The sequence below is a fragment of the Oratosquilla oratoria genome, chromosome 22 (assembly GCF_046742065.1).
Source record: "Oratosquilla oratoria isolate Oo_2021 chromosome 22, ASM4674206v1, whole genome shotgun sequence".
Classification (NCBI taxonomy): Eukaryota; Metazoa; Arthropoda; class Malacostraca; order Stomatopoda; family Squillidae; genus Oratosquilla; species Oratosquilla oratoria.
In genome coordinates, this window is record NC_134798.1 from 10,387,563 (window position 1) to 10,531,741 (window position 144,179).

Here is a 144,179-nt window from a genome sequence, read left to right on the forward strand (position 1 = left end):
ACTGTTGTTGGATCATTTCACAGAGGGGGTCCTGTAAACTTTGCAAGTTTTGATCAAACTTTTGCATCTGAGTGTGCTTCCTGGCGAACGTGTGAACAAGTGCATCGTTGGTGCGGCTTTGTTCTGTTTGTTCTTGTTCTACTGTGATCACATTCATTTCCCTGTTGTAGCTCCCATTCCCTGTGGTGAACGCCTTGTTCTACTTCGATCATATTCTTGTAGTCCCCATTCCCTGTGCTGTACACTGTGTTCTACTTTGATCGTACTCTTCTAAATCCCACTCCCTGTGCTGGACGTTCTATTCTATTTTGGTCGTATTCTTGTAGCTCCCATTCCTTCTGCTGAACATTGTGTTCTATTTTGATCGTATTCTTGTAGTCCCCACTCCCTGTGCTGAACAGTTTATTCTACTTTGATCGTACTCTTGTAGATCCCATTCCCTGTGCTGAACATTGTGTTCTACTCTGATCGTATTCTTGTAGTCCCCACTCCCTGTGCTGAACGTTCTGTTTTACTTTGATCGCATTCTTGTAGCTCCCATTCCCTGTGCTGAACACTGTGTTCTACTTTGATCGTATTCATGTAGCCCCCACTCCCTGTGCTGAATAGTTTATTCTACTTTGATCGTACTCTTGTAGATCCCACTCCCTGTACTGAACACTGTGTTCTACTTTGATCGTATTCTTGTAGTCCCCACTCCCTGTGCTGAACACTTCTACTTTGATCGTATTCTTGTAGCTCCCATTCCCTGTGCTGAACACTTTTCTACTTTGATCGTATTCTTGTAGCTCCCATTCCCTGTGCTGAACACTTTTCTACTTTGATCGTATTTTTGTAGTCCCCACTCCCTGTGCTAAACATTTTATTCTACTTTGATCGTACTCTTGGAGATCCCACTCCCTGTGCTGAACACTGTGTTCTACTTTGATCGTATTCTTGCAGTCCCCACCCCCTGTGTTGTACAGGTTGAACAGCGGTACGAGATTGTTCACTAGGATAGAAGCGTTGGTGAATAAAATCGCCTGACGGCACATGAAAGATACCTTTTGAAAGAGAATTTTTCAAAGCCATTTCAGGTCAGTTCTTGTGGAAGTATCAAGACTCGAACCTGGTCCACGACATCACCAATGATGACAACGTAGTTTTCGTTGTTGTTAATTTGATTTTTTTTATCTGAAAAATCTGGTTTCTTTGTAATATGCTTTATATAGAAATACGTACTTTAATAATGAATTTCATATTTGCTTAGTTACAATACACCCTGGGGCAGATTCAAATGTCCGCTTGTATGCGTAATGTGATTGCACTCAAAACGTTTCATAAGGATTATAATTTTTTTTTTCTTTATCATTCACATCGACTGATTCAAAATGAGTAAATTCAAGGAATGCTGATGGATTTCCTCTCGATGAATGAACTCGTCTTTGGTGTGAATTAAGCGCCGGAAACGCAGGAAAAAATTAATCTGGACACATGAAATCATCAGAAGGAGATCCGTTCTTTATATTTTTTCAATGAATTTCTGTAATCTCTTCTCTGGTTTTGCTGGTTCACCCATGGAAAAAGATAGAATGAACCGCGCGGTGGCCCAGTGGATAATGTGTCGAGCTGACAAGCAGGTGGTCGTGAGTTCGATTCACAGGACTCTCTGCGTGATTCCGACAGCCCTGGCTAGGTAGGGAGGTGACCCAAACATCGACCTAAGAAAGATTATAAAAAATAATTGATCAATTAAATTAGAAAAAAAAAAAACAGCGGCTTGCCGCAAGTGACATGGCCTGCCCGACCATGGGATTTCTCACTTCCCACTTCCTGGGAGTGGGGTGATGAGACAAATAAAAAATCTAAAAAGCTGATGGAGATGACTGGGTCTTCCATAAGAATCTCTTAGCAATAACCAGCGTTTCTATCCTTGGGGACAATATTGCATTGAAGAGTTGAAGTCATAGAGGAGCAATAGAATGGAGGAATAAAACTGCAGAGCTTCAAAGTGATTACTACTCTTTCTTGAGTGGAGATGAGCTTCCGTTCATGAAAGAATACTACATGACTCTGGCCCGTAGGGATATCACGAAAGTCCCTAAAATATCAACTGTAAGGAAGTTAAAGTCACGACTTGCATGCGGTTGCATTTCAACAAAAATTCGTTATTCCTATAAATATATGTTTTTGAAAACCTACCAACAGTCCTTGCAATCAAGTTGATGTCTAGGACAATGATAAAATATTTCCTTGGTATAAAAATTTGATTCGTGATGGTTAGTTATCACATAGTAAAGAATTAGGTTTACATGCTACTCGTATTTCTCGAAACTTAGAATACTCTGAAAATTCAGCATTAGCGTTGGGAGGGCAAAAAAGATGGCATGTACGACAGATTTTGGAGGGAGGGTAAAAAATATACAATATAGGCAAAAGTTTCATGTGTTACATTCTTGGCGTTCTAACCATTAACATATTTATCTAGTTTCTATTAGAACACCCGCTTGCATGTTACTGAATTCTCTGCGATTGTGTTTGATGTTAATTGACTTGCCGGTGGTATAAACGTAGTTGAGTTCTCAAGAGATAACCAAAAGACAAAAAATGACTAAAATTCAATTCATTAGACAAGACAAGACAAGACGAGACAAGACATCATGATACAAGAGTAGAGACAAGGACACCATAACCCAAGAGAAAGAGCCACCGCAAGAAAGGGCTCCTCGCCTTCAACTACATCGACCTCAACTTCGACGGTTGCCTTTATAACGGTTTCCGGGAAAATACGTTGGATTTGAATTTGAATCACAGTGGCGATTCATGGCGGGTCATTATGAATTTTCTTGATGCGATTCAGCCCTTTTAATGTAAATGCATCTAATGTTTTGTGACTTCCTTTAGTGTCACTTGTGATGACTGAGTTATGTCAGTCACGTGCATCTAAGAACATAAGAACAGAGGAGACTGCACGAGACCATAGGGCCTACAATAAGCAGTTCCATGTCCTTTACCACATTTCATCCCTATCCTTAAAGTTATCTAATACAAGATATTCTCGTAAAACAACAAACAATTTCAGCGTTCACTACATGGTTTCTGAATTTATTCCATTCATTAACCACTCTGATAGTAAACCAGTTCTTCTTGCCTTTTTCCTTCTTAAACCTAAACTCGTCCCATCTACGAGTCCTGCCCTGCTGTCGCAATATGATGACCTTATCTGGATCACCATTTGAAAGTCCTATAGAATGAGTATTAATTCAAAAGATTACAAAGGATTACAAAGAAGCATGCCGACAGGAGACCTTTTGGTCGGATGCGAAAAAACTCAAATTCAAACACTCTTGAGAACCACGGTATATGAATACACATTTCCCTTCGATGGAAATATCTAAAATGGAGAAGTTCCCAATGTTCGGAACACAAAGTTCCAATATTTGAATAATCTTGGTTACCAGGTGTAGTCACGAGCGGAAGTTTTGACCTGCACTCTCACATCAATATGATTTTTTTTGCCGAGTATATGATATATTTCTATATGTGATATTTAGCTCATAGTTAAGTAATTTTCTTGAATATATAAAAAGATAAAGTTATCAAAGAATTTTAATTTTGTATCATGAAAAACTGGATGAGTCAAAACTTTTGTTCGTGACTGCATTTCTTACCCATCAAGACTTGCAGCATATTGTCTGCATGGATTCAGGAAGTCTGGGAAGTGGTTGCATGATTTTTCATGCTTGCAGCATTTTGATAGCTTGGTAGCAGTGTTTGAAATATGTTGATCGCACAATCTTATATCGGCAATAACTGCATGAAATTGTTTTGTGCTTGCAATCTCTTGATCGCACAAGCTTAAGGAAACCTTGTCCTGGCTGCTTTATAAGAATGCCTGTGTGCTTGCCAAGTGTCAACCATGGAAGCTTAGGGGAAGTTTGCATGAAAAAACGACGCGCGTGCAAAGCGACACATCGTTTAACTGTTCAAACTCAGGAAAGCCCCACAGTGCTTGCATGAAACGCGTGCCTGCTGGTGGCATGGCTTTGCCAGATTATTGCATTAAATCTATTGAGCACGAATTGTCCCTACGTGCATGGGGAACATCAATAGTCAGACTCCCCCTTTTCAGTCTTTCTCGAAAGCTTTCGCCAGTTCTCTTCTGTTATCTGTCTGTCGACTCTCCTCATCGACCCTGCCTGCTGCTGCTGCTGCCGCCTTGCTTCTTCCTCCCTTCCTCCCCCCTTGCACCCTCCCTCCCCCGTTGGGTCTCATCCCGCGCCACCCTTCCTCCCTCCCCCTGCACTTCTCCACCCTTTTCGAACCACGCCATCGTCTCCCCCTCCGCCTTCTCCTTTCCCCTTCTCCTCGCCCTCTTCTCCTTGGTTTAGCTTTGGCTTTTTTTTTTTTTTTTTGCTTCGTCCAGTGAAGCCGCTTTTGCCAGGGGTCGGGTGTGGAGTTCTTGATTGCATTTAATCTACCCCCTGTTACCTGGGTGCGATGTTTTTCTGCATTCATATATTAGTACCAACTATCCTAGTTGTCTGGCCCAAGAGTCACTTTGTCAAAAAAATAAGCTTCTATACATTGTCATTTATGGTGATAATACCATTCACTTGTAAACAAACATCAATAAACACAACAGTATTTACTACTTCCGACTTCTAGATCCTCTCCGAAGGTGTGAGTCGGATGGAAACAGGTCGTACAGACAATATTTCAATAAAATATTCCAAACAAACAGAGATTTTAGTCATTATAAAAGGGTGGCAAAACACGAATTATATCGTTACAAACTACCTCAGGGAATTTGAAAACCTTTACGTAAGAGATATATGTGTAAAAGCAGACAGTTGGTTTCAATATACCGCGAGTGTTGGGAAGGGTTGGCAGGCCTGAAGTGACGTAGTACTAGAGCGGTTTGCGGACGAAACTACTCAGTCTGAGTGAAGCAGTGTTGCCGTGAGGGTCGTATTCAAATGCTTATTTAAAATGGAAATTAGTGCATCAGATGATCGTGTTTACGCTGCGGAATGTATACAGAAAAAACGCGTCAGAAAGGTGCGTTGAAAATACAAACCTTAGTGAAGGAAACAGTACATAATATCAGATAAGTTGCAGTTTTCTCGCAATTAATGTTTGTTTTCGTTTGCCTTTTCAGGGGCGGGTGGAATATTTGGTGAAATGGAAAGGTTGGTCGAACAAGTAAGTATGGATTTATTTAACTTTGTCTTGTGGTGATGATTGATATTCCTGGTATATTATCGAACAAATACTGAAAATGTAACGCGTGTTTTGTATTACTTACCAGGCATAACACATGGGAACCCATCGAAAACATTCTGGATATGCGGCTGCTCGAAGCATTCGAAGAGAGGTGAGTACCCGAGAGTGGTTGGGGTGGGCAACTGCCAAACGCATGCGCAACTCTGTGTAGCTGTTCGTAATGGAAATACATTATGTTCACTCGTTTATTATAGTTGTCCTGATTTCTTTTGTGCCACAAATTGCATATATTTCGCCAGTGATTGATGAAGGAACAAATTAGTCCGTGTCTCTAATGTTTGGTCGTCTGCATTCAAGCTGTTTGTTTTGGTTTGAATCGGCGGAGTTCAGATTCAAAATAAATTGTTGTAGACCGTGTGAAAATGAGTATAAACCTTACCTCTTATGCAATGAAACTTTCTACTACGTTTCGCTTTAGCTTAGGTTATCCAGGATGTACGTTTTGTTGACATTGGGCCAAGTTTTTATGGTGATAATACATCATGCACTTGTTTACAAATGGTCATCCGTGCACTGATCAACAAAAGTCAGTTACATAGTGGACTAGTGGCTAGGGAAAGGACCCAACACAGTTTGTATTGTGTTACACTGGTTCAACGAGCTAGAATCATAGAGATTAGTGGATACAACAATAGAATATTTTTCACAGTTAAATGATGTTGGTCCAAATTGACAGAAATGAGATGGTAGAGTTAGGAACTATTTTCAATTTTGTATGCCATAGTACATAATAGATGAGTGTTTTAAAGTCATTACTAACAGGATATATTTAGTGGTTAGTTAATAAATAACCATTGGGTTATTACCACTCATACAGATAGAAATTTCTAGACCTTGATATCACAGGTGGCACATGTTGAGGCAGTTGTTGACTTTTATTGCACATTTTTATTAGACATAAAATTTGAGAGTGTATATGAATGTATTTACAAGTGTTACTCAATGTTTTCTTTTTATAGAAAATATGAATGAATCGGGTTATGAGAGATTGTGATTTATTATGCATTGTTTCTCGTAGAAATATACTCCACAGTGTTATAGCCGAATAAATGAAAATGTTTGGAGTTGTTGGTTGTTAAATCAAAGTCTGAGGTGATTTTATTTATAGTTTTATGAATTTATTATTATTTTTGGTGTTTGGTTCTTACTGATTGGGATGAAAAGTTTTTCTCGCAATTGTTTAATTTGTGATAAGTTGAAAAGGTTTTTTGGTGTTCTGGTGTAGACAATAAAGTAAATTATATGTGGTCAAGTAATGTTTTTTGTAAATACTTTTTCTTATAAGTGTATCTTCAAAGTTTGCCTTGTATTGGCTGTGTAATGTTGACAATGACTTCACACAAGTTCAGTGGATTTGTTATTGTTTTTTGTTAATAGTTTTGGCACTGCTTGCGGTTATTGTACAAAAAAATATATATAATTTGTTTAATGAATCAATCTATTGCCCCAGGCATCTTGCAAGAGACCCATGTATCTAGTAACAGCCACAAGATTGGCCCATAAGTCACTCAGGGAAGAAATATTGTGTTGTCTGGGTATGGCTAGGGTGGGGCTGTGTAAGATAAGTTGTTCAATGTCTTTCGTGTGATGGCTGTGTCAGGGGCAATTTGTTTCTGTGGCCAGGCCTGTTCAGTGTTGGGACTTAGTGATGGATAGTAACCTGGGTGCAGTCATGCTAAGAAGAATCTTGTTTCTGTTAGGAGGAACTTTTCTCTGGGTCAAAATTCTAGAGCAGTTTGATGGAGAAGGTTGCTTGGTGGTCAGTCGTAGAATGCTTGATTTGTGATCTGAGTGGGAATGTTTTTGTGTGTGTGTGTGTTGGTTACAGGTGCATTGTTGTAGATATTTGAGTAGTATGTTGCCTTTTTCCCCCCAATATGCTGTGCTTGTGTGATGTAAAGAGATGGATGACTTGTGTTAAAGGGTCTTGCATAGAACTACCAGTCATTTTCATATGATGTTCTATGAAAAGGAATTTTATTTCTCAGAGCAGTTGGAATGGGTTTTGGTGCATTCTGTTATTCTCATTGTTTTATTTATATATATTTAAGGTAGATGTGTATTTTTTTAATAAGTAGGAGAGTTTGTAGTTTAATTTACAATGGACAAGAATTGCAGGAGCCCTCATTCCTGCTCAGTCTCCTTGCATCACCTAAACACAATCCACTGAATGAGAAAAAATTAAGACATCAGCCTTATAGTACACAAACATCTACAGCAGTGTTATACTATTGCCAGTGTCTCGGAACATGTCCATCCAAAAAAAAAAAGTACACTCCGATCACAAAACAGTCACTGAGATTGAATGCTAACACAGTTTTCCATAAACTCTCCCATGGCATCTTCTCTTAGAAATCACTCCCTCGACAAACAAGAATCACATTAGCATTTGTATATTCAAGACACCAGCCATCAGTAAAGAAGTACCAGTATACTAATATTGCCCCTCCCCCTCACATGCAATCACCACACAGAAGATACTGAACACTCCTACTTTGTCCTGTTGTAGCAGCAACACAACACCACTTTCTTGATTGATATGTGGACCAAACTGAAGGCCACTGCTGGTTACCTGGGGACAATGAGTCTCCTGCAAGAGACTTTGGGGCAACAAATTAATTTGTTTGCAGTTTAGTCACAAGAAGATAATTTGGAGTTTGTTTGTTGCATGAACACGACTTTTGCAGTTTGTTTACAATGACAAGGGTTCACTGCAAGTCTGTTTGCAAATAATATTTACTGTACAAGAGGAGACCTGGCATGCCACTAAGATGTTTATCCTGTTGATTTTTAGGTTTGTGTTGTTTCTGGTGATCATGGAATTTTTTTATTACATTGCCACAGTAATGGCAAGGTTACTTAAGCTCATTATGTTTTCTGCTTTATTTGAATGGTTGCCATGCTTAATGCCATCATTTTATGGTGTTGACATTATGCGTTTGAAGTGTTGTGGGTTTATGGCAAAGAAGAACTGAGGCTACAGTTTGATCGATTAGTTGAACTTTTTGTAATGCTTCAGTTCTTGCCAGATTCTTCAAGTGGATGTATGTTTTTTAAAGTTGTTTTGTGAACTTTTTAATGCCTGGATGATTTTACATAGGTGATAAATGGTAAAAACTACATTTTGGTGTTTCATAGTATGTGATGAAGTCAGACTTTATGGATGCAACAGTGGACTTTTTTGGTTGTAAAGTGTTCTTGACTGTAGATATCACCATATTTAGTGCAAGATTTCTGTATTGTTGATGATGGACAGAACAAGCTTGTAGAGTAGTTGAAAATATATTTTTCCATGTCATCATCATTTTGCCACACTTTAATTTTCATAGAATATTTAGCAAGTGACATATACATTTTGTGTGTATATATATATATATATATATATATATATAATTGTGTGTGTGTATAAAAGATATAAGGTGAAATGTTATTCATTATATCAGAAGATGAAGCTTAGGGAAAGTGAATAGGTTGTTCAGCAAGTAACATGTGCATATTTTTAGGTTAAATTTGTTTTTATTGTCTCAGAGGATGAGACTTGGGAAAGTAAATTGGTATATACTTTCTTCCTAATCATGCTTAATGTATGTCCTGCCAGTGCATAATAACAAATATTGACCATAAAAAGGGCACAGGACATTTTTTCATCAACGATTGCGCAATTCGAACAATACCTGTTAGTTTGTATGACCTAGGGGCCATACCGGTGGCCGTGGGCGGGTATCTTGGGGCTGCGGGTCTTGTGCTAGAGAGAGCCAAGGCTACAGCATCAGAATGGAGGAATACTGATATGGTAAAAGGGTACTGAGTAGCTACAGGTGTCTCAGTATTGTAATTTGTGCTGTATTGAAGTGACAAGCCACATGTAGTACGTAGGGTAGGGTTGAATTGTGACAGCAGACCTCTCTGCCCAAAGCAGTGTTCTGTTTATTTCGTAGTGGCCAAACATTGTTATAGAATGAATCTTGATCGTATCACTGTGGTCAGTATGAATTTTTATTTATTTATTTTTACTAGTTTTTTAGTATTAATAGTAGGCTTGTGTATGTTGTTAAAGTATTTGCAAAGGAAGGGCGTGACGTTGATTGGGAGTATGTGTCACTGTGGGGTTATTGTTTATTACTTTGGGATGTGTTTGAAGGTTTTTCCCCTTATGATACATGTATAACTGATAGTTCCATCTTACAGTGACCTGGTGTTTTCCATTTGCTTAGCATGGTTTTGGTGTTCATATTTGTGTGATTGTTGTTGCGATGTAAAGCTTTTACTTGTGGATCCTGTGCAGATTTTCTTTTTAGGCGCGCGCGTACACACACACACACACACACACACACACACATTTAAAGACACGAATTGGCACTTGGGTAAGGAGTTAGGGGTGTGTCTGTGAAAGGTCACAGCATATCGCAAGGAGTTGGGGTGTGTGTGTGTGAAAGGTCACAGCATGGCCCATAGATCGCAAGGAGTTAGGGTGTGTCTGTGGGAGGTCACAGCATGACCCATAGATCGCAAGGAGTTGGGGTGTGTCTGTGAAAGGTCACAGCATGACCCATAGATCGCAAGGAGTTGGGGTGTGTCTTCGAAAGGTCACAGCATGACCCATAGATCGCAAGGAGTTGGGTGGGTGTGTCTGTGAAAGGTCACAGCATATCGCAAGGAGTTGGGGTGTGCGTGTCTGTGAAAGGTCACAGCATGACCCATAGATCGCAAGGAGTTGGGTTGTGTCTGAAAGGTCACAGCATGACCCATAGATCGCAAGGAGTTGGGTGTGTGTGTCTGTGAAAGGTCACAGCATGACCCATAGCTCAGGCCACATATGAGCTCTGAACTCTCATTCGGGAGGGTAGTAGTTGTCGGTCATGAGCCCAACACGTGATCCAAGACCTTTGTGAATCACACACGCACGTGCGTGCGTATTCGTGATTTGTTGTGCAAAGGCGATGAGTATGCGGCTTGTGTTGTAAACAATCCCAACAAAACCATTCGCTAGATGTTGAGTCACGTAGGTTCCTGGAAAGGGGTTATAAGGTTGAGAGTTGAGTGGAATGCGACCCACCTCAACCCTGAACACCTAGAGGTAGACTGTAGCTCTTCCCGAGGTGATGAACAAAAGTCTGGCGATAGACTGGATAATAGTTAAAGCGACATTGTTAAGGAAAGTGTGAGTGTATGCGTATCATTGTGTTCGGAGGATGATTATTATAACATAAGCTTTTGTTTTGGTCGACGTTGGGCGATTTTTTTCAGCTAATCGGGTCTATATGTGGTGGTATGGGTAAATACAATCATTTGTGGTATTAGCTGATCCTGAAATTGTAAGTTATACGTACGCACAGTTTCCCAAAAAATGTGGTGGTTTTTAAATTCTTCGGACAGCAGAGGGAGTGATTGTTAGCTACTGAAAATATTAGATTTTTATGAAATGTATATAAAAAACCATAGTTACTCTCATAAAATGCAAATTTAAATGCATTGTATTTTTTATTATTCAGATAGTATCGGTCAGGTTATTTATATTTTTTATTTGTCCAAAATGTAAAAGAATCATATAACATTATGAGGGCGAGCCTTGGAATAAGTTACACGACTTTGCAAGATAGTATTTTGTGAAATGGCTGAACGAAATATTGCGATATGAACGAAACGAGAAAGGTTGTAGAGTACTGGGATATGTCGTCTTAATACTTTAGTAAAACAAATGGTTATTTCTCCTCAATATCATATCATATATATAATTCAACTAGTAACGCAGAACTACAATACACTTTATTATATCTCGCAGATAACGGAAATCATATATTTCTGTTAACATTGTTGTTGCTTTAGTGTAAAGGATTTGAAATTATGGAAGACAATTGTCAAATAAAGTGAAAAATTATTTTGATGAAATTATTATAAGTATTTTATTTGATCATGCTAATGCATTGACGCACAAAGAAGGATTATGTATTTTTTTCACTAAAGTAATTGTGCTGATGAGATTTGCAATAGTTAAGAAGTGTGTTTGAGCATCAAGCGACATGACGTCATTTTATGCATTTGAGACGAACTCTATATTATACGTTTATATAATTCTTGATAAGAGTGAATAGGAACATTTACTGTATTTTTTTATTGCTTCAACGATCTGTTATTTTTTAGATGACTAATGATATCCTTTCCAACCACCCTTGATCAATATACTCGTTAATCCAAAGGATTTAAGAAACTATACGTAATTACGTCTACATTGATTATTTAACAAAATACATACCCAATTTTCTCGGCGATTTTTTGTACTAAAATCTTATACTATGATAGTAATCTTTGTATCAGAAATATATAATTCCCATAATTTACAGTCCCCATTACTAAGTGTAAAACTTCTGCGTTTCCAGTTGAATTATGTTCAGTGATGAAAAATAATACTCCAATTTGTTTTAGAAATTATGATGAACTTTTTTTCTGTTTTTATTTTTCCTTCCCGTATTCGTTCATTTCTAAGTGTTTCGTATGATCATTGCTAAATATTGATATTGCACAATTATTTTGTATATCATGCATATCTAACTACATACATACGTATGATACACACGTGTATGAATACAATATATTTATACACGTACTATGCATGTCACACATAGTACGTCAGCATGATGGAAGGTATAACCACGTCATACTTGGGAGGCGTGACGTCACTTACATGACCCAAGACTGCAGAAATATCACGTCACATCAGGTGATGATGACATTGTGACATATGATCATTTATTATTATTATTATTATTATATGGTTGGGTTTAAGTGCAACATAATGTGGTAGGAAGATATTAATGGGAGTTCAGGGCCGTGAAGGAGGGAGTGACCGAGTGATGGTGTATGAAGAAATTAATGAACATAAATATTGCAACCTTCCTCTAACTTGTTCGCATATTTTTGTATTTTGTACTGGCTAAAGTTAGTTTATCGTTAGTAACTAAACGGGGTTAAGTTTAGGCTTTTAACTAATTTTGTTGGGGGAAGATGCGTACCTTGTGTGATTAGAATCGTTTGGCGGCGTCGAGAGGAGTGCGGGATTTGAACTCTCCATGTGAATCGAATTACCTGTCAACGCCGAGTACAGAAAAGAAAACGAAAATCTCTAGAACATGGCAAAAGGGGGTGGGGAAGTACCAAGCATAGGCTGTTGATTGTATTCATTCATTTAAGCGTGGTCTGCACGATCATTATTATTGCGCAATATTCCGTATTGTGCAATATTATTGACGGTGTAGGAGTGGTATTAGAGAATGACAGTATATTGAAGACATCAAATGTACAGGCTAAACACGCTTGCCTCTTCAAATATCACCGTCAATAATATTGTACAATACGGAATATTGCGCAATAATATTGATCATATAGGGTCCGCTTTATTCATGACTTAAGGTCTCACGAAGAGGAGTGGGGCTTGTGGGTTGGTGGCTTGCGGGGGTGGCGCTCGTTTGGCCCTGTTCACACCGGCGGTTTGAACTGCGGCAGTTTAATTACTGTGTAAGTCACTGGAGGCATTCACATACAACTGCACAGTGTTTCTTTAACTCTGCGGTTCCGCCGCGGTTTCCGCACGGTTCAAATCGCTTGTGTGGACAGGGCCTTTTTAGGCACACAAACGCACAAGGGGGTAGGAGCAACTGTGGCTAATGGGAGAGCAGTTCGAGTCTTGCAATGAAAAAAGGCGTAAAACCATAACAGTCTTGATTACAGTCATTACCTCGGAGTGCGCTGTGGGGGTGGGGGGAGAAGAACAACGTTCTCAAGTTCCTACCTTCTGGTGCCAAGCGGTGGAGAGAGATCCTTCCTTTTGGCCAATGGGATAACATGTCAGGAGTGACGTCATTGTTTGGGGGAGGAGTTTCTATTTTGTCCTGTGATTCGTGATTGAACAAATTTAGATTTGAGAAGGAAATAGGCAAAAACTAACAGTGGTTAACGAATGGAATAGACTTAGTAACCATGTAGTGAGCGCTGAAACTATTTGTCGTTTTAAAAGAACGTTAGATAACTTTATGGATAGGGAGGGCATGCAACTGCCTAGTGTAGGCCGTACGGCCTCTCGCAGTATCCCCCGTTCTTATGCTCTTATACTGATGAAAGTTGCCATAGACAATGCCAGGGACCGTGCCGTTCTCCCCCCCCCCTCTCTCTCTCTCTCTCCCTCTCCCTCTCTCTCTACCTGCCCTCTTCTCTGAACTGATTAAAATCGCCTGACGGCAGGAAGGGAACCTGTGGAGGACCTCGCTGCTCTCGGAAATGCGGTTGTGTGCTTTCCAGGAGCGCATCATTCATCGTTGTCTCACGCGCGTGAGGCTCGGGCGTGATAAAAATCGCCCTCACGCTATTCTCACGTTTATCAAAATCATGGTCCGGTTGGCATCGGTGAGGGCGGGTTTGCAAGTCTCCCAGAACTGGTCGCCAGCCAGGAGAGTTGCTTGCCTTTACTACAGTCAAGTAGTAGGCCTTTTCAGTGTCGGTGCAGTGCAGACACTGCATCCTGCCTCTCTGTCTCCTCATTCAATTCTCTCTCTACTCTCTCTTCTCTATCTTCTCTCCCTCTCCCTCTCTCCAGGCACTGCATCCTGCCTCTCGATTTCCTCTCTCTCTCTCTCTCTCTCTCTCTCTCTCTCTCCACTTGAGATTTGTCAGCGTGACGGGTGCGTTCGTGTGAAGGGTGCACATGTGATGCCCACATATTTCTCTCTCTCTCTCTCTCTCTCTCTCTCTCTCTCTCTCTCTCTCTCTCTCTCTCTCTCTCTACGTTTCTCAAGGAAATTAATGTTCTTGTCGAACGTATCTTTCTGGAAATTCCTGTTATCACTTGATTAAAAAGGGACCATAGGAGGAGGAAAACGATAGATGAATAGATATGTAAAATAATATAAATAAAATAAATTGAATAAGAAAAAAATCTGATTGTTCATGGTTAGAGGGCACAGTGCCTCCATGGTACGAACCTGGTAATAAGAACATGAAAATGGAGAAGACTGCAAGAGACCTTAAGGCCTACACTAAGCAGAAGCTTGTCCCTTACTACCGGCCACCCCTATCCAAAAAGTTAACTAATCTTCTCTTAAAGCAAGTGGAGGTAACCATGTTCTTTCCCAATTCATTTATACTAGAAAAAATAAGAATAGGCAATAACTGGTTTACCAACATAGTGGTTAACGAAGGAAAAATACTTGATAATCATGTTTTAAGAGTAAATTAGATAACTTTATGGATGGGAACGATAGGTAGTCGTGGCTTTGGAACTGACTAGTCTAGGCCTTATGGTCTCTTGCAGTCTCCTCCGTTCTAATGTTGAAGGGGAACATGGGGAATGTACAAAGGGTAGATCCTAGGGCAGATGAATGACGTTGCAGAAGAGAAACAGTTTGTATGCGCGTTTATTACTGTACGTAAACACTCACACACAATGTTCACGTGAACTGTGTACATACCTTTTCATGCACCCGTTTCAGATGTTCAGAGGCTGATGCCGTTTTGAACTTTAAGAGGAGTGGAAGACGGCGGCCCACAGGTTTGCTCTTGCCCTCTAAGAAAGAAAGACCATTTGCAGGTGTGCACTCCTCAACCCCCCTCCTTCTCCTTCTCATTCTCCTCTTCCCTCCTCCCCCTCCTCTTTCTACCCTCCTGCTCCTCCTCCTCGTCCCTCCTCCCCCTCCTCTTTCCTCTTCCTCACCTCCCTTCACCTTCATCATTCCTCCTCTCCCCACTTTCTCCATTTCCCCTCCTCCTCCCTCCTCTTTTCACCACCTTTTGAGCTCTCCTCTTTCCACGTCCTCCTTCTCCTTCTCCTCCTCCCCTTCTCTTTCTATCCTACTCCTCTTTTTACCCTCCTCTTCTCCCTCCCCTCCTCTTTCTAAACCCTCCTCGTGGAGGTGGACGGTTCCTCCATCCTCTACCCTCTTCTTCCCCTCTTCCTCTTCCCACCGCCTCCTCCCCTCTTTCTTTTTCCTTCTTCCTCTTCCCACCACCTCCTCCTTTTCCCACCACATCCTCCTCCTCCTCCATCATCCCACGTCTTCCCTCTTCTCCCGTTTCCCTCCTCTTCCCTCGTCTTCCCCTCTTCCTCCTCTGTCTGCCACCCCATCCTCCCTCTTCGTCCCACCACCTCTTCCTCCTTCCTCTTCCCACCACCTCCTTCTCCTCCCCCCTCTTCCAGCTTCTCCTCCTCCTCCTCCTCCTCCCTCCTCTTCCCACCACCACCTCATTCCTCTTCCTCCTCCTCCCTCCTCTTCTCATCACTTCTTGCCACCACTTCCTCCTACTCCCTCCTCTTCCCACTACTTCATCATCCCTCCTCCTCCTCCTCCTCCTCCTCGTCTCATAATATGAACCGCTAACTGTTGGCACCTTCCCCCTCCGCTGGAATTCCCCTCTCTCCTGATGTTGCTGCCCTCATCCTGTGGCCCCGGCGTCGCACACTGTGTGTCGTCGTTTCGTACGTTAGGTGTGCGTCGTCATGCAACCTGACCCCCGCCACCCCCCACCCCGTAATGCATACGCCCCCTCCCCCCCATTCCCCCTATTTTCTCTCATAAGTATGGCCGTGGTGGTGGCACAGTCCCCCACTTACTCGTACTGTTAAAAAGAACTGACCTAGCTCATGTAACACACACACACACGACTCGTGGCGCAGTGGTAGAATTTCCGGCTGCCGCTACGGCGGTCCGGGTTCGAATCCCGCCCAGGGCTGAAATAATTTCAGTAGCCCTGCGGGTCGTTAGTTCAACTCTCGTGGGCGGGGAGTTGGGTGTGTGTTTGCGTGTAAAGTCACAGCATTATCCATAGATCGGTCATATGTGAAGTGTGAGCTCTCTTTCGGGAGGGAAATGCTGTCGATCATAAGTCCAACACGTGATCCAAGACCTTGGTGAACCAATGTGAAACACACACACACGCACACAATCACTACCACAGTTTCAGTCTCTGTCGTTTTGGGGTCGCGGTCCCCCTGGCGAAGATCAAGGAAGGGGGCTCATGTGTTCATTCCTTCGATTCTCAGGTTAGTCTTCATTAGCTTAGGCTCGTTTCACACGTATCGACTTTTCTCCGTGCGCCGTCCACGCCACGACGTCGTGCTTTCATATAATCATGGGTGTCTATAGACTCTCACTCGTGGTCGTGACGTGTGAAAGTGCCCTTAGACAACCTATGGCTATTTGAGAGCACGACGCCGTGTAGTGGATGGCGCACGGCGAAAAGTCGATACGTGTGAAACGAGCTTTATTTGGAGGGGGTTGTGGTGGAAGGGGAAGGGGTCGTGTTTTTTTTTCGAAATTTTATAATCTTGGCCTTTCTTCTTCATCGAGGGATCCTGGATCACTAACGTGTTGCCTCTATAGGACCTGATGGCGCAAAGGGAACGAAACAGGTTTTGCCCTCGCTCTTGCTTTTCAGTGTGAAAGAAGAGATTGTGCCAGTTTTTATAAATAAATAGATACATAAATAGATAAGCAAATAAAACTTCTTCACTGAGAGAGTGCCACGGAGACTTTGGATGGGGAAGCGAACTGTGTTAGGGACTAAAGCCTCCCTGGGTGTTACTCTGCAGCTGAATTAAATCGTCAGGTCATCGGCTAGAAAGTGAGGTCACCGTTTTGAAAAGGTTCGTATCTAGAAGCCCTAGGATACGATCCTTAGTGAGGCAAGCAAGGATTCTCGTGTGTAGGTGTTTACCTAATTGTACTATACAGGAAAGGAACAACGGCCGTGAGTCCTGTGTGTGTATTTACCTAATTCTGATATACAGTGAAGGGGCAGCACTTGCAGGGTCCTGTCTCTTCCTCCAATTGTTTTACCTAGTTTCAGAGCTAAGTGTGTGTGTGGGCGCGCGCGCGCTTGTGTGCCAGAGACAGACCGTTAAAAGAGAGGGGGAGAGAGAGGGAGAAAGGCAGCATCTTCCGACGGGGCCAAGGCTATGCAGGCTAGGGCCGCCTCTGGGGGCAGGGCTAGACGAAGGAGGCGCGTCCGCCTTCCCCGCTGGGACCCCGCGAAGTGAGAAGCGGGACCCCGGGGCGATGGTGAGTGGGTGGGCGGGGGTTGGGTACTGTGCGCGGAAGAAGCTGGCGTTGACCAGATGGCTACTGTTGTTGCGCTGTTGGCGGGATCGAGAACAGACCCACGTTGCGCAAGTGCTCCTCCTCCTCCTCCTCCTCCTCTTTTTCCTCCTCTTTTTCCTCCTTGGTCGGGGGCTACCGTCTTTAGGCGGGGTCAGGTGTCGGGGTGGGGGCGGCGGGTGGTTATTGGAACCTATTTTTCATAGACTGTGCAGACCTTCAGGAGCAAGCCGGGAGCTCCCTGTCTCTGCCTCAGGGTATTTCCAGGCGGGTCCCTGGGATGCCCTTGTTTTTGTTGGGTCTCCGGAGGTCTCGTTCAGGGCCATCGGCCGGTTCTTGCGGTCTCTTAGGTTGTCCCAGATATGGGCACTCTGTGTTCGGATGAGTCTCCGAGACTTTAGGAGACTTGTTAATGAAATACCTGTAAAGTCAGAAATCTGACCTCTATCCTAGGGACTGTTTGTATGAAGGGTGATGGAGTAACAGTTTTGCTATTCATTTAGTTTCCAACCTGGGTTTCTTCGATGGGTTCTCCGTGTACGATTTACTCCGGATGATTTAAATTGACTGTGCGCTTTGCGTGGTAGGCATGGGGCGAGACTTCTCGTACAATTTGCAAGTTCTTCAGTGTCACAGAGGCCTTCGGCGTTGTGGATGTCAGACATGAGGGAAGACTTGATATGATTTGCAAGTTCTTCCATGTCAAAGAGGCCTTTGGTGCTCTGCATGTCAAGCATGAAGAAAGAACTTTGATACAATTTTTAAATTCTCCCGTGTCACAGAGGCCTTAGGTTTTGTGCATGTCAGGCATGCGGGAAGACTGTTGATACAATGTGTAAGTTCTCCCGTGTCACAGAGGCATTTGGTGTAGTACATATCAGACATAAGGGAAGACTTTTGATGCAATTTGCGAGTTCTCCTGTGTCACAGAGGCCTTCGGTGCTCCGCATGTCAATCATGAGGGAATACTTTTGACAATTTGCAAGTTCTCCCGTGTCACAGAGGCATTTGATGTTGTGCATGTCAGGCATGCGGGAAGACTTTTTATGCAATTTGCGAGTTCTCTCGTGTCACAAAGGCCTTCGGTGCTCCGCATGTCAGTCATGAGGGAATACTTTTGACAATTTGCAAGTTCTCCCGTGTCACAGAGGCCTTCGGTGCCGTCATGTTCTGCTTCAAGAGTCTCGTGTGTCTTGCGATTACAAAGGGAAGAGCCGGTTGGAGGGTGACACGGTATACGCGTGGGTGATGGCAGGAATGAATGCACGAGGTCCCCGTGTGTCAAGTGTCAGAAGCAGGGTCCCCATGACCCCCGCGCTGTGTCGTAAGGCCGTGTCACGTGGCGAGCGGAGGTGTGGGGGTGGGGGGGGAGTCTTTCGGAGGCTTTCACCCTTGCGTGCCCGTTCTCCCATCCTCTGCACTTTGTTTATATGTTTGTTTATTATCGGGTCTTTGGCGCTTACTAGCACGGTGTGTGCCCTACTTACTATCCGGTTTCAGCTCCCGGTATTACGAGACCTCTTTCCCCTCTTCCTCCTCCTCCTCCTTCAGAACTTCCAAGTATTCGGAAGAGCGACGGAACAAGAAAAGGTATTTGGTTCGTGTGCGTTCGGTGATGCCACGTGCTCTTGCCGGCACGTGCGCGTGTTTGCGGTGATTTGTATCGCGCGCGCGCGTGCGCTCGGTTGTTTGTCCAGTCACGTGCACGCGCTTGTGGTGGTCAGGGACCAACCCCCTACACCGGCCATGTCGATTGTGTCATTCGGTTGTGGACGGTAACTGGTTTAGGGTGGGTGCATGACTTAATGCTAATAATAATGATAATAATATTAGGTTTATTGCGTTAACATAGATACACTGGCACCATAAATTTTTTTGTTAATTTTAGAGTTAAACTAATTTGAGTACATAATGTGCAATGGGTGCTAGGTGCCGTTATTCACGGATGATGGTGTGTTTGCTGCCCAGTATAGGGTGAGGAAATCGGAGCCAAATCAGTGATGACGTGTAATGTGATGCATGACGTTTTGTCATGGATCATGTTCCAGTGTGTTTGACCCTTCGGCATCACAAGGGGAACGGCATTCTTTCTCTTGATTAAAATCGCCTGCCGACACGCAGACTTACAAGTGAGGTAATCGGACGGTTCGTCAAGATAGGCTGTTAACCCGTTTTTCTTTCTGTGGTTCTCCTTCAATATGAATAAAATCGCCTGACGGCGAATTGAAGGAATATCCAAATCGGCTTGGTATAGTTTACAAAGGATTTACAAAGGTAAAGCATGCCGACAGGAGACCTTTTGGTCCTTAACTAGGTCGTATGCGTAAAAAAAGTAATTAGATGATGATAAACAATCAGAAAATAACAATAATTTATAAGAAATAAATAATAGAAAATAAACATATATAATAATAATGGTAAATAAAACCTCCCCATAGAGGTGATTTCAATCACCAGACGGCAGGTAAATACAAGGGAAAAGTCCCACCCAGTACTGAAGAGGTTGTGCTGGGCTTCTTGCGCGTGTGATGATGACGTCATCATTAGCTGGATCGGTGACGTCAGAGCAGGACGTCTTATCTTCCGGAAACTTCTATATCGGCAACTTTCTGTTATTCAGGAGGAAAGTTGAGAGCAGAGATTTGATTGTAACAACGATGAAACGGTTAATTAAAGTGTTTATTCTTATTTGTCCAAGTTGATGAACCATTGATGTAATATATATACATATATATATATATATATATATATGTATATGTTCTAGTATCCTGAGCGTGTTACGTTGTGCTCCATTGTTGATTCCGTACCAAAGGTTTGTGTTACAATGTGTTGTGTGATGGTTTGGTGATATAACTTGACTCGTGCTGTGTCCAGTGTAGGGGGTGATTGGGGAGTGATGTGATGGTGATACATGATACGTAGCACGGTGTGAGGTGATACTGTTGAGTGGGACCGCGGGCTGATGTCCTGAAGTGGTGATGTTTTGTGGTTGTGATGACTTGTGATCGGTGACGTCAAAGTGATGTTGTGTTGTGTATGCCTTGAGGTGTGTGCTGTGACTTACCGCTTATATATGTATATATATATATATATATATATATATATATATATATATATATATATATATATATATATATATATATATCTTTGAAAGTGATGGCTAACTGCACATTTATTATTTTCTTAAATGTGTTTTCCATGTGTCTTACTGTGGGAAATAATAAATGCACAATTAGCGATCACTTTCAATGAAGTATGTATAAGAGAAAATTTGCCCATATATATATATATATATATATATATATATATATATATATATATATATATATATATATATATATATATATATATATATAGTGCATACACAAAGGGTCTCACTCTTCTCCCTTATAAGGGAGGTATCCAGTCAAGGGATGCACGCACTCTCACCCACCACCCATTGTTTCCTCCTCGTCTTAGCTCCTGGAATGGACCAATTTCTGGATTCAACAATGTATGATATTAGATCTAGTCTTAAACAAAAATTCAGAGCCCCGAGGTCAGAGGGCATAGCAAGCAAGTATGGCCCGTATTTCCTCTGAATTTTGGGGCTGATGATCATAATACAATAAACCTTTTCGAACGATACCGTAATCAGAAGCATGTTGTGGGTTCGAATCCCGCACTGCTCCTCGATTCGTAGCAGTGACTGTTACTTGTCCAGGGCACATAGGAGTAAGGTGACGACTTCGGCCGCAGGTACTCAACGCCTCCGGGCGTTGGCTCCTCACCAATGTTTCACGTGGGGACCCCCCCCCCCCCCGAATGTAACTCGCTCACTCTACGCAGGCTCCCCTCCCTCCTTCAAAGACTCCCTCCCTCCCTTCCTTCCTCCCTCACCCCCCCCCCCCTCTTCGTCCTCCAACTTTCTCCGTGGCCTTATCAACAAACGTTTCCTCTCGACAGTTGCCAACGTTTCGCAAAGTTTTCTTCTTGGACAGTCCATTCGTCACCTCGGAGACTTTCGACCTACTCCCTCCCCTCCTTCACCCCCCCCCACCAACTCCTACTCTTGCATTTTCACCCTCCTTCATCCTCTCCCCCCCTCCCCCGACTCCTGTCTCTATTCTTGCTCCACTTTTTTTCCATTTCCCCCCCCTCCCAGTCCCATTTCACTCCTCGCCTCCATCATGCCTTCCCTCCATCCCTTCCAACCTCCTTTCAGGTTTCCTAAACCCCCCTCCCCCTCCCCCCCCCGTACCCACATCGTACCCTGAAGTCCTCGCTTGAAACATTAAACTCAATTTCCTTAACTGCTTCAACGCTGCGACGAGAACATCATTCTTCTGGAATACTTCATGCGGTCCAGGGGACGTCCCCGGTCTGAAAGGGATCTGGACTGACCGACACCCTCTTCGTGATGACGTCACGTCCCTCCACCAGCCCTCAGGTGCATGGAATCACGTGTCTTTAGCCAGAACAAAGACTGTGGGGTGATGGATCCGTGTTGAGAAGGGTTCGAGAGCCCCAGATATTTCCTGGTTCGCGTTCTTGTGCCGCGTGCGGGTGAGGTCGGTGCCTCCGCGTCTGTGTTCGTCTTTTTGTCGTCGTCTTTTTTTTTGGGGTCTTTTGTGATCGTTCCTCCTTATCTGCGTTTAAAGGTGTTATCGCATTGGTTTTCCACAGGCTTCACCAGCTCCGACAGTTGAGAGTTCTGTTCAGGAAAAACGACTATGGTTGCAATATCTTATTTTTCAAATCTCCAAATATCAAATTATCTTTCCGTCACATATAGCAAAGTTGAACGATGAACGAAGATATTGTAAACCTATACAAATGTTAGACATACTGTTGGAATGTTCTTAGAGAAGTCTAGATTTGTGTAAACGAGGTCATATTCTAGTTATTGAAATGGAGGTTAGAGGTAGGATGTCGGAGGAAAAATAGCCCAATGTGATACCCTTGGGGTCGGTCTCTCCACCGCTGTCCGTGTCAGTGTCGATCTTCTTTTTGTTGTCGGTTTTTTGGTCGTTCGTGATCGTCCCTCCTTGTACGCGTTTAAGAAGACTTTAGCCTCAAGCCTTCCTCCTCCTTCGACAAGGTTGACTTGTCTTTTTTTTCTTCTTGGTCGTTTTATTCTTCATCGTCTTTTTCAGCATTTGTCTTCTTCTTGGTCGTTTTATTCTTCATCGTCTTTTTCAGCATTTGTCTTCTTCTTGGTCGTTTTATTCTTCCTCGTCGTCCAATTATTATTATTCGTCCGCTTCGTCTTCTTCCTGGTCTTCTTTGTCTTCTTTAAGAGCGTCATCAAACCCGAATGGCGCTCTTCCTTGTGTGACTTATCACAATGAGAACCTTACGTACCTGAAGGCACTTTACTCGTTTTATTTTATGCTGCCGGCAGGTGATTGTATTCCCGTGGGAAGGGGGTTACAGCTTTTGCTTGATTTATTGATTTATTTAACTTTATTTTTGTTCTGGTGGAAGGCAGGGCCACCGAGCATTCTTGTGTTTCTGTCGATCTCGGGGCTCTAAGGCGCCAGGTGACCATAGGACTTCGGGTGACAGTTCGGGGGGAAGGAGTTCGGGTCAGTTTCGAAACGTCCCCCCCCCTCCTTTTTACCAAATTGACTCATTATGTATTTCGTTGTGTTATTTTGAAATTACTTAAATTGTTGACGTACATATTTATCTGCAGAAGTTATTGTGGACACATAATTCAGTGATATCGTAACTATACCAACATGACCGCCCAAGGTAACACAGTACAATTGCAGGAAGTTATAAAAATGGTTAGAGTGGTTCTAGCGCTGTGCTGTGTGTGTGTTGACACTGTGCCGTTGCCTTAATCACGCCCTGAAAAATGAACTACCAGTACTGGAATGTAAACAACCCACGCGCATTGCCTTTATATTTATGCGTAAACAAATGTACGTTAGTCACGTGTGAACGTATGGCCTTAGCGCCGTACCAGTTATAAGTGGTGGCGACTGTACTATCAGTGCCAGCCGTTGGCGCCAGGTGATTTTATTCGTCTGCTGCGGTGGTTCTGGGCAGGGGAGATATCTGGATCGATGGAGATGCCATGGTAAGATCGCCTGGCGACAAGAACCTATGGGGGGGGGGGGCAGTGTGGCGCCGGCGCCGCGCTGAAGGAATTTTGTCATTGTTGTCCGTGTGGTCTGCAGCAGCACTCAGCCCCTAACTAACTTTACTCCCAACTTCGTTCATGAATTCAAATTAGATTGAAATTAAACCGCCGCGCCGCGCCGCGAGGAGACGAGTAGCACCAACCTGCCTTATCACCGAACGCCAGCAGAGAATGGTGTGCATATTGCTTGCTCCTCTCCCATCCTTTCATGCTGACCCTGCTCACAGGGCAGCCCCCCTCGTTGGCGATTCCTTGGGATGGAGCTGATAGATGAATTGTATGTAGAGATGGGTTGGGTGTCTGCCTGGGAAATGGTACTGGTGATGTGTGAGTGCGGATGTTATGGTGAGAATAGATCGAATTATATGTTTAATCGAATCTTATCGTGAGACATGTGCAGTGCGTGAATATATTTATACTGGAACGCACACACACACATACACACACACACACACACACACACACACACACGCGCGCGCGCGCCACGCAACACGACATTCTAACAAGATCAAACCCATCAGAGCACCGAGGACTGACCGTTACAAGAACAGTGCTATTCCATCCATTGTTCGCACAATAAACTCGTTATAAAACTTAGACTAGGCATATCACTCTTATAATTACTGTATTACTCATAAGAGAACTCTATTGTATTATTGTCAGTGCATCACTGCTATCTCAATAAACCTATTATTATTATTATTTTACACACACACCGGGACCCCATGAACACGGATCCAACCCCTTATAACCACATAGACACACGCACAGAGAAACAAACAAACAAGTTTTCTCTTCTGCATTCCATTGTGTTTATCACTGTTTCCTGTAGCTTGTCGTGCCCCGGTGGCAGTCTTTTGGTGACGTCCTGTCTATCGCCGAGCATCATGTTGACGGGGCACCCCGCGCGCGTTTCCATGAGCGCAAAATAGCTGTATCCTATTAATGTGTGTACGTTCCGCCGTTTCCTGTCCTTCAGCTCAAACGCAAATTGGGACGCAGGCGACACAGGCGACGCAGCACAGGGCAAAGGCAGTTCTCTCTCACTTGGAATGCTGAGGCAGTAGATCTACAGTAGAAGCATTTCGATGAGAGTTCAAACTGTACTTCAATTCAGCAAAAGGAAGTCTGCCTTTGCCCTGTGCTGCGTCGCCTGTGTCGCCTGCGTCCCAATTTGTGTTTCAGTTTGTGCTCAGGGTCACAGGAGTAGGATAAGCTGAAGACTGAATTTTTCAGCCTGCCCCAGCACGTTCCTACTACTTGCACGTGTATGCCAGCCTTACACGAAAGCCAAACATTAGGGCCATGCCTGTGTGGTCAAAGTAGGTCAATAAAATAGTTTATTGTTAACCAGAATAAAATCTCAAGGGTGTCACTGCCCCGAAGGGGAGGCGGGGTCCCGCCCACGTGGTCGTGGGCGGGGCTGGCACTCTTGGACGCCCCAGTGTCTGAGGGCGTAGTCTGGTTCCCCCATGGGCGGGTTCTTCCCTTGGCGTGATTTATTGAGGGTGGTTCCGCGTCACAGGCCGCAGCATCTTGGTCAAATGGACATAAACATGAATATGTTGCCCGTAATTGTTGATTGTAAATCCATCGTGTGAGACACTGCGGGTTGGGTAGTTATTGGAAACTTGCTTGTTCAGCATGATAAGGTTATAAGTTTATTCTTACGAAGCTTTTCATACCTTCATGGAAGAAACGATCTATTGATAGAGAGAAAAAATGAGAGTAGTTAAAAAAAAAGACTATATGAAAAAGGATTTCGATTGTCAAAAAAGGACAAAACTGGCAACCTAAGGGAGGATGAGCGTGCGATTCGGCTTGTCGCTGGCGGACCTTTGTTTCTTAACCCATTAAACTCCGATGACAAGATGTCTTGTCATTTGGTCAAATAAAACAAAAAATCATAAAACACCAAAATGTTTGATCAAACACCAGAAAAATATGACGTCAATCCTCGCTTCGCTCGCAGCGAAGTGAGGACTGACGTCATATTTTTCTGGTGTTTGATAAAACATTTTGGTGTTTTATGATTTTTTGTTTTATTTGACCAAATGACAAAACATCTTGTCATCGGAGTTGAATGGGTTAATGTCGTGGTGAGAGTCTTGGAGAGTAACTGGCGTGGAGGCGAAAATGAAGACGATAGTATCGCCGAAGGGCTGTAAACAACACGCCACGTTTTGGGCCGGTTTGGCGAGTTATGACTGAAAATTCGCCAAAACCTTCACCTGTGATCAAGAGGGCACTTTCTTCCTGGCGCATCGGACAAATCAGAAACGTGTAACCAAACTTAACTTGAATAATGAACTTAACAATCTGCTAAACTCTCAAAGGCGTGGAATTCACATGTTTTAACCAAATGGACGACGGCGCTTTTCCTACCTCGTGTCGTATATTTTCGATAACTTATAATCTTTCTCTCTCTGTCTCTCTCTTTAAGAAAGCAAAGTTTTCCAATGTATTATGATGTGAAGTTTTGTTTTGTATATTTTAATGGCGATTTACACGAGGAAACGACAGCGATACTTTCGTCTACAATGTAGACTCACATCAAGGCCTTTGTTCACACTTGCGGTTTGGATCGCGACGGTTCAATTACAAAGTCAGTAAAGGCGTTCACACGTAACCGCGTAGTTTTTTCTTAACTATGCGGTATCGCCGCAGTTACCGCGCGATTCAAACCGCTAGTGTGAACAGAGGTTTAGTACCTTCCCGGGTGGTCGTGGTTGGGGATGGGTCGGAGATCACTTGAGAGCTTCTGTGAGTGACGTCACTACGTGGTTGATGACCCGGAAAAAGGGATCCGGGCAGTCCGGCTCGAATCCCGCAAAGGAAGGAAGGAAGGGAGGGAGGAAAACTCGGGATCTCAAACAATATCCGAAAGGATGCGGGTTGTGCACTTTTGTGTTTTCGGCCATGTTCGATCGAATAGGAACAACACTGAAACATGTTGATAAGAATAGTGTATGTATTCCAGGGTCTCGTGTTCTCCTAGTCGCGGGTTCGAGTCCCGCACTCAGATTCCCAGCCGTGACTCTTGTAGTCCAAGCGTGTAGGTAGAGCAGAGGTGACGGTTTCGGCCTTAGCTACTCATCGCCTCCTGGCGTACGCTTCTCACTTTCTCCAAATGCTTTTCCCCCTCTTATAAGGGGGGGGGTGACCAAATGAAAGTATATAGCTATGTATTATACAGTTAAAGCACACACACACACACACACACACACACACACACACACACACACACACACACACCAGCCGTCCTCCGCAGCACCTTAGGAAGAAGGACCACCCTTTACCCGCCGCCACTCTGCTTGGACCAAAGGCAATGCAGCGAGGCACAGTTCCTCCATATAAGGTCCCGACAACTGAAGCTGTTTTGCCCCAAACCTGCCATCCCCATTGCTTCATCATATAATGACCCTCCTCCCTCCTCTTCCTCCTCCTTCCTCCCCTTCTCCCTCCACTGGGATTTACGAAGCGGATGAGAAGAATATTCCTTCGGGCCGCACATCCCATCGCCCATTCACAATCACCTTCCGTTCACTTCTGTCTTTTGCACTTTCACCTCGCTGCTCGAGAGGCATCCACACACCTCCCATCCCTCTTCCCCATTCGTCTTCCTTCTCGGTCTTCCTCGAAAACTCGCTATCACTTATGGCTTGGCACAAGAATAGTAACAATATTACTGACAATAGTGATGATAAGAAGGAGGAGAATGCTGTATTTGCCGGCGTATAGTCCACACCCTCGCATAAGACGCATCTTCTATTTTACAAGGATATTTTGTGGAAAAATAGTATGTTTCGCCATATGTGTATTGAAAACTATTTAAAGTTTTTTGTAGGGAAAATGTATGATTCTGGGCATCGGTAAGATGGCCGTATTAGACGTAGGGCAATTTTGTGGTGCATTTTAGGGGAAATTTGTCGTATACGCCAGAAATACATTTGAAAAAAAAAGCGTCATATAGGCCGGCAAATACGGTACATACATATACCAAACATGCATTTGAAAAAACATGTATACGCCGGCAAGTACGGTCCATAAATGTACCAAAAATACCTTTCCCTGTCAAGACATAAAACCTCTCAACCATTCAACACCCGTATGCTGTTCCATTTATCTTAGTTATTTGTGGAACATTACAGACTTCAAAACACTCCAGAGGGCTCAAACCTCCAGAAAAGCAGTTCATTAAAAAATAAACAAAATAAGTCCCAGGTACAGATGACCAGGGATTTTATTTAGTGCTAAGATAAGAGGGAGGGTGGAGGGGTGTGGAGTGTATTCAGGGATGGAATGGGTGGGAATGATTTTATGCCTTTTTCTTTTTGGCTACCCCCCTTGTAAGGGGGAAAAAGCCTTGGTATATGTATGTATGTATGTATATTTATTTACTATTTTCTTTTTATCAAAATCCATGAAACCTTTTGCGTCGTTTTGCTCACAAACATGACCGAATACGTAACCACTTTTATCGGCGACACCAAATCGCATCATGACTTAGCACGACTTAGCCTTGTAGAACTACAACACAGGGGGCGTGGTGGTCCAGGGGTTCACGTGCTCGGCTCACACGTTATCTGATGCCATCCCATAATGGGGGGTGAATGTCTTGTTGATCCTTGCACTTCGCCCAGGATCTTTCCCCGTGTTAGATATCATACGATACATCCAGGCGATCATTGTGTTGGACTAATTCCTTTAGATAACTTAACAAAGGGCGGTAAACCAACAGAGGAGGTGGGTGGGGTGGGGGAGGAGGAGGAGGGGAGGGGAGGGCATCGCTGGTGAGTGTGCACCCTTTACAGGAACGGTTACGACCGTACGGGGTTGCATTAATGTTTATTATTAAGAGAAAGTGCTAAATGCTCCGTCGGTGGAACGGGTTTGGTCCCAAGACAGGTAGCTATCAGGGGGGGGGGGGCAGTGGTTTCTCCTCCTACTCCTCCTACTCCTTCCTCCTCTTCCGTCTCCTCCTACTCCTTCCTACTCCTACTCCTTCCTCCTCTTCCCCCTCCTCATACTCCTTCCTTCTACTACTCCTTCTTCCTTCTACTCCTCACTTCTACTCCCCCATCCTTCTCCTACTCATCCCTAACTCTCTGCCCCTACTTCTCCTCTTTCTTCCCTCCTGTCTCCTTTCCTCTCCCTTTCCTTCTCCCCTCCTTCTCCCAGTCACCTCCTTCTCCTCTCCCCCTTCTCACATCCTTCTTCTTCCCCTCCTCTTCATTTCCTTCTACTCCTCTCCCTCTCCTCTCCCTCTCTCCTCTCCTCCCCCCTTTCTCCTCCTTCCTATCGCCTTCTATTCCCTTTATCCTTTCTTCCCACTCTTTCTCTCCTCTCTATTTCCAATCATACCCCCCTACCCCCCCCCCCCACTTCTCAAAACTGGCGGGACCCGTCCTCGTGTTGACAGGGTGTACCACCATGACCACATAAATCCGTCTGAGCTAATCGTATCAGAGTATCGACATGAAGCTGTGATTAGCGTCACTGCTGCCAACTCGGGACTCCCGGGTTCGAGCCCCGGGTTCCAAGTGACGTTTTTACTGTCTTCCAATCCCTCTCTGCAACGTCGGGGATTGTGAGGGGTGCAGTATACCAGTGACGTGTTTCTGTGTCAATAGGACTCCTATACACAACCACATCCATGCCATCCATACCAACTTACTAAGTCGGATGAAGCCACTCTCTTAAGGTGGAGAGGCTGCCACTTCCTGCAATGACCTTCAAGACTTTATAAGTAATAGTGATAATAAGTAAAAGTGGTCTTGCTCTAGTTTAGGCTGAACAAGTTGGAGCCTCTGTGTGTGTGTGTTTGTGTGTGTGTGTGTGTGTGTGTGTGTGTGTGTGTGTGTGTGTGTGTGTGTGTGTGTGTGTCTTGTGTCCGTCTTCCTCCCCTCTCTCCCCCTACCCTTCTTCCCCTTCCCTCCCCTGCCCTTCTTCCCCTTCCCTCCCCTTCTTCTTTTCCTCCCTTTACTCCCCTCACCTTCTCTTCTTCCCATCCTTCTTTCTCTCTCCTCTCCTCTCTTCTCCCTCCTCTCCCACCCTTTTCTCTCTCTCCTCACCTCTTCTCTCCCTCCTCTTTCTCCTCTCCCTCCTCTCCTATCCTCTCCTTCCTCTCCTCTCCCTCCTTTCCCTCCCTTCCGTCCTCAGGTACCCGGAGGCTTGCATGACTCTAATGCGGTGTTCGCTCACCCATCTGTCAGTCCGTCATGCGCGTTGACGTAGTTTACTGCATGTTTTGCCCTTTGGCATTCAATGTGTGAGAGAGGGAAAGAGAGAGAGAGAGAGAGAAACTTGTCTTCTCCCTCCAGCGTCATAGTCGCTTCCAATAGATTTGGCGAAGCTTGTCAACAGGAGCAATGTGGTCTCTTGATAGGCTTATCACGTGTTTCTTTGGGTGAAGAGGAAGGAGCGGGAGGGGACACTGTTGGTGTCGAGTCTGGAGGTGGCCAATTGTCCACCAGGCGATTTTAGTCCACCGAGGAGATTCCCTCGTTTCCTGAATGAAATCGTCTGGTGGCATAAAAAAGATATGTAAGAACGATTGCTGACGTTGATAGTATTGGGGTCTGATTCTTGAGCGACGATGGCGGAGGAAAGGGTGCCCCTGAGGGCGTGGAATGTCCCTGAGAGGCGAGGGAGTGTCCTTAAGGGGAAAGGGATGTCCCTGAGTGGGGAGGGATGTCCCTGAGAGGTGAGGGAGTGTGCCTGAGGAGGAATGGGGTATCCTTGAAAGGTACGGGATGCCCCTGAGAGGAGATAGGGTGTCCCTGATGGGGGGAGGTGGTGTCCGTAGTGGGAGGAGGGAGTGTCCCTGGGGCGAATAAAATCGTCAGCTCGACAGAATGAAGTGAACGATCGCCGCCGTCAACGGGTCAAAGGTCAAATTATGTCTCGAATAATCGTGGCTGCATGTGTCAAGGGAGGTCAATTACACAATAGACCGTGTTTGACCTCTTCGCTTGGGGAGGGAGGGGGGCACTGTGTCGAGTCTTCTCTGTATAAAACAGTCTAACATTAACCAGAATAAAAAGCTCTCAATCATCGCCTAAGGTTGATTTTTTTTATTACGTGATCGGTTATTTATTTTGATTATTTATTTATTGGCACGTGACAAGGCTGGGCAACTCAGTACACGTACAGTCGCCACAACTTCTAAGGCAGAGCTTCATCTTTTCCCCGTTACGTACCCCGAGAGCCCTCAGACCATCGACCCGTACCTCCATTAACCTGACAGAATACAAAATGTTAATATATTAAGATTAATTAAATATATAATGGTACCGCAATAGATATTAAATGGTTCAAATTGTAGTCTATTCATCAGGTAAGCATTGGCATCAAAAGCAATGTACAGTGATACTACACATGCATATTTAAATGTTAAAGTCATCTTTTGCTAGTCATCTAAGTATTCCTGTATACCTTCCCCGCGAACCCCAGTAATCTAATGTATTTTGGTGGTTAATATATTCTATGGAGATGTCAGATACGTTTATCTTATCTTGAGGTCGTATATTTACGACGTTACCGAATTATTTACGACCTTGTTATTGTACCAAGATATGAAATGTGATTAGAGACGCCGTCCAGTGTAATACTTACAAGTGAATCCAGGATATGATTTGGACAGCCATCCAAAGCGTCTCATAGTGTTGGTAACTAGAAGAAAAAATAGTTAAATTATGTTCTAGATAGTTTTCTAGCTTTTGTAGTGTACTACTACTTTCTCTTCACCTGAATGAAATCCTGGCGGCACAAGCGTTAAGACCTTGTTCATACTAGCGGTTTGAACCGCGCGGAAACCGCGGCGGTACCACATAGTCAAGGGGAAAATGCGCGGTCGCGTATGCATGCTTCCATTGACTTGCATTGTAATTGAACCGCGGCGGTTGAAACCGCTCATGTGAACAGGGAGAAGAGTACCACCTGGTACGGAAGGGGTTATTGTCATTTTATTGCGTTCTGTCTCTCCCGCCTGGGATCTCTTGATGTAATAATTTTGTTAATTTGATTTGGCGGCAGAGAATTAGGTCTCCGTGACTGTGGTATACAGGCCAAACAAAACTTCGTGTGCAGTTACAATAATAATAATAATTATTATTATAATGATAATAAGAATAATAATACAGTAATAATAATAATAAGAATAATTCAATTTAACGTTGCGAACCCTCCCTACCCTTATCAGGCGTGTAATTTAATGAACCATGCCCTTGGTCCAACTCGCTGACGGCAAGGATTCGAACTGCCATCACCTTGACCTCTTCCACAAGTAGCAACGCTCTTGCCATCATAATGATAATGATGATGATGATAATAGTGATAATGATGATATATGATATCCTGCTTTCCAGTATATCCCTTGCGAAATTCTCTTCTCATTGTTGACCATCTTCAACACAGCGGCATGATTTATGGATTTTATTCAGGCTAAAACCGAGCGGTTTTTATGTCGCTAACGTAGCGGCCACCGGCCTGAAGGGGGCCTTGTTTGATCGTGACCCCTTCCCGATTCCAGAGGCCGCGATTATCTGAATAAAATCGTCTGTTTTTAGCCAGAAGAAAGTGTGCGAAGGACGTCTCTGTGTTGAAGGTCTCAATGTCGCGGCTTAGCAGCCGAGTAACGATGTCCTTTCGGCGTGAAAGGAATTAGCTCTAATGACCTGCAATTGTGGGTCTTACTGTCGATGGCTCGAGGGGCGACTGTCCCGTGCTCTGTCGTAGGCCTTGATTAGGGGAGGAGAGGTGTGTGTGTTGGTCACATTTGCTGTACATGCGTGCCGCACTGAACTGACAACGTGGAGAGGATGCCGGTACTCGTTCTCGTGGAATATATGTCCCCACATGCCACCAAACATGTTTATGTTTGTAACATGTTTGTGGCGTATTTTTAACATGTTCGCATACATGTTCGTGACATGTTAGCAACACTACCACAGGGTTGGATACATGTTCGCGCCTGTCGTATATGATAGATACGTCCCAAATAGCTACGACATTTTGTCCACACGGATGTTGCCAACATGTCTGCAGATTCGAGTGCCCACTCTGCATGCGCTCGGGTGTTCCTGACAAGTTGACAGATTGCTCGTTGTCAAGTTGTTAACGTGCTGGAGGCTCGATAGGTGTGGACGCCCCTTTATCTGATAGGTATCAGTGGGCGCTTGGCTTTGTTGGGAACTCCTGTAGCCCTAACGCGTTGGTTCTAACGGTGGTATTCTTAAAAAAAATCGTTCCTTGTATAAATATTATATACTCCTTGGGAAGGAAAGGTTTATATAAGGAAAGATTTTTTTTTATAAGAAAATCACCGTAAGAACCTTACGGTGGTATTCATAAAAAAAAATATTTCCATATATAATAAATCTTTCCCTTTCAAGAATTAAATAGGATTTATATAAGGAGAGATTTTTTTTTAAGAATACCATCGTCAACCTTTTCCACTCAATTCCCTCCATGAATTCTCAACATTCGTGTGGCCCCTTTTCATTTTTCTCTCAAACGCAACCCCGCTAAAAAAAAAGGGTAAAAATATTTATTAATAAATAAAATAGATAAAAAAAATATTGACCTTTTGCTTTATTACAAGGTTAACAGTCATAAATATCTCATATTTTTTTGTGCCAGGACAGAGTGATGGGAGGTTTTTTATATTCAGAATCCTCTCATAATGTACCAATTTGTAACAAGAGGCCACCGGCAGCGAAGTTGAAAACTGATGATGTATCACGACGTAGAGCGGTTTCGTAGCTCTCCCTCGTCGGTTCGTTTCCATGTCGATTAACATTTATACATGTGTTTGTGGTTGACCCCTGTCTTGGGTCACGTGTTTGCCTCATGATCGATAGTTATGACCCTACCGGATGAGAGCTCAGAGCTCATAAATGACCCAATCTATGGTAATGCTGTGACTTTACACACACACATACACACACACACACACACACACACACACACACACACACACACACACGCACGCACGCACGCACCCCACCTTGTTGAGATATTCAGCCCAGGGCGAGACTTTAACTCAGATTGCTGAATTAATGGACCGATCTAACGGTAATGCTGTGACCTTACACGCACATACACTCTCAGCTCCCCGCCCACGAGTTGGAGTAACGACTCGCAGCGCAGCGATACTGAAATTATTTTAGCCCTGGGCGGGATTCAAACCCTGAACGCCGTAGTGGCAGCCGGGAACTCTAGCCACTGCGCCACGAGGTGTGTGTGTGTGTACGTGCGTGCGCGCACGCGGGCTTACCTGCATGCATGCATGCAATCCTTCCAAACATCTCATAAATATGAAGAAGCCGAAAACCAGTGGGGAAATCAATATAATCTAAAGATTTTCGTCTGTTTAGCCATTCCCTGAAAATGTAAAAGACGAAAACTTTTGAGAACGATTCCATGTGGTGGCAAAATTATTATTGAGTGTTTGAACGCCTCGTTATCTCCAAAACAGATTATATTGTTTGTTTCTCTATGGGAAAGTGTGTGTGAGTGTGTGTGTGTGTGTGTGTGTGTGCGTGTGCATGCGCGCGCAATGAAATATTTTCCTCCATTGCCGTTTTCACCGCAATTCCCACCCTCCCCTTTAGTGTGACGTCAGGCGATTTTATTCATTTCCTTTGTGTCTCTCTATGGTGAGGCAGGCCTTAAGGTACGTTTTCCTCGATGCGATTATCGCTCGACGATGATCGTTCATGGCTGATGATCGTCAAACGATTATCGAATGGGGTTATTTTGCTTTGAGCTGCAAACTACGAGGCTGATAATTTTAATCGAACCTACCGACGCGCTTACAAAAATATGATGCCAGGTAGGAAGAGAGTCACCCTCCATTGGCTGTGGTATTAGGTTAATCGTAGCGAGCAAAAAATATCTCCCCCGATGAAAACAGTTCGGCGCCAGCAAGCATAAAGTTAATAAAGTATGCACCCAGGGGAGGGGGGTTAATCTCTGTTGAATAATATCATCTGACGCCAGTCACAATAGAGGTCAAGTGGGATTTTAACATTGGTGTTAACTCATAGCTGTGTCATACATTGCTTTTATGGTATCAGAGAGGAAGAGGTGTGTGTAGTTTTGAAGAAAGGGTGTGTGTTCGGGGGGGGGATGGACCGAGTATTTTCCATATTTAACCCCCCCCCTTTCCCCCCCCCCACCTCCCATTCGACTCGAGTTCGGATCTTGACTCCCCCCTCCTCCACCACTCGACTCGAGTTCGGATCCTGGATTGGCGAAACTAGTTTCCACCAGCGAAAATTTCAAGCGAATCGGATGTCACCGCTGTGGAATGTATATTGAAATACCTATTTGATATATTCATAATGTGATCTTAACAAAGGTTACTAATGCAGTATTTATGGTATACTAATGCGCTAAATGGTGTTGGTCATTGATTGTCGTGAGGTGAAATGGTAGGTGGCGTAGTTCGCATCTTGGTCACGTGAAGAATTAGAAAAATAAATGAATTGATAAATGAATTAATAAATCTATACCACGGGGTTCTTCCCCTATACAAGAGAGCTATCCAGACAAGGCAGGGATCCACTCCCACCCATTCCACTCCCAATGTTTCCCTATTATCTTAGCTCCTCTCGTTAGGGACTGTAGGGACGAGGTGAGGGACACAGTCACGGGATTTGATCCCACGGGAGTCAAAGAATAAATGTCGGTCCCGCTGTGGCTCGTGGAGTAGGTCAGGGGGAGGAGATGGGGGGAGGGGGGTTGTCCCAAATTGGGACCCATTGATCATCACCGATCACTTCCTGTAGTTCGGCGCTGAAGACTCGGTAGTTAGAACCTTAACTACTGGGGCGGGGGAAGGGTGACGTGATGATGAATGAAATAGCCTGACGATAGAGAAATTGTGTATGTGTGTTTGTAAGAGAGAGAGCGAGAGAATGAGAGTGAACAGGATAAAATGCCGGTGAGATCCGGACACAATTGCAGTGTTTACTGTTTGAAATGTAATGGTATATCTGTCTCACAGTCTTCTTCGCTTTATTTTTTAATTGCAAGTACCTCTCACCCTAGTGTCCCACTAGGTCAATGGTGCCAAATTTACCCCCCGAATAAGGGTGAAGAGGTAAGAGGTGCATGTGACCAACGCTTCTAGCCTCATGTACAGTCTCGCGTGCGAAGGGGAAAGGACAGTAGAGCGGAAGGCAATGACGGGTAGGAGACGGATGTGTTTGGATGAACGTCAGAGGAAGTGAGGGTAGGCCTGTTCCCTTTCGGGGGGTCAGCAAGTCCAGCTGCTTTCCTGTGTTCGGGGTCAGGGAGCGGAACATAAACGACGTACTCCGTTTGTATGAAGCCCGTTTGCCGCATTGGGGTCGGGGGTCCCCTCCTTAGGTGAAGAAAGTCGCCTTGTCCGTAGATAAGAGAAGTGTGTCATTTTTTTTTTATAGTTGAAGTGAAATGGTTAACAGATTGGTAGTTATTTTTGGTCTTCCTCCTCCTCCTCCTCCTCCTATTCTTCTTCCTCTTCCTCTTCCTCCATTTCCTCCTCGTCCTAATCCTTCCACTTTTCTTCGCCTCTGTCCTTCTCCTCCTCTTCTTCCTCCTCCACTTCCTCCTCTTCCTCACCCTTCTCCTTTTCTTCGCCCCTGTCCTCCTCCTCCTCCTCTTCTTCCTTGCCCTCATCCTTCTCCTATTCTTCGCCTCTGCCCTACTCTTCCTCTTCCTCATCCTTCTCCTTTTCCTTGCCCCTGTCCACCTGCTCCTCCTCTTCCTTCTCCTCATCAAGTAGATGGAAAGCCGCCATCATGGTGCGTTGAGCCTGGCACTCACATCGTAACTACACAAACTCCTGTTCAACTTCCAGCCCACGCCAGTGACTGGAACATGCCCAGGCTGTCTGGACGCCTTGGGGGAAGGGGGAGGGGGGGTACACGACGCTGTGTCCACATCAGACCCAAGTTACAGCCCAAGACCGTGGTGATGTGAGGGTATTGCTAGAGAGTTCCTGCTGCAGGCGTGGACGAAGGAGGGAAGCGTGTGTTTGCCTCTTGACTGAGCTTTTGAACTGAGTCGCCCCCCTCCCCCCCTCCGGTCTCCGCCCCCCTTTCCGTTTCTATAAGCGGCCAGGCAGCTGGAAATAGGCCGACGACGCCACGGCCATGTTGGGAGCTATTTTGGTAGCGTGACATTCAACCATTTTTGCCACGACGACGACGACTACGACGACTCTTACCGTCATCGCCTGCAAACACTTTTCCTCCTCCTCCTCCTCCTCCTCCTCCTACTTCTTTTTATCTGCATCTTCCTCGTTTTCTTCTCTTCCTTTTCAAAAGCGCATGATAGGGCAAAGGTGACTACTTCGGCTGTAGCTTCGCGCCTCCTGGCGTAATATCTTTACCATTTTTTTCTTCGTTTCTTAATTTTGTTCTCCTCAAGTTCTTCCCTTCTCCACATCTCCTCTCTAGTCATTCCCCCTCCATTTTCTCCTATTCTAACTCCTCTTCATCGCCATCCTTCTTCTCTTTTTCCTCTTCCTCCACCTCCTTTATTTCTCCTTTCTCTTCTCGTTTCCCATATCTTCTCCATCTCGCTGCCCTCCTCCTCCTCCTCCCCTCCTCCTTTGTTTCCTCTTTTTCTTCTCCCTTTCCCCCCATCTTCTCCATCTCATCCTGCTGCCACTCCTCCCTCTCCTCCGCCTCCTCCTCCTTTGTTTCCTCTTTTTCTTCTTACTTTCCCCCATCTTCTCCATCTCATCTTGCTCCTCCTCCTCCTCCTCCTCCTCCTCCTCCTCCTCCTCCTCTCTCTTTGCTTCCTCTTATTCTTCTCCATCTCATCTTGCTGCTGCTCCTCCTCCTCCTCCTCCTCCTCCTCCTCAGCGGACGCAGGCATCACCCATTTTTACCGCTGCTCCTCTCGGTGGAAGAAGAAGAAGAGACCTGCATAGCGCGCTTTGAATTCAACACGATTTGAGGATCACAGGGGACTTGTTCGGCAGCGCCAGCCAAGGAAATCGTCGATCCTTTGGGGGTAGGGGAGGCAGACTCTCTCCTCGCTTTGGCTGACCTGAAGGCTGCGCCGACGGAGGAGGAGGAAGAGGAGGAGGAGGCGGTCGGATAAAGGGGGTTGAAGTTGCTGCTTGCGGTGGTACCTCGTCCTGAGCTTCGATCGCATCCCTCTCACTTTCTCTCTCTCTCTCTCTCTCTCTCTCTCTCTCTCTCTCTCTCTCTCTCTCTCTCTCTCTCTCTCTCTCTCTCTCTCTCTCTCTCTCTCTCTCTCTCTCCGTGTGTCTGTGTCTGTCTGAGGGATTAGTTTAGGTTAGGTTTTCTGTGTGTGGGGAGACGGGGGAGTTCATGAAGGGGTAGGGTGGGGGTGTGTGACGGGCGTGTCAACAGCTCCACGTGCTTGCTCGCTCGCAGCACAACACACGGCGCTTGCCTCCGCCGGGCTCAATCAATGCAGGCCGAGAGGGGGGGGGGAGCCAGGGGCTGTGTGGGTGTTCGGGGGGGGATGCGGGGGGGGAGTAGAGGACCGTGGGGAGTATGAGGTGTATGTGTGTGGAGTGGGGGTTGTTTCAATAAGGGGCAGGTAATGATATTCTTCGTTCGTTTAATTCTGCCGAAGATTCCGTGGAATTCTTCTTGTCGGGAAAGAGTTGGTTTTGGGAGACGTAGTAGCTTAGTTGGTAGTTCGGCTCTTTGCGATCGAAAAATCGCAGGTTCGAATCCCGAAATCGAACTGCGTCGTGGATCAACGATATCCCGAGCGACGGCGGGTCCAACATAAAGATTTTTTTTATTTTTTTATCATTTATATTTTGGTTCCTCAAAGTTTAATTCAATTAGGCTCTGGGTATCTATTTGAGACGAAGGGGGCGTACTTTGTGTTTGTACTCTTACTTAATTGTGCAGTACAAACTCGCTGTACCCCTCTTTATCTTTATCTCCTTCTTTCTCTCTCTGTCTCACTCTCACACTCTCCCTCTCCCTATCTTTCTCTTTATCTCCTTCCTCTACCTCTCCCCCTTTCTCTCTCTCTCTCTCTTTCTTATTTATTTTTAATATTCAGGTATTGTTACTGCGACTCTTTCTCTCTCTGTCTCACTCTCACACTCTCCCTATCTTTCTCTTTATCTCTTTCCTCAACCTCTCTCCCCCCTCTCTCCCCTCTCTCTCTCTCTTTCTTTTTATTTATTTTTAATATTCAGATATTGTTACTGCGACTCTTTTTACTTATGTATTTTAAGTCTGGTCACTTCCTGCCGCAACGTACTTGTGATCTCTCCCGGGAAGATCCCCCAGCTGCCCGAGCGGTCGGCCCTGAGCTGAGTTGAGCTGAGCTGGCCAATATTGTGCGAAGGCCCCCCCGGCATCTTCCGGCAGTCGGTTCCATCTGGCAGCAGCTCGTTTTAGGAAGCAACACCTTTTAATTTCGATTTATTTGGTTCATTTATTTATTATTATTACTGTTTTTGCCCACTTCTCCCCGTTTATTATGTCCCTGAACGTATTGCCCCCCATTTGTGTGTGTGTGTGTGTGTATGCGCGCGCGCATGTGGTGTGTGTTATATCATACACACAAACACAAACACCCGAGACATTAGGGAAACGGTTAAAATGGTGTGTGTGTGTGTGTGTGTTCGTGTACACGCGTATGTGTACATTGTGCGTATGTATGTCTACACGTACGCGTATATGTGTGCGCGTGAGTCCGCGCTTTCTCATTTCCTTCTACCAGCGATAGTCGTGTTTTCGTTATAAAATAGAAGACTGTAAGTAAAGACAGCGACACCATGCTGAGGTCATTTTTTGGGTCAAAATTGTCGTCGTCAACATCGAGCGAAGTCCGCAAGACCTGAGGGGAGGACTCGTTCTTCGCCTTCAGGAGGCTCCTGAAGTCACCAAGACCTCTTCAGGAAAGGGAGGGTGGAGGTTACTAGAGGCTTTCCCTGAAAACTGAATGAAATGGTGTGGCATAGGCCTGAACGTACGTGTACAAAAAGCTCAGTCCACCTTCCTCCCTTAATAAAGGGAATGACTGTCCAAGTTTACTTTTGCCTCGAGATAGTACACGAAAATGTGTGTGTGTGTGTGTGTGTGTGTGTGTGAATAAATAATAATTGGTTTATTGAGTTAACAGTGATACAGAGATACATTGACAACATACCACTTGTTTTAATGTTAGAACTAGTCTAATATGAGTACATAATGTTCAGGTGTGTCCGTGGGGGGGCGGAGTTACCCTCTCTCCTGTTCCTTCCCCATTCATTCACATGTTACGACTCGCAGAAATACATCAGGAATTACCAAATAATTCCTAACGGGTTAGGGAAATGACCGTGTGTCTATATATATATATGTGTGTGTGTCTGTGTGTGTGTGAGAGAGAGAGAGGGAGAGAGAGCGAGCTTATGCACATCTGCCCCGGGTCAGGTCACTGGTCCACAGCTGCCTCGGACTGAGCTGACTGACTGACTGGCTGGCTGGATGACTCATTAGTCAACATACTGTTGTCCCGGGTCGCGTGTGTGTCGTCAGCTGTCATAGATCTGTCTAGTGTTTGCAGCTGAGGACAGCCTTGGGGCCCATGAAGGAAGCAGCAGCAGCAGCTGTTCCCGGGCCAGTTTTGAGCGGCTGTCTCGGACAGTGAAGCAGCATCAGAGAATAGGAAAAAAACTACCTCGTGTGTGTGTGTGTGTGTGTGTGTGTGTGTGTGTGTGTGTGTGTGTGTGTGTGTGCATCCGTGCGCGTGTGTGTTCTGCGACGTAATAGACCCGTAGTACACAAACATTAACCATAAAAAGACCTATAAAGCTCCCCTAGTTGCCGGAGCGACAGTGGACCGGGGTTAGGCACCTCTCCCGGCCAGCTGGGTTTAAATCCCCGCCACCGAAAGGGGTTTAAACTACCATGTAAAGAAACTGTGGGGGTTTAAACTCTGGGTTGGACGGAGTTCGGGAGGTTTAACTCGTTGTTTGGAAGAAGATGGGGGCGTGGTCAAATGCCGGGTGGGTGAGGGGTGAGAAGGGGTACCTAACTGCCACGGTTCGGGTAAACTAGACCTCGTTTTGACCTATCACCATGACGACGTCCATTGTTTCGGGTTGCATTAAGAAAGGCGAGATTTTCTCGGGTCCGAGTTTCATTCCATATTCTACCTGTGTCTACAACTTGCTCAGTCATAAACTTTTCAATGTGTAGTTTCTTCCTGGCCGTTGGTTCGAGTCCCGCACTCCTCTCGGATTCCCAGCAGTACTGGTATATGCCCCAACAGCCAATCGCACAAAAGGGTAAAGGTGACAGCTTCGGCCGTAGCTACTCAGCGCCTCCTGACGTAGGCTCTTGAGCTTCTGTTAAATTCTATTTTCCTTACGTACTGATAGTGGGCGGGTCGTGTTTGAGTATATTTTTGTAATAGTTTTTTTTAGTTATTTTCCCTCCTATTATTTTAACTTTTGTGTAATGTATGCATATATGTGTTTACGTATGTACGTACAGTATGTATGCACGTGTGTAAGCGTGTATGTGTATATATATGTATATATGCATGTACGAACAGTATGTATGCATGTATATATGTGTGTGTAAGCATGCATATTTGTATATGTATTTATGCATATATATGTATGTATAGCAGTGTTGTCAACCCGCTCTCCGTTTTCTCCTCCCGGAAATGGCTCCGCACTTGTTGCTAACAAGAAGGAAACGGCTAACCAGCGGACGCACGGAGTGTGTTTTGCACCAAGTTCGTGACGACCACTGCCATTGCTGTTGTTGTTGGTCTTCTTCGCTTTTTCTCTCGACCGGATGCGTCCCCAGGAGCCTACCTTTCTCTCTCTCTCTTCTGAATAAAATCGCCTGGCGCCAAATGGAAGAAACCTTGAAGGCTTTCGTGGCGCCACAGTCTTGCCTCAATTTGTTCGTGAAGGTAAATAAAATCGTCTGACGCCAGCAAGAAGAAAAAAATCTTCAAAGTCGGGTTTCTTTTAGAAGGTGAATGATTGGTTGGCGTCTAACAGAATAAAACATGTAAAGTGCTTCATCTTGGTGAAGAGGTTAACTTTAATGATAAAAAAATATTCATTTGGGATGCACAAGTTTAAACCGAATGGATGACCTCGCTTCCCGCCTGAATCAGGTCATTAGGACTCATGATTTAAACGTTAAATTTAAAGATTAAAGGATAAATTGAGATTAAGAGGATGTTTATGCTGAGATTATATGTTTTCCCCTTCAGTACGGGAGCCCTACACTTTGCTGAATAAAATCACCTGGCGGCAGGCCAAGCAAAGACTGGAAGGCGCGTTGTCGTCCAAACGACAACCTATAAAAATTCATCGATGGTTGTCGCCTCTGGGGGAGAGCTACGCCGAAGAAGTCGTGTCGTAGAGGTGAAATAGACTTTTACGAAGAAGAAACTAAATATATCACAAATCAAAAGCGATATATACAGTATATATTTTTTCGATCATAACATAATGTCTCGTGAATCTGCCCCTAAGGGTGTCATTGTAACCCCAAAACTATTTACGTAAAGATGATGCAGTTGCAGTACCCCGTGCGGGGCAAGGAGACGAGTTTCTATTGTTTTAAGTTGAAGTTTACCAGCGCTTCTATCCTCGTTGAGAATGGCCAAAGAGGTTGAAGAAGAAGAAGAACGAGTGCGGAGCACCTTCGTAAACAAAGGAATACTGACGTGGAGCGCTGGTTTCCGCTTCACTGGGTAGAGCAGGTGCTGGGTTGTATTGTGTGCTCTCTGGGGTCGTGTGCGGTTGTCTATCAGAACTATTAGAAGCCTAGTGACGTATCTAGGTCTGCATGACTCGTTTATCTAAACTTGGCGAAATCATATATTCCTTTCCTTACCCAAGGGTACTGTGCTCTAAATCCCTGTTTTCCCCAAGTGTAGTGTAGGCCCTATGGTCTCTTGAACTCTCCTACATTCTTATGTTCTTATTCATCTCCAGGGAAACCGCCTTATTTACCTGTTTGCACTGTTCCTTTAATTCCCTCTGCCGTCAGGTTATTTTATTCATCTGTGTGGCATTCCTTCCGAGTTCATATGAAGAATATGAGTTTGGAAGCAAAACGAAAAAATACTTAAATTGAATGTAGGAGTTACAATTATAAATTACAATAAATTGTCGAGAGAACAACGTTCGGGGGGCAGCAGTTTCACCCATTGGAGAGACCCTTTGGTCCATAGCGAAGCCAGAGGATGACCTGGAGGGTCACTTCAAGGAACTATTAGGTCATTCTCAGAGGTCGCCCTTCGTTTCGTCCTTCGCCTTGTCCTTGGCCTCTTCCCCTCCCCTCCCCTCCCCTCCTCCCTCCATTTCCTCCCCATTGTGGGTTCTCCTGTGAGTAGGATCAGTGATGGAGGAGGAGGAGACGAAGAAGGGGACACTCTCAGAAGAATTCATGGCCAGAGCAAATTGATCAAACCTGTCTAGAGCTGTTCAGAGGGAGAAGGGCGCCTGCATGGGAGCTTGCTGGGAGAGATCCTGACGCCTGCGTGTGATGAGTGAAGCAACGCGCCTCCTGGCGTATGCCCTATTTGATTATGATTATGTTCATTGTACGCGTGTATCTGATGGTGACGACATTGTTTTGTTTTGAAGTACGAGCGCTGTTGTTGCTTTGTGGTTGAAAGCTTCTTTGTGATGTTTTCCAACGTGTGGAGTGGGTTTGCATGCACATAGACACCGCAGAGGCGCGGGCTTTTTATGTTTGTGTGTTATATGTTTTGTGTGGTCCTGTGCCTCAGAACAAGAAAGATGTAAATAACGAAAATAAATTATAAGTTAAAACGTCAAGTGAAGTGTTAGGAAAATAATATTAAATATTTCTTGGCTACGTGACGTTACACAAGTCCACATTGAGGTGTGACGTGATACTAAAATTATTCCACATAATTGAATATGTAGGCCAGCCTTAATGGTCCATTACAGGACCGGCCTATCCACAGAGAGACTATACAGCCTCTGTGCATCGTCACGGTGGCTTTATCCAGCTTAGTAAGGTTGTATATATGGCGAAGTTTTGGTATCTTGGAATGGCTGTGGTCGTTAACGAAGTCTGAAATCAGTGAAATCAACTGGACCAAACTGAATAGATAAGTAAATAATGGACTAAACCTTGAGTAGAGACCCACACTATAGTTACCATTATTTTCTTTCCGGGAAGAATTATAAACTTTGGGACTAACATAATGCAAAATGGGACGTTGCAAAAATCAGCAACGCCAGACTAAGCATATTAGCTTGTAAATAGTAGTAACCCCAGAAATGATCTTGCAAATACCCATCGCCCCAACAGTGACATCAATTTAATTGGTGTTAGGTTTGGTTAGGTTAAGCTTGTTAAGATCAGCCAAAACCCCGTATATTAGCTTGTAAAAATAAAGAACCCTCAGGCGCTTTGGGATTGTAGATATGTACAGCGTCCTCAAAATGTGCTGAGTGTCGCGATGTGTTCGATCCCAGCTGATACAGGTGACTGCCACTCACCATACTATCCGAGCACATTCAGCAAAGGTGGTAACGGTGTTTGTGGCGGTTAAGTGCCTCAAGGCGTAGGCTGCACACTGCTATTGGTTATATAAATTTATATGTTCTGAAATGAAGCCTTGGATTAAGTTGATTCCGGGGGGGGGGGGGGTCTAACCACTAACGATGTGACATTACAAAAAAAAAAAAAAAAAAAAAAACCGACAAGAGTCCCGATACTGGTCTAATGGTTTTGCGCCCCACCCCAAATTCCTTTCCCCTATTTCAACCTTGGATACGTCACGGCTAGGGTCATACAATGCTCTGCAGTTGGATTGGGAAACAAATACTTGATGAACAAACTACATTTATTAAATTATTTATAGAATCAGAAGTTTTGAGCAGTATCGGGACTCGTATCGGAATCGTTTATTTGTATCGTCCCATCATTAGACTAACGACGAAGTCGAATAGAATAGCCTGGAGGCAGACAGAATAAAATAAAAAAAAATTATCCCCTTGTGAGGAAGGGGGCAACTTTAGGACAACATTATGAGTAAATTCGCTTAAAAACCGAACATTATATTTGGCTTAAAAATGATGTAAAGATTAGGACATTGGTGGATTGACGACTTCCTCCACAAGCTGTTATCTTAACATTTCCTGTTGTATATACATTTGTATTTGATTCTCCATGTTACTGACATATCTAGGTTACATGGTGCAACGCACTTGGAAAAAAAAAATGGTACTCCAAATATTCTTTGATTGGCACCTTTACCCTGTGTGTTAGGACTTCATGACACCTAGCCACCAGGTCCGCGCTGCACGGACTGTTTTTGTCAGTCGAGTTGCATGCAACAGTTGCAAAGAAACGTTCATGGCACCAGCGGTGGCCTGGAAGAAGATCTAAAGTTCTCTGGAGTTTGGTCGGGCTGGACCTTGTCAGCGTGTGATTGGTGGTTGCTGCCAGGGTCGTCAGTATATACAGTATAAACAGTGAGTTTCCGGAATACCGCGCGGATCATTATACGTGTTAAACAAATAGGGCGACATCACCCATCCCCAGTCTGTCGTTACGAGTGATCGTAAACATGTTAGAAATGACATCACTCCAATTGGTGTGTTGAAGAGCAGGAGCGTAGGGCAGGGTGGGCAACCTCTCTTAAGTACGGGTGCCAACATCGGCCAAATCTTTGATACAAAATCTTCTCGTTTGCCAACGGAGTAAGATCATGGGGCCTCCCTCTTCACCATGTAGGGTCCCAATCCGTTGCCCATTGGTCATACAAAAGAAGTTGGAGGTTTATTGTTATTTGTTTTAAGGTGAGCTCTGGGTGTTGCGTGCCGGAAAAATTCGTTAGTGTGCCAGGTTGTGCACGCGTGCCAAGGGTTCCCCACCCCTGACGTAGGGTGCCACATGTGCTACAGTGCAGAGGAGGAATGCAATGGCATGACTCGATAGGAATTGTCACCATGACAGTAGATCCTTGTTAAATCTCCTTCCCACTCATTAGCCTTGTATGACCCAGCCGAGACGTATCCAACGTTGAAAGAAGAGAAAGGAAGTTGGGGGTGGGGCAAAATCTGGTAGTATTAGTAATAGTAATACTAGTAATAATAGTATTAGTAATAGTATTTTCTATTCTTTTTTTATTTGCATTCACAAATTATCTTTATTCAGGGTTCCAGTAGTTTGATTGTTGAATGTTACAATTTGATAACTGACGTCTCAGAAACTCTGTTTCTCGCGTGTAAGAAATGTATCTCATAAAAAATGCTCCCCATGATAAGTTATCTTATTCTAAATCTTCATCGCCTTACCTGCAGCACAGAAACAGTACCTCGGTAACAACTTTCCAGAAATCATCTTCTCTTGTGCCGTCTTCTTGTCTCGCACAGAATCCCAAAGGCACTTTGGAGAGCTGAGCGTGTGTGTATGTATGTGTGTACATGCGTGGGTGCGTGTTGTGTACCTCGATGTTCAAGTTTCGAACTCTTGCCTAACTTTTTTTCTTTTTGTTTTTTCCTCCACAGCCAGAAGGAGACCGGCGGGGCCAAGCGCGGGCCCAAACCCAAGAAGCACAAAGTTCGAGACCTTCCACCCAAGGTAAGACCAACACTCCCCCCCCCACTCCTCCTCCCCTAGGAGGAGGGAGAGTCTTTGTACAACCCTAGACCTTCTTGCGCAAGCCCTGCTTCCGCCCGTCCTCCCCCTGCTCCCCTATCCCCTCCCCTTCCCTCTCTCTTAACCTCACCCTTCTGATCCTTCACCCCCCCCTCCCCTCTTGTGGCTTCCTAAGCCACCCCATCTCCCTGTAGTGCAACCTACCCACCCCCAACAAGGCCAGAAACCAAGTATCCCCGGAGTCTTTCTGAAGGCAGAAGCCTTGAAGTCATTCTGAAGGCAAATATATTATCTGTGAAACTACAGTAACACATATCCTAGTCGGAAATCAATGAACTTTAGGTTTTCCCAACGAAGTGGGAGTTCACCATTGGGGACTCACCGCGAAGTTATTTTGGAAAGAACCTGGGACGACCCGAAATACCTCGTCAATAGTGGTACTGTGGTTCCTTTAGAGTGGATAGAGCTTGGAGTGATCCTCGTGGGATTGTAGTCGAGGATTCCGGGTGGTGGTGGGAAGAAGCTTATGAAGGTGTTTGCTTCGTCAGGGAACGATCCTGCCGAAGTACTTCGAAGACCCACCGTGGATAGATCGAGTGCCCAAAGAGTCTTAGGTTCTTCGAAAGTGAGCCTATCACCAAACCACTCAGTCTGCTTTATTAAGAGCATGATAGCAATTATATACTAATAACATGGTGCTCATGATATACTAATTGGATGGCAATGATATTCTAATAACAGGATAATGAGTATAGTATGATATAGGCTACCAATCACACTAGCGAAAAAAAAGTTCGTGAGTGACATTGACCGAGCGAAGTCGTCCGCAGTTGTGAAAAACTTGAGGCCGAGTGCGTTGACGCCGTCCTAGAAAAAATGTCGCCCTTAGCTGTGGGCAGCCAGTACCGTGACGCATCAGTACCCACACTTACAAAGGATTACAAAGGCGGAGCATGCCGACAGGAGACCTTTTGATCCATATCTAGGTCGGATGCGAAAAAAAAAATCATATTAATAATAAAACAATAAATAAAAACTATAATAATGTAAATAACAAATAAAATACATAAATAAATGCATAGGTATAGTTAAATAATAAACAAACAGGTAAATAGTCAATAATAATAAATTGACATATAACTAATGATAAATGAAAATCAGACACAAATAACAAAACAAAAACAAATAATATAAGATGAATTATAATCATTACAGCATCTTACTTAGGTATTTATCTAACTGATTCTTAAAGCTTCGAACTGAACTACATTGCACTACCTGTGCAGGAAGTTTATTCCATTCATTTACTACACGGTTGGCAAAGTTGTTTCTACCTACTTCCAAATTGAATCTATTTCCGGGCAGTTTGAGACCATTGTTTCTTGTCTGATTCTCATTCAGTGTGAAAATTTTGTCACTTTTGATGTTGTCAATTCCCTTTAAAATCTTAAAGACCTGTATCAAGTCACCTCTGAGTCTACGCTTTTTTAGGGAAAACAGATTCATGTGTTTTAGTCGATTTTCGTATGATTTATTTTTGATATTTGGAATCAGTTTTGTGGCTCGCCGTTGTACTTTTTCCAGTCGTCAATGTCTTTAATGAGATTCGGTGACCATACGGAAACAGCATATTCCAAATGTGGACGAACTAACGATTTATATAGCTTGTTAATGAGTGATGGACTTTTGAAATCAAAAGATCGCGCAATCAGTCCCAGAATCTTATTTGCTTTCTCAGAGGCTGAAATACACTGCTTGGATGATTTGAGGTCGTTACTGATAATTACGCCGAGATCTTTTTCACTATCCACTTTTGTTAACGAATTTCCAAATAACTTGTAATCGTACTTACTGTTATTTTTACCTATGTGCATTACCTTGCATTTACTTGTGTTAAATTTCATTAGCCACTTTTCAGACCATTGCTGTAATTGATCTAAATCTACTTGAATATCTAATTGGTTTGAGTGATCATTTGCCACTCCGCACAGTTTTGTATCATCAGCAAATTTGGAAACAGTAGATTTTAGTCCATGGTCTATATCATTTATATATACTATGAATAGAAGTGGCCCAAGAACGGAACCCTGAGGAACTCCACTTGCAACACTTTTCCATCCAGAAGTTTTTCCATTTAAAACAACTCTGTTTTCGACCATTCAACCAATTACTAGTCCAACCTAATAGGCTACCACTTATTCCATGCAAAGCTAATTTAGTAAGTAGTCTTTCGTGTGGGACGGTATCAAAAGCTTTTGCAAAGTCTAGATATATAAATCTATATTGTTTCTTTTGTCATAATTCGAGATAACTGTGTTGTAGAATTCGAGTAAGTTAGTCACGCAAGAACGTTTCCGTCTGAAACCATGCTGGCTATCATTTATCAAACGGTTACTTTCTAAATGATGTTCGATAGCATCTCTGATGATAGTTTCCATTATTTTTCCTACGATTGAAGTCAAACTTATAGGCCTATAGTTATTTGGTTTCTTTTTGTCACCTTTTTTGAATATGGGAGTAACGTTAGCTAGCTTCCATTCTCTTGGGACATCTCCGGATATGATGGATTTCTTGAAAATAATTTCTAATGGAAGAACAATCTCATTTTTCATTTCCTTTAAGATTCTTGGATGCCAACCGTCAGGCCCTGGTGTTTTATTAACTTTGAGTTTCTCTATACACCTTTTAATTTTTTTCTTTTGTTATATTTACCGTAGTGAGTAAGTTTACCCTAGACTTTTCACAGGTTTCAGTTTGGAGTTCACTTTGAGGTGCTTCGTTTACGAATACCGAGCTAAAATAATTGTTTAAGATATTACACATTCCTTCATTTGAATATTCAAGTTGACCGTGATTCCTAACAACCTTTTTATCTCTAATGTAACTATAGAATTCTTTGGGATTCTCTTTGGATTTATCAGCGATGTTCATTTCGTATTGTCGTTTTATTTTTCTTATTGTATTTTTTAAATATCTATGTATTTATACATAAATTTAATATTCATTATATGCACCCGAGCACATATATTTATTATAAGCCTGTCTCTTTTTAGCAATACTTTTTTCAGTTTCTTTGTCGAGCCTGATTTGGGGGACGTCTGTCCTTAAAAGGAATGTAAGTTTGAATCATCTTAGTGAGCGTATTTTGAAATATTTCCCACATCTGATCTACAGGTCTTTCGTTTAATTTTGCCTCCCAATCTGTAAGCTGAAGCTCCTGACGTAGTCCTATGAACTGAGCTTTACTGAAATCGGGTATTTTAGAAACACAAGTATCTATTCTAAAATTGTTTAGGAGTTTGAATCTAACTAAGTTGTGATCGCTATTTGCAACAGATTCACCGACTTCTACATCAGTTACCATGCTTTCGCGGCTAGTGATCAAAAGATCGAGTAAGTTTCCATATCTTGTGGGCTCTTTTACATGCTGAATTAAGTAATTGTCACCAAGAAAATCAATCAAGCGACTACCTATATGGCCATGTTCAAGGGTCATCCAATCAATGTCAGTAAAATTGAAATCGACATGATTTAGTTGTGGCTGGCGGCAAACCATTTCATTGGCCAGAGGGTGGGTCACTACTTGAGGTCACAAACGTGAGTCTATTCGACACGGGTGTGTCACTGTTCGTCTCTTGTCACACTATCCGGCTCTTGTTTCTGGATGGCGCCAGACGATTTTATTCATCTGAGAGAGTATTATCGTGTACTTCCCGGCGCCTTTGACCCCAAGACTCCTTTTATATATCTTATTCAGTCATATGCCTGGTGATTTGATATAGGTGAAGTGGGCGGGCGGAGACTGCCCAGGCGTCTCCCGCGAAGCACCGTAGGGCTTCGAAGGGCGGCACAAGTTTTCTTGAAGACTTGGCGGGCGGGGGAAGGGTCTCGTGACATTCTTCTTCTGAAGTCACGAACACCTTCAACATGTTGAGGCATTTCGTTTTGCTCTGACTAACAGCAGACGATTTTACGTACGTGAGAACTGCGGACCACGGGTTGAAAGGTGGTCGATTAGGGCGAGACCCCCTCTCGGGTGGGGGTGGGGCGAGTTCGGGTCTTTGGTTGAGCGAGTTCGAGTTTGGGTCTTTGGTTGAGCGAGTTCGAGCGAGAGGTTCCTCGGCGACGCCTTCTTCAGGAGTAGCAGTGCAGCAAGGGTTGGGGTGGGGGGCAGTGTCCTTGTAGGGGTGAAACTTTCGTGAGAGTGGGGGGCGTGTTCAACGAGTAGTTGCCCCTGCAGTGAGTAATCGGATTGCGCTCATTACCTTCTCGTGTTGAAGCTCGGCCAGACCTTCGGCAGGAGATTAGAGCACTTCGGCGTAATCCCACGAACTTTCCTTTCGTTTTAATTCTTGCAGAATGATGAGGGCGGGTCTTGATTTTTTCTTCATGTTTTCTTTCTTTTCTTTATCAAATGTGGCTCTTCCTTTTCTTTATCAAATGTGGCTCTTTTCCTTTCCTTTAGCAAATGCGGCTTTTTTCCTTTTCTTTATCAAATGCAACTCTTTTCCTTTTCTTTATCAAATGCGGCTCTTTTTTTTTTCTTTTATTTATCAAATGCGACAGGTTCGTCCGAAAGATTTGTGTAATTACAGGAAAGGCGTGACGTTTCTGGGGTTACTTAGAAAAATAATAAACAGAGATTAACCTCCTTGAGTGGTAGTTAAGCTTGATTCACCCTGTTGTTAACTAAACACATATGATTATAATTATTTGAAAATCCATATTTTTAAGTGGAGAGAAATCTAAAACAGGATCTTTATATCACTTTAGATTTTTTTTCTTCAATAATTTATATCGCGTTGAAGATTTCCAACAAGATAATACCACCGCTATTGGGCTGTGATAGAGTGCAGTGGATTGGGATTGCGAGTGAGGTTAGCCATCTTGTATAAAGTCATTGCTCCAGTGCGCGGAATGACATCATTGGCAGACCTCACTTGACCTGACTCGCCGCCTTGTGACGTCATCAAAGACCGCGGGTTTGGGGGTGGAGGGGGAGGGAGGGAGGGAGGGAGGGGCGTATGTGCCTTTCTTTGAAGTGATCAGGAACAGCTTCAGGTGACGAATGCTTTGGGTCTGAAGTGTAATCGAACTTACACAAGCTGTGTGTGATTCACGTGTTGGACTCGTGATCGACAGCTACTACCCTTCCGGATGAGAGCTCATAGCTCATGTATGACCGATCAATGGGTAATGGTGTCACCTCACACATACACTCACACACACCACACACCTCCCCGCCCACGAGTTGGAATAACGGCTCGCAGCGCAGCGATAATGAAATTACTTTAGCGCTTGGCGGGATTCAAACTCGGACCGCTGGGTTAGCAGTTGCGAACTCTACCACTGCGCCGTCGAACTTTGGTAGCGTGTGTGTGTGTGTGTGTAATTGCACCTCAGTGGGATTCGAACCGGGACAGTGTGGTACGCTGGAAAATAGCCCTGGTTGTTCACTAAGCCTTTGTCATCACACAGGTCCCCCCCCCCGCCCAACCCCGAATAAAATCGCCTGGCGACAACCAGAACAGACGTACTAATCCTGAATAAAGAGTTCAAAGGTTAATCGAGAAAGACCCAATTCTCGCTCCGTTACGGGGGTGGTGGTGGGGGTGTCTTTGTGTGAATAAAATCACTTCTTGGCGCCATAACAAATATACGAGTGGAGAGTAGCAACAAGACATTCGCGGCGTCGCGTCGCTCTACATCGCTCGGAAACTTTGGAAATGGACCCGGAAGTCTCGCGCTGAACTTCAGCTCTCCTGAACTGAAATTACATAACGTGACGGACAAGCGTGAGCATATATGTATATATGTGTGTGTGTGTGTGTGTGTGTGTGTGTGTGTGTGTGTGTGTGTGTGTGTGTGTGTGTGTGTGTGTGTGTGTGCGTGTGTGAAGGCAAAACCGGAATAATTGCTTTGACTGTCACACCCAGCATAGCTTGATGACAAACAAAAAATAAAAGTTGAACGCCTTATGTCCTCCCTCAGTGCACTCCATGAAGGATTATTTGCTAATAGCAGGATAGCCCGTGCTGGTGGCTGTGCATGAGTGGGCCCCGTTCCTCAGATGATGTTGATGTCACACTTTGGTGAATCTGCGAGTGTTGCTCTAGGCGGGGGGGAGGGGGAGGGGGGCGTGGCCGGACGGGAAGGGGCGTTGCCTCCCCTCGCTCTTGCTACACTTGTCTCGTGCATGTGTGCTTCCTACCCCAACCCAACCCAACCCTATCCGCCCTCTCTTAGTTGTCTCAGCGGCACGCCTTGGCGGATGGATCCCTACCTTATCCTTGCAGAGAATATTCCTGTTCTGCCCCTCTCCCTCTCTCCCTCCCTTCCCGATATGCACACTCACACACACACACACACACACACACACACACACAGTCTTTTATGTTCATGCATATACGTTTTCCGTATGCGTAAAAGTCAGTTAGATTTTTCAAGGATGCAAGTTTAAGTGTATAATATTAGTGTCCTGTCTCTCCCTCTCTTTCAATTTGATTGTCATGTGAGACACCAAAATTGATACAATTCTTGCCAACGTAACAGGTAAATGAATGGAGACATTACAGATACACCCTTCCCAAGAACGTTTGTGCCACATCACGGGAATGTGAAGCATTAGAAAGCGAAAATAATTTACCCCAAAACCTGCTCTTTGTATCTTTTGTGCCTCCACTCTCTGTAGTAGTCTCCACCTTCGACCTCGATTGCTCTTGGCGCCCAAAAAAAAAAAATTCTTTGGGTGTCAGCAACCCCCCCCCCCCCCCCCCGTGTCAGGTCCCCCGTAGTCTCTGGCGTGGGCGTGGGTGAGGCGAGCTGTAGGGATGAAATAGCTTGACTTTTTTGTGTGCAAGTCAGCTGGCGTGCGAGCGTGGGTGTGGTGGGCGCTTGTTCCTCGGGACCTACGTATGGGCCAGCGACAGGTTTACGAGCGGGAACTCAACCGTGGGTCAGAGCTCCATTTCTTTTATTTTATTTTATTTTTGTTCTGTCAAAGAGAGAGAGAGATATATATATTAAGAGGGAAATTCAACCGAGCATTCTCCATCACGCCCATATAACCGTTGTAGCTTAGTTGTTTGAAAATTAACTTTGAGTTCTCAAATTGCTTTGGGCTTTAAGAAAGCAGCTCGTGCTGTGTAATTTTTTCAATAGCGCGAGTACTGGATAAGAACATACAAAATGCCCCATCATGTAATACAGTGCTATTTATTCAACTTATCTCGATTATATGTGTGTGCGCGCGCGTCCTTGCCTCCTTACCTGTATACGTGTATGTTGACGTGTGTGTGTGTGCCTGTATACATTGTGTGTGTGTTTGTGCGTATGTGTGTTCCTGTGTTCCCGCTCAACTGGGGGAGTGCGCGCGCAAAAGGTCTGATACAATAAGGGTCCCTCTCTCTCTCTCTCCACGTGGTTGCGGGTTGTCTGCTTCTGTACCCAAGGAAGATTGTCTGTACACGCCCCCCTTCGCTCCCCCACCTTTCCTCCATTCTCTCTCTCTCTCTCTCCCTCTCCCATTTATCTTTCTTCACACACACGGTTCGACGGCGCAGTGGTAGCGTTCGCAACTGCTAACTCAGCGGTTGGAGTTCGAATCCTGCCCAGGGCTGAAATAATTTCAGTATCGCTGCACTGCGAGCCGTTACTCCAATTCTCGTAGGCGGGGAGTTTTGTGTGTGTGTTAGTGCGTGTGTGTCAGATCATAGCATTACCCACAGATCAGTCATACATGAGCTCTGTGCTTTCATCTGGGAGGGTAGTAGCTGTCGATCACGAGTCCAACACGTGATACAAGACCATGGTGAATTGCACACGCGCACACACACACACACACACACACACACACACACACACACACACACACAGAGAGAGAGAGAGAGTCTGTTATTGAACCCCACAACCAAAAATAAATGAAAATAGGCGTTATTGTATTACATTACGACAGTTGACTGCTGTCTTCTTCGGCAGATGCATACAAGAAAAAGAGAACAGAGTACATATACAGTAGTGCATAGTACGTTGGAAGACCATGTTCTTTGTATTCTTCATATTACAATCTGCTGAAGAGGACAAGTTATCAGTCGTAATTTAAAGAAATCGTATTTTAGTTTCATATGATATATTATCAATATGATACTATATTGTGGAGCCTGTGTGTGTGTGTGTGTGTGTGTGTGTGTGTGTGTGTGTGTGTGTGTGTGTGTGTGCAACTGCCAGTTCTCCCCTACTTTACCTAGAATGTGGCGATAGTCTACGTAAGGCTAGTCTTTTCTAGCCGATTCTTGATGTGGGTTACAAAACACGCACATACACACACGCACACGAACAAATTGGGGTGTGCGTGTGTACAAGGTCACAACATTACTCACAGATCTGGTAATCTATGAGCTTTGAGGTCTGGTCCAAGGAGGTAATAGCTGTCGATCACGGGACCAACACGTGATCCAAGATGGCGAATCACTGCTAACAAATCCCTTGAGAACAACATCGCACTCTATTATATATATATATATATATATATATATATATATATATATATATGTGTGTGTGTGTGTGTGTGTGTGTGTGTGTGTACATTGCTGTCAAGGAAAGAAGCGCTTGAACGGGGTCTCGATCGAAGCAGACGATCTTCAGGCCGGGGGGCCCCCCGTCTCCATTCCTTGTTTGTTCCATGCCTGAACACGATAAACACGTCTTCAGTCAAGCCCAAATTTGCGCGCCACATGTACCGCGAAACAAGCCCAGCACATAAACATATCGCCACAAGATCGGACGAAAGAAAATGAAATGTAGGATGAGACCGCGCATAATTCATAATCGCTTTACGGACGCTCTCGAAAAGTATCGATCATTCCATATTTTTTAGCGAGCCCCTATGAAGGCGATACTATTGTACGTATTTTTATTTATCGTTATTTATTTGCTTATCATCATTTAATTTTATTTGTTTTTTAATTCAATTTATTTATTTTTGTTGCTATGCTGTAAGGCTGTCTGTCAGTCTCTGGACTCGAACCCAGTTCCATGGGCGTCTCGACCCTCACAGGTCACGCCCACATTTCTGTGTTATACCCATGGACGCCCGCATTGTCGGACTGTGTTAGACACAGGGTTTGGTTCCTCTGGTCGAGTGCTGCTGATAGCTAGTCATTGCGACGGAGAAGATACGGTAGCAGTGACATGCGCTCTTGTTTCCTTGCTTATTTCTCTCTCTCTCTCTCTCTCTCTCTCTCTCTCTCTCTCTCTCTCACACACACACACACACACACACAAAATATGTATAGTTATGGTTGAGCATAATTTTGAGGAGCTGTAGCTCTGAAATGTGTGTAATGTGCCTTTAGTATATTCATATATATTTAGAATATTTACTCGAGTAAAACGCATCAGTGTGTGTGTGTGTATGTATGTGTGTGTGTGTGTGTGTGTGGCGGGACTATAGTATTGGCGGGAGACGGCGGCGGCAGACCTCCCATACCATAGTGCAGCTGTCACCGAACTCTCCCCCTCCCCCTTCCCCTCCTGCGCCTTCTCCTCTCCTCCTCCTCCTCCCTACTTCTACCGCCATCGAGGTCTCAGTCCCGCTACTTTCGTGCTCCGTTCATTTTTTTTTTCTTTTTTCTTTTTTGTGACGGCGAATGGTTCTTTAGTGTGTGTTGCTGCCTCTGCTCCAGCAGCAACTAGTCCGCCCCCCCAGAGGCACCGTTATCCCCAGCAGGAGGCTTCCTCTTCGTCTGGTGCTGCTCCAGTTGCACCAGACGAAGTGGCTGCCGTTGTGCATGCCTGTCACTGCATTCTGTTGAAAAACCTTCATTGCAATACGGACCTCGCGGGGAATCACCGTCAGTCCGTCCGTCACCAGCGACCTGGGGTACCTTAGCATCAAGGAGCCCTTCGTTTTCGGATCACGAGATGGTCTTGGTAGAGGGCGAGTGTATGTGTGGGGTGGAGGGGCACACACACACACACTCGCCCTCTATCCTTTCATGGTGAAAGAGTATCAGCGTGAACTAGAAAATGATGAAATGGCAGGGGATTACCTTTACGTGAATAAAATGGCATCGCGTATGCCAGAGACTTTATGTATATGCGTGTAGTGTGTGTGGAATGTGTATATTATATATATATATATATATATATATATATATATATTATATATATTTGTGTGTTACACTTAATGTTCGTGTGTGTGTGCGCGCGCGTGTGTGTTTGTGTGGGTGCATGTGTTTTGTGTGTGTGTGCGTGTCCTTGTGTTTGTGTGTGTGTGCGTGTGTGTGTCAATGAAGTTAGGGTTTGACGTTGTATGGTAGATGAGTGAGAACAGGGTAGTGATGCTGGTGTCAAAAGAACCATTTCTAATGTGATATTGTAATAACAGGGAATAACGTCTTCTGATCTACAGTAATTACAAATCCTACCTTCACTCGCTCACCTTATTATACTCAGAGTAGCAGAGTATAGGGTCGAATATTTCAGTCTGTTTCAGTCGTAGTGTGTTATATGTGCTCTCGTGAAACTTCCCACGGGAATTGATATCACCGTGAGTGATAAGGACTTGGAACCAACTCTGGAGCTAGTGGTGTTACCTCGGATAATCTTTCTCCAACTGGTTTCTGTCATCACTTTCCTGAAGCGTTGCTGACAATATTTCTTTCAATGTTTTCGCTATTTCTATTAATGTATGTTCAACTCTCGAGCAAAGTACTGGTGTTTATATAAACATATGATATATATATATATATATATATATATATATATATATATATATATATATATATATATATATATTTATATATATATATATATGTATATATATATATGCCCGTCATGGGGAAGTACAGTTGCAAGTGCTTCGCGTTCATACGGGGTACATGTATCTCTGTATACGTGTGTGTGTGCTATTCAGCAATATACGAGAATGGAAGCGAATGAGTCAGCGTGCTGTATATGCGATCAAACGAGTTAGTGGATTGTGTGTGTGTGTGTGTGTGTGTGTGTGTGTGTGTGTGTGTGTGTGTGTGTGTGTGTGTGTGTGTGTGCTTGACTGGAGTGGTCCCGCCACCAGCCACCGCGCCCTCTCACCCGCCCCATTGTTTGTCTCCTGCCGGCGGATTGCCCTTACTGCTGCTGCTGCTGCTGCCCCTCCTCCTCTATAGCGCCGCCCTACCTACCTACCTACCTCTCTCCCAGCCAGACAGGCTGCTTGTCCTTCGCCCTGTCGCTGCCGACAGCTGCACGAGGCGACCTTCTCGCCTGACCTCCAGACCTCCCCTTTACCGCCCTGATCACTACCCTACACATATACATATGTATATATATATATTGTGTGTGTGTGTGCGTGTGTACTCTCGCCCTCCCTACCCCCCTCCCTTTAATTGGTTTCATGTTCGGAGAGAGCAAAATTTGACTTACGGGACACCTCGTCATAGGAATCTGGTTTGGTTGAGGGGGGGGGGGCGCCGTGCCCCCGGAACAACTACGGCGGCGGGAGCAGCAGCAGCATTGCCAGCCGCTAGCCCCGGTGCGCCTGCAGGGCTGGGAGGCTCGATTGCGAAGCCCTCTCCCCCCCCTCCCCCCTCCCTCGCAGCCTTCCTCTCCCATCCATGGGAACTTGTTCCATCTGATCCCACTCGACACACACACACACACACACACACACACACACACACACACACACACACACACACACACACACACACACACACACACACACACACACACACACACACACACACACACACACACACACACACACACACACACACACACACTCGCCTCCCACCTTTCTACTTCTCTTTCTCTCTGTCCTATCTCACTTTCTCTTTCTCGCTCCCTCTCTTCCTCTCTGTCTCTTTCTCATCTCTGTATATATCCTCAATCTCTCTCTCTCTCTCTTTCTCTGTCATCTCTATATTCTCTCGCACTATACATATATATTCTTCACACACAAAATAGAAAGTGTTAAAGCATGGAAAAGTTGGAGAAAGAGACGAACTGTTAGGTAAAGGGAAGAGTACACAAATATAAGAAGAGGAAGAAAAGAGTTTTGAGAAAAATGTAATCAGAACTGTAAAAAACGAACCAAAACTATTCTGATGGTTTTTTAATGTTAAATCGAAGCGCAGGGAAGGAGTCACAACGTTGGACGTAGGTGGAACAGTGTATTAAGATGCTAATGCGCAAGCAGAAACATTGGACGGTAATTTCAACTCCATGTTTACCTGAGGTAAACTAAACGAGACAAATTTAGATTTGAGAAGGAAATAGGTAAGAACTGGTTTACCAATTGAGTGGTTAACGAATGGAATAGACTTAGTAACCATCTAGTTAGTGAGCGCTGAAACCAGTGGTTGTTTGAAGAGGTTAGATAACTTTATGGATAGGTATGTTTGGTGGTAATGGAGATGGAACTGCCTAGTGTAGGCCTTATGGTCTCTTTCACTCTCATCCATTCTTATGTTCTTAATTTCCCGGGGGCAGTAAAACTTTAAACTGGAGGCGGAATTTGTTCAAAATCTACTGGCGGTGCTGGATGTGAGGAAATGCGTTATTACAAGATCTGGACAGGGTATAATGAATGAAACCGAAAGTTGGGAATGGATGTCAACGTGAAGAAATGGAAGGTACGGGTGTGAGTATAAGTGATCATTGTACCATAGGATGGGTAATGGTTTAATTACAAAAGCAAAGGATGAGAAAGACTCGGGACTGATGATAACAGAAAATTGATCTCCAGAAACACATCAGAAGGGTCACCGGCGAAACTTGTAATACACTGATGCAATTAAGAGTAGCATTCCATTACATGGACAAAAGGCAAAGAAGATTATCAAAAATATGTGATTAGTCCTAGACTGGATTATGTTGCTGTGGGTTGCCACACAAAATGAAGGTTAAACAAGATAGAGAACATTCAGAGAGCAGCGACTAGATCGTGGTGATAAATAACATGAAGGGAGACGAAACATTCTGGGACTACCAACGTTGTATGAGATAAAACAGATAGTGCGATAAGAGCAGCAGTGTTTAGAATGTATGCACGTGCTTGATAAAGCAGACCACCTACTGACTGTGGGAACAAAATAAAACCAGAGGATTGAGATGAAACGACAAATAAAGGTTATTAATCAATATATTTTCCGTACTGGTTTATTGAATCGTGGACTAGGTTGGATGAAAGAACAGTAATACCACTGGGCAATTGAAGGTCAGAATTGGTCAATGGGAACTCGGAAACATGACCTTACGGGCATAGACCTTATCCTGAAAGCTACAACTAAGTAAACACAGCACAAACACACACACACACACACACACACACGACTCGATGGCGCAGTTGGTAGAGTTACCGGCCGCCACTTCGGCGGTCCGGGTTCAAATCCCGCCCAGGGCTGAAATAATTTCAGTATCGCTGCGCTGCGGGTTGTTACTCCAACTCTCATGGGCGGGGAGTTGGGTGTGTGTGTAAGGTCACAGCATTACCCATAGATCGGTCATATATGAGCTCTCTTCCGGGAGGGAAATAGCTGTCGATCACGAGTCCAACGCGTGACCCAAGACAATGGTGAATCACACACACACACACCTTCCCTCCTCCACATTCCTCTCCCCTACTTCCTTTTATGTGTGTGTGTATTTGTGTGCTTCAGCCAGCCACTAGACAGCTTTAGTAGGCCAATGGGAACCCATCGCCTCTTAAGTGTTAATGTTTATCTTGATGAACCCGACTGAGATGGCTTCTCTCTTTATGTATCTTCCTGGCGGCCACCAGGCGATCTGTCTATTTCAGCTCATGGAACTGCACTGGAATGTATGATGCCTCCTCCTCTTTCTCCTCCTTGACCTCTCAAATAGGGTCACACGAAAGATGCCGTTGTAACTAGCGCCATGTGAACAATTCTCCTACCGGCCGAATGGCGACCCCCTTACTTGAACGTGATGTCAACTGATCGCGACCCCAGAAGGGGTTGGGGGGGGGGGTGTCCTTCGGCTGCATAAAATCGTCCGAATTCGATAACTTCTTGGAAAGGTCGTTACTGTGTGGGAAGTGGGTTGACCTCGCTCATATCTTCCTCTTTCCGCCCCACACGGGCAATCTGACAAAATGCGTCTGTAGAGACACATCTGGAGACGTGTGGGGGGCGTTCATGATTGTTTGTGAGATGGGTGACGAGAGGAGAGGGTCATCGCTGTACTCTCTCTCTCTCTCTTTATTATTACATATTCTCCCTTAATTAGGGGTTGATAGCGTTACAGGGATCGTAAGGTCTGAGGGTTGATCGCCTTGTAAACATTCCTGTAAGGTCTATTGTTCAGAAGCCGTGATGAAGCATTTTATCCTCTCTCCTCCTCACCTGTGTTATTTGTTCGCCTTGACCGCATTGTAGTGACCGTAAGGACAGTGTTATTTTCTCCTTGTTCATTGCTTATTCCTGTGTGTGTGTGTCTCTCTCCCTCTCTCTTTTTCTCCGTCTCTCTCTCTCTCTCTCTTCCCCCATCTCTCTCTCATCGCCTATACACTGTAAATAACTTTCTACGTGTTGGATAGCAGCTCTGGTCGCTTTGTGGGGATTGTAAAGTCTGTGGCCATCGTCCATCTTCTCCATTCTTGAATTTTTTCGGCTCCTCCTCCTCCTCTTGGTTTCCCCTTTTTTTTTATATCTTTTTTGTCTCCAGTTTTGTTGCTCATTGATCTTCCTTGCTCTTCTTCGTCTAATCCTCCACATCTCATTTTCTCCTCCTCCAACTCCCTCCTGGATGGAGGAAGAGGGTTTGCACTCCACAGGGCGAAGTTTTAAAAGTTTTAAGAGGTTTTGAAACTTAAAAAAAGGAAAAAAGAAAAAGTAAAGGAAAAAAGCTTTTTAAAAGATTAGTTGTCGTTTTAGTTCTTCATTTGTTTATCCTTATTGTTTTGGTTAGAAGTTTTTACTTTTCTTTTTTGCGTGACTGATCCTGGTGTTATTAATCAATTCTTCCGCTGTGCCTTGAAGGAATTTTTGGAGTTTGGAGTTAGGTTGTTCTTATTTCGGAAACAGTAGTAGACATCCAAAGAATCAAAGTAGTCCTGAAAGATAAATAGCAACAAAATCAAGGTAATAAACTCGAAAGCTCAAAATAATTATAATCGATGGTGAGAATCTCAAAGCCAAATAGCAAGATTAAATAAAATGCTAAACCTAACTAAAAGATAATGAAAAAAAAGGCGTTTCACAGTTAACTGGAACATTTTTGGTAGATATGGGAACATCATGAGAGGCTCTCTACCTACATATAAGAATCGGAAAGTTTACAGTCAGTGTAAAGTGCCAGCTATGATCTACGGACGACTTGGGAATTTAAGGAGGCGTTGGAGACGAAGCTACTGAGTGCACACAGAGGAATGGAGAGATCATTGCTGGGAATAACGCTGAAAGACAGGAAGGGGGCAAGCTGGGTGAGAAAGTAGATTGGAATGGAAGATATTATGGAGGCGGTGTTAAAGAGAGGAAGTGGAATTGGGCAAGGAAATTAGCCATAAAGGATGGTAGAAAATTGAGAAAGTGTGTTACAGACTGGATACCGCGAGATGGGAAGCGTGGAAGAGGAAAGTTAAATAAAAAGTGAAGAAAAGAGATAAAGAAGTTTGCAGGAGTGGCATGGTAGAGGTTGGCGCAGTTGTGAAACACCTGAAAGTGTATGGGAGAGACTTTTGTTCAACTGCGGACTACGAATGGCTGATTGGTGGATTCACTACAGGGTCTGCCGTCATTTGACCTGGCACATATATATATCTATCTCTCTCTCTCTCTCTCTCTCTTCTTAGCCCTCTGGTTCCCCCCCTCTTTCCACTTACCTCGTTCGTTCTCCCCTCCCCCTAACCTGTACTTTTTTCATTGCCACCCCCCGCCCTTCCCTTTCATTTCCCTCTCCTTCCCCATGCTCATTTAGAAACACTTGTCCGTCCTCCTCATGCTTGCGCATGCGCAAACACTCGCTCTCGGGTCAAATCACATACCCGCACATTTCAAGGAGGAGCCGTGTGTCGAGTAGCGGATTGGTTCCGGTGATAATTTGAACTACGCGTACCCGCGTTCGAGTCCAACTGCTGTCTGTGGGCTGTGCGGGCCCTGAATTCCGAGGACTTGAGGACTTAAGGCAAATGTGACAGCTAGGCGCCTCCTGGCGCGAACTTAACTTTTTCGGTAAAGGGGTGGTGGATCTCGGAGAGCAGCGTTTTGTCGAGTCACCCTCCTGTCTTGATCACGCGCGCGCGCGCACACACACACACACACACACACACACACATTCACTTACGCACAAACACATACACACATGCGCACACACACACATACACACCACACATACATACACACTGCACGCACACGCGCGCATTTACATGCACACACACACAGACAAACGCGCACACACACCTGGAAGGACAACAGCTGTCGATCACAAGTCCATTACGACATCCAAGGGCACAGTGGAAAATTAACTCCGGTGACAAAAAGTGCAAAATATTGGAAAAGGTTTAGAAACTCTAAAAGACCATAATTGAATTAGTCAGTCGGAAAAGAATCAGAGAGAAAGAGAAAGGTCTAGTAACATAACTTTCATATTCTGGATAAAACGTACAAACTATCGACCAACTGAAAACGTTATCTATGAACGGTATGAAAATAGTATTTGTATACACAACAGTGGTATAGTCTTCATATAAGTTGAAGAATATAAAGAAAATTGAAATAAACAAAGTTCAACGACCACATTGGTTCTTGGCACTGCAGATAAAACACACGAAGAGAGATTGAAAGTAGTGGGCCTACCACCACTGTAGGAGAGAAGAGGAAGAGATCTGATCGTTTATGAAAAAGAGGTTGTATCTCACAATTAACTCCGTTTCTGTATGCTACGATTACGTAAATACACACAGTTTGTGCAGTGGATAGTGTTACGAACCACCACAGCTGCGGACCGAGTTCGCGCCTCGCTCAGGACGTATAAATTTCACCCGCTGTAAGTGCAAACTGTAGTTGTGAGTGTGGTGTCTGCAAGGTCACAGTATTATCAATAACTCGGACCACACCTGCTCTAAAGCTCTCATCCGGGAGGACAACAGCTGTCGATCAGGAGTCCAGCACGTTATCCAGGACCACAGTCTGGGGCCCGTGTCTCTTTTGGACGCGACCTTGTGTGCCACTTGCTTCCCTTGACCAATTGGCCCTTGGCCACGCCCACTTACCTTGGCTACGCCCACTTTTGGCGCTACAAGGGCCACCATAAATTTGATAGAATTCTGTCTCTCTCTCTCTCAGTCAGTCAGTCAGTCAGTCAGTCAGTCAGTCAGTCAGTCAGTCAGTCAGTCTCTCTCTGTCTCTCTCTCTCTCTCTGTCTCTTTTTCTCTCTTTCTCTCTTTCTGTCTCTCTCTCTCTCTTTCTCTTTTTCTCTCTTTCTGCTACCGAGAGAATGTCACGGGGATGAATGGAATGACCTTGAAAGAAATGTTGGACCACTGTCTATGTTGTATTAGTCCTGTGTCCTTGGCTGGAAGTAGGAGGTGGGGGCAGTCGCCAGTTGTCATCACTCCACGGAAGAAATAAAATTTAAGTTAATAGAAGGATAAAGCCGCCAAACGACAGTTACGGTAACCACTAAAGACAATGCAAATGGAATCTTAAACGCCTCACGAGCAATTACATCCGTAGCGCGGTTAGTATTTGATATTTTATTATGGCCGCCGTCAGGCTGTTTTATGAAGTCTCTGTGAATGGTCAAAGAATGTTTAGGATCGTCTTGGTCCCTGACAACACTTGCACGAGTAAACCATACAAGAGTGATACTGTTATGTTGGTACCACCTGTTGGGGCGGCACCGATCCAAGGTTCCCCACAGTGTTGGAACCATTGTTGTCAATTTCTCACTTTCCTCCACCCTAGCCTTGATGGCGGCAGGAAGTAGAGTAGATGTACGAGACCTTTAGATACGAGGAAATTGTGTGGATAAGATGAAAGCGTGAATAACAAGGCTTAGGCACCTTAAATTTCATTCTCTGGAAAGACGAAGAATGCAGCTCATGTTCTGTGTCATAAACCCCCCCCCCTCCCTCAACGTAAGCGACCACCCACCAGGTACGCTTGGAAAAACAAGTTCAGCCACATTTAACCGGCATGGAATGGTTATTAGAAAGGTTTTAATTCACGTATGGCCGACAGTGTTCTCTGCTATTTTTGTCTTGGGACCAAATGTCTTCGTTCGTAAAGATTTACTTCCACGTTCTTTTCTCTTTCATTTGCAGCGTTTCCCATTTCTTCTTTATCTTCTTTTTCTTAATCTTCTTCCCCTTCTTTTTTCTCAAGTACGCAGACCACGCGACAGCTATTGTCGAGGAAATCGCCATTCTCCCAGACGTGGACGTAGTCACCGCCGACCTTCGTACGCTCGGCGGCGACCGCGCTGGGATGCCTCTACGCCAAACAAGTCCTTTGCGGACTCCGTACTGTCTTGCCCGCGCCTCCACGGCCACCTCGCATTGCAGGTCTTGCCACTTGTACGTGAGGGAGGTGTGGTCGGCCAGGGGTCTGAGTGGTAGACTCATGTCACCAGGTTTGCAGGAGTAGAAGTTGTAGAACCTGCAAACGGGTGCCCCGCGAGGTAGCAAGGCACGAACGCCTCTGTCAGAGTTCTGCCGTCACGCGTTGGTCCTTAGCAGGACTCGAACTTCAGCTATCCATCCTCCAGACGCCGGTGCCTGTGTCCACTCAGCCACCATGCCCTCTCTCAAAAATATAAATTTATGAAAATTCTTTTAATAACTTTGACTTCGAAGAAGAGGAGATGGGCATAATTCGCGCAGCCCTTCTTCGGGTGTTTAGCGTCCTGGGCGGCAGTATTTATAGTCCGAAGTTCAGCCCCTTTCGTACCTGTTGGCACTAACCTGGTTGCCGGCAGGCGATTTCAATCATCCCATTGGCACCAGGACAGATGTACGTCTTGAATGTATGCAGTAGTTCCCAACCTGAGAGCCATGGGCCCCCCCCCCCCCGGGAACCATGACAAGAATTTAGGGGACCATGGTCTGTTACTAATAGTACATTTCTATATAAGGAACCATTAAAAATCGCTGTCCTGGCAGAAGTTTAGAATAAGATGATTCTGAGTGTCAATTTTATGATAAACCAAAGGGTTTATCTTCATCGACATTTTATTATTATTCTACCCTTATGGTGGGGTGGGATTTGGGTGTAAACAGAAGGGGACCCCCACGAATGTTGAGCATTCATGAATGGGGGGACGGCTGGAATGGTACAAGCTGAGAATCACGAGTTTGAGTCAGACTTAGTATTTCATCTCCACAGGACATTCTGCCACCCCGACTGAATAAAATCGCTAGGCGGCACGTCGACTAAACGTCGTAAATAGCGAAAGGGTTAACTAATGCTTCCTCGGGTTCTATCTCTCACCCCAATTAGCTGAATAAAATCGTCTGGCAGCAGACAGAATAAACTCTTAGGTGAGATAATGTATTCAGTCGGATAGTGTGTCCAATTTCATGGCCTTTGATTTCGGTTGTGGGTTCATCCCTTGATCTGCCCCGCTTGGTTTGATTAATTGACTGCTCTTCTCCTCTGGTCCTGGTGCCTGAGTTCTTTCAGTCACCAGGGGGATTTCATTCGGCCCAAGATAGACCCTTCTCACGGTGCAAAGGTCCTGTATGGCATGAATGAGAAAGATTTTTGGTTTGTGTTTAGTTCTGGGTGTGATTGTGTTCTTTTATTCCCTGTAGGGATGCCCCCTCTCCTCCTCCACCCCCCTTTCACCCCTTCGGTAGCAAGAGGTCTCATCCCCCCTCCCTCCCTCGGGGGGGGGGAGCAAGGGTACAGGAATCGACCCCTGCCACCGCAGCGTCACCTTGAGGTCAGGAGGGTCGTCGGGGTTGTAAGATTATAACCGAGGGAGGCCGAGATCAGAAGCACAAAGAGGAGGGGGAGGAGGAGGAGGAGAACGATCACTACCTCCGCTGACAACACTAACACCATTAACATCACTTCCACCACCGTCTACCGCTGCTCCCACTACTACTACCACCACCGTGCCAATACTAACACTACCACCACGAACACTACCACCACCACTAAGTAACGATGCTACCACCACCACTATCGTATGTGTTGCTTGAGATGTTCCCGTGACTTGGCTGTGTGTGAGCAGGTAGCGGACGCAAAGATGCCTTCCTGAGCTGTATGGCGACTACAGTGTTCATTGTAATATTACAGAACGTCAGTGGGAAAACAACCATTACATTATCCACTTAAACAGCATTCTTGAAACGCACACATGAACGCGGAGTAAAATTGATGGATCGCGCAGATTGCAGCCACACTTGAAGTTATGAAACATTGAGAAGCTTAATCGAGAAAGCTGTGGTTTCTTTCGGTCCGGGGTGGGGGTGGGGGGGATGCCACAAAGTGGCATGGAGGTGGATAAAAAGGGAACCACTCCGATCTTCGCCAAGTTTAGGTAAACAGGGTTCAACATAAACAGTAACATGACCCAAAAGATTCTTAATGAAGTGAAAGAAAACGGCGCGTGGTCTGCCACACGCATGCGCACATCAGTCGAGAAGTAACTTGGAGTGTGTTCTAATAACCAGACTTGAAGTTTTCGATTTCCGAGTTGGATATCAGCTAGAACTAAAATAATCCTAAGAAATGAGAGTCGTTGTTTAGCTTATCTTTACCCATGTAAAGATAAGCTACCCCACAATAATATTAACATGTAAGGAGTAACAATCCCAGGAATGAGTTTGTACGGTAAATACAAATCGCCCCAACAGTGACGATCATTTAATTAAGATAAGGTTTGGTTAAATTTATGATCCGTCTCCCTCAGTGTTGCGGATCTTTACCACGTCCGACTACAAAGGTACCAATGACGGGAATCTATTGTGGGTCCTACGAGAAGGACGTCGGAGAGGGTTGTCTCCCCGCCAATTGCATTTAAGTCCCATCAATATCCTTACCTCAGTGTATAGGCGGTGCCCCGAGGGGTGGGCGCTCGGTTTTTGGATCGTAGCCAAAATCTTTTAACTTTGTTTACATACATTTTCTTGAGTATTTGTATTATTTATTTATTATCTATAGTATTTATATTTTATTATTTTTAAAAGTATTTTTGAGTATATATACAGTATACATACCTATTTCCTTCGCCTTTTTACATAAGGAGAGCTAACAGCTGGTGACAGACTTGCACTAATACAATACAGCAGACCTGGGCGCGTTCCTTTGTGTCCTGAGCAACCCACAATCAGTCAGACACCAAGTAACGCGCCCAGCTCTGCAATACAGACAAGAGGCCAACGTTTCTTCCCAGAGAGATCTACAGGCGCGCCCGAGGACCGTTGCTTGCTCATGAGGGTTTCTGTTCACTGAAACTCGAAACACATTTTATTAGTAGTAGTACATACATACATATACCAAGGTTTTTTCCCCCTTACAAGGGAGGTAGCCAAAAAGGAAAAGGCATAAAATCATTCCCACCCATTCCATCCCTGAATACACTCCACAACCCCTCCACCCTCCCTCTCATCTTAGCACCTCCTGGAGTAGTAGTACAAAAATTCATTTCGTTGCCGATAACCAGCGCTTCTATTCTGAAGGACAATATGGCGCCGAAGAGATTTATTTAATTCATTTGTTAATTAATTTGATTATTCATTTGTTTGTTTTTAGACTAGTCTCCAATCGTAAAAGAATACTCCGCGACTCTGGTCCGTAGGGGTGTCGTAAAGTTCCTGAACTGTTAACTACATATAACTTAGTCAACACTATGCAGGATACTGTTACTAAGAAGTAAACCTTCGTCACTTCGTTAGGTTTTGTTTCATATTCTTCCGCATACCTTTGCTTTTTTTAATGACGAACTCTCGGGCGTGCGTTGTGGGAAGGATGCGGTGACGGCAGGCGGGGCTGCGGGGGAGGGCAGGTCACCCCACCTTCGTCAGGTAGGTCGTCGAGGTCGCCCTTACGGGAGGTCAAAGTTCGGGAGTGCGAGGACCCGAGGTGACGCCTCCAGGGGCCCCGTTCATCGACACCGCCGCAGGGTCCTGATGTCATAGCGGGGATACCGCAATTCGAGCTCTGATGCAACAGTAGGCAACCACAACACCTCCGACAGGAGGAAGCCGGGGGAGGGGTACTTCGTCGTCGCCTTCGTCAGGCTTTGCGTAAGGGTTGAAGGCCTCTCCCAAGGTCCCCGACCCCAATGGCGTCCGCCTTCTGGAGTCACGGTGTGTTTTGTTCTCGACTTCCGGGTGGTGAGCGACGTCTCCGGGTTCGTTTCTTCGGATTTTTGTTCTCGCTAGAGTACGTCTTTTGTCATCCAATGAACCAGTTCGTTCCTTTTAGTACTTCTCATCTTCCTCCTCCCTCTTCCTTCCCTCTATCCCTTAGTCCTTCTTCCTCCCAACTCCTCCTCTTCCTGCACCTCGCTTCCTTTTATCTCCGTATCTTTCCATCTACCTGTTATAATCCTCAGCGTCTCCAACCTCCCCAAATTCTCCCCCTCCCCTTCTTGTATGCATAAGCTCCCTCTCCAGCAGCGTTTCACAACTTTTTCAGACCATAAGAACATAAGAATGAAGGAGACTGCAAGAGACCATAAGGCCTACACTAGGCAGCTCCGTATCCATCACCACCTGTCATCCCCATCCATAAAGTTGTCTAATCGTTTCTTAAAACAACTGATAGTTTCAGCGCTTACTACATGGTTACTAAGTTTATTCCATTCGTCGACCACCCCATTAGTAAACCAATTCTTGCCTATTTCCTTTTTAAATCTAAATTTGTCCAGTTTATAACCATTACTGCGAGTCCTGCCCTGTTGTTTTGATATGATGTTCTTGTTTGCATCACCCTTGTTAAAGCCTTTGATTCACTTGAACACCTCTATTAGATCACCCTGCACTCTACGTCTTTCCAGAGAGTGTAAGGTCACCCCCTGTTGGGAAACGCTGCTCTAGAATCTGGAGTCTAGAGTATGTTCTCTTCATGTACCCCTCTCATCACCTCCCGCCTTCGTCCCGGCTCCAAGGAGTCTCCAGTCTGTCTGCAGAACTCTTTGGGCCGTTCCGGGAGATGTTCTCTAGACCGGGTCCATGGGCTCCCCTTGTCTCTACGGTCTCCTTGCATTGAGGACTAAAATAGCTGAGACACCACGAAGAAGAACGCCCTTTCGGTTAAACGGAGACCTGCAGTAAGACCCAGAATGCATGGCGATGAGGAACATACGCCAGGAGACGCGTAGCTACGGCCGAAGCCGTCACCTTTGCCATATCATGCGCTTGGGACTGTTGGGGCAGGTAACAGGCTCTGTTGGGGATCGGAAAGAAGTGCAGGATTCGAACTCACAACTAAACGAATGCGAGATCATTCTCTAACGCCTCCGTTGAAAAATATACAATTAAATAGATAGATGTCGAAGGGCACAAGACTCTAAGTAGTATTACACCATTGGCACTTACAATACCCGGGGAGTGGTCTTCGCCATATGCGGATAAAGTGTTGAAATCTTAATCTAATTAACTCCATCTCCCTCCATCCCACCCATCTGTTGCCTTCGCCTCCTCCTCTCAGCTGCTCTCCATCACCGTCACCTGGAGGGAGGGGTGGAGGAAAGAGGGAGCTAGGGAAGGAGTCGGTGGAGGATGGAGAGAAGGAGGGGTGGAGCATGGAGGGAGGGAGCGTGGGTGGATGGCCGGAAGATGATTGGGTGAGTGGGAGGGAGGGAGGGGGGGTGGAAGGGTGGATGGGTACGGAGCGCCGCACTTCCCGGTGGGGGTGCTGCTGCTCCTGGTGCTCGGCGACGCTGAAGGGTGAATGCACTCGCACGCACGCAGGAGGCGGCGCCGGCGGAGGAGGAGGAGGAGAGGCGACGCCGTTGCATGACTGAACCGTTTTCGTTCCTCGGCCTCCCGTCCCATGCCTCTTCTGAAGAAGGGAACTGCTCCCTCCTCCTTCTCATGGACATCATCTCCTCTTCCTCCACTACGTCCTCTTCCTTGTCAACTTGGACAAAGCCTCACCCGGAACCACCCACCAACGGGTACGTGAAGATGCCTTCGGTGTTACCCTGGGGAGGGCCTCTGCACCTGAGGTCGGTTTCCCCTTGAAGTCAGGATTGGGTTAGCCGTGAGAAGGGAGGAAAGCCCCTTGCTCAGTTGTTATATCTACCAGAGCCATAATGTCCCTCTTTGCGCGCGCGCGCGTGTGTGTGTGCATAAGATATACACTCCCTGGCCCTCCGACTCGTAACAGCTTTCACCAAACTTGAGGCCCTCTGTCGTCCGTCACTCCTTCCCCCAGCCTCTCTCTGACCCCCCCCACCCCCCGCAGGACTTGAAGACATTCCATATCTTGAACGGTGTTGTGATTCCTTCGGTGGCGAGGTTCTCCCGATCATCACATGGAAAGGAATCCTTACGTATTCCATCCTTGGCCACCCTGCCCTTGTAAGCCTTCGTCAGGCTACTATATCTTGAATCAAGGACTTCTGTATGGTCTCCCTGACCTGTTGGTCCAGATGTCTTTCTTAAAACCACATTTTTCGAAAAGCATTCTGAGTCCTCGTTCATAATCTTTCGTGAGTCTTCAGTCTCACAACCGGACGGACGAATGGTCAAACCGCCCTATTGCGTGTTCTTCTTGAGATGTTGAACAAAGAAGAGAAAGTATAAACACACCTGGTTCCTGCTCCAACCCTTTCCTTCACCTCCCGATTCGGCCCATTGATTTATTTTCTTTATACGAACATCGTGACAAGATATTTAATGTAATCAACATCTTCGACATCTACATATTCAACTGAGGGATGAATTCGGGACGGGACGGGATTTCGATCTGCCAAGACCCCAATTTGACCCTTGCCCCCCCCCCCCTCCCAGGCACGGGGTGGGAGGTGAGATTCCACTCTTATCATCTGACACGCGGGTGACCTGGTTTTCGGTTAAGTGACGACCTATTGGCGGGGTCTGCGGAGGACGAGTCTTCATGGTACCCAAGTGTTGATGTTGGGTCACTTTATTGTACGTTTCCAGGTTCTTCATCTTTGATCAACCCCCCCGCCTCTCTCTCTCTCTCTATATATATATATATATATATCTATATATATATATATATATATATATATATATATATATATATATATATATATATGCCCATATACTAATATTCAGACTCAACAACTAGGAAGCTCTCCTGTCAACAATTAGTGCAATATTCGAGCGAGCCCCCGGGTCTGGCAGAATGATCTCAGGCAGTGTGGAGAGATGCGTTTTGTAAACACACAGTATATCAAATCTAATGTTATAAATTATTAGTCAAACCACTATGTATTATTTATCTTGTTCGTTCAGATGGGTACATATACAAGTTGGTGGCAGCTGAATATATATATATATATATATAAATGGAAGATCTTGGTAACATGACTGGATACCTTATTCGACGCATATTCGAACCTGTTCGATACTCACCCTCGAACACTCGAACTCCTTACACACTCGAACCTGCAGAAACCTCCGTACACAAATTTTAACACCACCACACGCCTTGAAGTCCCCTCTTCAGGCGCAACATTTGATCCAGCGATCTGCACACAGGGTTGAAGCCATTTCACCCTGTAACTCGCTTTTTACACACAGGGGAACCTTTTCAGATCTGCCCAAACACACTCCACACACACGATTTGAACTTGAAGCTTTGTTTACATTCTCGAATTATTTCCTACACGATCAAAACATCTTCATGCTCGACCGAACGCGCGCGCGTACACGTACACACACACACACACACACACACACACACACACACACACACACACACACACTCACACTCCTCCGTGTACTCTCCCGCATAAACTCCCATGACGGACTGACTCCACGTGCCGAGCTCCAAGACGGGTTGGCACCTCTTGACGAGATGCCGAGAGGTGCCAAGTTGTCAACGTGGCACGCTTGGCACACTGACCCGCTTCAGGCCTTCGACAAAAGTGGGCGTGGTAGCCCCTGGTGGGCTTACGGAGCGCCCGCCGAGTCTTTTTCCCCCTTTCTTGGGCGGTAGCCTGATCAGAGCTGAAGATTACAAACTGAGCGCTTCTTCGTCGATTTCCAACTTCGCGTGGGGCTTGTATGACGTCACAGGGGGCCGTGTCCCCCTCTCACTCCCACCCACCACCATCACCAATTCCCACTGTTGCGGGTTCCTATCTCTCCCGATACCAGCGGTAGCATGACTGCCTCGTTCGTAGCACAAAATCCCAAACTCGCGATGTTCAAAGACCATAAGTTTCCGCTGCCGTATCGTTAAGTCGCCGGGCGCGAATTAGAAAGAAGTGGGTCTTTAACGAGGGTGAGCAGTCACAGAGATGATCATGACCTCTGTCGTTGTGATGGAGTCTCATAAATTGAGGCAAACCGCCTGGCTGTTGATGGATATACGCCGCGAAGTATATAGATCACTGTGCTGATGGGATCTCTCTCGGCTCGACAGGAGATAATATTCGGAGTCGTTCGGTGGGTGCCGCCTGTTGGTCTCCCAACCTGTAAACAAACTAACCAGTTGCTTGAGGCATCGAGGTCCTATGTACAGTTGGCTTCACTTGTAAGTACCTTTTTGACTGACATAGCCACATATTCACTCTTTCCATTCGGGACACTCAGACATGCCCTGAGGGTCGTATATCACTTTTGACCGCTCTCACTAGACCCTCCCCAGACACATTCCATATATATGTAGTACACTCCACAAAGCTTCTGATAACCCTGACATAATAAAGGTTGTGATGTATGCCACTGTGGCCAAGGGTTTGGTGTATTTGCATTACATTATCGAAGGGTTGCCGTGGCATTGTTTGCTGGCGCCTCCAGATAATAAAATACAAAGAAATGCAAGAGATGCAAACAGCAACAGTCCTAGTGATCCTTATGGGGCTTCTTGCGAATTGAAAGGGAATGTAAACAACGGAAACGGTTAAGAACCAGTGACTTCATTTAAGTGTATGAGCTCACGATGCTGAGAAATAAGTTATCTTCTTTCACTATCTTTGCCATCCATAAATCTCGTATTTTCACAATGGCCTGCATTATACTACTTTGTCGGACAATTCGAGCACCTAAACCAGTGTCATTTTTAGTTCCCTATCTATTCACGAGGAAGTTGTGATCGTGTTTTTTTTTTATATACTTCGGGGGGAAACGAAGCCCAGTCAAGTTGTTTTATGTTTGTTTATTCGGGGCTTTCTGTTCTGTTTGGGCATTCCTGTGACCTTGAGGAGGTGACAGCGTATGTTGCACAAGTTTTAAGAGAAGAAATAACTTTATGGATAGGGATGGGAGGTGGTGAGGGACAAGGAACTGCCTTGTGTAGGCCTTATGGTCTCCTGCAGTCCCCTCCTGTGGGTCGGACAACGGTCTGAATGGGTTTCAGTAGATCGAGATCCACAAAAGGCCGGAGTCCGACCCCTCATTTGCAAAAGAAAGGAAAAAAATTGAACAAGAATATCTATAAAAATAAATCACCATGTTGAAGATGTTAACTACAGACAAAGTACAGTAGAAATAGTCAAAAGCGTTTCACTAAAACATCAAAAGATGATCGTTCATACCGTCCACTTAATCACCGGTGACTTCTACTTGCCCTAGAAGCTCGAAGCACACAGGGGCAAAGGGGGCCTTGGTCGTAGCAAGGCGCCATCTGGCACAGAAAACTAAAATGAAGACGTAGGCACATGATACGTTTAAACACATTCACCAAAAATCACGTCCAATAAGTCGTGCTTATCATATATATCCGTTAAGAATCAATGGAATAACACATTTGATGATTATGTAAACAAAACTATACTGTGGAGCAGTGGTTCCCAAACTAGGGGAGCGCGACCCCCCAGGAGGGGGAGGGGTCGCGACGTGACGTCATCTGCTCAAAAATCATGGTTTGATAATAATGAAACCATTCCAAGAGCAAGTATCTGCTGTTATATACTGTAAATGCAAAGTATAATTTTATCAAACACCACGTTTTCTGTTAAGATATAAATAGAAAATATATAAATATAAAAAACATAATTTTATATAGATACAAAAAACGTGGGGGGGGGGCGTGCAGGTCTGGTGGAACCAATAAAGGACATCATATGAAATAGTTTTGGAACCACTTCTGTAGACTGTCAGTGGTCCCGCCTGCCAACACTCAAATCAGACTGACTGTCTGACACCAGTTCCCGGCGACATCGTTGTTGTCAAACTTTTCGAACGGAGAGCCATCTGTTGACCATCTGGCGGGGAGTTGGGGCGGGGGAAGGGCGTTTGGACCTTCGGAAGGCATCGTCGCCACTAAATATATCTAGTGTATTAGATTCTTTCTAGGTTTCCAGTCTCAATCGCTCACTTTTCATTCATGTTCATCTCACTCGGGTCATGGCCCAGCTGTCCTCCTCTCTGTGGTCAAGTTGGGTCGACAGATAACACTGAACAGGTGATGGTTGTTGCATAACACTGTAAATAGGAAGAACAAGATTATGTAGAGGATTTGGTATTGCGAGATCTCACTTTGTCAAGAACAGGTGTACCTCTCCATATAATTAGTTTATTAACTAGATGTACAGTCACGAACAAAAGTCTTGACCCACGCATACAGTGCTCACAACGTCAATATTACTTTCTGTCTGGTACGTGATATATTTTCTTATGTGGTGTTTAGCTTACAGTTAGGTAATTTTCTTGAATGTAAAATAATCCACGTACTCGACAAAAAGCATATTGACGTTGTGACAACTGTAGCCTGGGTCAGAACTTTTCTTTGTGACTGTACATGCTCAGTTATCCCCAGGACCGATCGACTGGAGTGAACCAACTCAGCTACCCCCTCCCCCTCTTAGTCACGTACTGATGATTTAATTTCTACTTTCATTCATGTATTGTTCTATCTATCTACGAGTATATACCAAGAGCTTCTTTCCCCCATATAAGGGGGGTTGCCAAGCCAAAGGCACGCACCCATTCCCAGAGCTGGGCGCGTTCCTTGGTGCGTTCCGATTTAGTTTGGCCGCAGTTAGCACCCCCAAACTATTAATGTTTAAGAGACAGGTTCATACCGAAGGAAAAGTCCGGTAGCTCACATAATATACCAAAGAAAAATTTATCAGGCCACATATTATACCAGCACCTATATTGCTTTAATAGTTTGGGAGAACTAACTGCGGCCAAACTAAAGCGGAACGCCCTTAGGAACGCGCCCAGCTCTGCCCATTCCACATTCATCATCCACCTTCGTTTTCCTTTCATCTTACCTCTTGAATGAAGACTCCTGTCTCCTGTCCACTGCCCGAGTCAGAGGCACTGCAGCGAGACACGGCACATCCACAGCAAGGCCGGTTCAGTTACACGTCCACCCTCTCTCGTCTCCATCCTCCCCTGCGGAAAATAAAGACGGGAAGAAATCCCTTCGGGATGCGTAGTTTTTCGCTACGTGTACTTATGTATTAATCAGAAATAACACGGGTGAACTTCATTCCATTCTCTTTCGAAATAATAACCGTAATATTTATTAATCGTAAATTGTCGACCATTGTCCGGGGAGGCACCGGGATAAAAGTGTGTCATTTGGCGTAAAGATAACGAACCCCTCTCACCTGCGATGCAACCAGAGACCACAATAAACAAGAAGAGCACGGAACTCGAACTTGGGGAAATGGTGTTGGAAGTGCAGTGTCCGCTGCTGCACCTCCAGGCCGCCTGTCCGTCTCGGTGCCAAGCGGTGCCAGGGACGTGACGGGTGGGGGAGCGGGGGAGGAAGGTGGGGTTGTAAGGCTTTCGACCCCCCTCCCTACCTCCACCCCCCAGGTGGTGCTCCAAGTTCTACATATTCTGACGTGACACGCGGTTACGGAGAAGACGCGAGAGTATCCGGAATCTGAAAGTACCAACTATATTGTATTTTATATATATATATATATATATATATATATATATATATATATATATATATACACAAATATATATATAGATATAGATATATATATAGTTACTGGGTATTGGTTATAATGGTATTAGAAAATCCGATGTGAGGCACCTAATGAAAAGCAATATACTGGATACCCAACACCAAAAGCTAAATTGCCATGGCTAAGATAAAAGAGGGAAGACAAATGGGTGTGAGGTGAGGGAATGGTGGGTACATGCCATGACTGGCCACGTCCCATATAAGGGGGGAAAGGCCTTTTGGTATATGTATTCATGTACATTCACTGGGCGATTTAAGGCGTCTTTCTAGTACAAGTATGACCAACTCTGTAGGAACATACTGCTTTAGAAGGGTAAAAGCCTCCCTCCCCTTCTGAAAACTTGCATGAGAGTCTGTACTGGGTAACTGGGCGGGGGAAGGTGTGTGGGGGGGGGGAGTCTAGGAGCAGCGGAAGTACTGTAGTGTCCAGATGTGATGCCCCGCTGTTAGGTCGCTTCATTTTTCGTGTTGGGCCTACGGCTGCAGGTTTGAGATAATAGCTTTGGTTCGGGCCTAAAACGGTTTGTGTGTGTATAAGCATGCGTGCATGCGCCTGTGTGTGTGTGTGTGTGTGTGTGTGTGTGTGTGTGTGTGAGTGTGTTTGCGCGCGCGCGTACGTGCATGCGCCTGTGTGTGTGTGTGTGTGTGTGTGTGTGTGTGTGCGCGTGCGTACATGCGCCTGTGTGTGTGTGTGTGTGTGTGTGTGTGTGTGTGTGTGTGTGTGTGTGTGTGTGTGTTTACGCGCGCGCGTATGTGCATGCGCCTGTATATGTGCGTGTGTGCGCGCGCGCTCGTGTGCGTGCGTGCGCCTGAGTGTGTGTGTGTGTGTGCGTGTGTGTGTGTGTACATGCGCCTGCCTGTGTGTATGTGCGTGCGTGCATGCGTATGCATGCGTGGTTGCGCCTCAGCAGTCTCGCAACCATTCCTGTTACCATTTACCCATCTAACTGTCCACAATTGATTTTTCATCTTCCATACTCTTTATGGCTCCCCAGGCGCCACACGGCAGGCAAGCAAGCACGCGAAGCGTTTTTGGAAAACGTCGATGTATGGGTGTGCATGCGGGGAGGTAGGCCGGACATAATGCTTGTGTAGGCGGGCGGGCCGGCCGGCCGGCAGTGTATACAGACCGCGGTGCGTGCAGATGGTGCCAGTGAAAGCAAGCAGCCGGATCCAGCTGCTCAGACAGGTCGAACGGTTGAGTCATTATACTGTCAGCGTAAAGCTTTGAGAGCTTTATGGCGACTGCTTTGCTTAGGAGCCACACCGCTGCTTTCAACCCGTTGGTAGGCTTCAGAGTGGTCACGGCGGCAGCCTACGTCAGGAGGAACGGGGGATATTGCGAAGGAGGCGGGGACGGGAGAGGGGGGGGGGTTGGAGCTAGAGTGTCAGGCGTGGTGCCAAACAAACTTGGTGCTCGGGGTTGACTGAACCCCTTGAAAGTGATTACTCGCCCGTCTATGTTTATTCTGACCGCAGGCAGGCGAAGCTACTTCATTCAGACGAGGAAGTCCCCCCACTGAGGATCTCAAAGGGGAAACGCCTTCGGGATATAGCGTATTGGTCCACGTGACGTGGTCAGGGGCGTCGTGGCCGTGGGCGTGCTACAAGTAGGTGAGAGCCTCTAGGGCGGACCTGTGGACGTGTCAGCGGACAGGTCGAAGATGACACATACGAGGGAGTACGTGCATCTTAACACGTAGGTGGATACAAATCTCGCGCGGATGAACCAATGATACGTGCTCGACTGATGGTACCGACTACATAGTGCACGTGATGCACCACGGTCTTGGACCACGTGTTGGACTCGTGATTGACAGTTGTTACCCCCTCCCGGATGAGTGCATGCAGTTGGTGGAGAGGGGAAGAAGGCTATTCAAGCTGCCTTACCGAAAACTGAATATGAAATGTGAAACAACACGACCCCAAGTTCGTGGGGGCACAACGAGGCATGTCTGGCAACGCGAGGGTTAGGACGAATACACACGCGTTTGTTGCATTCACGTGTGGCGTATGACGTGCCCGTGAACTCTGTTTACAAAACATGATGCGTTACCAGTTTGTGTGGCGCTGTCCATAAGTGGCCATTTGCACGGTCAAGCGGTTTGTCAAACTAGTGTTTGAAGTCATGTTTGACCGTGTGAATGGGGGTATTTCGTTGACAAACACGTTTGGCAAACGTGTTTGACAACCAACCAACACTGTCAAACCATCACTTCAAACACTTGTTTGACAAACCGTTTGACAGTGTAAATGGCCCTTAAGAAGACCAGAGGGAGGGAGGGATGCGCCCACAATGACCCAACGACATGACGTCATAGGGAGACTGTTTTGCAACGGTCGCCTCGCTTCACGCGAACTGCCTACGTGACGCCGCATCACACAATGTCGCAGTTCCGCAGCGCACTGGGTTAAGGGGTTGGACGACGCACTTTTGTACCGGGTTCGAGTCCTGACCACGATGATGTCTGCGCTCAAAGTTATGCTATTGGCCAGCCCACCGATGAGCGCACGTAAGAAAAAAAATGTTGGAAATATGAAATTAATAACGCAGATGGCTCATGACGTCATGAAATAACCTTTTAGCTGTGACGCGTTTTGTGTATTTCATCCGGGTTGCCAACTCGGTTTTTTTATCCATTAAGGGAAACGCCCAATTTAAAATTATAGTAATTTACCCCCAGCCAACTCTCACAGAGCTAGATTTTGTATTTTGTGTTGTAATTTGTGTATTGTGTTATTGTTACTCTGTATTTACCTCTTCACTGAAGAGGAAGTGTTATATTGATAAATGTAATAGTCAAGCGGCAGCCAGGGTATGTGGAAACGTGTTTCCCGTTTCGAAACAGGTTGAATGAAATAAATCAATTTGAAAAAAATTAATAAACTAAATTCTTTTCGTGAATCCAGGTCCTCTTCTAAGGCTGCGTTAGGGAAAGCGGGTAGTACAGAGGGCAGAGGGTTGGGAGGACGAAGATACACGTGCATGCCTAAACACGTAGGCCCGGACCACATTACCGCACGTGGACCTGCGCGTGAGGCTAGTGCCGCCGCGTGCGTGGGCTGTTGTCGTCACAACGACGACGCAGTGTGGGCAAGGAACGTTGTCACCTTACGGAACAAACGTGTCCACTCGGCACGTGGGAGGGAGGGAAGGAAGGTGAACGTTGCTTGACCTTGGAGGGAACGTCTGGAATGTTCTCGTACTCTAAGGCCGCCAGAACCACTTACCACCTTCTCCCCCTTCCCCCTCCCCGAATCGGCACGACACGAAGCGACCGGATCTCGCAAGTTGATTAGGCCTAAGGATGGCCGTGGCTCCGCCCGCGGCAGATTTCTCTCGCGTCATCTGGAAGGTTCCTCAACTTCTCTTAAATACCTGCGCGCGCGTTCATGTACTGTACCAGTGAGGCACCCATGTCCTCTAGTTGTGTTAGTAGGGTTTATTCATGTTTATATATATATATATATATATATCAATCACTTAGACAAATGGTTATAGCACATTTGTAAATAATAATCACGAAGAACCTACAGTCGGAATAAAAGGAAACTTTAGAAGAAAGTGTAACTTCTATATTACGGCTAATAGATATAGCCCTCTTCAGGAAGAGGGCTATTAGCCGAAATATAGAAGTTACACTTTCTTCTAAAGTTTCCTTTTATTCTGACTGTGGGTTCTTCATGATATATATATATATATATATATATATATATATATATATATATATATATAATTTCGATTGGGAGAGAACCTTGAAAAGGGTGGTGGTGAGGACTGAAAAGCGAAATATATATGAATCAGACTTATGAGGCCTTAATTGTTAATACGAAAAGGTTTATTTTTAATGTTCCTAGATGGTAAATGTGTACAGGGCAGTTTGTCGTGAAAGATTTGGGAAATTGAGAATTGTATAGTACCAAGTTGTGACACGTCCCCCTCGTGTGTGTGTGTGCGCGCGCGCGCGCGTGTATAGTATATACATATAGCTACATTGTACAGTGCCACTCGTCGCACTTTCACATCTTTATTTAGTTTATTCCATTTTATATATTTTTCACACGTGTGTGTGTGTGTGTGTGTGAACGAGGGTGGGAGAGGATATACAAGAAAACTAGCAAATTAGATTCCTACGTTTTAACTAAAAATCCATCGTACACCATAGATATTCCCTGAAGATTTTTATTGATTTATCTATTTTTGGCCATTCACGTATTTGCCACGATTTCAACATTCTTGTAACCTCCATCCTGACACATTTTCCTTCTCGATCTTCCACAGGAAACGCGAGGTAGCGGTTCCCATCCATCGTCACTGGACCGCGTGGTAAGTCCGCGGGACGAGGATTCCCAGGACGAGGACGACGACCAGAACGACCCGGACTACACGACGACATCGCCGACGGCGGCGACGACAACGACGACGGGGAGTGCAAACAAGCGCAAGGCCGAACCTCTCCGGGACGGCAAGGTCGGGGTTACCATCGTCAAGGACAAGAACAGTGAAGGTCCTCCGCCTCCGAAGCTACCTCGACTAGGAGCGCTCCCCAAGTCACCCACCTCCCCCACCAGTCGGGCAGCGCCAATCCCGACGACCCCTGAGGACGACCACATCTCCTCCGCCTCGTCCTCGCCCACCTCCACGACCAACACCACCACCACCACCACAACCACCACCACCACAACCACCACGAGCCCCCCGACTTCGTATACCCACACCAAGCCCCATCACCACAAATCGCCAAAGTCCCCCACGCCGAGTCTACAGAAGAGCCCCAAAGCCGCCACCACACCCACTACGCCCACGACGCCGCAGGATAAGAACAGTATCGTCACCACGCCGCCCGTGCCCGTGCCCAACGTGGGCGGGGACACGACGCCCCCCATTCGGCCGCCACATCTGGTCCAGGTCAACGGCGACGCCAAGATCGAGAGCGGCTTAAAGACGGAAACCAACCACGAGAAGTCGGAGAAGAAGGAGGACCACGAGGAGAAGGCCTTCGAGGAGGACGAAGAAGAGGAGGAGGAGGAAGAGGAAGAAGAGGAGGAAGAAGAAGAGGTAAGCATTGGTGAGGGTTATTTGCTGGCACTGCCATGCAACGGGGACGTAATGTGTTATTTTTCGTTCCAATTGAGCGCGGAGGATTTTGTGTATCAGAAGGGGCGGGGTAAGGGAGGCCTACTCCAGCACCCCCAATGGGGTCTCGATCGGTCGAGACAACTTACAGGCAACTCGACCTTAGCCAGAACAAAATCTACGAAGGATGACACTGGACTGAAGGAGTGTTGGTACTTAAAGCAGTGTTTCCCAACCTTTTTTTTTTTTATCAGGCGACCCCAAAATGATCCTCATGATATGACCTTGACCCCACTAATCTATTTGTATGTGTTAATATATATGACTAGTTGTTTACTGTAAAAAGTAGGGGACAAGTGTGTGTATATATATATATATATATATATATATATGTGTGTGTGTAAGAAAGGTAAGGTTAACATCATGGTTATCGCATTGAATTCATATTATTTTACAACAAAATAGCATACAAGATGGCGACCCCAGGGTTGGGAAACGGTTACTTTGAGTACCAGGTTGAATCGATTGATCTCAAAACAGGTTGACATTTTGATATGTCAAACCAGTGACCGTGACCTACTTTAGTCTTTTTTCTGTTTGGAGATTTCATTGAGGAATAGACACGCAAGATACCGGGTCCTGATCTCACGTCTTTGTTTATTGAAATCATTTGCCTTTTAACCTTAAAAAGACACAAACAACCTCAGGTTTGAATAGGATAATGGAACACTACAATCCAGATGTGGTAACTTAACTTTTGATTAATATAGTGTTAGAATATGGGTCAGTCACATAAATGTGTGGTTCTTCATACAATTGAGATAGCATATAACAGGCCATTTAGGACCTATGTTTATCCTACTCGGGACAAGATCGGGTACGTTTATTATCCCACGTAAATCGCGTTTGTACCTGGCGCAGTATTAAAGAACCGAATATTTTTTATTATTAAGAATAATGAACATTAAGGCAGCTCGCACACCAACGCAACCAGTTGCATGAAACCAGTTGCTTACGACGTTCCATCCAGTTGCATTGCAACTGACACAATGCGGTTGCTTCAATATGAGAATTTCTAAAGAAATCAGTATCAGTCGCAATGCAACTGGTTGCATTGCTGTGCGAGCTGCCTAATTCGTTGAAATAAAAACCTCGGGAATCAATTAGTTTCTTATTACAAGGCGAGAGTAATCCCCGCCAGGTTGAAATAAATGGGAGTATGGTCTGGTAAACGAGGATCTGTTTGATGGGCAGCGCCCCTTGTTCCCTTTCCTCTCTCCCCAACAGGTCTTGGTGGCCCCGAACCCGAGCTACTGGTACAACCGAAACCCTTTGGCTGACGAGATCTTCATCACCGACGTCACGGCCAACTTGATCACGGTGACCATCCGGGAGTGCAAGACACGGCAGGGTTTCTTCAAGGGCACGACCGACGAGAACCAGAACTCCCAATCCTCCATCAAGTGATGGGTGACCACCGGGGGTGTGACGAGGCGAGGAAGAAGAAGAAGGACGCGTGTCTACGTTGTCGCGTCGGCGGCAGGGCCAAAGAGCTGCTTTCGTCGGCCTCGAGACCTGCTTGACGGAGGCCCGTGCGCAGGGGAGGTCCTGAAGGCCACAGCCGTCAGCGCAACACTTCTGAATATGTGTACATTGCCAAGTGCTTAGATTGGTGCCGCGCCCTCCTCATCCTACCCCCTCCCCCCCCGAGTGCCAGTAGCTCGCTATCTCGCCTTGCCATGTAGAACATCGGGTGAAGACCCGTAGGGCAGTGGCGACGACGGCGACGACGACGACGACACCGCGGTAGTGGCCGTGCTCAGCCACGATCGTGGCCCAACCCAGTCTCGCGCACTGGCAGTAGCGCCACCCCCGAAGAGTGCCTCTGCGGATCTGACCATCACCCTGTGAACGCAGCACCAGAAGGCCCCGTACACGCTGCGCCCCCCCCCCCTCCACCAGGAGCGCTTCCGAATGCATCTCCGTCGGGAGTAGGGCATCAGTACAGATTCTCCATTTCCTCTTCTACGTGTGACCAAACTTCCTATGATACCTCTTGCCCATGACGCGTATCGGAGGCTGGAAGCTGGAACACGCAGGAAGTGGAAGAGGAGAACAGAGGTCCCTTGGGTGGGGCGCGATCGTCCCCCCCCCCAAGTTGCTTCCGCCTTGACACACACATACACACACGCGCGCGCGCACACACATACGCGCACACACACAGCATCCGCCTCTGTACTCCAAGCTTCCAAAGCCATACCTCTGCTGTTCCTGTCCGTACTAGAGCCACAGCGTTTAGAGATCTACAGCCCTCAGAAGACAGAAGAACGACCTGTGTTTTTGGTGAATACCCCGGTGCCTTCTGCTGCCGTAGGGGAGGGGGGGGGAAGTGTTGCCGAAGTGCTTTCGAGAGGCCGCGGGCGGCCGCGCTCTACACGATCGGGTGCTCCAGACTGGAGGGCGAACTGCAGAAGACACACACGTGCACTATCACTCTTATTCTAACGTGCCCAGTACTCCCGAGTAGTCGCAAGAGCATGAAGATATTGGATGTGCAGTGAGTGAGATGGGTGATAGTGTCATATATAAAGTTCTTGTGTGAAATTCCAAAATATGAGGATACCAGAAGTTTAGTGAGGGAGACTAAGCAAGCAAGACGCGTGAAGGAGAGGCAAGTGCATCGGTGTCGACTTAGCCAAGGCACAAGAACTGATGAACCAGTCCAGGTGAAGCGAAGGCAACCGCAAAGTCCACTGCAAGGTGGCACAGTGATAAAACCTAAGTGCAGATGTACGAATTGTGGAACAGTGGATGGTGGAGATTGGGGGGGGGGAGGAAAATGCTTTACGGAAGAAAAACAATGAAACGAGTGCAATCAACATGTTTGATGACGTCACTTGTTTGGCGTCATCGTTCCGTATGTGAAGGGGAGGGGTTGTGCTGTGCTGTGTTGACCTGCGCATCTGTGCAGGTGTCGAACGTACGCCCAGGATGCTTCTATACTACCCACCACAGCGGCATGGTAGCCCAGTGAGGTTAGGAGTACGTGTACCTAAGGTCACCTATCGACTGTGGTCTCCCAATCCACAGGATAACCCGGTACGAGTGTTAGTGGTCATAGGTTCTCGCCAACAACAACTGTGGTGCCAAGAAGAGAAGGTTGATGGTGCCACAGTGGGCACTGTTCCCCTCCCCGGGGGATGGTGCCAAACCTTTCCCACGACACCGTGTGTGTGTTTTTTTTTTCAAATTAGGAAACCTTTTTGTACAACCAAGGTGTTCTTCCTCTCCTTGCGTGCATGTGCACATATATGACCCCATACGTTATGAGTCTTTTAAGTTATGAATACTGTGATTGTTCTGAATATATGTGCCTGAGAACACCTTCGGGTTACCTGTTGGCCATAGCTCCCGAAGTTACTTGATTAACCCTCATTCTCCCATTACCACCACCACCACCACCACATGTACTGTGCCCATGTAGCCGTCCTTCCCCGAAAGTGAGACTTACTACCTAATGATCGACCGACAGACCAAGCAATCAACCAGGAGGGAGGCGGCACGTTGTCAGTATTTACAGAATATTATACAGAGTGAATACTCGTGACTTGTTCATTTATCCTCAGTACACTATCCCCACTTCCCCCCGACCACAGACGCTCCAGTTCATAGACGAAGTAGCCCCCATCCCCAACAGGCGCAGGACGTGTTAGTGGGTCAACCCAGACAACCTGGTTTGACCTACTTTGCGTTTGCGCACGTCACTGAGCTCGGCAAGGCCTAGGAAACCCCTTCACCCCGACCCTTACTCCCCCTCCATCATCAGAGGAGCCAAAAAGTTCCGGCGTAAGGCCAAGGATGGGTGGATTGGGTCAAGGTCTGAACAAGAACAGGTGTCACAATTAACACCACAGTCGGACGAAAGAAAGAGTTGCGTAAGCGAAACTTATTTTGATTGCTAACTGCGATCCTCTTCAGAAGGCTGATGGTGCCACAGTGGTGTTAATTGTGATTTACAAATGTGTTACTACATTTCTCACCAGTGAAAAACAGGTGTGTTCACTTCGGGAATAAACAGGATCGTAAAGAGGTGCAGCAGTCGATCAGGTCGACTTGTATGTTCGTTCTCAGTCCTGTGGTTCGGGGCAGCATCTCTGTGACCTCGTATTATGTCTCTCTAAAGTGACCTGTTCTTGTTTAGGCCTTGGTTTGGATCTGTACCTCTCTTGCCTATCGCGTCTCTTCTTGAACCACAGTGCCAAGGCCCACATCCCCTCCCTGACCTTAAATTTAGTTACAGCAAGCTTCCCAAGAGATAGCTTGTGCTATGCAAATCTGAGGCCCTTCTATGGTTGTATGAATGTGTTTTTGGCCAATGCAGGTGTTTGTATGTCATGATAATTCTGCCTTGGTTGGTTGGTGTGTAAGGAACGGCTATGTATTGAACAAGGGATGAGATAGTGTAGGCTAAGCCAGGTGTTTTTTCTAAGTTGCACGCGCACACACACACACACACACACACACACACACACACACACACACACACACACACACACCTTTGTACTTAAATGTGAATATTAGTCTGTGGTTGCATACGTGAATATAAGGTGACAATAAGAGATTCGTATACATAAGGAAAATGATATGTACATATCTTTAACAGTGATGTATTTGAATATTAGACATTTTTTCATGAGCGCGCGCGAGACTGTGTTGCATGCGTCCAAGGGGGGAAAAGACTGTGGGAAACGTGTCTACAGTGGGTGGAGGTGTCTCTTGGGATGAAAAGGGATAAAAAGTCCCGACCGACACGCCCCCCGCCTCCACCCACCCAAGGGAAGAGGTGTGTAACCCTTCTCCCCCGTGGTTACAGTACCCACCAAAAGGGCTCTGGCGCCCCCCAGGGTACCGAAACTACGGTCTTCCCCGTGGGTGATGATGCGGCACGGAGGACCAGGGCCTCGTATTCAAGAACGGTCAGCCGGCGCCCTACGGTCACCCAGTGCCTTTAGTGTCACACATTGTCCCCTTCTGTAAACTTGAAGAACATGGCGACCCCCATCCCCTCCTCTTCTGCAGGGCGACCGTAGAACACCCAGCAACCGTTCGTGGGAACTGCTCATAACGACGCGATGCTGCAGTGCAGATATGCTGTCACATCATTGTCGTTGTCCTGTGTTCGGGTGCACCACTTTAGCGGGGACCCAGGCGTTCCCTGCTGCTGTAGGAAGAGAGGAGGCGGAGGGGCCTCTCTCTCTCTCTCTCTGGGTCTCTCTTTCTCTCTCTCTTCCTCCCACGGGCCCACACATACACAGTCTTTTATGTATATATGTTTTCCGTATGTGTAAAGGTTTGTTCGGTTTTTCAAGGATGTAAATGGAAGTGTATAGTTTTAGTGTCCGTTCTAGTCATGGTCTGCACTGCGGACACTCCTGGAGTAAGAGGAGGAGGAGGAGGAGGCACGGCTGACGCTGTCTTGCCCAACAGCAACTTGGCACTTGGCATCGATATTCGACGACGACGACGATGGTGACGATGACTTCGACCCGTCGACGCTTACAACGTTCCTCCAACTGGCCGCTGTCGCCGCTTTCGTAGGTCAAGGTCATTTTGAGAGGAGTTGGAGGGTCAGGGGGCGTGTCTAAATGAAGCCACATGTTCAAGTGCCAGCATTCATTGCTTGGGTAGAGATTAGTGGTTTATGCAGAATGTTGATGTATGATAATTACACGAGATCCGTACCCAAGCAGTGCACAAATAAACATGTAAAACGTTACTGGTCTAGTGGTTTTGGCTCGGGGTCAAAGCTCTTGAACTACTCTTAGCTTCCACTATGCAAACACAACGTCACCGAGTATTTGACATACAAGAAAAACATTATGCTATGTAGTAACTACTGCATAAGACCAAATACTTAGCAACAAGCGTTCTAATTCGTATATTGAAAACGTCAAGGTGTTTTAAAGATTTTTTTGCCGCGATCGTGCCAGCTCAAAGTGGAAGAAAGTGTACGTGGCACTGGCACAGACGGAGGTGCCAAAAAGTGGCATGGCACGTTGTGAGGCTCCGAAGGCGCCTTTGTTATGGCAAGAGAGCTTGAGTCGTGACGATTCCTTCCTTCCTTCTTGACTTCCCCCATTTCTTTGTCCTCCACCACTACCAACTCCAACACCACCACCACTACTACTACTACCACCACCTCCCTCACCCACACCCAGCCACTCACGTTGGTCTCGCAGGGTTTGTTGTTGTTCTGAGCCAGAGATGTGCAGTGATGTGGAAAGGATACAACAGCTGAGGGGTCGTTTGAGGCCACGGTGGAACGGTAAACAATGTTCGCCAGCGGGTTGACCGGCGGAGTCTTGAAGAGGTTCCGGCCCTCCCCTTCCGTTATGCTCATGATACTAGCTAAAAGAGAGGGGAAAAAAAAGTAAAGCGACCATCACCGTATAGACGTTTAAGGGCGTGTGTACACTTTTTTTCAAACAAGTACCCGGAGTAGAGATTTCCGCAATTTAAGAAAATCTCAGCGTATGCGGGCGGGGCTCAAATTTGTATATCATGTCACTGTTGGGGGTGGGGGGGGGGTGTCCCTTACGTCTCGGTTGCTTGACGCACTAAGGCTGGTTCTGGGAAGGGGCCCGGGGGAGGGGGGGGGACGAGTTCCCGGAACCCGTGGGAGGGGAGGGGGGGCAAAGGTTCTGGGACTGGAAGGGGGGATGGGACGTCGCGGCCTTGCTGCGTATAAGTAGGAGTTTGGGGGGGGGAGGGATTGCGTGGGAGGAAAGAGGTAAATGTTTTGAGGGACGGAGAGGTGTGTGGGGGGCTAGTACTGATGTGAATGGAGATGAGAAATGGATGGGAGGTTGGCGATTACCCATACAAAGATGCAAACACCAACAAATCTAGGTCCTTACAGGGCTGCTTGCGAATTGCGAGGGGGCATAAACCACTGATTTATTGTCAGCGTAGGACGACCTATATGGATGCTATGTACTGGTATATTGCTATTTTGTGTCATCACGGAAGAGGGGAAGTTGAGACTCTAGGTTCACTTGGGAGTCGAGTGGGAGTCCTCTCAGGGCCTTCAGTTGATCTGAAAGTCTAGAGGATGGGAGTTTTGAGGAAAGGGAGTTCGTTGCATCAGCGAGTCAGGTCAGGACAGGCCGGGCCCCCCGCGCATGCGCACGCCGAGTGGACGGGACTCACGTGAGAGTAGCATCCTCCTCAGGAAGGAAGGAGAGTTCTGTAGCCTAGCTGCTCACGTGGTGGGAGCTGAGTGCGTGCGCGCGCGCGTGCGTTCAGCCCAAACACGCGCACGCCTGCCGTACTGAGCAACAGGAGGGAACAGAAACTTGGATCCCGAATCTCGCTCGCGCTTAGGCCCGCCTCGTTCATCTAACTTCTGGAGGGGGAGGAGGGGGGGGGCTTCTGACCCTCCCCCACCTCTTCGCCCGCGCCTTCAGGCTGGCTCCCCCGTCCACCGCTATTCTTCACAGGGGCGGGGGGATCCGCAGAGTTTGTACTTGGCCTGTGAAGCCCGTCAAGTGCAGGCGGGAGTCAGCGGCAGCAGCCCCCAGCTGGTTCGGCCTGCGACTCATCTCGGCCGTGTATTGATTCCAGCTCCTGCAGTCGGGTTGCTCCGGCCCGTCTGCCTCCACCCCCGCTTCCCTTCTGCTTCGCACTGCAGCCTGTCGAGGGGGAGGGGGGCGGGGGGGCTCAACCCTACCTGACCTTGGCGTATCCTGAATTTCCATGACCAAAGGCAGACATCACCCATCCTTTACCCCTATCTCCTCAACCTCGTGCAGACCCAGTGCATCCTTGGTCCACGTTGCGGGCCTATGCAACACACGCAAGCACAGTGTCCTCCCCCAAGCCCCCCCTCTACCCTTCTCCCTCCCCCCCCCTCCTACGTTGCCCCCGCCGTTCTGGTGGTGTGGAGCACTTGACAGGGCTGTTGGTGTTTGCTCTCCCGACAGGGAAGCCGGTATCATGCACAATGGCGGTGGTCCCACTCGTCCACCTTAACAGGAGCATTCCACATCATGGTGAAATATACTTTATGGCCAGGTTAGGTTGGATGGCTGTACGTGAATAGGTGTCCCGAATGACAGCCCCTCCCCCCAATTTTCCCATGTGCCCCATCACCCCGGCAAATCCGTGGAGACTCCTAACAGCTCTCTTCCAATCCAACACTTCTCTCAGGAGGCGCTGAGGCAACCACGTGGCGATTCCTGAGGGTCTGCTCGCAGAGAAGTTTGGCACCAGTTTTTGGCACCTCTAAGTCTGGCACGACACACAAACTTCTCGGGATCCTCAAGAGGGTCCGTGGTTTTGCATCTCGCTGCGCGCAGGTTCCGTCCCCCCGAATTGACAGGGAGCAGATCCAGCGCCTCGCCAAATCGAGAGCGGTGATGGTGAGAAGACCGCGCGGCCACGTGCGCGCGCGCGCGCGGGTTGGTGGGTGGACCGTGAGCGCAGTTTTAAGTTGGCGGCATTCTGGCACACCTCGAATCCCCTCGCCGCCACCTCCTCCTCTCCTACTCGTCCCATCGAAGGCTCGCGGACTCGCTCGCGTGCCTATGGACGGACGTGCCCATGCGAGACCTGTGACTGCTCAGGTGGTGATGTGGGAGAGCCTCCCACCCCCCCTGCTCCCCATCCCTCCCTCTTCCATCACATCCTGTAAGAGCAAAAGCCGAAGTAAACAGACGGCGGCGCTGCTGCGAGGACGCGCGCATGCCCACTTTTTGCCGCACTAACGACTCCACATGCCAACGAGCACCTCGCGACTCTGCTCGGACAGGATGCGGGCTGGGGCAGGCGGGCAGGCAGGCAGGCAGGCTGCGGGCCTCGGGCATGCTGTGTGGGGCTGCGAGGTGACTGGGAGTGGAAGGGAGAGTAAAGGCAGCGTACGCTCCACATGTAAAGTATGAACAGTCAGGTAAAGGACGACAGCGATGCGGGATGTGAGAGGGGAGAGTGCACGGAGGGAGGGTGGAGGAGGATACGGCGTGTGATGGTAGTGCTTCTGCTTGCTAAGGCTAGCTTTGTGTGCGCGCATAGGAGGGGGTGCCAAAGTGCCGTATGCATTATGGGTGCATTCAAACTGAAAAGAGAGGGTGTTTAGAGAACAGGTTGAGCGAATAGATGCTTTTGAATGGCGAGAGGGAGGAAAGCGCGCCCAGTGACGGAGCTGGGGGGGGGGGCTGTAACCCTCCCCTCCCCCCCTCATCCTCAGAAGCGTTGCTCAGTGAATATGTATATGTTTCGGCGAGACCTGGGACGGGGGTGGGAAACGAGTAGTTTGGCAGGTAAATCTCGCGCGCGCGAAGTCGTTCAAAAGAGGACGGGGGAGGGGGTGGGGTGGCATGCAGACGTTAGGACCGTTGGTTGCATGCATGCGGCTCGGCAGCGGGTCTGGAGGGGGGAGGGGGAGCTGGCTGGCTGCGGCGAGCCGCTGTGAGACTCGCCAGCCTAAGCAGGCAGTTCATTTCGGCGCCATGTTTGTAGTGTGATTGGTGCGCGGGGAGGGAGGAGTGGGGGAAAGGGGTGGAAGCACAAGGTGTGGTGTGCGGTTGCGAGGCAGGTTGTACGGGTTGCAGGTGCATGCGGTACGGCGCGGGCGAGCATTTCTCGCCGCAGCAACTGCGGCTCCCCAACACCAAATTGGATATGAACGCCCCATCTTCCCCGGCTGAATAAAATCGGCTGGTGTCAGGTTGAACATAGACCTGAGAGTCACGTGTTTATCCTCCCTACATCATTCCTCGTCTCGTAGAATCTCCCAAGTTGTAATGACTCCCGTGGGATTTTTTTAACGCGTTCCCCCCGCTAAATTATCCCCTCTACTTCTGTCGTACTCTGTCACACACATTATTACGCCCACGGGAGTACCCGCCCACCTGCCTGCCACCCACGCTTCTACTTCCAGTCTTCACATCACCATGACTCCCCCTTTTTCACTCCCCCAGCACTCACACGCTGCAACTCCCTCAACATCAGCGAGAACTCCTTTCCCTTCAAACCTCAACCATCGCCACAATCCCTCTCCGTCTCCCACCACTGCTCCTGCACTTCGCTCGAGCAAAGACAGCCCCGTCTCGTACACTGTACCCCAACTGCACTACCAGTCACCACGCCACACTTGCCCTGCCGCCGCCTGTCGCCCGGGACCAGGCAGCAGCAAGTGTACATGTTGCACCTGCACTTCGCCAGGTTGCGTCCTCGCAACAGCAGGGGGGAACCTGGTGTTGGTAGTGGACACCCCGCGTCACCTTCATACTAAGCCGAGGGACTTGCTTATGTGTATCCGTGTGTAGACGCCCGCGCTCGTGAGTGTGCGTGTGCACGCGCGGGCAAGCAGCAGCTGTCCTAGCCAACCATTCGACCCGCTAAGTAGCCAACTAACCAATCGCGTTCCTCTCGAGCGCGACGCCACCAACATACACACGGTCGTTATCAAGTCCTGCCGTCACACCACCACCACCACCTCTACCACCACATAGAGTGAGGCGAGCAAGCAAACAGGCAGGGCGGGAGGGAGGCAAGCACAGGCAATGAGCGAAATGGATCCTAACGATTAACTGAGCTCTGGGCTGTTGGGTGGGCGGTTGGAAACCGCCAGTGTCTGAGCAAGCACTACGCACCCCTACTCCCCTACCCCCACCCCCTTCCTCGGTACAAAGTGACTTGCACAACACCAGGGACAGAAACTTGAATCCTGCTGCGGGACGGGCGCTGGATACGGTGTGGCTAAGAATACCACAAAGGGACTGGGTATAGTGTGTGGTTTCCCAACGCGAGAAGTGTTGAGACAGAAAAAAAAGGGTAAATCTATACTTTTTTTCGGGGGATTCGGTGACGCAAAACTCGAGTCTTACCCTCTCAAGCAGCAACCCTTCCCCCATCAATTCTATAAATTCGCCCGTCCGGAACAAGCTAGAAAGTCTGTCAGACACCACGGCGAACGTTCCACTGTTGTACAAAAAATTCTCGAGGAGAACGGGGGTCCCTGGACATGGTAACAATGCAAGTGCCGCAACAGACAGTTTCTTGTAAAGATATGGTTGTCATCACATACAGAGGTGCCGTACACACCTAATCGATAAACACAGGATGCGAGGTGGATCAGCGGGTCGATAACGTTGGCCAACTTTTACTTGCGCCCTCCTCTTCTCCCACCTCAGGAAACCATGGAACCTCCTGGTTGAAATGGCTCTCATTGCATACGTCACCCTTGTGTCCGCCACAAATATACAATCCGCATCAATCACAAAACCACACTTTACGTGTCCATACAACCGGGCAGCGCTCCCTATAGTTAGTTGAGAGATTGTAAGCTCACGAAAAAAAAACGAAAAAAAACACAAAGTATTCTGCAGACACTTAAGATTTTTTCCTCCGCTGGTAGTGCAAAACCATAGTCCTAAGTTGAAAACCATGCATCTGCATGGGGCACATGGGCACATTTTGCTACCGGGCATTTGTTCGTGCAAAGCTGCGACGGAGTTTCGAGCTAATGCAGACATGGACTATACTGGTCCCTGACACGAATTACATGTGCTAATGTGGCCGTTTCCAATGGCTCGTCTTCGACCGACTAATCTCCCCGTCCCCATCTCCCGTGTATCTCGGATGCACCCATCGCCTCAATCACAAAAAAATGCCTTCGCTCCTCACCTAGTTGCATTAACAATTAACCCACGATTACCAGAAACACTAGCTCTTCTCCCGTTAAGACGTAAATAGATTGCCGTAGCAGCTTTTATTATTATTATTATTTTTTAACTAAAGACGTTACCTCCGGTGAATCAAGCAATATAAACCAAGATTGTTCAGCTTCGACTCTCCGAAGACGGGCGACCTCGTCCTCTTGTGACAGGAACCGTTGGTGCCGTCCACGTCGATCTCCAGAGGGCGTTGCTAAACGATCAGAGCATCGACGAAGATCAACAGGAAGATCGACCGGCATCGCACAGTTCGAAGGAGGTTCTTGCCCTTAACGTCTGTGCTCGACAACCGCCAAGTTCCTCTTCCTCCTCCTCCTCCTCCCTCCTTATTGCTGTTGACACCGCCGAGGTCCCTGTCACACTCGGCCGCCTCACTCAAGAAGCAGGCCGCAGTCGCTTGTTATTCTGGCTCGTTGTCTTCCATTGCTGTCCTGTTGAGGGCGAGTGTGCGTTCTCTGAGCGCATGCATTTTCTTCACTGGGTTAGACTTGGGTAGGGAGGGGGAGTTGTTTTTCTTTAACAATTCGTGGTGTACAGACTAAAAATTCGTAATGATCTGCGTGTCAAGTTTGCCTTACGACTCAACTGGACGGCGAGTCATTTGTGTTGGTCACATCCTGGTCACACTTTTCTTTTGAGTTTTAGTTGTCATGAGGGTGTCCACAGACTCGCCGTTCAGAAAGAGGTGACATTACGATTGGAGAGTGCGCGCCGACACTTCATCCCTCTCCTCCTCCTCCCTGAGAAACTTTCCTTTTGACTACTGACATACGGAGTGTCTGTAGTTGAGGCAAATGTGTTTGTATGTCACATGAACATTCCCCTGATCGAGCATGAGAACCTGTATGGCCGGATGAATGAGGGGCTTGGGATGAGAGACTTGAAGAGGCAGAGTGCCCGATTGAGAACGAGGAGTGCCCCCCAACGGGAGGCTCTGCGGGCGGGGACCACAGGAACACTAAGGAGTTACGTCTTTCCTTCTTCGACGCCTCCTCGTCCCCTTCCCTTCCGAATGTGCGCCACACGGCTGAATAAGAACCACCTGACGTGTGCCAGAATAACTATCCATCGGCAGGGAAGGGGATCTGCAGGCTGAGGGGTAAAGCTTTGGTGGCGTCAGCTATATGCTTTGTTCCTTAGCTCTCGTGCGGGGTTCTTCCCCCCCCCCTTTTTGTAAGGATGGTTTGATTTGTACTGCGGGGAGGTCTTCGTCAGGTAGGTATTGGGGGGCATGTGTGATGATCCCCCTTCAGAGGGACAAATACCTGTGACCTGTCTGACGGCGTTCTGACCTCGCCGTCGGGGGCGCGTGTTGGTGTGTCGCCTGTGTGTGAAGTCGTCCGTTTACTAATGAATCAACTTAACGGAAGTGAGTGGCCAAAGTCATGTACAAATTGTAAAATAGAATCCTGGTTATTATTGATATGCTTATGTAAATAAAGTATTTTCATGTAGAATTTGTCTTTCGCTTCTCCCAGAATTATGTGCACCTGTTGACAAATGTGATACACAGGAGCTGAATTTATAGTTTTGTACAAAACACACTTGTCATAGTACATAGTATTTCAAGTACAAACAGTATTTCCACATAAGTGCTGGAACAAGTTAATTATTGAATGCAATAATGGTATACATGTTAACTAAAATGAAACCCAGGGGGTTAAAGCCCCAGTCACACCAAGCTTACGACCTGTTTCCGACCACCTTCGACGTCGGCAGTTTTGTTTCTCTCATGACGGGGAGGAGGGGGAGACTCGTTCCGTTTGCAGCATTGTCTTGAATTCTTTTTATAAACAGAGGAACAACACAATTCAGCCTGGTCGCCGGTGGTCGGAAACAGGTCGTAAGCTTGGTGTGACTGTGCCCTAAGATTGCAGAACTGAAAGGTACGAGGCGAAGAGAAAAAAAGAAAAGAAAAAAAAAATTAATAACTTGAAACTTAAGATAAATTACAAATAAACATAAAAAACTAAAGAGAAGGTTAAACAAAATACAACACCAAAGAGTTATTAAATGAAACAGTGGGGAAAGATGTATACAGACGAGAAAGTTTAATTAAAAGAACTTATGAGAGCAAGACTGAGGAGCACCTGTACAAAAATATATAAGGTAAGAATAGGAAAACACTGATAAGATATGGCAGATAAGTACTTTGTAGGATGGCAAGAAGGCCATATTCCAAAAATTTATAGAATGATAAAGCAGAGGAAATAGTGTAGATTATGGATAATGTGGACACAGCACAAGAAAAAATAGGTTGTAGAAGTATGTACAAGGAATGGCACAGTCAATGAAGTTTAAATCACAAATAACGGTGAATGAAAATCAGAGACTTGGAAACGGGCAAAGGTAATACAAGAATGTGTGGTTAAGGAGGGACGCGACAGAGGAAGAGAAAACCTGGCTGCAGGAGCTATTGTGTAAAAAAAAAAAAAAAAAGTGGGGAGGTGGAGAGGAACAATATCTAGGAGTTTTATTAGAGAATGGGGAAATGGCATCTAAATGGTATCGGAAGTAATGTAGATTTACATAGATTCACGTAAGTCAGATATCAATTTATATATATTCTTTTTTATAAAGAACAATTGTCCAAGCCGTTTATGTACATAATGAACAAGGGACCCAAAACAAAGCCCTGGGGAACTCCACTAGAAACACTCCCCCTCATTTGGATTCTACACCGTATATGGTGGCCCGCTATTTTCTGTCACACTTTCTGGAAAGACGCAAAGTGCGAGGTGATCTAATAGGTGTTCAAGTGGATCAAAGGCTTTCACAAGGGTGACGGAAACAAGATCATATTAAGACAACAGGGCAGGACTCGCGGTAATGGGTTTAAATTGGGCAAATTTAGATTTAAGAAGGAAAAGGCAAGAACTGGTTTACTAATAGGGTGGTCAATGAATGGAATAGACTTAGCAACCATGTAGCGAGTGCTGAAAATATAGGTTGTTTTAAGAAACTGTTAGATAACTTTATGGATGGGGATGACAGATGGTAATGGACATGGAACTGCCTCGTGCAGGCCTTATGGTCTCTTGCAGTCTCCTTTTTATGTAACTAGACATAACGTATTCTGTCGAGGCAAAGTTAAATTAAAACGTTCAGTTGCGAGAAAGAAAATACAACTTACAGCGATGGGACAGAAGAGGAAAAATAGGAGAACGATAATCGCGCTGAAAAAGGACAAAGTTATATGAACTGGAAATGGGAGAATGAAGTTGAAGGTAATAAATACGAATTTTTTAACAAGGAAACTGTTAGACTTCGAAGTGGCAGACATCCCACTAAAGGCAAGACAATGAAATGACGCAAAATATGGAGAACTGATGCAATATCTTAAGGTGATTATAGAAAATAATCAATTATATAACGCTGGTTGGAGACTTAAATAGTGGACAGGTGGAATGGGAGGCGTGAGATGGAGTTGAAGTATCAAAGGGTCAAGTTGTTTGATAAAGAGATTATAAAACATTTTAAAGTTAAAATTGACAACTGGAGATACACAAACGGACCCTGTGAGCACAGTTTCAACCACATTCATTATTACAATCAAGTAAATGCGATAAGGTTAATGCAAGGTACTGATAATGTTGCATAGTTTAACATTTTCTCGACACAAAAAACTCGCCAGAATAATACTCATAACCAATTCAGAGATATGTCGGTATATGTGGTGACTATGAAGACACTTTTTCCGAGGACAATGGAGCGTGGAATTTAATAAACCATGCCCTTGGTCCAACTCGCTGGCGGCAGAGTTCGAACTGTCGTCACCTCAACCTCCGTCGCAAGTAGCGACGCTCTAACCCGTTCGGCTAGCTATGTCGATATAATATGTACATACACTAAACAACTCCAACGCTCTTTTCTGCCTTCCACTTAAGATGGCGGTCTGCCGATGACCACTTCGACTTGGGACGAGATCGTGCAAAACCATTTTCGTGATCGATTCAGTCGTATGGAGGTTACCACACTAGGCTAATTTTCCTCCAACATCCTACCTTCAACCTCTATTTGAATATCTAGAATATGACTTCACTTACAGAAATCTAGACTTTTCTAAGAACATTTCAACAGTGTGTCTAACATTCGTATAGGTTTTCAATCTCTTAGTTCATCATTCAGATTTGCTATATGGGACGGAAAGATTATTTGATTTTTGGAGATTTGAGAAATTAGATATTGTAATCGAAGTCGTTTTCATTCAAACGAATTCACAACTGTTGGCGATGGCGAAGCCCGTGGGAGCCCAATGTGATGACCTTTTTAGACCCAACAAAGTTCATATTCCAGTAAATACATCGTACCGCTTTGATTTGCTGTCTGTAGAATTCTTTTAACTTGTGGCCAACGTATGATTTCTGTGGCTTCTAGAATCCAGAAATATATTATACCCTTTCTAGAATGGGCTATATTTAGCCTACTATGCATTAAAATATCTAACTAGATTAGAAAAATACAGTTTTCAGCAATGGCTATTCTTGGAAATAAAGAAGGCTTATAACATACTCCTAACTAGTCAACCTCAGGATTTCGCCTCAAAATTTCACTTTACAATTTCACTTAACGATTATAAATTACACTTTCGCTATTTCACCCAGATGATTTCGCTTCCCAACGATCTAACCTAAGGATTTCGCCTCAACATTTCACTTTACAACTGCGTTGAACGATCATAACTTGCACTTTGGCTAACGATTTCGCCTCGCAGTTTCGCCTTGCACTTTCACTTAATTAATTCACCATACGGTTTGTCCCATCAAGTTCTTCCTTCCTATTTCATTTAATGATTTCGCCGGCCCGTCCCGCTCTCCCACGGATTTAGTGCCATATGGTCTTTGATACCTGGCGAACGCAGGTCATTATTCAGCGCCTGCCCTACTCTCTTGGGAAATGAGGCAGTGATGTGAGGAAAGAAGAGAGGGGGGTGGGAGAAAGAAGGGGGGGGGGAAGAGGGACATGAGGAATGAGAGGGGGAGGAGGAGGATGGACGGGTGAAGAGGAAGAAGCAGGTGGACAAAAAGGAGGGACACGGAGCGAAGGAGAGAAAGATGGAGTAAGAGAAGAGGAGGGACATGAAGGATAGAAAAGAGGATAAATAAAGGAAGGGGCAAGAGTGTGAAGGGAGGGAGATGGAGGAAGGAGGGAGGGAGGGACATGAAGGAGAGAGAAAAGACGAGAAATGAAGGGAGAAGAATGTGGAGGGAGGAAGAGGGAAGATGAGGAAGGAGGGAAGGACATAAGAAAGGAAAAGGGGGAAGGAGAGGGATAGAAAGACAGATGGGAGGGGGGGGGGTGCGTGTGTCAAGGTTTCGACCTTAATCCAAGCTCCCTCTCCACCGAAGGAAACAGTCGGGTACGAGAAGTGAGCGACCAGTCACCCAAACTCCCTTTCTTTACCGAGAATGAATGAAATATCCTGGCGGCTGCCAGAATAAAACGAATAGCTAGAATTCAACCAAGGCCTGAATGCTAAAGATGGGTCGGGTGTGTATGGGAGATGGCCGTGTATGAAGAAAGGCGAGTGTGGCTATGTATTGGCTACGATATGTCTCCAGATGAAACTTAGACTTAAGAAATAAATAAATTATTAAATAAAATAAATATACAAGTAAATACTAATTAGGAAAAATAATCAGGCAAGTAATGTATTCACAACTTAGCTTCTTCACTAGTGGCGTCATCGTAAACGTGCTAGTCTCACATTCGCTTAGGTTTCGGTTCGAATCCCGCACTCCTCTCCGATTCCCAGCAGGAACTGCTTGCTACCTGCCCCAACGGTCCAAGCGCTTAGAACAAAGGTGACGGCTTCGGCCGCAGACTGCTCATCGCCTCCTGGCGTAGGCTCCTCCCCTTCAATCGTGCTTGCGGAGGGAAGAGAGAGAGAGTGACCGGAGAAAGAGAATAGAGAGAGAGAGAAAAAAAAAGGGGGGGGGGTGGAGAAAGACGCGTAGCACGGGGGCCCGTCACGCTGAATATCACGGTCTTGCAATGGAGAATTTTTACAACACGACGCATGACCGTAAAAGTAAAAGGCTGTTACGGTCCAGAGTGGTGCCGCTGGCGTTGCTGGTGCTGGCGCTGCTGGTGCTTCTCAACCCCCCCACCCCCCCGCCCCAACACACATTCTCACCCCACACCCACCCACCCACCAACACGTATCTGTTACAGAGATTGGAGCAGGCCTTAGGTTAGGTGTGGATAGGTTAGGTTGGGTTAGGTGTGGATAGGTTAGGTTGGGTTAGGTGTGGATAGGTTAGGTTGGGTTAGGTGTGGATAGGTTAGGTTGGGTTAGGTGTGGATAGGTTAGGTTGGGTTAGGTGTGGATAGGTTAGGTTGGGTTAGGTGTGGATAGGTTAGGCTGGGTTAGGTGTGGATAGGTTAGGTTGGGTTATGTGTGGATAGGTTAGGTTAGGTTGGGTTAGTTGTGGATAAATTAGGTTAGGTTGGGTTAGTTGTGGATAAATTAGGTTAGGTGTGGATAGATTAGGTTAGGTGTGGATAGATTAGGTTAGGTGTGGATAGATTAGATTAGGTTAGGTGTGGATAGGTTATGTTAGGTGTGGTTAGGTTAGATTAGGTTAGGTTAGGTTAGGTGTGGATAGGTTATATTAGGTTAGGTTAGTTTGGGTTAGCTTAGGTTAAACTTTTCAGGTGCTGCAAAGAAAATCTGTGTAGAGTAATTCACCCACAGAAAGCAATGAACATTTATTCCAGCGATCGCAGGAATATTTTTTTATTCGATCGATGGGTATCTATTGAGATGCGGCACTTTATGCATTTAGTTCTGGCTAAATATGAGCCGATTTTATGTAGCTGAGGGGGACGACTCCCAGCATGAAGAAGGTCGAGACCCCTTGTCCGTCCCAAGTTAATTCATTGTTATCCTCTGAACGAAATCCACACTCTGTGAAGAAGAAGAATGCGAAAGGAGGAGGAAGAGAGAGAGAGGAGGAAGGAGGAGGAGGACGCGGTCGAAGAAGAGGAGGACGAGAGGGAAGAGGAGGAGGAGGACGCAGGGGAAGAAGAGGAGGACGACGACGAGGGGGAAGAGGAGGAGAAGGAGGACGACGAGGGGGAAGAGGAGGAGGAGGAGGACGAGGGGGAAGAGGAGGAGGACGACGAGGGGGAAGAGGAGGAGGACGCGGGGGAAGAAGAGGAGGACGACGACGAGGGAGAAGAGGAAGAGGACGACGAGGGGGAAGAGGAGGAGGAGGAGACTGCGAAGGAAGAGGAGCAAGAGGTGTAGGTGTAACAAACAAGAGTAACACAGAGAGCAATAATAATGATAATAATAGGAGCAGCAATAACAATAGAAAGTCAAGTGAATAAACAAGTACATGAAAGCAAACAAACGAATCGACAAATAAAATAAAAATGATAAACGAATTAATAAGATTAGATGAAAATTAATAAAATAAATATATCAATCAAAATAATCAAGTAAACAAAGCTAAAAAAAGATCTAAACAAATAAATGATAAAGATAAAAATATATGTATGAATAAACTAACAAATAAATGGATAAATAAACCCAAGTAACAATAATGATAGTTCGGGGAGAGAGAGAGAGAGAGAGAGAGAGAGAGAGAGAGAGAGAGAGAGAGAGAGGAGAGAGAGAGAGAGAAGGGCTAGGGAATCTTAGGTCCACTCTGAAGACCGAATGCCAACCCTTCGTGGTTGCGCCTCCAGATGGAAGCATATCTATTCGTTTAGGAGACAATCGGAGGGGAGATGATCCTAATGGACATCCATTCCGTGAGACCACCACATCAAGACTTATCATCAGCTTCAACTGGAGATAAAACGAAACTTAACTTAAACCCTGTTCACACTAGCGGTTTCAACCGCGGCGGTTCAATTACAATGTAAGTCAATGGAGGCGTTCAGACATAACTGCGAAGTTTTTCCTTGACTATACAGTACCGCCACAGCTTCTGCGCGGTTTAAACCGCTAGTGCGAACAGGGCCTAAACGAAAAAAAAAGTGCGAAAGTCTGTGAAACTTCATGATGTTGTTTTGCTTTATCATATATTTTATTATTTATTTATTTATTTTAAAAAAAAATCAGTTTCTCTTGATCCGCGGCCGCTCCCGGGGCCATCGGCTGGCCCCGGACGTCCTGGACCTTGGTTCGATTCCCTGGCGATCGTCTCGCGTCAAAGAAAACGGGAATGTGCTTGTTGCTTGTGACCGGGCAACCTGCATGTCATCCTTCCCCGGACACGAAGAAGGAACCTTGCTTTACAAACTTCTCAAATCCTTTTACATCATAATCCTTTATAGCTCGGGTTAACCTAACACGAGGTGCAGGAGGAAGAGGAGGAGGAGGAGGAGGAGGAAGAGGAGGAGGAGGAAGAGGAGGAGGAGGAGGAGGAGGAGCGAAAGACGTTGCAGGATGTACGGGTTGGTAGGTTGTTTGTCTTGCTTTTAAATCCGCGAAGAGTGAGTTGCTTGCAATCTTTATTCTTCTTCTTCTTTCTTCTTCGTCTTCTTACTGTGGAATCTTCAGCAACTGCTTCGCATAAATTATGGTTAGCTGTTATACTCGGACATGCATCAACAATACTGGGTACTGTATGTGTAAACACACACATACACACACACACACACGTATATGTATACACATACATACATACGAAATTGGATAACGCGTTTGACTTGTGATCGACGGCTATTACCCTCCCGGTAGAGAGCTCCAAAGAGAGCGGTTGATGCCTTGTGTAGTGATGTTCTTTCAAACCATTATCGGGGACCGAAATCACGACCGCTGAGTTAACAGTCGGGAGGTGTAACCACCAATGGGAAAATCGCCTGTACTATCAGTGTGAACACCTGGTCCACATCTGTTCTTAAAAAATAAACGAACAAATAAATAAATAAAATAAAATAAAATATTGCCCTCGTCATCTCCCGTAATTCATCATTCTTCCATCCACCTTTGCGTGCACATATGTGTGTATGCAATACACACACACACACACACACACACACACAATATATATCAATATGTCTATCTACCTCTATCTCTCTCTGAATGGGGCATTGGTGGCACAAGTGTTCTGCAGCCATCAGTTTGGAGACTTTAGTGATACCTCTAAGGACCAGAGTTACACAGCGTTTTTTTTAATGGTTGGAGCTTAATCTCCATCGAAAGAAGACTATCAACAACTTCTAATTTCAACCATACCTCTTTCCTGGTACCCTCCGATACCAATCACCCCGAGTCTCTTTGTTCCTCGGTGTCTCTTCCAGCGTCTCTTTCCCTGCGTTTCTCTGTCCCACCGTGTCTCACCCTGCGTCTCTCTCTCCCTCAATGCGTCTCTCTGTCCCTCCGAGTCTCTCCCAATGGCTCTGTCCCTCCGTGTCTCTACCAGCGTCTCTTGTCCCTCCGTGTCTCTCCCAGTGTCTCTCTGTCCCTCCATGTCTCTCTGCGTCTCTGTCCCTCTGTCTCCCAGCGTCTCTCTGTCCCTCCGTCTCCCTCCTAGCGTCTCTCTGTCCCTCCGTGTCTCTCCCACCGTCTCTCTAACCCTCCGTGTCCCTCCCACCGTCTCTCTATCCCTCCGTGTCTCTCCCACCGTATCTCTTTCCCTGCGTCTTTCTGTCCCACCGTGCCTCACCCTGCGTCTCTCTCCCCCTCCATGCGTCTCTGTCCCTCCGAGTCTCTCCCAGCGTCTCTTGTCCCTCCGTGTCTCTCCCTGCGTCTCTGGGTCCCTCTGTATATCTCCCACCGTCTCTATCTCTCCGTGTCTCTCCCACCGTCTCTCTATCCATCGTGTCTCTCCCACCGTATCTTTCCCTGCGTCTCTCTGTCCCTCCGTATCTCTTCCAAAGTCTCTGTCCCTCCATGTCTCTCCCAGCGTCTCTATCCGTCTCTTCCAGCGTCTCTCTGTCCCTCTGTCTGTCCCTCCGTGTCTCTCCTAGCGTCTCTGTCCCTCCGTGTCTCTCCCAGCGTGTCTCCGTCCCTCCCTGTCTCTCCCAGCGTCTCTCTATCCTTGTGTCTCTCCCAGTGTCTCTCTGTCCCTGTGTCTCCCTGTCCTCCTGTGTCTCCCTGTCCTCCTGTGTCTCTTCCTGCGTTTCTCTATTCATCAGTCTCTCCCCCTCTGTCCCTCCGTGTCTCTTCCCGTCTTTTCCTATGTGTCTGTCTCTCCGAGTCTCTCTGCGTCTTTGTCCATCCGACTCTCTCCCTGCGTCTTTATCCCTCCGAGTCTCTTTCTCTGTCCCTCGGTGTCTCCCCCAGCGTCTCTGTCCCTCCGTGTCTCTTCATGCGTCTCTTTTCATCAGTCTCTCCCCCTCTGTCCCTCCGTGTCTCTCCCCCTCTGTTCCTATGTGTCTTTTCCCGCCTATCCCTCAGTCTCTCTCACATTGTCCCTCCGTGTCTCTCCCCCTCTGTCCCTCCGTGTCTCTCCCCCTCTGTTCCTCCGTGTCTCTCCCCCTCTGTCCCTCCGTATCTCTTCTTCTTTGTTCCTTCGTGTCTCTTCCTCTCTGTCCCTCCGTGTGTCTCCCTGCGTCTCTGTCCCTCCGAGTCTCTTCCTCTCTGTCCCTCCGTGTCTCTCCCCTTCTGTCCCTCCGTGTCTATTCATCTCTGTTCCTCCGTCTCTCTCCCTGCGTCTCTGTCCCTCCGAGTCTCTCCCTCTCTGTCCCGTGTCTCTCCCTGTGTCTCCCTTTTCACCAGTCTCTCCCCGTGTCCCTCCGTTTCTCCCTATGTCTCCCTTTCCATCAGTCTCTCTCCCTCTCTGTCCCTCCGTGTCTCTCCCCCTCTGTCCCTACGTGTCTCTCCCTCTCTGTCCCTCCGTGCCTCACCCACTCCGTGTCCTTGTCTCCCTCTCTCACACTCCATCTCCGTGTCTCACAGACCGTCTCCTTGTATCCCCCTCCGTCTCTCATCTTCCTCTCCGCCTTTCCGTCTCTCTTTCTCCATCCCTGCCTCTCCCTCTCCGTGTCTCTCCCTCTCCACCTCCGTCTCCGCACCTCTCTGCGTCTCCGTGTCCCTCCGCGTCTCCGTGTCCCTCCGCGTCTCCGTGTCCCTCCGCGTCTCCGTGTCCCTCCGCGTCTCCGTGTCCCTCTGAATCTCTCTGCATCTCCGTGTCCCTCCGTTTCGCTGTCTCTGCGTCTCCGTGTCCGTGCGTCTCTGCGTCCCCGTGCGTCTCTGCGTCCCCGTGTCTCCCTGCGTCCCCGTGTCTTTCTGCGTCCCCGTGTCTCTCTGCGTCCCCGTGTCTCTCTGCGTCCCCGTGTCTCTCTGCGTCCCCGTGTCTCTCTGCGTCCCCGTGTCTCTCTGCGTCCCCGTGTCTCTCTGCGTCCCCGTGTCCCTCTGCGTCTCCGTGTCCCTCTGCGTTCCCGTGTCCCTCCGTGTCCCTCCTAGCCTCTAGGTGTCTCTCCGTGTCCCTTCGTGGTTCTACGTGACCCTCCGTGGCTCTACGTGGCCCTCCGGGGATCTCAGCGTTTCCGTGTCCCTCCGTGTGTCTATGCGTCTCCGTGTCCCTCCGTGTGTCTATGCGTCTCCGTGTCTTTATGCGTTTCCGTGTCCCTCCGTGTCTTTATGCGTCTCCGTGTCCCTCCGTGTGTCTAAGCGTCTCCGTGTCCCTCCGTGTGTCTATGCGTCTCCGTGTCCCTCCGTGTGTCTATGCGTCTCCGTGTCCCTCCGTGTGTCTATGCGCCTCCTTGTCCCTCCGTGTGTCTATGCGTCTTCGTGTCTTTATGCGTCTCCGTGTCCCTCCGTGTGTCTATGCGTCTCCGTGTCCCTCCGTGTGTCTATGCGTCTCCGTGTCCCTCCGTGTGTCTATGCGTCTCCGTGTCCCTCCGTGTGTCTATGCGTCTCCGTGTCCCTCCGTGTGTCTATGCGTCTCCGTGTCCCTCCGTGTGTCTATGCGTCTCCGTGTCTTTATGCGTCTCCGTGTCCCTCCGTGTGTCTATGCGTCTCCGTGTATCTCCGTGTCTATGCGTCTCCGTGTATCTCCGTGTCTATGCGTCTCCGTGTCCCTCCGTGTCTCTCTGCGTCTCCGTGTCCCTCCGTGTCTCTCTGCGTCTCCGTGTCCCTCCGTGTCTCTCTGCGTCTCCGTGTCCCTCCGTGTCTCTCTGCGTCTCCGTGTCCCTCCGTGTCACCTGTGTGTCTCTGTGCCTTTGCGTGTCTCTGTGCCTTTGCGTGTCTCTGTGCCTTTGCGTGTCTCTGTGCCTTTGCGCGTGTCTCTGTGCCTTTGCGCGTGTCTCTGTGCCTTTGCGTGTCTCTGTGCCTTTGCGTGTCTCTGTGCCTTTGCGCGTGTCTCTGTGCCTTTGCGCGTGTCTCTGTGCCTTTGCGCGTGTCTCTGTGCCTTTGCGCGTGTCTCTGTGCCTTTGCGCGTGTCTCTGTGCCTTTGCGCGTGTCTCTGTGCCTTTGCGCGTGTCTCTGTGCCTTTGCGCGTGTCTCTGTGCGTGTCTCTGTGCGTGTCTCTGTGCGTGTCTCTGTGCGTGTCTCTGTGCCTTTGTGCGTGTCTCCGTGCCTTTGCGTGTCTCCGTGCCTTTGCGTGTCTCCGTGCCTTTGCGTGTGTCTCCGTGCCTTTGCGTGTGTCTCCGTGCCTTTGCGTGTGTCTCCGTGCCTTTGTGTGTGTCTCCGTGCCTTTGTGTGTGTCTCCGTGCCTTTGTGTGTGTCTCCGTGCCTTTGTGTGTGTCTCCGTGCCTTTGTGTGTGTCTCCGTGCCTTTGTGTGTGTCTCCGTGCCTTTGTGTGTGTCTCCGTGCCTTTGTGTGTGTCTCCGTGCCTTTGTGTGTGTCTCCGTGCCTTTGTGTGTGTCTCCGTGCCTTTGTGTGTGTCTCCGTGCCTTTGTGTGTGTCTCCGTGCCTTTGTGTGTGTCTCCGTGCCTTTGTGTGTGTCTCCGTGCCTTTGTGTGTGTCTCCGTGCCTTTGTGTGTGTCTCCGTGCCTTTGTGTGTGTCTCCGTGCCTTTGTGTGTGTCTCCGTGCCTTTGTGTGTGTCTCCGTGCCTTTGTGTGTGTGTCTGTGCCTTTGTGTGTGTCTCTGTGCCTTTGTGTGTGTCTCTGTGCCTTTGTGTGTGTCTCTGTGCCTTTGTGTGTGTCTCTGTGCCCCTGTGTGTGTCTCTGTGCCCCTGTGTGTGTCTCTGTGCCTTTGTGTGCGTCTCTGTGCCTTTGTGTGCGTCTCTGTGCCTTTGTGTGCGTCTCTGTGCCTTTGTGTGTGTCTCTGTGCCTTTGTGTGTGTCTCTGTGCCTTTGTGTGCGTCTCTGTGCCTTTGTGTGCGTCTCTGTGCCTTTGTGTGTGTCTCTGTGCCTTTGTGTGTGTCTCTGTGCCTTTGTGTGTGTCTCTGTGCCCCTGTGTGTGTCTCTGTGCCCCTGTGTGTGTCTCTGTGCCCCTGTGTGTGTCTCTGTGCCCCTGTGTGTGTCTCTGTGCCCCTGTGTGTGTCTCTGTGCCCCTGTGTGTGTCTCTGTGCCCCTGTGTGTGTCTCTGTGCCCCTGTGTGTGTCTCTGTGCCCCTGTGTGTGTCTCTGTGCCCCTGTGTGTGTCTCTGTGCCCCTGTGTGTGTCTCTGTGCCCCTGTGTGTGTCTCTGTGCCCCTGTGTGTGTCTCTGTGCCTTTGTGTGTGTCTCTGTGCCTTTGTGTGTGTCTCTGTGCCTTTGTGTGTGTCTCTGTGCCCCTGTGTGTGTCTCTGTGCCCCTGTGTGTGTCTCTGTGCCCCTGTGTGTGTCTCTGTGCCCCTGTGTGTGTCTCTGTGCCCCTGTGTGTGTCTCTGTGCCCCTGTGTGTGTCTCTGTGCCCCTGTGTGTGTCTCTGTGCCCCTGTGTGTGTCTCTGTGCCCCTGTGTGTGTCTCTGTGCCCCTGTGTGTGTCTCTGTGCCCCTGTGTGTGTCTCTGTGCCCCTGTGTGTGTCTCTGTGCCCCTGTGTGTGTCTCTGTGCCCCTGTGTGTGTCTCTGTGCCCCTGTGTGTGTCTCTGTGCCCCTGTGTGTGTCTCTGTGCCCCTGTGTGTGTCTCTGTGCCCCTGTGTGTGTCTCTGTGCCCCTGTGTGTGTCTCTGTGCCCCTGTGTGTGTCTCTGTGCCCCTGTGTGTGTCTCTGTGCCTTTGTGTGTGTCTCTGTGCCTTTGTGTGTGTCTCTGTGCCTTTGTGTGTGTCTCTGTGCCTTTGTGTGTGTCTCTGTGCCTTTGTGTGTGTCTCTGTGCCTTTGTGTGTGTCTCTGTGCCTTTGTGTGTGTCTCTGTGCCTTTGTGTGTGTCTCTGTGCCTTTGTGTGTGTCTCTGTGCCTTTGTGTGTGTCTCTGTGCCTTTGTGTGTGTCTCTGTGCCTTTGTGTGTGTCTCTGTGCCTTTGTGTGTGTCTCTGTGCCTTTGTGTGTGTCTCTGTGCCTTTGTGTGTGTCTCTGTGCCTTTGTGTGTGTCTCTGTGCCTTTGTGTGTGTGTCTGTGCCTTTGTGTGTGTGTCTGTGCCTTTGTGTGTGTGTCTGTGCCTTTGTGTGTGTGTCTGTGCCTTTGTGTGTGTCTCTGTGCCTTTGTGCGTGTCTCTGTGCCTTTGTGCGTGTCTCTGTGCCTTTGCGTGTCTCTGTGCCTTTGCGTGTCTCTGTGCCTTTGCGTGTCTCTGTGCCTTTGCGTGTCTCTGTGCCTTTGCGTGTCTCTGTGCCTTTGCGTGTCTCTGTGCCTTTGCGTGTCTGTGCCTTTGCGTGTCTGTGCCTTTGCGTGTCTCTGTGCCTTTGCGTGTCTGTGCCTTTGCGTGTCTGTGCCTTTGTGTGTCTGTGCCTTTGCGTGTCTCTGTGCCTTTGCGTGTCTCTGTGCCTTTGCGTGTCTCTGTGCCTTTGCGTGTCTCTGTGCCTTTGCGTGTCTCTGTGCCTTTGCGTGTCTCTGTGCCTTTGCGTGTCTCTGTGCCTTTGCGTGTCTCTGTGCCTTTGCGTGTCTCTGTGCCTTTGCGTGTCTCTGTGCCTTTGCGTGTCTCTGTGCCTTTGCGTGTCTCTGTGCCTTTGCGTGTCTCTGTGCCTTTGCGTGTCTCTGTGCCTTTGCGTGTCTCTGTGCCTTTGCGTGTCTCTGTGCCTTTGCGTGTCTCTGTGCCTTTGTGCGTCTCCGTGCCTTTGTGCGTCTCCGTGCCTTTGTGCGTCTCCGTGCCTTTGTGCGTCTCCGTGCCTTTGTGCGTCTCCGTGCCTTTGTGTGTCTCCGTGCCTTTGTGTGTGTCTGTCCCTCTGGGTGTCTCCGTGTCTCTGGGTGTCTCCGTGTCTCTGGGTGTCTCCGTGTCTCTGGGTGTCTCCGTGTCTCTGGGTGTCTCCGTGTCTCTGGGTGTCTCCGTGTCTCTGGGTGTCTCCGTGTCTCTGGGTGTCTCCGTGTCTTTGCATCTCCGTGTCTTTGCATCTCCGTGTCTTTGCATCTCCGTGTCTTTGCATCTCCGTGTCTTTGCATCTCCGTGTCTTTGCATCTCCGTGTCTTTGCATCTCCGTGTCTTTGAATCACCGTGTCTTTGAATCACCGTGTCTTTGAATCACCGTGTCTTTGAATCACCGTGTCTTTGAATCACCGTGTCTTTGAATCACCGTGTCTTTGCATCTCCGTGTGTCTCTGGGTGTCTCCGTGTCTTTGCATCTCCGTGTCTTTGCATCTCCGTGTCTTTGCATCTCCGTGTCTTTGCATCTCCGTGTCTTTGCATCTCCGTGTGTCTCTGGGTGTCTCCGTGTCTTTGCATCTCCGTGTGTCTCTGGGTGTCTCCGTGTCTCTGGGTGTCTCCGTGTCTCTGGGTGTCTCCGTGTCTTTGCATCTCCGTGTGTCTCTGAGTGTTTTCGTGTCTTTGCATCTGTGTATCTTTGCATCTCTGTGTATCTCTGTATCTCTGTATCTCCGTGTCTCTGTATCTCCGTGTCTCTGCGTCTCCATGTCTCTGCGTCTCCGTGTATCTCCGTATCTCTGCGCCTCTGTGTATCTGCGTGTCTCTGCGTCTCTGTGCATCTCCGTGTCTCTGCGTCTCCGTGTATTTCCATGTCTCTGCGTCTCTGTATTTCCGTGTCTCTGCGTCTCTGTGTATTTCCGTGTCTCTGTGCATCTCCGTGTCTCTGCGTCACTGTGCATCTCCGTGTCTCTGCGTCACTGTGTATCTCCGTGTCTCTGCGTCTCCGTGTATCTCGTGTCTCTGTATCTCGTGTCTCTGCGTCTCTGTGTCTCCGTGGCTCCTTGTCTGTGTATATCCGTGTCTCTGCGTCTCTGTGTACATTCGTGTCTGCAGAAACACGGAGATACACGGAGACGGAGATACACGGAGACGCAGATACACGGAGACGCAGATACACGGAGACGCAGATACACGGAGACGCAGAGACACGGAGACACAGAGACACGGAGATACACGGAGACGCAGAGACACGGAGATACACGGAGACGCAGAGACACGGAGATACACGGAGACGCAGAGACACGGAGATACACGGAGATACACGGAGATACACGGAGACGCGGAGACGGAGATACACGGAGACGGAGATACACGGACACGCACAGACAAGGAGATACACGGAGACGCAGAGACACGGATATACATGGAGACGCAGAGACACGGATATACATGGAGACGCAGAGACACGGATATACATGGAGACGCAGAGACACGGAGATACTCGGAGACGCAGAGACACGGAGATACTCGGAGACGCAGACACACGGAGATACACGGAGACGCAGAGACACGGAGATACACGGAGACACAGAGACACGGAGATACGCGGAGACGGAGATACACGGAGACGGAGATACACGGAGACGGAGATACACGGAGACGGAGATACACGGAGACGGAGATACACGGAGACGGAGATACACGGAGACGGAGATACACGGAGACGGAGATACACGGAGACGGAGATACACGGAGACGGAGATACACGGAGACGGAGATACACGGAGACGGAGATACACGGAGACGGAGATACACGGATACAGAGTTACACGGATACAGAGTTACACGGAGACGGAGATACACGGAGACGGAGATACACGGATACAGAGTTACACGGATACGGATATACACGGAGATACACTGAGACACGGAGATGCACTGAGACACGGAGATGCACTGAGACACGGAGATGCACTGAGACACGGAGATGCACTGAGACACGGAGATGCACTGAGACACGGAGATGCACTAAGACACGGAGATGCACTAAGACACGGAGATGCACTAAGACACGGAGATACACTAAGACACGGAGATACACGGAGATACACTGAGACACGGAGACTTAGACTCAGAGACACGGAGACTCAGAGACACGGAGATACACGGAGACTCAGAGACACGGAGATACACGGAGACTCAGAGACACGGAGATACACGGAGACTCAGAGACACGGAGATACACGGAGACTCAGAGACACGCGGAGACTCAGAGACACGCGGAGACTCAGAGACACGCGGAGACTCAGAGACACGCGGAGACTCAGAGACACGCGGAGACTCAGAGACATACGGAGAATCGGAGACTCGGAGACACATGGAGACTCGGAGACGCACGGAGACTCCGAGACTCACGGAGACACAAAGATGCAGAGACACGGAGGGACATGGAGACGCAGAGAGACACTGAGGGACACGAAGGCGCAGGGAACACAGAGACTAGGAGGGACATGGAGATGCAGAGACACACACAGACGCAGACACACGGAGGTACACTGAGGTACACGTAGGAGCACACTCAGAGACACGGAGGGACATGGAGACGCAGACACACACAAAGATGCAGAGAAACACGGAGACGCACAGAGACACGGAGACGCACAGAGACACGGAGACGCACAGAGACACGGAGACGCACAGAGACACGGAGACGCACAGAGGCACGGAGACGCACAGAGACACGGAGACGCACAGAGACACGGAGACGCACAGAGGCACGGAGACGCACAGAGGCACGGTGACGCACAGAGACACGGAGAAGCACAGAGACGCGGAGACGCAGACACAAAGAAACACAGAGACTCAGTCACAGAGAGACACGGAGACAAATAAAAACGGAGACACAGAGACACAAAGACACGGAGACGCAGAGACACAAAGAGACACGGAGGCACAGAGACTCACCGAGACACACGGAGGGACACGGCGACGAAGAGACACAAAGAGACACGGAGGCACAGAGACTCACCGAGACACACACACGCAGAGACACAAAGAGACACGGAGACGCACAGACACACGGAGACGCACAGACACACGGAGACGCACAGACACACGGAGACGCACAGACACACGGAGACGCACAGACACACGGAGACGCACAGACACACGGAGACGCACAGACACACGGAGACGCACAGACACACGGAGACGCACAGAGACACGGAGACGCACAGAGACACGGAGACGCACAGAGACACGGAGACGCACAGACACACGGAGACGCACTGAGACACGGAGACGCACTGAGGCACGGAGACGCACTGAGGCACGGAGACGCACTGAGGCACGGAGACGCACTGAGGCACGGAGACGCACTGAGGCACGGAGACGCACTGAGGCACGGAGACGCACTGAGGCACGGAGACGCACTGAGACACGGAGACGCAATGAGACCCGGAGACGCAGAGACGCACTGAGACACGGAGACGCACTGAGACACGGAGACGCAGAGACGCACTGAGACACGGAGACGCAGAGACGCACTGAGACACGGAGACGCACTGAGACACGGAGACGCAGAGACGCACTGAGACACGGAGACGCAGACACACACAGACACGGAGACGCAGAGACACACAGACACGGAGACGCAGAGACACACAGACACGGAGACAAAGACACACTGAGACACGGAGACGCAGAGATACACAGACACACGGAGACACAGATACACAGACACGGAGACGCAGAGAGACAGAGACCCGTAGACGCAGAGACACACAGAGACACGGAGACGGAGACATACTGAGACACGGAGACAAAGACATACTGAGACACGGAGACAAAGACACACTGAGACACGGAGACACACTGAGACACGGAGACGCAGAGATACACAGAGACACGGAGACACAGATACACAGACACGGAGACGCAGAGAGACAGAGAGACCCGTAGACGCAGACACACACAGGGACACGGAGACGCAGAGACACGCAGAGAAACGGAGATAGAGAGACGCGGAGACACGCAGAGACACACGGAGACTCAGAGACACACGGAGACTCAGAGACACACGGAGACTCAGAGACACACGGAGACGCAGAAACACACAGACAAGGAGACGCAGAGACGCACAGAGACAAGGAGACGCACAGACACACGGAGGCGCAGAGACACACAGAGACACGGAGGCGCAGAGACACACAGAGACACGGAGGCGCAGAGACACACAGACACGGAGGCGCAGAGACACACAGAGACACGGAGACGCAGAGACACACAGAGACATGGAGACGAAAAGACACACAGACACGGAGACGTAGAGAAACACACGCAGAGACACGGAGATACAGACACACACGGAGATGCACGGAAACGAAGAGACACGAAGATACACGGAGACGCAGAGACGCGGAGATACAGAGACGCGGAGATACACAGAGACGCGGACATACACGGAGACGCAGAGATACACGGAGACGCAGAGACACGGAGACGCAGAGACACGGATATACACGGAGACACAGAGATACGGAGATACACGGATATACACGGAGACACAGACACGGATATACACGGAGACACAGACACGGATATACACGGAGACACAGACACGGATATACACGGAGACACAGACACGGATATACACGGAGACACAGACACGGAGATACACGGCGACACGGAGATACATGAAGACTCAAGAGACACGAAGATACACGAAGATGCAGACACACGAAGATACACGAAGATGCAGAGACACGAAGATACACGAAGATGCAGAGACACGGAGATACACGGAGACGCAGAGGCACGGAGATACACGGAGACTCAGAGACGCACGGAGACTCAGAGACACACGGAGACTCAGAGACGCACGGAGACTCACACGGAGACTCGGAGACGCACGTAGACTTGGAGACGCACGGAGACTCGGAGATACACGGAGACTCGGAGACGCACGGAGACTCGGAGACGCACGGAGACTCGGAGACGCACGGAGACTCAGAGACGCACGGAGACTCAGAGACGCACGGAGACTCAGAGACGCACGGAGACTCAGAGACGCACGGAGACTCAGAGACGCACGGAGACTCAGAGACGCACGGAGACTCAGAGACGCACGGAGACTCAGAGACGCACGGAGACTCGGAGACGCACGGAGACTCGGAGACGCACGGAGACTCGGAGACGCACGGAGACTCGGAGACGCACGGAGACTCGGAGACGCACGGAGACTCGGAGACGCACGGAGACTCGGAGACGCACGGAGACTCGGAGACGCACGGAGACTCGGAGACGCACGGAGACTCGGAGACGCACGGAGACTCGGAGACGCACGGAGACTCGGAGACGCACGGAGACTCGGAGACGCACGGAGACTCGGAGACGCACGGAGACTCGGAGACGCACGGAGACTCGGAGACGCACGGAGACTCGGAGACGCACGGAGACTCGGAGACGCACGGAGACTCGGAGACGCACGGAGACTCGGAGACGCACGGAGACTCGGTGACGCACGGAGACTCTGTGACGACCGGAGACTCAGTGACTCACGGAGACTCGGAGACGCACGGAGACTCGGAGATTCACGGAGACTCGGAGATTCACGGAGACTCGGAGATTCACGGAGACTCGGAGATTCACGGAGACTCGGAGATTCACGGAGACTCGGAGACGCACGGAGACTCGGAGACGCACGGAGACTCGGAGACGCACGGAGACTCGGAGACGCACGGAGACTCGGAGACGCACGGGGACTCGGAGACGCACGGAGACTCGGAGACGCACGGAGACTCGGAGACGCACGGAGACTCAGTGACGCACGGAGACTCAGTGACGCACGGAGACTCAGTGACGCACGGAGACTCAGTGACGCACGGAGACTCAGTGACGCACGGAGACTCAGTGACGCACGGAGACTCAGTGACGCACGGAGACTCAGTGACGCACGGAGACTCAGTGACGCACGGAGACTCAGTGACGCACGGAGACTCAGTGACGCACGGAGACTCAGTGACGCACGGAGACTCAGTGACGCACGGAGACTCAGTGACGCACGGAGACTCAGTGACGCACGGAGACTCAGTGACGCACGGAGACTCAGTGACGCACGGAGACTCAGTGACGCACGGAGACTCAGTGACGCACGGAGACTCAGTGACGCACGGAGACTCAGTGACGCACGGAGACTCAGTGACGCACGGAGACTCAGTGACGCACGGAGACTCAGTGACGCACGGAGACTCAGTGACGCACGGAGACTCAGTGACGCACGGAGACTCAGTGACGCACGGAGACTCAGTGACGCACGGAGACTCAGTGACGCACGGAGACTCAGTGACGCACGGAGACTCAGTGACGCACGGAGACTCAGTGACGCACGGAGACTCAGTGACGCACGGAGACTCAGTGACGCACGGAGACTCAGTGACGCACGGAGACTCAGTGACGCACGGAGACTCAGTGACGCACGGAGACTCAGTGACGCACGGAGACTCAGTGACGCACGGAGACTCAGTGACGCACGGAGACTCAGTGACGCACGGAGACTCAGTGACGCACGGAGACTCAGTGACGCACGGAGACTCAGTGACGCACGGAGACTCAGTGACGCACGGAGACTCGGAGATACACGGAGACTCGGAGATACACGGAGACTCGGAGACACACGGAGACTCGGAGACACAAAGACGGAGACGCAGAGACACGGAGACGCAGAGACACGGAGATACACGGAGACGCAGAGACACGGAGATGCACGGAGATGCAGAGACACGGAGATGCACGGAGACGCAGAGACACGGAGATACACGAAGATGCAGACACACAAAGATACACGGAGACGCAGACACGGAGATACACGGAGATGCAGACACGGAGATACACGGAGATGCAGACACGGAGATACACGGAGACTCAGAGACAAACGTAGACTCAGAGACGCACGGATATACACAGAGACGCAGAGACACGGAGATACACAGAGACGCAGAGACACGGAGATACACAGAGACGCAGAGACACGGAGATACACAGAGACGCAGAGACACGGAGATACACAGAGACGCAGAGACACTGCGTCTCTGTGTATCTCCGTGTATCTTGTGTCTCTGCGTCTCCGTGTATATCCGTGTATCTGCGTCTCCGTGTATATCCGTGTATCTGCGTCTCCGCGTACCTCCGTGTCTCTGCGTCTCCTTGTATCTCCGTGTCTCTGCGTCTCCGTGTATCTGCGTCTCCGTGTATCCGTGTATCTGCGTCTCCGTGTCTCTTTGTGTCTGCGTCTCCTTGTCTCTGTGCGTCTCCGTGTATCTGTGCGTCTCCTTGTCTCTTTGCGTCTCCGTGTCTCTGTGCGTCTCCGTGTCTCTGTGCGTCTCCGTGTCTCTGTGCGTCTCCGTGTCTCTGTGCGTCTCCGTGTCTCTGTGCGTCTCCGTGTCTCTGTGCGTCTCCGTGCCTCGGTGCGTCTCCGTGCCTCTGTGCGTCTCCGTGCCTCTGTGCGTCTCCGTGCCTCTGTGCGTCTCCGTGCCTCTGTGCGTCTCCGTGCCTCTGTGCGTCTCCGTGCCTCTGTGCGTCTCCGTGCCTCTGTGCGTCTCCGTGCCTCTGTGCGTCTCCGTGCCTCTCTGCGTCTCCGTGCCTCTCTGCGTCTCAGCGCCTCTCTGCGTCTCAGCGCCTCTCTGCGTCTCCGCGCCTCTCTGCGTCTCCGCGCCTCTCTGCGTCTCCGCGCCTCTCTGCGTCTCCGCGCCTCTCTGCGTCTCCGCGCCTCTCTGCGTCTCCGCGCCTCTCTGCGTCTCTGCGCCTATCTGCGTCTCCGCGACTCTCTGCGTCTCCGCGCTTCTCTGCGTCTCCGTGCCTCTGTGCGTCTCCGTGCCTCTGTGCGTCTCCGTGCCTCTGTGCGTCTCCGTGTCTCTGTGCGTCTCCGTGTTTCTCTGCATCTTTGTGTGTCTCTGCGTCTCCATGTCCCTCCGTGTCTCTGTGTGTCTCTGCTCCTACGTGTACTTCCGTGTCTCTTCGTCTGTGTGTGTCTGCATCTCCATGTCCCTCCGTGTCTCTGCGCCTCTGTGTATCTTTGGGTGTCTCCATGTCTCTGCATCTTCGTGTCTCCGTGAGTCTCCGTGTGTCTCCGAGTCTCCGTGTATTTTCGTGTCTCTGAGTCTCCGTGTATCTCCGTGTCTCTGAGTCTCCGTGTCTCTGAGTCTCCGTGTATCTCCGTGTCTCTGAGTCTCCGTGTATCTCCGTGTCTCTGAGTCTCCGTGTATCTCCGTGTCTCTGAGTCTCCGTGTATCTCCGTGTCTCTGAGTCTCCGTGTATCTCCGTGTCTCTGAGTCTCCGTGTATCTCCGTGTCTCTGAGTCTCCGTGTATCTCCGTGTCTCTGAGTCTCCGTGTATCTCCGTGTCTCTGAGTCTCCGTGTATCTCCGTGTCTCTGAGTCTCCGTGTCTCTGAGTCTCCGTGTCTCTGAGTCTCCGTGTCTCTGAGTCTCCGTGTATCTCCGTGTCTCTGAGTCTCCGTGTATCTCCGTGTCTCTGAGTCTCCGTGTATCTCCGTGTCTCCGAGTCTCCGTGTATCTCCGTGTCTCTGAGTCTCCGTGTATCTCCGTGTCTCTGTCTCTTCTGAGTCTCCGTGTATCTGTCTCTTCTGAGTCTCCGTGTATCTGTCTCTTCTGAGTCTCCGTGTATCTGTCTCTTCTGAGTCTCCGTGTATCTGTCTCTTCTGAGTCTCCGTGTATCTCTTTGTCTCTTCTGAGTCTCCGTGTATCTCTTTGTCTCTTCTGAGTCTCCGTGTATCTCTTTGTCTCTTCTGAGTCTCCGTGTATCTCTTTGTCTCTTCTGAGTCTCCGTGTATCTCTTTGTCTCTTCTGAGTCTCCGTGTATCTCTTTGTCTCTTCTGAGTCTCCGTGTATCTCTTTGTCTCTTCTGAGTCTCCGTGTATCTCTTTGTCTCTTCTGAGTCTCCGTGTATCTCTTTGTCTCTTCTGAGTCTCCGTGTATCTCTTTGTCTCTTCTGAGTCTCCGTGTCCCAGTGTATCTCCGTGTCCCAGTCTATCTCCGTGTCCCAGTCTATCTCCGTGTCCCAGTCTATCTCCGTGTCCCAGTCTATCTCCGTGTCCCAGTCTATCTCCGTGTCCCAGTCTATCTCCGTGTCCCAGTCTATCTCCGTGTCCCAGTCTATCTCCGTGTCCCAGTCTATCTCCGTGTCCCAGTCTATCTCCGTGTCCCAGTCTATCTCCGTGTCCCAGTCTATCTCCGTGTCCCAGTCTATCTCCGTGTCCCAGTCTATCTCCGTGTCCCAGTCTATCTCCGTGTCCCAGTCTATCTCCGTGTCCCAGTCTATCTCCGTGTCCCAGTCTATCTCCGTGTCCCAGTCTATCTCCGTGTCCCAGTCTATCTCCGTGTCCCAGTCTATCTCCGTGTCCCAGTCTATCTCCGTGTCCCAGTCTATCTCCGTGTCCCAGTCTATCTCCGTGTCCCAGTCTATCTCCGTGTCCCAGTCTATCTCCGTGTCCCAGTCTATCTCCGTGTCCCAGTCTATCTCCGTGTCCCAGTCTATCTCCGTGTCCCAGTCTATCTCCGTGTCCCAGTCTATCTCCGTGTCCCAGTCTATCTCCGTGTCCCAGTCTATCTCCGTGTCCCAGTCTATCTCCGTGTCCCAGTCTATCTCCGTGTCCCAGTCTATCTCCGTGTCCCAGTCTATCTCCGTGTCCCAGTCTATCTCCGTGTCCCAGTCTATCTCCGTGTCCCAGTCTATCTCCGTGTCCCAGTCTATCTCCGTGTCCCAGTCTATCTCCGTGTCCCAGTCTATCTCCGTGTCCCAGTCTATCTCCGTGTCCCAGTCTATCTCCGTGTCCCAGTCTATCTCCGTGTCCCAGTCTATCTCCGTGTCCCAGTCTATCTCCGTGTCCCAGTCTATCTCCGTGTCCCAGTCTATCTCCGTGTCCCAGTCTATCTCCGTGTCCCAGTCTATCTCCGTGTCCCAGTCTATCTCCGTGTCCCAGTCTATCTCCGTGTCTCTGCGTCTCCGTGTATCTCCGTGTCTCTGCGTCTCCGTGTATCTCCGTGTCTCTGCGTCTCCGTGTATCTCCGTGTCTCTGCGTCTCCGTGTATCTCCGTGTCTCTGCGTCTCCGTGTATCTCCGTGTCTCTGCGTCTCCGTGTATCTCCGTGTCTCTGCGTCTCCGTGTATCTCCGTGTCTCTGCGTCTCCGTGTATCTCCGTGTCTCTGCGTCTCCGTGTATCTCCGTGTCTCTGCGTCTCCGTGTATCTCCGTGTCTCTGCGTCTCCGTGTATCTCCGTGTCTCTGCGTCTCCGTGTATCTCCGTGTCTCTGCGTCTCCGTGTATCTCCGTGTCTCTGCGTCTCCGTGTATCTCCGTGTCTCTGCGTCTCCGTGTATCTCCGTGTCTCTGCGTCTCCGTGTATCTCCGTGTCTCTGCGTCTCCGTGTATCTCCGTGTCTCTGCGTCTCCGTGTATCTCCGTGTCTCTGCGTCTCCGTGTATCTCCGTGTCTCTGCGTCTCCGTGTATCTCCGTGTCTCTGCGTCTCCGTGTATCTCCGTGTCTCTGCGTCTCCGTGTATCTCCGTGTCTCTGCGTCTCCGTGTATCTCCGTGTCTCTGCGTCTCCGTGTATCTCCGTGTCTCTGCGTCTCCGTGTATCTCCGTGTCTCTGCGTCTCCGTGTATCTCCGTGTCTCTGCGTCTCCGTGTATCTCCGTGTCTCTGCGTCTCCGTGTATCTCCGTGTCTCTGCGTCTCCGTGTATCTCCGTGTCTCTGCGTCTCCGTGTATCTCCGTGTCTCTGCGTCTCCGTGTATCTCCGTGTCTCTGCGTCTCCGTGTATCTCCGTGTCTCTGCGTCTCCGTGTATCTCCGTGTCTCTGCGTCTCCGTGTATCTCCGTGTCTCTGCGTCTCCGTGTATCTCCATGTCTCTGCGTCTCCGTGTATCTCCATGTCTCTGCGTCTCCGTGTATCTCCGCGTCTCTGCGTCTCCGTGTATCTCCGCGTCTCTGTGTATCTCCGCGTCTCTGCGTCTCCGTGTATCTCCGTGTCTCTGCGTCTCCGTGTATCTCCGTGTCTCTGCGTCTGCGTGTATCTCCGTGTCTCTGCGTCTGCGTGTATCTCCGTGTCTCTCCGCGTCTCTGCGTGTATCTCCGCGTCTCTGCGTGTATCTCCGCGTCTCTGCGTGTATCTCCGCGTCTCTGCGTGTATCTCCGCGTCTCTGCGTGTATCTCCGCGTCTCTGCGTGTATCTCCGCGTCTCTGCGTGTATCTCCGCGTCTCTGCGTGTATCTCCGCGTCTCTGCGTGTATCTCCGCGTCTCTGCGTGTATCTCCGCGTCTCTGCGTGTATCTCCGCGTCTCTGCGTGTATCTCCGCGTCTCTGCGTGTATCTCCGCGTCTCTGCGTGTATCTCCGCGTCTCTGCGTGTATCTCCGCGTCTCTGCGTGTATCTCCGCGTCTCTGCGTGTATCTCCGCGTCTCTGCGTGTATCTCCGCGTCTCTGCGTGTATCTCCGCGTCTCTGCGTGTATCTCCGCGTCTCTGCGTGTATCTCCGCGTCTCTGCGTGTATCTCCGCGTCTGCGTGTATCTCCGCGTCTGCGTGTATCTCCGCGTCTGCGTGTATCTCCGCGTCTCCGTGTATCTCCGCGTCTCCGTGTATCTCCGCGTCTCCGTGTATCTCCGCGTCTCCGTGTATCTCCGCGTCTCCGTGTATCTCCGCGTCTCCGTGTATCTCTGCGTCTCCCTGCGTGTCGCCGCGTCTCCCTGCGTGTCGCTCCGTCTCCCTGGGAGTAGCTGCGTCTCCCTGGGAGTAGCTGTGTCTCTGCGTCTCCGTGCGTCTCTGCGTCTCCGTGCGTCTCTGCGCCTCCGTGCGTCTCTGCGCCTCCGTGCGTCTCTGCGCCTCCGTGTGTCTCTGCGTCTCCGTGTGTCTCTGCGTCTCCGTGTGTCTCTGCGTCTCCGTGTGTCTCTGCGTCTCCGTGTGTCTCTGCGTCTCCGTGTGTCTCTGCGTCTCCGTGTGTCTTTGCGTCTCCGTGTCTCTGTGTGTCTCAGCATCTCTGTGTGTCTCTGCATCTCCGTGTCTCTGTGTGTCCGTGTCTCTGTGTGTCTGTGCGTGTCTGCGTCTCCGTGTCTCATTCCAGAGGTCGAGAAATTTGACTCGTGTACACGGTTAAGTGGCAGAAAGAAATAATAGAGTGGCAGATTTTTTCTCAATATTTGAATAATAAAACTTCCGTAAGAATAATTGGAAATGTACTTAAAACCTTATTGAGGGTAAATTTTTAGAAATGTAAAATTGTTACTTTTGCCCAATATTTTGAAAAAACTGAATCAAGTAAGAATATGTACTTCCATCTTATATTCAAAATCATCGTATTCGTCCTACAGAGGACACGTGTTTAAATTTCAGGTTAGCCCCCCCCCCTCAAGCGTCATCTATATTTACAAAATTCAGGTTAGCCACCCCCCGAAAGCGTTATCTAAATTTATAACTTCTGGTTAGCCCCCCGCTTATATACATACATATACATATATATATATATATATATATATATATATATATATATATATATATCCTGGATCTACCACTGGCGTTGTGGTCTCTTGCAGTCTCCTGCATTATGTTCTTAACACTCCGTCATACTCTGTGTAAACCCCACAAAAGAAAAAAAAATCTCGCATCTGCCAAAAACCACACTGGCACGGTTGCGATCAGGGCACCACCCAGCACTTAAGCAGCGACAACACAGAACGAGACTGGCCACAGATTCAAACTGTCCCGGATGCAACCACCACACAGAGGACACTGAACACCTCATACTACAACCCCTCACACTAACAATCCCCTAAAAAAAAACACCTAATGCATCTCCCTTGAGTGACTAGTGCACCCGTCCAGTGACCGTTGCCAGCTACTTGAAGGCCGCGGGTCTTCTGCAAAAGACCAGGGGCGACGGATTGGTTGGGTTTGTTCATTAGCGTGTGTGTGCACCCTCGATATGAACTTAAAGTTCTCCTGTCGGCACATTTCTCTCTCCCTCTCCCTCTCTCTGCCAATCTCCATTGTAATTCATTGTATATGATGGAAGCCTGATTCGACCTGTCCCTCGTTCCCTCATGCAGCGTCCGGCTCGCGCTCGCATTCCGGTGAATAAACTCTTGTTTTACGGTCGATTAATGGCAGCCAGTCGGTTCATACCAAATTGCCAAGTGGGGGAGACTTTATGGCTGGCCTATTGTTCTTTCCAACCGGATGCTGTGTTGAATATTTCATCAGGATTTTGTACGAACATCGCATTCTTTTTGTTCTTTTTTTCCCGAAACTTTGAGCGAGGAGGAAAATGGAACAGGATGCGTGGACCAGGTGTTTGAAGTTAAGTGTTCGCTTACTTGGCGTAGGTCGCCAGGGATGGACGGACTGACCGAACCGTAAACAAAAAAGAAATCTAGAGATGACGTTAGATTCCCGACGTATAGAACAGGGAATCTAAGAATTTCATCGCATTTAGAGATTAATAAATTGACTCGTCAATTGAAATCATAGGTTTGAATCGACGGAAGAACATAGGGCAAATAACGAAAGATTAGATGTGAACCATATATTCACATTGAACACCCACACCTGATATCCCCTGGGGTTCTACAAGCCCGGCAGGTTAAAAGAGGAAGAGGTGAGGAGATCCGTGACAAAACCTCCCCCCCTACCCGAAATTCTATCCTCGTGGCGTCCCGTATAGGAGCAAACATGCAATGCGAACCTTGACACTTCATCTAGGGCAGGGGCGGGCAACCTTTTTAAGTGCAAGTGCCAAAACCACCCAAATCTTCGATACAAAATTTCCACGCGTGCCAACAGGATATATTTGTAGGACTACATAAGAATATGGACCCCTTCCCTCCTTTCACCTATATCTCCTATAAGGGCCCTAATCCGACGTCCAGCGGAGCATGCCGTTACCAGTGGTCATGCAAAAAGAAGTTCTGGATTTATTTTTAATTCTTTATAGTTTAATTCAGAGTTTTGCGTGTCGGGGAAAAAGGTAGTTACCGTTCCAAATTTTGCACGCGTGCCAAGGGTTGCCCACCCCTGCACTAGGGTTTACCATCGCCCAAAAGGAGGAGGGGGAGTCAGAAGGATGTTGTGGTTCCCCGTGGTCTTGCATTACCTATTAGATTCGTGATAGACAGTTTTTATTCTTGGAAAAACCCAGGCGGTTTTACTTATAAGAGAGAACGTGATGGGGAGATGAGGAGACGGAGAGGAGAGACGCTCACCGACCGACACAGAGAGGGAAACCGACCGACAGACGCAGACAGACAGACGAGGGAGAGACCGACAGACGAGGAAGGGAGAGACCGACAGACTGACAGACCGACACACATACAGAAGGAGGGAGAGAGACCGACAGACACAGACTGATATAGACCGACACACAGGCAGAGAGGGAGGGAGAGAGACTGACAGACAGATAGGGAGACCGACAGAGACAGACCGAAGGACACAGAGACCGAGGGACGCGGAGAGACGCCCGGAGGGACGCCACTGCTAATGGCCTACACTAGACAGCTCCATGTCCTTGCCACCTTTCACCCATATCCATATAGTTATCAAACCTTCTCTTAGAACAATCAAATGTTTCAGCACTCGCTACATGGTTACTAAAGGGCCGTCCAGACGATCGAGCATCGCCCGGGTGCACAAGCGAGCAGTTTGCCCGTTAACAACTTTACCGCTTGTGTCCGATAAAACACGGGCAAAGTGCCCAAGTTGGTTGTTTAGCGAAAGCATCAGACACTGCCCGTGGCCTGCAATGGGACGTCGCTGCCAGACACGCGAGGCTTCCTATGGAGGATCCAAGGGGCAGAGGTTGTTATGGTTCACTCTAGTGTTTGACCGACATGTCTGTCTCTGCTCCCGCTATGGATCAGGGGTCGAGACTTCGTATTCTACATTTAATAGAACTCTATCGGCCACCATACTGGTAGTTATCGTACCGCACAGTCTGCAGGTCATGCCTGAACGACTACACGTTCTGGCTGTGCCCGTCGAGGTGTGCTCGATTGTCTTGACGGGCCTAAGTCTATTCCATTCGTTAACCACTATGTTGGTAAACCAGTTCTTGCCTTATTTCCTTCTTAAACCTAAATTTGCCCAATATAAATATAATACCACTAGTCCTGCCCTGCTTAATATGATAACCTTGCCTGCATCACCGTTGTACCCTTGACTCACTTTTATACCTCTATTAAATCACCCCGCACTGTCTCCAGAGTTTAAGTTAAGGTGCCTAAGGTGTCATCGTATGGTAAATTTCTAAGTCCTTGTATTGTTTTGGTCATTCTCCCCTGTATTCATTCATACGAATTAATATCCATTCTGTAGAACGGAGACCAAAACTGTACCGTACAGTCAAGGATGGGTGAGCCTATCGCCAGAGTTTAAAGATTACCTAAGTAATTTTAGTGATCCGAGTGAGTACGGGTTTTTGTATGGAAGTTTTGTGTGCTACAGGTGATTGTTATATGTTCGAATATATTTTTCCTTCTGTTGGTCGTGTTTCAAGGATGTATTGCGATGGATGTGTGGTGTTGAAGGGTCTGTATTCATGTCAATCTTCACATGGTGTTCTTTGGGAAGGATATTGGGGGTCACATGAAAAATAGTCACCCAAGAACGCCCACTTCAAAAATCATTACCCCACGAGATAATACCTGAAGAATTGTCCCCCCAGTACGCCGAATATCAACCGCGAAATAAAGATTAGGTTAGGTTAGGATGATTGAGGGTTATGCTTATTGTCATCAACTTATACAACCGAAGAATCCTAAAACCCGGATGGCCCACATGAAGAATCGTCACCTTAGGATAGCCCACATGAAGAATTGTCTCCCTGTCGAAGTCGGGTGACGATTCATGCGATTCGATTTTGGTTTACGTATGTAGGTGTCCAATTGGGGTTGTTTTGGTGCACACAAATAAATAAATGAATAAATAAAGATTCATTATCGATTAACCACTGTAATGGTTCGTTCGAACACAATAACCTCTTGATAGGGTTTTATTAAACAAAAACACCCCACAATGAAAGACAATAATTTCGCACACAAATTATACACGTTTAGACAAGTTAACAAATAATCTGTATATTCACAATATTAATGTTCATAGTACACACAATCACTGAATCTACAAACAATGAAGGAATGAAAACTAAAAGAAAGAAACTCGTACGCACCTTTTTATGTGGACTGACAGTCTAGGAATGATGGTCCGTGATTTTCAGCGACAAGATACTCGTACCTTTCGGTTGTGACGTCAGAAGGTGACGTCGTCCACTCGCCCACTGCTAACGACCAATACGACAATTAACGACCAATTTACCCTAGCCCCTTCAATACCGTAGGTGGTGGGAGTCACGGAATTGAAATCATATATATAATTATATATTATATATATCATATAGAAAGTAGGTTGGGGTGACAGGATTATACTTTACACGTATATACGAGTAAAATAAAATACTTTGTTCTTGTAATTTATTTCATTGTTCTTATCAAACAATGACTTTTGAGCAGATAACTTCACGTTCCCCTTTGTATCCTCCTCACGCCTCCCTTGGGAGGGGCGGCGCCCCCTAGTTTGGGAACCACTGGTTGAGCCATCCAGGACATAAGGATAAGTACTCTTGGTACAGAAAGAACTAATCCATACAGGAATGGCCTCTTTCGCCTTATCCAAAGGAGGAAGGGGGAAGGGTGGGGGAAGGGGTGAGGATGCCACAGAGATGAATGAAATAGCCTGACGGCAGCCTAAAACAATGCCCAGATGGGGTGCGGGGTCTGTCAGATCATCTGCTGTTAACTGGCTACAGAACGAGAGGTGTGGCTCCGGCCGAAGGTAAGCGGGTTACAGTGGGTAGCCGAGGTCGCGCAAGACTGTGCAGTACTTTAGAATACTCCACACCCTCACCCCACTCCAAGATGTTTTTATTTTTTATGGTTTAACGTCACAGACTCCTTTCTATCAGAGGGCTATGACGGTGCTCCTCACAGTGGACTTTGTAGCTTGGAATTCAATTAACCATGTCCTTGGTTCAACTTCGCCGGTGGCAGGGTTCGAACCACCACCCCCTCGACCTTCGCCGCAAGTCACGACGCCCTAACTCGCTCAGCCACTCCAAGATGGCGACGGGAGATCGACAGCACATCCACAGTGGAAGGTCGACGTGGCATTTGATCTTTCGCCATTTCTCTTTTTTTCTGATTCACATTTCGCCAAACTCCTTCATCGGTCTGCGCGATTGGCCAAGACACAAAGGGGCGTGGCCTGTTTCGCCCGAGACCACGATGTGGCCCTACAAGTTCATAGACATAAATTGCAATATCAACGGTTCTGTTCGTTAACCTGTTTAGCCTAATGACCCAGTCTGAGAATCCTTAAAATCATCTTCATAGCCCAGGAAACCTCCACATAAAGATATATTTTCTTTGCCTTTCTTTCTCTTCCACACGCCATCAAGAATTCACTTCATAAAAATATTATATACTTCTGTTAATATCTTTCCTTCTCTTTCACAAACCAAGCATTATATATTTCTATTGATAACTGGTTAAAAGAATAATAATAATGATAGAATTTTTTTTCAACAAGTTTCTTCTAGACCTCCTCTGGAACCTTGAAAAACACTTCTCTAGGTTAATTTCTAGCTGATGCTTGACGATTTCGTTTACGTGTAGAACCACTTGAGACCATTGCAATTTGGGGACGACCACCTCGAGTAAATGAACTGCAACAGCCAAGAATGTACCTGAAGAGTGTCACGAGACCTGACGTCTGCCCGCGCGCTGCATCGAGGTCCTTGTGGGACGCCGCTGCAGTGGCGAAAGGGTTGCGTTGCACGTGTTGCGTTGCACGACTCCATTAGATTATTCTAGTTGCCGTCAGGTGATCTTATTCAAGTGAGGGGAAACCCCTACCCCGACTTAAAAAATATATACAGTGTGTATATATATATATATATATATATATATATATATATATATATATATATATACATATACATATATATATACTCATGTTTGTTTCACCGTTGTATGTACCCTGACGATGTCTAGACGAAAGCGCTCTGTCATCAATTCATCATTTTTCTTGGTGGTTTTCTGCATATGTATATATATGTATATATATATATATATATATATATATATATATATATATATATATATATATATATATATAAAGGAACTTTTTAGTCCGAGGTCCACATATAAGCTGAATATAAGCGTCTAGCAGCTGACGGCTCTGGGGTGCAGACAGACAGACAGAAAGACATGCCTTGTTGGGAAAATGGCCGCAGCTTCCTCTTCGCTTTGCCAGACACGGCACTAGTCCTTCTCTACCTTTCCTTTTCTATTCTGGTTAACGTTAAACGATCATCTTCAGCAGCGAAGGTGTCCCCTCCCGAACTGACATGATAAACAAGTCGTCTACCCGCATTCCTTGAAACAGTTACTACATTCTGCCTCCACGCTCTACTCTTCTTCACACACACGGGCACCCACAGCACTCCCCCCCAAACAAACACACGGGCGCAAACCCACCCAGACACACACACACAGACACACACACACACACACACACACACACACACACACACACACTGGTCGCAAACCCACCCACAAAGATACACAAACACACACACGGGCGCACACCCACCCACAGATACACACACACACACACACACACACACACACACACACACACACGGGCGCAAACCCACTCACAGACACACACATACACATACATGGGCGCAAACCCACCCACCCACATGGGTGCAAACCCACCCATAGGCATAAACATATATATATATATATATATATATATATATATATATATATATATATATATATATATATATATATGCCAAACATATAAAACCATCTCTATGGTTGATGTTATTATTAGTATTAATATAGGCTGCTTCTATTGTTTTTCTTAATTTCTTTGTTGAACCTTTATATATTATAATTGTATTGTCCCAGTTCGGAAGGTGGTCATGTGTATCTATGTGTCTTACTATAGAATTAGAAAGCCTGTGGTTTCTTACATCATTTTTGTGCTCATATAACCTTTTTTCTAATCCACGACCTGTTTCACCAAAATGTACATGTTTGGCAAGAGCTACAAGTTTATTGATAGTTGAAAACAAACGGACAAATGTTCCGAGCACGACGACCTTTCCTAGGCACCCTGTGAGGTGACATGCATGTGTATAAAATGTCCATGTTGTACTTTTGTGTTATGCTTTGTGATCAAGACCCCCAAGGGTCGAAACGTTAAGGCAGTAAAATTCTTCCATTATTCCTCGTATATTTTCTCCGCCTCTAGTTACATTTGTCATAGTTTAAATCAACATATATAGACGAAAACGTTAGGTATCTGTTTTTTCAATTTCCCGGTGGTTTCTGCAAAAATAGTTTATCACGTGTGTTTTGTGATTTCTTTGCATATATATATACATATATATATATATATATATATATACATATATATATACATATATATATACATATATACATATATATATATATATACATATATATATATACATATATATATATACATATTTATATATATATATATATATATATATATACATACATATATATATACATATATATATATATACATATACAAGCGCGCGCGCGCACACACACACACACACGCACACGGCCGCAAACCCACCCACAGAAACACACACACACAGGCGCAAACCCACCCCACACACACACATACATTTGGGCGCAAATCCACCCACACACACACACGGGCGTAAACCCACCCACAGAAGCACACAAACACGGGCGCAATCACACCCACAGACACACACATACGGCGTAACCTGCCCCAACACACACGGACGCAAACCCATCCACAAAGACAGACACACGCGTGCGCGCGCGCGCACACACACACACACACACACACACACACACACACACACACACACACACACGGGCGCAAACCCACCCACAGAGACAGACAGACACACACACACACACACTCACACACAAAATACAGTTGTAGGCAGACACACCCACAGGCACACATATGCATGTACGACTTCGCATCATCCTTTTACGATTATCGACTAATCCCCACAAAAAATAAATAAATAAACAAATAAATAAAAGAGAAATTGATCACTTTTAGCTTCTTCTATCTCTCCTCGACTCTTTTTAAATCTCTACTTCACCTCTACGGCTCCACCTCTTCGGCCAAGGATAGAAGCGCTGGCTATCAGTGGCGAAATCCCAAAAATACACGAATGCTCAGGATACGAGAATTGATATATACAATGTAGAACAATTGCTGTCTTCTTCTACCTGCCATCGCCCTCCACCCCTCTCAAGGGCAATTTCTTAATCACTCCTGTGTTCGGGGGGGTGGGGGGGGCACGCCCCTCCCAGTTCGGGGACGCCCCCATCAGCTTAATGAAACCGTCTGCAGAGGGCGTCACCTAGGTGAGGTGAGGAACCACCGCCACCTCACGAATCTGAAGGACGTCCACTTCGACATCGCCTGCTGCGTTCTTCCCAGGAGCTCCTGGTCTGTCTTCAGGTCCTCGGAGACTTCCGTCCCCCGCGTTCTCTGCGTGACCACTTTTTGCCCCTCCAGAAGCTGTTCCCTGGACTGACCGGAGCATCTGAGCGTCTCCCTGCGTAAGTCACGCGTTCGGCCTTCTAATGCTGTGTGCGGCGCAGACAAAAAAATATGTATGAGTAAATAAATAAATAAATAAATAAAAGATGATACTGTGTCTCCCTGCTGAGTGTGTGTGTTGGGGATGGAGGGAGAAGGGGATAGAACTCGGGATTAAATAGTGTCTTGATCGACATATACCCTGTTCTGTCCCGTGGGCTGCTCCTCAGAACAAAATATGGAAAAAAAGAGCTTCCGTATTAAAGGAGGTCAACACAGTTAACAAACACAACGCAAACCTTATATACTTTGTTCTGGTGAGCACCACATGATTTTATTCATCTTGGGGGTTGACCCCGGAGCTAACAGTCTTGGGAAATAGCCCCCCACTCCCCCCACCCCGTCACCTTAGACCCAAAACACATAATTGGTGGGCAGAAGCGGAGAGCGGCACGTGATTGGCGGGTGGGCGGAGCCTCCGTCTTCCCGCCAATCACGCGCCGTTCTCCATCTCCTCCCAACCAATCATAAGCCAGGAAAGGGAATGGTCAGGGGGCGGGGCTTCCCTGCCAAGGTTATTAGCGCGATGTACAGGTGAGGCGCTTTTTATTTATAGCTTCAGCATTGTGATGTACTTTATGGATTTCTGTGGAGGACACGACCAGAAAGGTGGACTTGATCCTAACCGAGACCCCCACCTCTTCATCTCCTGCTCATCCTCTCAACTGAATAAAATAGTTTGATATTGACCAGAATAAAATATATGGCGGGCCAGCCCGCCTGCAGTGACGAATTATGTATTTATACATTTACTTCTGACTGTTAACAAACAACTTTATTCAGTGGAAATAAATCCCCATAACTTAAGATTTCAGGGATAAAAGGGATTCTTAAACCTAAAGAAAAACTTCTTTAAAATCCGAATAAAATCGCCGTGATATAGCTGGTTGATTTAACTACTGTAAAGTGTGATGCCTAGGCAACGTCACGTTAGTGCCAATGACCTTATACCTTTGACACTGAAGAGAGAGCCATTCCAAGCCTACCCCACCCAACCCCCGTCACCCTCCCATCAGGTGTGGATTTTTTTTTTTTTTTTTTTTTTTTTTTTTTTTTTTTTTTTTTTAAGTTGAGGTCCAGCTACTCTGGCCGATTTTGGGACTGACGTATAATTTTCTTGCATTAAAAACTGTATTCATTGTATAGGAGGGAAGTTACACAAAGGTGGGAAGTTGGGTAAGTGGGAGGTGATCGATGAGGTTGAGCATAATTATCTGGTTCTGAATCGCCCTTTCTCAGAAGTCTCCACCTTCTCGCGACGGAGTCTGTGTGGCACTGGCGGACCGATCCCTGGGCCACGGCTCTCAGTGCCAAGGATGTGGCACTCGCCTCCTATTCCAAAACAATTCATGATGCTTCGGCTCTGTTCCAGTAAAACTCAAACACACTTTTCACTTTTTTTTTTACTTGCATTTGAAAGATCTATTATTTATCCTATGGAGTGGTTAGGTTAGGCTAGGAACTATTGGAGAACACAAGTTTCATGTGTTTGCGTGTTTCCGGAGTTTTAACGATGCATCCCCCCACCCCGCCCCGCGCACCCTATGGATTTTGGTCCAAAAATGTCGAGGGGTCCAATTCATGCATTACTGGCCACCGTTGTAAAGTGGGCCATCTAGGACTGTGGCGACGACTTAGTGGCTTCGGCCAGGGCGTAGTGGCCGCCAGGAGGTCCAGAGTGCTCTTCGATTTCTCAAAAGAGGGGGTCTGCAGATCAGAGTTATGGCCCAGTCATGGCATTCGTGGCATCAAAGGAGAAACGAGTTACATTCTTCTTTTCCCGTTGAAGACCCCAAAGCCGGATGTAGTCACCGATGGAAGGTTAAAAAAAGAAGAAAACACACACACACACACACATACACACACACACACACACACACACACACACACACACACACACACATATATATATACACATATATATATATATATATATATATACAAATATGTATGTACACACACACACATATATAATACTAAAAACGCCACCTTAGTGAAGTGGCACACCCAGGTCATGCCATGTGTATCGCCAACAATGCCCTAATGCCCTTGGCCAGTGCGGCGGGGGAGGAGAAGAGAGTGAAAGAGGAGATCGAGAAGAGGGGGAAAAGAGGAAAAGAGAAAAAAGAGGTAAAGGAGAAATTGAAGGAGAAGGAGGAGGATGGGGAGCAGGAGGAAGAAGAACAAGGTGGATAAGGAATAGAAGGAGAGGAAGGACAAAGAGAAGAGGGATTATAATTATAGTTGTTTCCTCAATTTTCACCAAATGGAAAACCCATAGCCCTACAGTAGTTGGCAACGATACCCGGGCACTACCACAAATCTCTTGAAACTTTAAACTGTAGTCTGTAGCAAGGTGATCAGTCACCGGTTGTCGGTTTTCCATGTTTGAAAAAGCAAAAGAAATACAGTTGAAGCTGACAGAGATCTTGGATACAGTCTAGAGACCGAGTGTCAGCCCTCCAGGGCTGCACCTAATGGAGGAGAGAGGGTTGACGGGTTTTGAAAATGGGCAGCACCTCAGCATAAACCTCGGAGGTTAAGACGCTTCATATCATTGATATCACACAGCTAAAAACATATTTTTATTAGCCCGTTGGCGATGCCATATCAATTAACCAACTTTACTCAGTCCCAGTTCTAAGTCACAAAGATATGATGACATTATATAGATTCTTTGTGTTTGTGTGTATTATGTTACCACAAACGGTGGCAAACATACATCTCCGACGAAAACACGTCCTGTTTACGAGCTTCTTAATGTTCTTTTTATCTTTCTTATCAGATAACACAGGAGGAGACCGTGCGAATTCCCCGCGATCGCGGCCGCTTAGATAAGTCCGTGGAACACCGAGCGATCTGATGCTGTGAGGAGTACTGGAGTCAAGGCTGAGAACAGGATGGGCCATTAAACACGGGTTAATTTGGTAACAGAAGTATAACCAATTCAAAGACATAACAAGGGAATTGTGGTCAATATCATTCCCATTTCGCCAAATTCCCATCTCGCCGAATTTCCAATTTGTCAAATTCCCATCTCGCCGAGTTCCCATTTCGCCAATTTTCCATTTCGCCGTATTCCCATTTTGCCAAATTCCCATCTCGCCGAGTTTCCACTTCACCAAAATTTCATCTCGCCGAATTCCCATTTCGCCTCATTCCCATCTCGCCAAACTGCTATCTTGTAGTTCTCATTTTGCCAAATTCCCATTTCGCCAAATCCCCATCTTGAGTTCCCATCTCAACTAATTCCCATTTCGCCCAATTGCCTGGACAATCTCCTCTTATCCTTCGAAAAGACACTCCTCCTTCAGGAGCGACCTATACGTTTGGACGATACGCCAAGAACGCACTACTGGGCACCACCTGAGTCCAGCAGGTGCCTGCGTGTCCTGGTTCCTAATTCTCCTGAAGGAGGTTCGAGTACGGACTCAGGTGCCACCCGTCGAGTGCCAGCCTTCTGGGGTTCCTCCTGCAGGCCTCCTGGTTCTGGAGATCCCTGAGGAGTCCAAGGTCTTTCTGGAAATCGAACTCTCCCTGTGAGGACTTGGGAACGTTGTTTGGTTCATTGCGTGTGATACTTGGAATAGGATCAAATGCATAAGTGAACTGTACTCCTTAAACTACTCCTATATCAACTCTATAACTCCATTCCTTTGGCGCAATAAAAAGGAATACAATGGAAGAGCATGCCGACATTGGACCTTTTGGTCCATAACTAGGTCGGATGTGAAAAAAATGTAGAAAGTGAATAAAATATATAAATAGATATTGATATAATAAACAATCAAAAATAAAAAATTATAATAAATAATAAATAAATAAATAATAAAAAATAAACAGATAAATGATAATAAATATATAAATGGCAGGTTATTACAGCATGTTGCTTAGGTGCTTATCTAAATGAATCTTAAAGCTTCGAACTGTAATACATTGCATTGTCTCTGCAGGAAGTTTATTCCTTTCATTTACTACACGGTTGGCGACGTTGTTTCTACCCACTTCCAAATTAAATCTACTTCCTGACAGATTGAGATCATTATTTCTTGTTTGATTCGCATTCAGCGTAAAAATTTCGTCATTTTTCATATTGTTAATTCCCTTTAGAATCTTTTGATATTGTTAATTCCCTTTAGAATCTTTTGATATAGTTAATTCCCTTTAGAATCTTAAAGACCTGTGTCAAATCACCCCCGAGTCTACGCTTTTTAAAGGAAAATAGATTCATACGTTTATGCCGATTTTCGTATGATTTATTTCTGATATCTAGAATAAGTTTTGTGGCTCGCAGTTGTACTTTTTCCAATCTGTCAATGTCTTTAATGAGATTCAATGACCATACGGAAACAGCATATTCCAAATGTGGACGAGCTAACTATTTATATAGCTTGTTAATGACGGATGGACTTTTAAAATCAAAAGATCGCTCAATCAGTCCTAGAAACTTATTTGCCTTCTCTGAAGCGGAAATACACTGCTTAGATGATTTGAGGTCATCAATGATAATTACGCGGAGATTATTTTCTCTATCCACTTTTGATAACGAATTTTCAAATAACCTGTAATCATACCTATTGTTATTTCTACCTATGTACATAACTTTACATTTATTTGTGTTAAATTTTATTAGCCACTTTTCAGACCATTGCTATACTTTATCTAAATCTTCTTGGATACATAAACGGTTTATATAATTTGCCACTCCGACCTCTTTTGTATCATCAGCAAATTTGGAGACAACAGATTTTAGTCCGTGGTCTATATCATTTATATATACTATGAATAGAAGTGGCCCAAGAACGGAACCCTGAGGAACTCCACTCGTAACATTTTTCCATCTAGAAATTTTGCCATTTAGAACAACTCTGTTTACGATCGTTTAACCAATTACTAGTCCAGCTTAATAGGCTACCACTAATTCCATGTGAAGCTAATTTAGCAAGTAGTCTTTCGTGCGGGACGGTATCAAAAGCCTTCGCAAAGTCCAGATATATTAAATCTATATTGTTTCTTTTGTCATAATTCGAGATGATTGTGTTGTAGAACTCGAGTAGGTTAGTCATGCAAGAGCGTTTCCGTCCGAATCCATGCTGGCTATCATTTATTAAATAGTTACTTTATAAATGGTGTTTGATAGCAGCTCTGATGATAGTTTCCACAATTCTTCCTACGATTGAGGTTGAGCTTATAGGCCTGTAAGTCATTGGCTTCTTTTTGTCACCCTTTTTGAATATCGGGGTAACGTTAGCAACTTCCATTCTCTTGGGGCATCGATGGATATGATTGATTTTTTTTTAATCAATTCTATCGTAACAACAATCTTGTTTCTCGTTTCCTTTAAGATTCTTAAATGCCAACCGCCAGGCTCTGATGTTTATGTTCACCTTTGAGTTGATAAAGTCCCATCCCCAAGGATAGGACAGAAACGCTGGTTAAAAAAAACGAGCTCTCGTGAGGCTTCCCACAAATCCCATACTTGCAATGACCCCCTAATATATTTCATTTGAAGGAAGTGCGACCCCGTTGGCTGGGACCCGATCCCTGGACTAAGTCGAAGATCTTAATATATGAGAGGTGAGTCCGTTTGGCAGCCGTCAGCAGTTTTCTAAATAGTATAAGGATAGTGGCGTCGTTGTCTTCTCGCCTCTCTCTCATTAAAGATGGACTTCTCTAGGTGTGACAGACCTTCCTTACATGTTGACAATCCAACAGTTCAACAACCAAACAACCCTGGAATAGAATGTCATCTATGTGGAAGAGTGTGTGCATCACGCATTGGGCTACATAGTCATCTCCGTTGGAACAGCCGACAACAACCATAGATTCACCGCCATCCTCATCGAGTGAAGCTAGAGTCGTCTTCGCATTCAAAGGACAGCCATAAGCAAGTAAGCATAAGGTTAGTACTCTACAGTCACTAGGTACATAGTTATACAGAGACCACATGAGCGTGTTTATCGGTTGATGTAGGAGGCTGTCATGGTTAGCTGGCGAGTAGATGGAGAAGGAGGAAGAGGAGTGGGAAGAGGAGGAGGAGGAGGAGGAGGAGTTGGAGGAGGAGGAATTGAAAGAGGAGAAGGAGTTGGAATCAGAGGATGAGGAAGAGGAGCTGGAGAAGGAGTTGGAGGATGAAGAAGAGAAGTTAGAGGAAGAAGTGGAGTTTGAGTTTGAGTTGGAAGAGGGGAAATTGGAGGAGGAAGAATTGGAGGAACTGGAGTAGTTGGAGGAGGACGAGGAGGAGGAGGAATTGGTGGAGGAGGAACTGGTGAAGTAGGAATTAGTGTAGGAGCAGCTGGAAGAGTAGGAGGGGTTGGAGGAGGGGAGGATACGGCTCGTGAGGGCATTCAAACAAGAGAAAAAGTGGAGCGCCAGGAGATGTGAAGGGGGGAGGAAGCGAGGTGAGGAGAGGGGAGGAGCGGGGAGGTGAGGGGAAGGGAGATGAGGGGAGGGGAGGGGTGCCAGTGTCAGGTGGGCGGGGTCAGTCGGTACGGAGGACGTGAAGAGGAGGAGGAGAAGGAGGAGGAGGAGGTGAGAACGGAATAGCGAGAGGACGAAAACCAGGAGACGGATGGGAGGAAGGGGAGGAGGAAGGGTAGAGGAAAGGGGAGGGGAGGAAAGGTAGAGGGAAGAGGAGGGGGAGGAAAGGGAAAAGGAAAAGGGGGAGGGGAAGAAGGGGAGGGGTGAAAGAAGAGGAGGAAGAAAAGGAACCGGAATAAGAGGAGAGGGAGGAAGAGGAGGGAGAGGAATAGGGGGAAGGGAGAAGGACGTGGTAGAAAAGGTGGAGGAGGAAGAGGAAAGAAAGAAAAAGGAGGAAGGAGGAAAAGGAATGAAAAGGAGAGGAGGAAATGAAATAAGGGGGAGGAAGAGGAAGGAGGAGAGAGAGCGAGATAGAGAGAAAAAAGAGAATGTATGAGAATGAGTGTGAGAGAGAGAAAGGAAGATAGAAAGACAGGTAGCTAAATAGATAAAGAGAGGTAGAGAGGTAGAGAGAGACAGTAGTAGATAGATAGTGATGGCGGAAGGGTAATATGGTGAGAGATGCAGTTTCAGCTGTTCCAGAATGAGGAACCAGCTGGAGATGGGGAAGCGCCAGCTGATTAGGATAGCCGGGTTCACTGGCGACGTCGAGTACCAGCTGCAGAAAGTGGGAGAACTTCCTGAGTGCCAAGGAGCAGCTGGAGAAGAGGGGCCACCTGGCACCGCCGAAGTTACCAGCTGGGGAAGACGAGATGAAGGAGCTTGCCTCGGGTTGAAGGGGAATAACCAGCTGGTGAAAGGGAAATAGCCAACTGAGGGGTGAAATAGCCAGATGGTGAAGGGTAAAGTTAGTGAGGAGGTGGAGCTTGTAAGTAAGGGGGAGGAGCCAGCTGGCAAAAGGGAGGGGCTAAGAGAAGAAGGTGGAAGGGCCAGGTGGTAAAAGAGGGTGGACACAGATGGTCCAAAATAATAGCAATAATAATAATGATAATGATAATAATAATATTGATAATAATAATAATAATGATAATAACATAATGATAATAGTAATTATAACAATAATAATAACAATAATAGTAAACCTCACGTTATGGCAATATCTTCGTGACTACGCTTAGTTGGCCGTTCCACAGCTCCTTCGTCGTGAATAACTAGATTAGCTTAGTCTTACAATCATTGCCAAGTTATCACTTCTACATTCGCCAGGCTGTAAGCAGAACCCTCTGTCGTGACAGATACACCCCCTACTTCTACCATGAAAGACCCACCTCCACCGTGACAAATACACCCCAATCTCCGCTGTGACAGATCCTCCCCATCTCCAGTGACTGATCCATCCTCTTCCACCATGACAGATCCATCCCCTCCACTGTTACAAATCCACCCCCGCCACCGTGACATATCCATTCTCCTCCACCGTAATATATCCACCTACACCATGATAGATCCACCCCCTCCACCGTGACATATCACCCCTTCCACCGTGACAGATTGATTTCGTACCGCGACATATCCACCTCTCCGTCCATCGTGACAGACCCCCTCTACACCGTCACAGACATACCTCCACCCCGCCCCGTCCTCTGTCACAAATACACCCCCTCCACTGTGAGAGCTACACCCCCTACACAGTGACAGGCACACACCCCTCCACCACCACAGATACACCTCTTCTTAAGGTGACATATCCACTCCTCTCCATCGTGAAATATCCACTTTCCTCCACCGTGACAGACCCGCCCCCAACATCCCTCCGAACTCTAGTCCCACCGTCTCGACCTTGCGTGGCTGTCGACCACTGTAGTTCTCTCGACGAAGACTCTGGACACACTTCCGGGGGATCTGGGAAACTGATTTCTGCTACGGGGGAGCCGGGGGAGTCAGAGAGGGAGGGAGAGCAAAGGGGGAGGGACCAGAGGAATGGAGGCTAGATCCCGTGACCCTGGCCTTGTGGGAAAATCTCGGTCTTTCTTCACTTCGTCGCGAGAAACTCCCAGAGGTCGATCAACTTCGGTAGCGTCATCGGTTCCCAGTACAATGTAATGATGGAAATTGCTGACTCCAGTTTCGCTTAATTAGAACCGGCAGCCTCGCAGTGCATGGCAACGGTCCTCGAGTCACCCTAGAGAACTAACATATTTTTAAAAATTTCTCTTGTGTCTATTTGTGAAAAGGAGGAACATATATATATATATATATATATATATATATATATATATACATATATGTATATATATATATATATATAATATATATTATATACACATATATATTTATATATGCATGTACACATACACACACACGCACAAATATATATATACATATATATATACATACATACATACATATATATATATATATATATATATATATATATATATATATATATATATATATTCCGACAGACACCCCGGGGTTCGAACCGGGACCCTGCTGGACGCCAGACCAAAGCTCTATCAGTTTAGCTGATGGAGCTTCAAAAAACTTCAACTTGGTGTTGATATAATCCCCGAAGAATCTAAGTAGACTGCTGACTGCCGTCCTTACTTAATTTTTACAAAGACCCGAGCTCAACACATAGCCAGTGGTGAAGTTGGTACGAATCCTTTTGCCGTCGTAAATACATGAAATGAATTGCTAGTAACAGCGCATGTGTAAGAGGCTCATAGATATAGGTAGGCAAGTGAGGTAGAAAGAGGGGTATAGAGTAAGGGTTTAATTTTTATTGGATCGGCTGTTTGGTAAACAACAGTTCGAAGGCGAGGGTTGCATTTTATGGGTTACGAGGTTTATAAACACAGCCAAAGGCGAGAAAGCGAGGAATTGTATAATTTCGCTCTCAGCGTTGTAATTATAAACAAGTGCCTGGTGACCCGGTTTCATTGCTGTCTGACGTATTTTGCTTATGTAACCTAAGTGAGTATGCGGTGATTCAAGATTGCTTGAGTAAACAATATTGCATACTAACTTGTAACAACGAATCTGATTGGAGAAAGGGTGGAGAAAATTCCATTGGTCCACGACTGTAAGATGACGCCCTTAGGGGACGTTCTTAAAGTTAAAGATCATTAGACTAAATAAATCATGACGTCACTGCAGAACTGACATAGGACCTAAATTGAGTGTTCTCGAGGGTAGTCCCTTGGTGTACCTTAGAGAACTAAGTGTAGTAATATTCGAATAGAAAATATTTTTTTTAAACATTTCAATACCCCTATACAGAAAATATAATGAAATGAGGAGAAGCCTGATTGTGCAATATACAAATTGAATAAGTTATCTCTTCGGAGGCATGGGGCCTACCGACTAAAAGAGTGAGTGAAAATAACATGTGTTAAAGACAAAGGTGAAACTTTAAAGTGAAGGACGTACGAAAAGGAAGTGGCCCATGAGAGTGGATGTGACAGATGGTGACAGACGGTCACAGCATGTCATCACATATAATTTCCGACATTCGCCCCGGGGTTCGAACCGGGACCTGCTTGACGTCAATCCAAAGCTCTACCGACTGAGCTGATGGAGCTTCAAAAGTCTCAATCTTAGAGTTGATATAACTCCCGAAGAATTTAAGTAGACTGGTAACTGCTGTCCTTACTTGATTTCCCCAGAGACCTGAGCTCATTACATAGCCAGTGGTGAAGCTGGTACGAATGCTTGATGGGCTTTCGTCGTTGTAAATACCTGAAGTGAATCGCTGGTAACAGCGTATGTCATCACATAAGATTTCCGACAGTCGAGGTCCCAGTTCGAACCTTGGGGCTATTCACTTCAAGTATTTACAACGACGAAAGCCCATCAAGGTTTTGTACCAGCTTCACCACTGGCTATGTGTTGAGCTCGGGTCTCTGTGAAAATTAACTAAGGACGCCAGTTAGCAGTTTGATCAACTCCAAATTTGAGACTTTAGAAGCTCTATCAGTTCAGTCGGTAGAGCTTTGGGCTGGCGTAAAGCAGGGTTCCGGTTCGAACCCCGGGGCAAATGTCGGAAATTATATGAGATGACGCGCTGTTACTAGCGATTCACTTTATATATGGATATATATATATATATATATATATATGTATATATATATGTATATATATATATATATATATATATATATATATATATATATATATATATATATATACACACACGTCATCCATTTGCCTTAAGTATACATGTTCTTAAATGTGGTATAATTCATTCATTATGCGCTTTATTTCTTATACATATAACCCATTTTCTGAAATTAGCAAAATCACCGGTTTCTCCAATTAGGCAAACGGAAAAAAGATTTTTTTTTTCTATACTAATAACTCAATAAACCAGGAAACTAAGAGTTCAAAAGAATTATTAACACTTTATATAAAGAAACTTGTATACTATAGAATGACAAATAACTAAAAACTTTATGAATGAAAATTACAAAATTCTACGATCATCGTCCACAATATATATATTCATATATATATATATATATATATATATATATATATATATATATAATGTATATATACATATACATATACATATACGTATATATATACATATATATACATACATATAAATAAAGAAGAAATAGATAAATTGGAGAATATCTTAATATCTTGACCTGTAATAATAGGTAGACTACAGTTGTGTAGATAAAAATGTAAACAACAAACAAATAAATAGACAAATAGATAAAAAATAGATAAACAAATAAATCAAATAACGACGTACTTTTCTCTATCAGAAGATGAGGAGGTGCGCCATTCTTAGTACCACAAAGGGATGTGAAGAAGCCTGTCTTCGCAAGAGGAGAAGTGGTGAGTCTCACTCCCCCCCCCCACTCGGAGTGGAGAGATCTGCCATATGAGAAAAAAGAAATAATTACACACGCGCACACACACATAAGCAAAATGTACAAAGAAAGATCAAGTCAATTGGACTTGCCAACGTTAGATGAAAGAAGAAATTTTATATGTAATAAAGTGGACATATTGGATCACATAAAGAATCGTCACCCCAGACTTCGACAGGGTGACAATTCTTCATGTGGGCTATCCTAGGGTGACAATTCTTCATGTGGGCTATCCTAGGGTGACAATTGTTCATGTGGGTCATCTTAGGGTGACAATTCTTCATGTGGGCTATCCTAGGGTGACAATTCTTCATGCGGGATATCCTAGGGTGACAATTGTTCATGTGGATCAGCTTAGGGTGACAATTCTTCATGTGGGCTATCCTAGGGTGACAATTCTTCATGTGGTTCATCTTAAGGTGACAATTCTTCATGTGGGCCAATTGTTCATGTAGGCCATCCTGGGTTTACGATTCTTCGGTTGTATAAGTTGATGACAATAAGCATAACCCTCATTCAACCTAACCTATAATCTTTATTCCGCTGTTGATATTCGGCGTACTGGGGTGACAATTCTTCAGATGGGATCTCATAGGATGACGATTCTTCATGTGGGCGTTCTAGGGTGACAATGAATTAAAATGAAATTATTACAGTCAGGTAACATAAGTGAATGTTAAGCTGTATTTGACCAATGGAAGCATAGGGACGGGGCATCCCGAGCTTAACTGTTATACTATATACATTAAGTAAACGTACAAACACGTAGTTATGTATGTCCCTTATTTAGTGAAAAATATTTGGTTTCATTTTTGGGTATCTCCATGATCATAAGATCTACTCTTGAAAGTAATCCTCCCCCCCCAAAAAAAAATATATATATATATATATAGTGTTGGATCGTTTCTCTATACTCCTCTGTAGGGGTCATTACATAAGGTCTTCTGTGTGAAGGGCCCCCACGGGGGGTGGGGGGGGATTGGAAGGAACGGGGAGCACGGAACGGCCATCAAAAATGTAGGCCTGAACGGCCGCGGCGTTCAATATTCGATCCGACTTCTCACAGTGCAGAGAACGAGGTGTCTGCACGTTCAGCGTTTAAAACAATAATAGCGTTGCAAGTTTTTTCTACATTTTTCTTTAAAAAGAGCACAATTTTATTAACTTGAGCAAGAAATCCACAGGGAAAAAGAATTTGATATACGAGAATAGTGTAAGCGATATTATTAAATGACGTCATGTCGCCTTAGGACTACCCGACTGCGCATGCGCTTGTCGACACAGTGATGGCGTAGTAACCTCTTCGCAACGATACACGCACGAATGGCGATCTGTAGGTAAGCGTGCGTGCAAGAACGCACAATGGTGTTGTGGTGACACGTAGTACGCACGTACGCACGCACGCACGTATGAGTTCTCAGAGAGCGTGGGTCGGTCGTACTGCCAGCCAGCCAGCCAGCCAGCCAGCCAGGCAGCCGGGGCGCAAAATTTGAATTGTGACGTTCGTACCGGTTATGGTGGCGGATGTAGGATGACTTCCTGATATCTCTCTTATCTCCCGTATCTCTCCATCTTCTCTTCAGGAGGACCTCCCTGGCTCGTGAGGCGAATGCGGTGACCATGTGCCACCCTCTGCGTGGCTCATCAGCCACCTCGAGGACTTCGTGCTCCGAGCACGTGGCTCGACGCGTGCTGAGTCGAGAGTGGCTCACTCGCTCATGCGGTGGCCGTACTCGCCGACTCGTCGCCGGCAGCGCCACAGGGGTGGCTGGGAGCGACGTGACGTCACGCACCGTGGGCTGGCCGTGACTCCATGTGACGTCACACGGCTGATGTTGACAGTTGCAAGCTTTGTCCCAACCACACAGACCCATAGGTGAGGGGTGAGGATGTGGGTGAATAAAATCGTCTGGCGGCAGCAGGAAGGGAAAAGGGTCATCCGGTTGATCGAGTTGGGGCCGTGACCCGCTTCGATGCCCCGTGAGTGCCACGCAGATGGCACTGGCGTCAGCCAGGAAAAAGAAGTGCCATCCGGTTTGGAAGGTTTGTCTGTATGTGTATATACATACATATACATACATGTGCAAGGTAATGCACATAGGTAAAAATAACAGTAAGTACGATTACAAGTTATTTGGAAATTCGTTAACAAAAGTGGATAGTGAAAAAGATCTCGGCGTAATTATCAGTAACGACCTCAAATCATCCAATCAGTGTATTTCAGCCTCTGAGAAAGCAAATAAGATTCTGGGACTGATTGCGCGATCTTTTGATTTCAAAAGTCCATCACTCATTAGCAAGCTATATAAATCGTTAGTTCGTCCACATTTGGAATATGCTGTTTCCGTATGGTCACCGAATCTCATTAAAGACATTGACACACTGGAAAAAGTACAACGGCGAGCCACAAAACTGATTCCAAATATCAAAAATAAATCATACCAAAATCAACTAAAACACATGAATCTGTTTTCCCTAAAAAAGCGTAGACTCAGGTGACTTGATACAAGTCTAAGATTTTAAAGGGAATTGACAACATCAAAAGTGACAAAATTTTCACACTGAATGAGAATCAGACAAGAAACAATGGTCTCAAACTGTCCGGAAATAGATTCAATTTGGAAGTAGGCAGAAACAACTTTGCCAACCGTGTAGTTAATGAATGGAATAAACTTCCTGCACAGGTAGTGCAATGAATTCAGTTCGAAGCTTTAAGAATCATTTAGATAAATACCTAAGTAAGATGCTGTAATGATTATAATCTATCTTATATTATTTGTTTTTTGTTCTGTTATCATTTGTCTGTCTGATTTTCATTTATTATTAGTTATATGTCAATTTATTATTATTTACTATTTACCTGTTTGTTTATTATTTGAGTATACCTATGCATTTATTTATGTATTTTATTTGTTATTTACATTATCATAGTTTTTATTTATTATTTTATTATTAATGGTAAGACAGATATGTGAGAAAGCTATAGGAAAGGGGAAGGATGTTTTTTGGGCTTTTATGGATCTGGAAAAGGCTTATGATAGGGTAGACAGAAAAGCACTGTGGGAGGTTATGCAGATTTATGGGATAGGAGGAAAGCTTTTGGGAGCTGTCAAGAGTTTTTATGTGAGTAGTAGAGCATGTGTTAGGATTGGAAATGGAGAGAGTGAGTGGTTTGAAGTAAAGGTGGGACTTCGTCAAGGATGCGTTATGTCGCCCTGGCTGTTCAACTTATACATGGATGGGGTGGTGCGAGAGGTGAATGCTAGGGTAGTGAGTCAGGGATTGGAGATGGTTAAAGAAAATGGAGAAAAGTGGGAGGTGAGCCAGCTGTTGTTTGCGGACGACACTGCGCTTGTGGCAGGGTCAGAGGAGGGATTGAGGAAGCTGGTGGCAGAGTTTGGGAGAGTATGTGATAGAAGAAAGCTAAAGATAAATGTGGGTAAAAGTAAGGTGATGAGATGTACAAGGGGTGAAAGTGGCAGTAGACTGGAAGTGAACATTAAGGGAGAGCGACTGGAGGAAGTGGATAGTTTTAGATACTTGGGTGCAGGAAAAGGTGGAGTGAAGGTGGAGGTAGAATGTAGATTGAGAGAAGCGAGTAAATGCCTTGGTGGTTTAAAGAGTGTAATGAGAAATAGACATTTGGGAATGGATGCGAAGAGGAGACTGTATGAAGGAGTGATTGTGCCAACAGCACTGTATGGGGCAGAAACGTGGAACATAAGAGAAGAAGAGAGAAGGAGTTTGAATGTGTTTGAGATGAGGTGTCTGAGAAGTATGGTGGGGGTTACTAGGCTAGATAAAGTGAGAAATGAGGAGGTGAGGAGGAGAACAGGGGTGAAAAAGGATTTGGGAGAGAGGGTTGATGAAAGAATATTAGGATGGTTTGGACACATGGAAAGAATGAGTGAAGAAAGACTAGTAAAGGAGGTATGGAAGGCAGATGTGGAGGGAGTGAACATGAGGGGACGTCCTAGGATGAGGTGGATGGATGGGGTGAAGGGGGCTTTGGGGAAGAGGGGAATGTCTGTTGAGGAAGGAAGGGAGAGGACGGAAGACAGAGGTGAGTGGAGAATGGTTGTATATGGATGATGTTGTGACTGCATGAGGAGGAATGGGCGGGGGGGTGGGGTAGTATGTGTGAG

General features: G+C 46.9%; 1 protein-coding gene across 1 annotated transcript; it reads left to right on the forward strand.

Moving 5' to 3' along the window:
* Positions 1-4,901: 4,901 nt before the first annotated feature.
* Positions 4,902-87,614, forward strand: LOC143037428 (uncharacterized). Its single transcript, XM_076205613.1, has 6 exons — positions 4,902-5,040; positions 5,141-5,184; positions 5,291-5,356; positions 45,983-46,055; positions 80,400-81,176; positions 82,482-87,614. Exons 1-6 carry the CDS (start codon positions 4,972-4,974, stop codon positions 82,659-82,661), a joined length of 1,209 nt encoding a protein of 402 aa, XP_076061728.1. The 5' UTR covers positions 4,902-4,971; the 3' UTR covers positions 82,662-87,614.
* The last annotated feature ends 56,565 nt before the right edge of the window (positions 87,615-144,179 follow it).

Excerpts from the sequence above, each read along its gene's own strand:
- LOC143037428 (XM_076205613.1), top strand. The coding sequence starts at position 4,972 with ATGGAAATTAGTGCATCAGATGATCGTGTTTACGCTGCGGAATGTATA. Across the intron at positions 5,185-5,290 it reads TGGAAAGGTTGGTCGAACAA|GCATAACACATGGGAACCCA; the intron begins GTAAGTATGGAT and ends ATTACTTACCAG. Across the intron at positions 81,177-82,481 it reads AAGAGGAGGAAGAAGAAGAG|GTCTTGGTGGCCCCGAACCC; the intron begins GTAAGCATTGGT and ends TCTCCCCAACAG.